This window comes from Mauremys mutica, chromosome 11 (assembly GCF_020497125.1).
Source record: "Mauremys mutica isolate MM-2020 ecotype Southern chromosome 11, ASM2049712v1, whole genome shotgun sequence".
Classification (NCBI taxonomy): Eukaryota; Metazoa; Chordata; order Testudines; family Geoemydidae; genus Mauremys; species Mauremys mutica.
Window position 1 is genome coordinate 19,935,195 of NC_059082.1, and position 117,806 is coordinate 20,053,000.

General features: G+C 41.9%; 2 protein-coding genes and 1 long non-coding RNA gene across 11 annotated transcripts; 2 read left to right on the forward strand and 1 right to left on the reverse strand.

Annotated features, from left to right (window-relative positions):
• The first annotated feature begins 212 nt into the window (after window positions 1–212).
• On the forward strand, window positions 213–67,398 carry SHC4 (SHC adaptor protein 4). Of its 6 annotated transcripts, none has more exons than XM_044979900.1 (13): window positions 213–320; window positions 14,552–14,698; window positions 26,573–26,643; window positions 42,848–42,911; window positions 43,838–43,957; window positions 45,890–45,943; window positions 49,013–49,064; window positions 51,133–51,259; window positions 57,145–57,322; window positions 58,856–58,916; window positions 60,902–61,081; window positions 62,959–63,212; window positions 64,053–67,398. In XM_044979900.1, exons 2-13 carry the CDS (start codon window positions 14,681–14,683, stop codon window positions 64,206–64,208), a joined length of 1,335 nt encoding a protein of 444 aa, XP_044835835.1. In that variant the 5' UTR covers window positions 213–320; window positions 14,552–14,680; the 3' UTR covers window positions 64,209–67,398. The 6 variants fall into 6 exon arrangements, with proteins under 6 accessions (XP_044835835.1, XP_044835834.1, XP_044835838.1 ...); XM_044979901.1 differs by lacking the exons at window positions 213–320; window positions 14,552–14,698 and adding exons at window positions 25,684–26,060; window positions 26,164–26,286; XM_044979899.1 differs by lacking the exon at window positions 213–320 and having other exon boundaries at window positions 13,261–14,698.
• Window positions 57,039–73,478, reverse strand: LOC123344107. Its single transcript, XR_006572461.1, has 3 exons — window positions 73,337–73,478; window positions 72,222–72,306; window positions 57,039–57,178 (listed from the first exon to the last, which is right to left on the reverse strand). It is a non-coding gene; the product is annotated as an uncharacterized LOC123344107 (long non-coding RNA).
• Window positions 69,173–117,601, forward strand: CEP152 (centrosomal protein 152). Of its 4 annotated transcripts, XM_044979896.1 has the most exons (28): window positions 69,173–69,302; window positions 72,190–72,325; window positions 79,415–79,515; window positions 79,801–79,867; window positions 80,090–80,434; window positions 81,804–81,972; window positions 83,024–83,164; window positions 85,548–85,687; window positions 89,321–89,521; window positions 90,919–91,066; window positions 92,783–92,874; window positions 93,844–94,007; window positions 95,373–95,580; window positions 96,469–96,597; window positions 96,720–96,850; window positions 97,027–97,155; window positions 97,317–97,452; window positions 100,209–100,400; window positions 101,105–101,392; window positions 102,138–102,269; window positions 102,908–103,558; window positions 107,417–107,591; window positions 111,235–111,414; window positions 113,822–113,912; window positions 114,006–114,112; window positions 114,968–115,124; window positions 115,829–115,932; window positions 116,199–117,600. In XM_044979896.1, exons 2-28 carry the CDS (start codon window positions 72,236–72,238, stop codon window positions 117,248–117,250), a joined length of 5,520 nt encoding a protein of 1,839 aa, XP_044835831.1. In that variant the 5' UTR covers window positions 69,173–69,302; window positions 72,190–72,235; the 3' UTR covers window positions 117,251–117,600. The 4 variants fall into 4 exon arrangements, with proteins under 4 accessions (XP_044835831.1, XP_044835833.1, XP_044835830.1 ...); XM_044979898.1 differs by lacking the exon at window positions 100,209–100,400; XM_044979895.1 differs by lacking the exons at window positions 69,173–69,302; window positions 72,190–72,325 and adding an exon at window positions 77,558–77,680 and having other exon boundaries at window positions 116,199–117,601.
• The last annotated feature ends 205 nt before the right edge of the window (window positions 117,602–117,806 follow it).

Genomic DNA, 117,806 nt, shown 5'->3' on the forward strand with positions numbered 1-117,806 from the left:
CTGTCTCAGTTTCATCTAAAAGCTATGACCAGCTACCAGTTGCAGAAAATTTTTACCAAACTGTTCTGAGTTAGTATCTTAAGCATCACTATTGTATTGACAAAGCTGAGAATTTGGCATGATGATTTTGAAACTGGCATGTCAGATGTGTGGCTCACTGATTCAAATCACTCTAGTTATGCAACAGGCTAGCTATTGGATTTTCTTTCAGATTTTTTTCAACCACTGCGTAGGCAAATGAGAAAACTATTTGTATAATTCTGGTACCTCCTTTTTTGTGTGTATGTGCTCAACTTCCTCAGAAGAAAGACACAGAACAGGTAACTGGTTTTGCTCCTGGTTTCTTTTCTTAGATTGCTGAGAAGTTAACTATGAAATGCAGGAGGGAACTTTCCAAGTTGGAATGCCCGGCTGCACAATTTGGACAAAACAGAATTATGCAGTTAAGTGCTATATTTAACCTTTTCCTTTGACAGCTACTTGATACCTTCTGTCAGTACAGCAGTCATTGATACACGTTCTCTATGACAGGCGGATGTGTGTGAGTGTCCATCTGGACATTATTTAAAATATCCAGCTATCTGTAACGAGGTTAGTTCCCAAGGATAATACTTTAATGAGCAAAGAGGAGTCGAGTAATCATGGAACGCTGATACCAGACTTGCTCTTACGTGAGGACAAACAGAGGAAATGGAGCAAGCTGCACTTCCTGTAGTTTATATTTACAGAAGTGCTGTTTCTCTTTAGGTTCCCTGGGAGACCTCCTGGAGACTATGGTGGTAACCTCATGCATGCAGGCATGGCTCTCATGCCTTATAGTATAAAAAGCATATTAGCTGTGTGTGGTGCCATCGCTTTAATTTTTCTATAACGCTTCCTCCTCTCATCCTGTGTACTTGGCTATTTGTTTCTTGCTATCACAGTTACACAGCAACAGTGAGCTCGGCTGTGCTAGTCATTTGATCTTTTAACAGCATGGTACTTCAAAATCTGTGCTTTTTTTGTGTATTTTAAACTATTTTCAATACAAGAGCTCTCTCTTTGGATGGCACCTTTCAGACAAGCTACAAGGGAAGGCTTTAAAACACAATTTTTAAAAAATGAATGTAAAGGTATAAGCAAGGGAGTGGGGGAATTGTTCTCTCACGGGGTGATTTTTTTTCAAGGTTGCACAGGTTACTTATGCCCCCAACTCCCTTTGACTTTCAGTGGGAGTTGGGAGCCTAGCTACCCTTTGTGCCTTTGAAAATGTTGCTTGATGAGTTTTTTAAACAGATGGTGAGTTGCTGCTTGTGAGTCAAGGAAAAGCTGCTCCGGATGGCAGAAGCTGTAAAGAATTCTCTCATACCAAACAAGGCTGTGGAGGGATGAGGTGAGGGGATTGTTTCTACAGGAACAGAGGGAGCGAGAAGAGGAAAAGCATGGCAGTCTCTAAAACGTCCCTACCATTACAGCGATCTTTCTGATTCCCATAGTATCTACATTGCATTAAACCAACCCCAACCCCAACGCTAGGGCTAAGATAGCAAACGTGCTGACCCTCCGGAGCATGGGGAGGTGCTGTGACTAGTCATCTGCACTAGGAATACATTCTCTAACACTTGCTAGGTAGCCATCACCAGCCCAGCTGCCTGGACACTGGGAAAGGTTAGGTTTTCAGTATGTGTATTTGAGTGTTCTCAAACTTGTATTTTAATTAAGAAATTATGCATATTTTTAATGGTCACATCTAAGCAAGGGTGGCACTTTACCGTATAATATCAAATACCAGTGCAGGAGTAAGTGGTGGTTCTTTGGAAATCATTGTTTCTTATTTCCTCTGGAATTGGCCCCAGTCATGTAGTGCTCTTGCTGAACCTTGCTCCCTTGTGGAGCTGACACTGCCTAGCTGAAGCTACTTTGTCATCCTGCTGAATTTGTTCCTGTTTTCAGGATTGGTTGTTGAGTTTTTTTTAGCCCAGTAACAGAGCTTTGATAACTAATTCTAAAAAAGCAAAGAACACACCAACCTGTAGTGTCCTTATTTGTCCTTCAGTCCTTATGTGCCCTCCAGTTGCCTTGGGTTGTATGTCCTGGACCGCACTGTAAGTGTATCAAATCTGTAGTAGATTTAAGAAGTGAAGAGGGCCTGGATGGCCTCTCAGTACACCACAAGGGTAGGCTCAGACAGGCTCCAATTGTACCTACCAGGGGCGGCTCCAGGCCCCAGCACGCCAAGCGCATGCTTGGGGCAGCAAGCCACTGGGGGCGCTCTGCCGGTCACCGCGAGGGCGGCAGGCAGCCTGCTTTCGGCAGCTTGCCTGCGGAGGGTCCGCTGGTCCCGCAGCTTCGGGAGGAGTGGATCAACCTGCCTAGAGCCGCCCCTGGTACCTACTAGCTAGGCAGTAGATGCTGTATTTGCTCTGCAGGAAGCCTGTGCTGCTTTGAGCACTTGGCATGTGACAATCAACATAGATTGGTTTTAATTTGATCTCTTTGGTTGGGCTCCTTGTTGCTTAGATTTTGTGTGGCCATCCCCTGGCTGGCTTCCTACTCACAGGATGTGCTGAAGTTATATCACCAGCTGTCACTGCAAATCTGTGGGGTTCTTAGTGTGTTGATTTCCTATCTGCTACTTCTTCTTAAGGGTGTCTGCATGTCCTTCCAGTATATGGCTAGTTCTGTAGCTTCTTGTTGGCCTCAAATAGCAGGCCCAAGAAACCTGTTACCTCTATTACATATGGAACTCTCCCTTAGTAAAGCGGTTCTAGTGTTGTTTGTGAACAGGGTTAATTTGACAGCAGTACTGTCATATCCGCAGAAGGGGCATATACAGTGCAAACTTTACTCACAATGTGCCTTGTCCATAGGCCTCAACTTGGGCCCACTAGGATGCAAAAGGGTAGCTGACTCTCCACACCTCTTCAATACTTGGCTTCTCTCTCTCTCCAAGTGACTGTTAAAAGTGCTGCTTAATGTGAACACATTTTCCCTTTTTGAACTGAAGTGAACTTGACTCATTTCACACTGGCTGGCGAGCAACCTTCGGATTTATGGGCTGATCTACACTGAAAACTTACATCAGCATCGCTACAGCTCTGAGATGTGAGAAATCCACACCGCTGAGAGACGACGATATGCTAACCTAACCCCAGGTGTAGACAGCGCTAGGTCAATGGAAGAATTCTTCCACCAATCTAGCTACAGCCTCTCAGGGAGGTGGATGATCTGCAGCGAGAGGAGAAATCCTCCAATTGCCGTAGTGAGTGTCTACATGGAAGCGCCACAGATGAGCCACTATAGATTTTTAAGTATAGAGATAGGCATAGCCAAAGGCTATATCTACACTACCACTTATGTCGATATAACTTATGTTGCGCAAGCGTGTGAATAAACCACCCCCCTGAGCAAGGTAAGTTACACCAACCTCAGGGGAGTGGGTGGACAGCGCTATGTCGGTGGGAGTGCTTCTCCTGCTGCCGCCACTCATTACATTCAGTAAATCACAGAAGAGCTCTCTCTTCTCAGCCTAGAGCAGCTACACAAGAGCGTTTACTGTGGCGCAGCTGCAAGCTGTCTAGTGTAGCCATCAGCTTAGGCTTTTAGGTTACAGCTGCTGACTAGGGCTGGATTGAACTAGTGCTCGTAGGTGAATGTCTCCATCTCACTGCTGTTTCATTGCAGCTCTGTCCTACCGGACTATTTGTCAGTCTTTTTCCTAAAATGAAAAGGAGAACACCTGGTCTTAAGTGAAGTGTTGGGTTGGGTGGGCAGGAAATGTGGCTGTGAGGCCAGAAGGATTAGAAACTCTCCTTCAGTTCCAGCTTTGCCTAACTCAGCTCACCAAAGCCTCATGCGTGCACCCTCCACCAGCAGTGTCTGCTTTGCAAATCATTTCACCTTTAGCAACTGGCTTCAGTCACATTCTACATTTCCAATCTAAATAATCCTAGTTCTTGCAATCTCCTCCTATGACTACTCCATTACACTTCTAACAATCTCTGTTGCCCACTCTCAAACTTCTCAGTTTCAACTATATTTCTAGAGAATATATCATTTTCAGTTGGTTTATGGTGAGGGGAACCAAACTAGATGCAGATTAAAATGTCAAAAGTGCCCAAGTGTCATTTTCAAAAGAGACACAGGCTTTTGAAAATTTGACTTACAATCACTGCTGACTGACCGTGTGTCTTCAGCCCATGTGATCAGTCCCGTGGCTGTATGAAATCAGAAACTTAACCGATACTTATATAGTACAGCAAAAACAGCAAGGAGTCCTTGTGGCTCCTTAGAGACTAACACATTTATTTGGGGATAAGCTTTCGTGGGCTATAACCCACTTCATCAGATGCATGGAGTGAAAAAAAGTAGGTGGGTATAAATATACAGCACATGAACAAATGGGAGTTGCCTTGCCAAGTGGAGGGTGGGGTCAGTGTTAAGGAGGCCAGTTCAGTTAGGGTGGATGTGGTCCATTCTCAACAGTTGACAAGAAGGGGTGAATATCAACAGAGGGAAAGCACAATTGGCTTTTTACTGAATTGCAATGATGGAAAAATACATGGAACCAATATCAAACAGTTGAAAGAATATTTTATGTATATATGGGGCGGGGTGCGGGGGAGAACTTCCACTCTCCTGAAGCCATACCTGTAAGGTAAGCTGCAATAGAAATAAAACCGCAGTGGGTTAAACCTTTCAATAACTAGATTTGAAAAAGAGTTGCGGGCACACATTATAAGAAACAGACTCCATTGAATTGAAACTCCATCAGTGCTCGGGGGGGAAATGTTGTGAATTTTAATAAATTGCTAGTTACAAAGTAAATAAAGATTTCGGCTATCATTCTATAGCAGAATTCTGTGGTATTTTGTCCTAAGTCAGTGGTTAGACCCCTGGGGATCTACAGAGAGTCTAAGGTTTCCAAAGGGATCCACACCTGCATTCAACATTTCTTAGGAATCTGAAAATGAAAAAAAGGTTGAAGACTGCTGTTAACCATGCATATCAGTGAGGAAGCAAAAGTGTTTAGGTTTTCCCCTGCATTGAGACAGCTGTCTCACACGCCCCATGACTGTATTAACTCTGCTTTTGCTATATGCAGCCAAGATAAAAAGTCCTCAGGGTTTGCCTGTTTCACTCAAGCTGCTAATTCATGTCTCCTCATTAACTAATCCCTTCACGTTATTCCCTCACATTCACCAGGTTTTAATGCACATTTCCAAAAATTTAAAACTGTCTTGTTAGACGCTGCACTCTAGCAGAAATACAGGATATTTGTGCATTGATTACAAGACATGTGTAATGCTGCTTTTAACCTTCTCCTGGTGCATGTGAGAATATAACCACTGCTTACATGTGCTTTGCATTCACAAGTCGATGAATGTGATTGTAGTGAGTGTGTGGGTGAGACAGAGAATTAATATGAGAAAATGCTTGCGACAGGAAACATCCGCTGCAGTTTAAGCTGTCTTGGGGAAGAGGTCAATAAACCCTATTCAGTCTGAGTGCTTCTGTCCATGTTAGTACAAACATGTACCGCTGGTGCGGAGACTACATAGAGACATGATGTTTGGCCAGCTGAGGAAGATAGAAGTAATATTTTCACTATCTGCTCTACTAACATTGGGATGGCCAGACCTACATTCCATATGATCTTATCCCCCTGAAAGTAGCACCCTCCAAAGGGCACTTCTGGGACTGTCATAACATATGCCACTCCAGATGGGCACTTCAATTGAAAATCTCCCCTACATAACACGCCTTAGAGATGTAACTTGGCACTATATTGTTTCCCACTTTCCAGCCTCTTGATAGGACTATGAAGAGGGGTTTGTGGGCAGATAAGTAATGCAGGTCACATTAATGCCTGCCCATTTCCACCTGTGTATAAAATGCAATTTTTATATAGCTAGTGTTACATTAACTGAAATTCTTCTTTGGGTGTCCTTCACCCTCTGCTATAAGAACAGCTTGCTAGAATGCTAACCCTAAAGGGACCAATCTAACTATCCTTGCCTGCCCCCAAGGCTGCTGGAGATAAGGTGTAATGTTCCAAGCACAGTGTTGGTAGTCCCCAGAAGAGCTGATAGTACTGAAATGTTGTAGAAGTGTTATGTTTGCTCTTGTAAAGAAATGTGCTGTGCACGATAGATTTAAGCAATGGAACTCCCAGCTCCTTGATGAAATGGAAGTAAGTAGTTTAAAGTTGAAAACATTGGATGCACATTTCTGAATTGGAGCCGCTGCAGATGACCCTAGCCAGGATAGGATTACAACGGCTATCTATTGTTGTGCATCAGAGCATAGGTGGATCATCAGCAAAAGCCATTAGGATCTTCTTTCCTAGCATAACACAGAATATCTCTTGGCAATTTTACACCACCTTGGCACAGTATCAAAGGCAGGATAACAGTGTAGAAGAAAGATTGATCTAGCCAATAAGAACATAAGAATGGCCATACTGGGTCAGACCAAAGGTCCACCTAGCCCCAGAGGGAATGAATAGAACAGGTAATCATCAAGTGATCCATCCCGTCGCCCATTCCTAGCTTCTGGCAAACAGAGGCTAGGGACACCATTCCTGTCCATCCTGGCTAATAGCCATTGATGGACCAATGCTCCATGAACTTATCTAGTTCTTTTTTGAACTCTGTTATAGTCTTGGCTGTCACAATATCCTCTGGCAAGGAGTTCCACAGGTTGACTGTGTGTTGTGTGGAAAAATACTTCCTTTTGTTTGTTTTAAACCTGCTGCCTATTAATTTCATTTGGTGACCCCTAGTTCTTGTGTTATGAGAAGGAGTAAATAACACTTTATATTCTTAAGGCGGAGTTTCTGTTCTTCGTAGGCACATTTCCTCTAGTGAAACTGCAATATGCACATACATTTAGCTGGGTTCTGGTTCAATGAGTTTACAGTATTATAATACAGACAGCACAGGAATCTGTTACAAAACCGCCACAGGCAATCCAAGCGGAATACCTAGACTACAAGGATGTTCTTATTGCCTGAGAAAATGAGTCCTGATAGAGGCTTCAGGAAATATGCACCACTTCATTAAAGCAGACCCCAGCCAAGAAAATTGGAAAATTGTATTGTCCTCTGTTTCCGAGCAAGGGTTTGGCTTCCTCCCAGCAGGCCTCAGGAACTGGAGTGCAATGAGCTGCAGCATCATGCCATAACCTCCCTGTGACACGAACAGAGGAGACCAATGTGAACCAGAGTGGTGTGCGAGAGACACAGCCTCCTTTTATACTTTAAACAAGACTGCAGGCTCCATTTTGCCAATGCTAAAAGGCCCTTTGTGCTCCCTGGTGGTCAGAGGCCGACCGCCCGCTAGTTTGAAACTGCAGCCTTGCCTTGAGAAGAGAGCTCTCTAACTGAAACGCACAATGTTGTTTTTCCTCCCACAAGGGCTAATGTTTCTTTTCCTGCTGCAGTTTTGTTCTGGCTCTTGCTACCAAACTTCTATTTCTTCTTGTGCCTGCAAACAGGGCTTTTTAACAATTCTATTGTGCTCTGGAGCTCTGTGGCTCTGAGAAGTGGTCAGCTATTATACCTCCTACATACACCTTAATCCCACTCAATGGTGCCACCAGCTAGGTAAGTGCTGGTTAATGCTGCTTCCTTTCTCTAGCACCATGGGGGGGAGGGGAAATCAGACTTTCAAAGTCTTGTCATGTATGACTCAGGCATTATTAGGAGGCTCGGCCTTCAGGGAAATGGGACAATTCTCACCGCCCCTATGTCAACAAACATGATTTGCTGAGATGCTGATGTTTGTGTTCCATGTATCAGGGTTAGGAGTGGGGGGAGGGGGTTGGACAATTTCATCATAACCCCCTCCTTCTGGAGCGTGTCACCTTATGTAATATTCTACCAGCAGAAAAGTCTTAGGGGGCCAGTGCATATCCCTGGCCCTCTGAAAGAAAGTCTGTGTGTCATTGCTCCCCAGGAGTTGGGGGGGTGTGTGCATGTGTGTGTAAGATACAGGCGATGCTAAAGCTCAGCAGGTCTCCCTCTTGGATTTTTCAGTTTCTGCAGGACTAGAACCATCGGCGTTGGCGGGAAGGTGCATGAAACTGGCCCTAGTATTTCAGTTAGCTGTTTATTGCCACCAGCCCCTCCCTCTTGTTTTGCTACCTTGCTCCCATGTAATCTCTGAAACTGCCCTTCACAGGAATCCTACCTCATTTGTGTCAGGAGGGGACGTGCACACTTGTGAGCTGTCTACACTAATTTCCCATTGCTGCTGACGTTGGTTCAGCTCCATCGGTGTTAACAAGGTTGGGAGCTGTCGTAGGATGAGTCACCAGTGTTTTTAATGCCAGCCACGTAATGGTGCTCAGGCTAGATCTGACTGAAGTGACCTGCCTACATTAGGGTTCATGTTACTAAACCCAGTGCAAGTGAATTGGTTTTAGCAGCGGTGAGGAAGGTTTAGAGTCTGTTTCTAGTGTATGCAAGGCCTGAACGCAGTCTGCCCAGCTCTCATTCCCTCTCCTGCTTACTCTGAGCCCTGCCTTGGTTGGTGAGCCCTCTGGCCTGAATCCCTCTCCAACCTCATCCATTCCAACACCCTCATTCACTATCCCATCCTTTCTCTTGCTGATTTGCCTCAGCGCCCCACCCCTACTAGAAATATCTGAGCACTTTCAAAACAGAAGTAACAATTGTGTCTCTTCCTCTTGTATTCGGCAGGAGGCCAGTACAGAGAACTTGGCACTGGGGTTATGTGGTGATGGTGACATGTTGCTAAGCAGACAGGCTGCTGTGTTTTGTACCAGTGTGAGCTATTTCTGTGGCTGTGGCTTCATTCTAGATGGAGCAAGCTGCAATAATTACGCCTGCCCTGGGCTGTATATGATCGCATGGGGTGCAATCTCCAGGCCAGCTGCAGGTGGAACTGGGCATCTCTTGCTACTATGGCTCATTAGCCATCTGGTAGCACTGAGGAAGCCAAAAGGACCATGGGACTGGGTCTGTCCTGTAAATATTTATATGATGCTAGTGCCCAAAGAGCCCAACTGGGATTAGAGCCCTGCTGCGTGAAAGAGTGCTCAGACACAGAAAAGAGACCATCCCTGTCCCAAAGGGCTGGCTATTTAGATTGTAAACAGGGGCCCTGATCTCCACTGAGGCCTCTATGTGCATAAAAATAACAGAGGTGGTCAGGGAGCCCTGCGGCTCCTCCCCCAACCCTTTCCAGACCAGTGGCCATGAGTAGGGGGAGCCCCAGATGCCAATGTAGGGTAACTGCCTTGTCTGTGCATAGGGGGCTTAGCCATAACACATATGCAGCTTAGGATGGAACATTACCATCTAGACTGGATTTGAACTGATGACCTTGCAGGGAAAGCCTCCATGGCTCTTTCCCAAGCTCCTGTAGCACCCTTTGCACAGTGGCTGATAAATGCAGAAAGTCCCTGGGTTTTTTTCCGTACCCGATTGGCTCTGTGATGTCTGATCCTGTCCAGTACAATCAGATCCAACCGGATCAAATGCATCTTGGATAAGTGCATTGCACTCGAGATTTGGGGCTCTCGCAAAGCTTTCCTGCCCTAGAACTGTACCATTAAGATCAATCTGACTTTGGTGTCTGCCCTCTGGTGGCTGCTGGCAGGGTCTCTGAGCTGTACTGTAAGTTCGTGTTCTGTTACCCTGCCATTGATTACGATGGGCTTTTTTTCTTAATAGGCCTGTTTCCATGCTTGCTCTGCAGCTTGGCAGGGAGAGGCTAAGCAAGGTCAGGCTGATGACTGAGCTAAACCAACCAGCAGACTCTTGCATACCTCATCTTGCCTGCTCTTCCTACCCAACTGACATCGCAGAGAGGGCTGGACTCAGGCAAGGCAGGCATGTAGACACGCTATGACACAGGGGCCCACCTTGGTTCTGCTCCCACATTGTGGCATGGCCTTCTAGCAGCAGCAGCAGCAGCAGCAGCATGACACTCCTCCCAGGAGCAGTAGGTTGGATCTGTTGGATGGGCGGGCAGAGCCCATTGCACTCAGTGCCTAAAGAGGTCTTCAAAAAATGTGTGTGTGTGGGGGGAGCTCTTCACCCACCCACCCCCATCCCAGGCCTCCTGCTGCAGAAAGGCCGGGAGGAGCAGAGAACCAATCCCCTTGCTTGCAGGAGGGGAGAGGAGATGAGGAGGTGGAGCTGCCCTGCACTGCTGGGCTCCTGTGAGAACAGCTTCAGCTCCCAAGGGGAGGGGGAAGGAGCTCTGCCTGCCTCCTCCAGCAATTCTGGTTGTCTGCTCTACCTCAGGAGGTGGGGAAGTGGAGAATACCCCACCAGGCAGGGCTGAAACGTGCAGCCCTCAGCCATCTGGCTGGGCTGGAAGTGCAGAAATGTTGTTTGTTCTATCTGTGACCATTTGCAACTAGGCACTCTTTACACACTGGATGGGCATTTCTCTTCCTGCCAAAATCAGAGTCCTCTACTGAGGTGATATGGCAGACTCCCTCCCGCCCCCACCCGAGCAGAGCGTCTTGGCGTTAACACCTCATAGAAGTGCATGGGGCCATTCCCAGCTCTGAGCTATTGTTTCAGGCTCTCTGCAGACTCAGGCAGGCATCATGGCAGCAGCTGTGCCTGGGTATTGTTTACCAGGTTTTCTTTGCAATCATGAGGGCTAGACTCTTTTGACTCCAGGAGCTGGAACTCAGGCGTGGCGTGTCTGTGCATTAATCCAGCCCAGTCTGCTACTGTCTGTGGATGGAAAGTATGTGACAGCCAATGGAAAAGGCAGTTTTCAGAAGCTGTTAGAAAGTGATATGCCTTAGTGTATGATAAGCCAATGAGAGTTTGTTCTGCTGGTGTAATGGGCCTATCTTGGCATTTTATTGGTTGGGCAACTGTGCAGTCCTTTGATAGTGTGGACCAACACAGCAGCCCCTCCCAGCTCATGCAGTTCATGAAAACTCAACAGATCAGAACCATAGTGTTAATCTATGTAGCTCCATTTACATCAATGGAGTTGCACCGACTTACACCTGCTGAGGATCTGTCCTATAAGATCTTCATTTTCATTTTGCAAATGCTTCTAAAAACTGGAGTGACCAGTGATGCAAACACAGTCACTGCATCACTTGGGCGGAGTCCTAAAATAGTGTCTAAAGCAAAGAACTGAGAGGACAGATACTAATGCTATAAGAGTTTCTTTGCACAAAGTGTACAATACATATCAGCACTCCTCATTTGTCAGCACCAAAAGGTAGAAAGGGCTTAGAAGCCTTTATTCAATATAATTCTTCATGAGGAGTTAGACATTGTTTTAACTGGCAGTTTGGCTTGGTTTTGTCAGAGTTTGGTTTCAAAACGATTGACGACTCCTCCTGAAACGGGTTGATTTAAATGAAGCAGTTGTCCCCTGGAGCCAGTATTGCTCCAGTACTAGAATACAGCTCTTTAATTTTACCTCTCAACAGGGCCCGGGCCCCGCAAGAGTTTTCCGGGGCCCCCGGAGCAAGTGAAGGACTCTGCTCCAGGGCCCCCGAAAAACTCTCGTGGGGGCCCCTGTGGTGCCTGGGGCAAATTGCCCCACTTGCCCCTCTTCTCCCTCCCCCCCCCTCCCCCGGGAGGCCCTGCCTCTCAATCTACTATCCGGATTAATACTAGATGCCGTGAGACATGTGTAACCTGATGGCAGCATTGACTTATCTCTTTTCAGTAACCCCTACGTTGTTAGTTCACTCCTGCTGTTGTATTCAAGAGGATCAGCTAGGAATCCAGTTCTCCCTAAGAGGGTACTCGTGGTTTATACAAATACACAGGAGAGAAGAATCAGGCTCAATATCATCATCTTAAAATTAATTTAATATTGAAAACTTGAAAAGTTAGTGATAAAGTGTCTCAAGCAGCTGATAGAACAGACTTGCTGAGTGGCAGGAATTGAGTTCTAACTGCATTTTCTCAAACCCTTTGAGTGTGAGGGTATGTCCACACAGCACACTGGGCCTGGGCTCTGACTCAGGTTTGAGCCTAAACCCTACTTCCGTCTGCACACAAATCAATCTGACCAGGGTCCTAACACCCTGCTAGCGAGGTGGGTCAGAACCGAGTCCTGCAGTGACTTGGGGCCATTTTGCAATTTTTCAGTATGGACAAGGTTTACAATGAAGAAGCTTGGACACTCAGCACTAGGCTTCAAACCACAGAGTCCACAAGCCCAGGTCTCTCAGACTCAGGTTTACAATGCAGTGTAGACACAGCCTGGGAGGGCTCAGCTGGGCAAATCTCTGCTCTTGGGCTTTTAATCATGGATATCAAGAGTGGTGTTGAGGCCCATATAAATGTTTTCAAGAGAGGTAGGAATTTGAAACAGGTTTGACAATAGCTATTTAAAAAGCTATGTGGTTTCTGTGAAGTAGCATTAGATGGTCCTGTTCTTATCCTATACAGTGATACTGGAGCTAGCATTTTAATGCATAAGATGTTTATCCATCATGATTTTATTACCATTGGTGAGTTTCAGTGCAAGCAGGTTTGAAGTGGAATAAAAATTCCACCCCTCTAATAGCAGAAATCTGTGTGTTTGGGGTAGTGACAGCAGGGGAGTCACCACAATACTTAATGAAATGTGAATGCCATCCTTTCTGAAGTTGAAATAATATCTGGATGCAGGTATTGCTTGAATACAACTGCACCATACATAAGTAAACACAAATGTTTCTATGAATTATGTGCTCATTATTTCAGCAATTTGAGGAAAGATTACATTTTGCTTTATGTCATTACCTGTTCAGATTCTGGCTTCCTGTGTGCTTAGGCTTTTGCAGTTTTCATCATGTCTTTAGAGTAAATTTGATAGGCACAGGATGTTGCAATAAATCGGATATTGAACCAACAGTCAATTAAAAAAAAAAAGAACTCAGTTTCTAGGAAAGATGCATCACATCTTCCCACAGGAATCGTACCATATGTCCTAATATCAGTGGAACAATAGATTCAATTATTGGCTTCTGATGGTGCCTTGCAGACATAATAGCAAAATAGAATTTTTGCTATGTTCTGAGCAAAAATTGTATTAGACCTATGGATATTGTAACTACTGATGTGTTTGTCCATTCATTACAGGCACATTAAAAGTGTTCCCCCCCACCTTCCCAAAGTCATTTTTTTTCATGGCTACTCCTTTAGTGTATTTATGGTGTATGAGTCACCAGGCTTTCTTCTGATTGGATGAAAATTAAACACCCCTGGGACTGTCAGTCAGTTATAGCCATTCTCAGCTTCATTCACAGATTTATTAGCTTGCACACAGAGAAATTCATTCAGAAAACTTCATTCACAAAAACGGCAACACACTCTTCAGAATTTTGAACAGAAAAATTCTGCTTAACGTGGCTTTTAAGGAAAAGCTAGAAATGACTTAAGGGCTGACAAAGAAGCTGCACGAAGATGATGATGATGAGTCTGGAGATTTGAAGTAAAATTGTGCTGGACCATACGAATATTGAGCGTATTTCTAGATTGCGATGCTGAATGATTTTAAAGACAAGAATTAGCAGGATTTGTATTAAGAACTGCTGACTACATTCAGAGAATTATTTTGCATGTTTTTTAAAATCATATTGTGTGAATAAAGAATGTGCAAATTGCAGAACCATGATTTTTCTTTCCAGTGGGGCAGCTGAATACAAAATGTTAAGAACAGGGCTTGTAAGGTATCTCTTTGGGTTCTTGCTAATCTAAAGATGCTTTTGAGATTCTAGCTATCTTGTATTGCTTTCTGTGGAATATTTTTTCTAGTCTTTACTGCAGCTAGAAATTCACCGTTAATGATGCAGGCTATAACAGTGAGTGTTCAAAGCTGAGAATGATTTAGAGGCTTGCTTGCTTGTGGCAGAAGTGATTTTAGATATGGATAGCATCTCTTCAGATTAAACTGCTGTAGTATTGTTATACCTGTGTGTATGTTTCCTTTAGCATTACTTACAGATGACCATGCAGACTTAAGCTATGTTCATTATGAAAAATAAGCCACGTGTGAAGCAGTCAACAAAGAATATCCAATTGGCATCTGTTTTTAAAATGGTTTGACTTGCTTAATTTCCATGTCATTTCGCTACAAGAAGAAAGCCAATTTATGCAACAGTATCCAGTTACAGAACTTCCAAGGCTATGAGAGAACGCAGTCAGCACAGTCTCAGTGGACACGTACTGTATGTAGGACTATTTAGACACCCAGGAATGCTCAACAGGGCTAAATACAGTCGCTTTAGGGATGATTTTATAACATCATTAGAGGAAGGTACACAAAGTAGTTCTTTAAATATCAAAGGTGCCTCTTCATCTTCTCATTCCTCCACACCTCATTTACCAATTGAGGATGTCACCTTGGGGACGCAGGACAATTCCACCACTTTGTGCACTTTGATACCCCGAATGGCTAATATTAAACTATCCAATCCATCTAATCTGCCTGGTTTTAAAAACTTCTGTCTGGGGACAAAAGAGGTGCCAAGAATTAAACTCACAGAGTGTGTTACAGTTCCAAGCAGCCCAACCTCACCAGAAATCAGTTTAATCAGCTGCCTGCCTACTTCTTATCCACGGCAGGACCCGGACAAACTCGATGTCAATACAAAATCTCAAGATGACTGCATCTTGCTGGGCTTTGAGTCTGCCCCTCTAAGCAAACAGGACAAACCTCCGGTGCAGAGCGGAGAGGACATTGTGAAGACTGGCATGACCTACTGTGTACGAGTAAGTAGCGTCTCACAGATTTTCCACTAAAAAAACAAATAATCAAATTGTGTGGGCTTATGCAACATAACCTTCCTTTTCCCCACTTCTTCAATAGGTACCGAAAATCACTGTGTACTGCATGTTCCCTGTTTTCTGAGGCCTTGTATAAGTGACGTGTTGATTATACCAAGGGGAATTAAAGTACATAAATAATCCAAAGCAATAACATAACATTAGTCTCCAAAAGCATTTGTCTGAAGGTTTATTATAATAAACACTTCCTAAGCAGATTAACTGATTTGAAATAAGAATAAGGAAGTGCATGTTTGAGGGAGCTGAACGCTAAATAATGTCTTTATCCCCTTTACAGCAATCCTGCTGCACAAAATCTCAAATGGGTCGTAACGCTGTCATGTTGCTGTAGGTGTCTAATAGTTGCTGAGAATCCTGCTGCAAACTGTAGTTCTTTTGCATCATCTCTCCTGGAAATACTGCGGGTGTTTGCTTTCACGCAGCATGTTTTACAGTCCTAAATTGGCATTTGCAACGCGGCTGATTTTCTGGTAGTACCAGTGCATGAGGTAACCCCTTTTATCTGTTTAGAAGCTGTCTATTTATGGAGGATATCTCCCTTGCCCCAATATCTTTCTTTTTCAGTGCTGCGCTGGCACTGTTACATTTTGTGTCTCCATTTTTCACTCTCTGGTGGGAAGGAAACCTTGCTGCATGAATGCTCCCTGCGAACTGTATTTTCTGCTTTCCTCCCCCACGGCACATGCATCAGTTCTTTTTCTTCTCTCCCAGTGTAGACTTTACAATTGTTACCTTAATTCTTGCACTGTGAAAAGAACTGACAATTGCTTCCCGTTCTTCTCCCTGGATCTTTGACCCTGACCTTTTAATTTCTTAAGGTTCGTCTCCTGTCTAATAGCTTTCCAGAATGGAAGACTGTCTACATTAGGCATAGAGAAAGCTTATGCTATGGGAAAATTACAGCAAAAATGTTTAAGTTCCTTCAGGAGTAGTGTCTAAGAGGCTGGGCAAAGCCATGGCTCTGTACTTTGGTTTGACATGATTTGTGCTTTACAAATTGGCGATTCCTTATAGCCCTATTATCCTGTAGGTGCTTACAAATTGTTTAATAATTTGTTCCAATATCTTTCTAGGTATCAAAGTTAGGCTGACCAGTCTGTAATTCCCCTGGTCCTGGTTGTTGCCCTTTTAAAAAATAGATACTATATTTACCCTTCTCCAGTCCTCTAGACCTCACCCATCCTCAATGAGTTCTCAAAGATAATGGCTAACGGTTCCGAGATTGCTTCAAATAGTTCCTTAAGCACTCTAGGACGAAGATATCTAACTTCTCTAAATATTCTTGAACTTGTTCTTTCCCTATTTCGGCTTGAGTTCCTTCTCTCTTGTTGTTCATGTTGAACGTGAACAAGAAGCAAGAAGAAAAGGTAGAAAAGAGAACAAAGGATGGTCAGAGGAAAGAGGAATGCAAGGTTAAAAAGGCACTATCCCTTCTGTTGCCTACCAGGTTAAATATATTTTTAAACAATCTCTCTCAAACCGAGTATATTTCATGAGCGAATCTTTAAGTGGAGCTCTCTCAAGGGAAGGCGTCCTCTGGCCCATGTGCAGCTACTGTCATTGCCACAATCAGAAATGGCTGTCCATTGTCCTGTACCAAACCATGATCCGTCTCTTTATAATTAACTGTAAGCCCCAGAGCTGAAAGGTCACATGTCCCCTCTGATGTCCTGAAGAGCCCACTTGGAGCAATAGATAACAAGTTTTCCTGGTTATATCAGTGACCAAGTTTGAATGAATTCCTTAGCTTGTTATGATCTCAGCATGATGAGCTTGAATGCACAGCTCTAACTCATGTGAGTAGCCAGACTCCAGTGGGCCTGTTCATGTGACGAATGGCTGGAGGATCAAACCCTATAGTTCAGCGTGGCAAAATACAGGACAGCATGGGCAAGAGATGAAACCGAATCTGGCCAGAAACCAGGAGACAATACCAGGTTTTTTTGTTTTGAATTTCAAAAATTTCATTTTGGGGGAATTCTGAAATTTTGTTGCAATTCAGCCTAAAAACAAATTTCCAAGTGTCAGAATTTCCTGTGAACTAGAAATTCCAAGTTTTGACTAGCTCTAGCATCTGGTACAGGCCACTCACAAACCCTGGATACCACAAGTATAGCAATTTCCTTGTTTCTGTGTTCCAAAATACGTTTGGTACTTGATCTTTTACAGAGTATAGAAGGAAATGTATTTACATATCCTTTTTTCTCATGTACTGCCTAATCGGTGTCTTCCTATAGAAAGACTGAGTAACTAGACAGCATGAACTGTCTATATGTTGTTTGCCAATAGAATATGAGGGACTGTCGGTATTCATTATAATCAGACTGAGGACTGCACAATGAGCTGCTGTACCATACTTGCTATTCTCAATTTGATAATTACTGTGGACAAGGCTTGCCAAGCAGTGATTATAACTATGCACAACAGTCTCAAAGCCAGGCTGGCTATACGTTCTATTCACAACAGAGATACATTCGGATGAAAATAGTATCTTTCCTTAACACCATCCAACACCTAATGGCCCAATCCACAGAGGTTGCTAGGGATCATTTTGCTGACTTCCATGGTCATTGGATCAGGCCATAAAACAGTACTTTAACAGTACTAAAACAGCTCAGTCTCTAAATCAATAGTATGAACAGTCTGCAAAATCTTGCATGATTTTGTTAAGCACATTTCTGTAACAAATCTTATTTACTGGAGTCCCCTATTAAAAATATGGAAGGGGAAATGATTGTCAGATAATTTAGAATTTAATATTCTATAATGTACTAATATCCTGTAGCTTACATTTTTTCACAGCACTCTTGAAGGATCGGAGAACTTTACCAACATAAGTGCTATTCATCTGACAGCTGTTGGGTAACCTCTATGGAATGAGTTGGGGGTCTCTTGAGGAAGGCGGTTTGCAAGGCAGGAAGTGAGGAATACCGTGTCCACTTTGAGGTTTTTCCTGAGAGATCATGCACAGGAGCTTTTCTACCCTACTCCATTTCATGGCGGATAGGTCCATCTATTAGTCAAGATGGTCAGGGATATAACCCCTTGCTCTGGGTGTCCTTAAACTTCTGACTGCCAGAAGCTGGGACTGGACAACAGGGGATGAATCACTTGGGAATTGCCCTGTTCTGTTAATTCCCTCTGAAGCATCTGGCACCTGCCCCTATCAGAAGACAGGATACAGGGCTAGATGGACCATCGGTCTGACCCAGTATGGCTGTTCTCATGTTGCCCTGTGCAATCCTGCCTTTACTCACAGGTAATTTGTCTTACTGAAATCTGCATGAGAAAACTAATGAGAGGATCCAGGTTGTATTATCCAGGTTATATTAGGGGAGCCTGGGGGCAGGGTTTGGTGTATTTTGAATTAAATCCTAGCCAACTTTATAGATGTTCCATACAACATTTTCTTGTATTATTTTAAAAATAATCAAATTGGCTCCCTACAAAACTGTCCCAACCTGGGGATGAGTTCCCATGGAGTATGGGGGAGCACTACCAACTGCTGCCCCCCCCCCCAAAAAAAAACTAAACAAAAATTCAACACTGCCAAACATTGTAAATTGAGGATATTTTGGTTCTAGATCTTCTTAAAACTCATTCTCTCATTTTGTTTCTGTTACAGTAGTAGCTGAGACTGGGGGCCCCAGGGGGCAAGGCACAGGATAGACCGTTTCCCTGCCCCAAAGAGCTCACATGCTAGAGCCCCAGTCCTGCAAAGATTTAAACACCTGCACACCTTTCCATATCTGAGTAGTTCCATTGGCTTCAGCGGGGGACTACTCAGGTGTGTAATATTATGCAGAGGCTTCAGTCTTGGCAGGTTTGAGGCCAAGGTAGGCAAAGGGTGTGAGAAAGGAAAGAGTGGCCATCCTCACTTGGCAGAGGGGGATTTGAGATTAAATGATTTGCCAAAGATCACACAGTGAATCTGTGGCAGAGCCAGGAACTGTGCTCAGATCACGTGGCTTGGTGAAAACTGATAAACCCATAACGCTCTAGTAATGTAAATGCCAGGATCTGGCTAGAAGCCAGAAAATAACGGGTCACATGCAGTTTTAGTAGCAGCAATGTTTTTATTATGCCTGCAGAGTCTCATGCAGCTAACGCTCTGGTTTTTGAGGCTTTTTGGAGATGGAGATGGAGTCCCAAAAACCTAGCTTGAGTCACTCAGAAATAGGATGGACACAAATATGTTTGGCATTTTGCCAACCCTACCCCAAAAATAAATAAATAAAATGAAAAATCCAAGACTCTCCTGGGAAGTAGATTAACTTCAGTGACTCACTGCTTCTCAGCCTCATCTATGATTCATGAACCAGGATGTATTTTTAGCTCTCTTGCTGTGACAGGCATAGCACTAGGTGCAAGTATTTTATTATAATATCCATGGCATAATGAATAAGAACACAGGTGTTTTGTTGAACCACTCCTGTGGGTCAAAAGCTTGCAGGAGCATTGGGTGAAAGGAGCAGGCAGCAGTTGTTGTAACCGCTGACTTAGTAATTCCCATGAATCGTGTTCCTGTATATCCTGTCAATAACGGCCTGGCCCAGTGGCTTATCAATTGTGGTTAGTCCTTTGTTTCAGTATTCTTCTCCCTACATGAGTAGAAGGGTGATGGGAACATGGCAGACACAGGTTCATCAGCCCCTCTGAGGAAGGGAGCGACCCGTGGCAACTAACAGCAATTTCTCTGCGATGGCTTGTAAAAGATGGTGTGTGCATTACTGAATGCGGGGCAGTCCTGCTGTTTGATAGCCCTGGGGATTAAATTCCTCTTTCCACAGTACAGATTCAGCCTGGGCAGCGGTAGTGCAAACTTCCTTGATGCTCTGGTCATGTGTTTCACCCTGATTTGGAGGTACCACTGCTAGTGATGAGTGGCAGGCGGGTAACATAAACTCTGTACATGGCCTCTGCTGCAACAGCCAAGAAGAGATGGATAGTATCCTCTCCAATGGACAGAAGTCCAGCAAATAGCCATCAGTCGTTACCAACTTTAACTCCTCAGTGACCACATTTAAATTGGTACCCAGGGTCTTTATTGTAGCCAGTGGTTTCTAACAGAAAATGGTGCCACTTAAGCCTTTTCCTCATCTGAAGCTGGTAGCTCAAAGTAGGGCTGAGCTTTGAAAGAATCTGGTTAGGGCTAGAGCTTGCAAGGGTGCCCAGTGCAGCCAGTTGGAAAATGCATTTGAAATTCCTCACAGGTGTGGGGTATTTGGGTTTTTGGTCAAAAAATGAAAAGAAAAAAAACCAAGGGAGTTTTGAATGAAAAGATGAAAAATTGCAACAAAAATGAAATATTTTCTTGGGTAAATTTCCATTTAGTGAAAGCCATTTTTCATCCCAAAATGTTTTTGGATTAAAGGATTTTGACTAGCTCTAGTGCTGAGAACCACCTGCTTCCATTTGGGTTCCATACTAGTTTATATGGCTTCTTATTCTGCCCTCAGCACCAGAATATCGGTGCACCTGCCAGTAGTGTATGAAGCAACCTGACTAACATCTGTCACATGTGGTTCATTCTTTCTCTCTCTCATCCTCTCCCTAGGGGGAGAATTGTGTATGTAGTGCAGTGTTTTGTTTGCTCTGTTGGGTTTTGTTTGGGGCTGGAAGGTGTTCAGAGCTTTGCAGGAGGAACTTGGCACCGTGCAGGTTGGTGAACAGGCAGTTAATGAACTTCTGGAGGAACTGAGAACCTGGGGCAGAACTGAAAGGTTCAGCTGGTCATTAGCAGCCTGATGTGGTGGTTGCTAATGACATTATAAACCAGAAAACTGAAAGAAGAAGAAAGAAAGAACAAAACCAAACCTCAAACCACCACCTTTCTGCACTGACGAAAATAGAATTTTGATCTGTGTTGCTCTGGTTACAGAGTGGTGTTGACAGTACCTGCCCCTTTCTAACAGTTAGACCAGAAGTTCTCAGACTTTTGTGCTGGTGATCCCTTTCCCAAAGCAAGCCTCTGGGGGTGACCCCCCTTATATATTAAAAACACCTTTTTATATATTTAACACCATTATAAAGGCTGGAGGTGAAGCAGGGTTTGGGATGGAGGCTGACAGCTCATGACCCCCCATGTAATAACCTTGTGACCCCCAAGGGGTCCCGACCCCAGTTTGAGAACCCCTGAGTTAGACCAATACATAAACCAACAGGAAGGCAGTGCGCTCACTGGCTTAATCAGACTTGGTACAGTGGCTACTGAAGCTTGTTATTTATGGCCATGGCTTTGTGACAGTTTCCTTAGTCTTTGGCTCCACTAAGAGTTCAGAGGCGCATTATTAAAAAAAACCCAACAATTGTATGAAGAAGCTTACCCCAGCTACACATGAGCTGTAGAGATCAGAGTTTGTTCAAGCGCACTGGGGATGGGGACCCTGCGATTGGAGCACCTCCGTGTGGTACAGTCTTGTGAGTCCCAAACACAGGGCACCATTACCCAGAAAGGGGAGGAAGAGGCAGGGATGGGAAACTCAGGAACTTTTTTCTACTTCAAAAGCTTCTTGTTAGAGCACTGCTGGGTACAGAAGTATTGGAGTCAGAGTAGGATTGTTGGCATGCTCTTTTGCAGTCAGTACAAATGTTTATGATGCTTGCTTTCCCCACACAGCCACATGACGTTTATAGTGAATTGAACTTAAGGTCAGTACTGAAACTCATATACATTGGATACAAAGCTATTTTGTGGCAGCACAATACAGTCCTGTTTTTATTAAAAGCACAGAGTGCCAATTCCTGGCACTGACCTAAGAGTGAGTAACCTCTGTTAACTAATACGTAAAATTGTAAAGCTTCAGCTGAATGGTTTAATTTGAAGCGCGGCATTTTGCTCCCTGTCTCACTTGTTTAGGTTAATCACTGCAGTCATTCAAACTAGTACTGGAAGTATTAGTCGTGTTAAGGAAAGGAAAGGCTGGAGACTTGGAGCTGTAGTTGAAGGGGTCGTCAAAGTCCTATTCACATAACCTATGTTGCTGCATCCTGGCACCTCCTCCCACACGACCTTTCCTCCTGCTTTTCATTGACTCTGCATCATACCATTGTAACTAAAAGGGAAAAGGTTTAATCTTTAACTCCCCCAGGTCAGTTACACAGGAATTGTTCCCAAATCAGCTTCTGCATAAGGATGTCTAGTCCCCGCTATCCAGGAATACCCTCCCCCACCCAATATAGGGAGCCACGGGATTATTCTCACACCCATACCTGCTGGAAGAGTTGTTGGCCTCTCCTTTAGCGAGGAACAATCCTCCCTAGCACATACTATCCAATCCTGTCCCTCAGACCTGAAAGCGGGACTACCGGGTATGTGCCTGACCCTGCCACATTGAACTCAATGGGAGCTTTACTATTGACCTCAGCGGGCTCAGGATCGAGCCCTAATTGCTGAACTCATGTTCTTAGCCTAGGGCTCAAGTTTAATTATGGTGCTTTTCCTTGTGCAGAGTATTTCTGTAGTCAGGATAGTACGTTATCTGCATTCCCTGCTGTCCATGCTCTGTGCAGTACCCTTGATCCAGCCTTGATTCTCTCCACTGCTTTCCTTTGAGTGTCCGTGACAAGTACCTCCTTATACAGCTTTGGAAATCAAGAATCAAGCTATTATTGGCATATTCAGATGCTACATCAGCTGTTTAGCTCATACAAGTAACTGGCCCTCATACTTGTATCCCTTATTACAACAACCTGGAGTAAGCTAATTACTCTGGCCTATTCCATTTACATTTGTATACTTAGCCAATTATTGTGGCATTAAAACACCTTCCAGATTTAGACTTAAACCATCTTGCAGTTGGAATTTCCTTTCCATTTGTCCTGCAGGGGAAAAATAGCATGGGTAGCTTGCTAGAAATATCTATATTACGAATAATTTAAAGTGCTTTGTGTTGTTTGGGAAGAGGGGGTTGAAAAAGTGTTTCTTGCTTTTCAGCTGGACCGTGGTAAGGTGTATAGTAGCTCTGAGTTCTTGAGGTAGAGACCACAGTCCCCATGGGCCCCTGAGAAAGGCCTGTCTCCTCAGCAAATGCCCTCACCCTGGCAGTAGATGGTTTGATTGTTTTTTGAGGAGTGGAGCTGTCAACAGTATTGAGGTCCTGGACAGTGAAGTGGCCTTTTAAGTATCCTAGGTCATGACCATTTATAGCATGGAAATAAGGACCAAGACATCAAATTATACTGAACCTGTATAGAAAACAGTGTTAAGAGACCAGAGCTCCGGGGCAACGTGCTCTCAGTAACCTATGAAGCTGTGTGGGTCTGCTGCAGCATTCTTCAGTAGCTACAGTTTTCTCAGGGCTGATGCTTTCAAACCTAAATAAATTGCATTGCCAGCATTATCATTAATAAGTGATCATCAGCAAGGAGGGGATGTGGTCTCTTAGCCAATTGGAGATGGTGGGACGTGACTCTGGGAATGCTGCTTTATTCAAGACCTGGGTCAACAAGACCTTGCACATTGTCCTGACAATTTGTGGAACTATGACTTTGACAATTTGTGGCCTCACCATGGTGGCAAACTCTTCTTCAAGCATAGCCACTCTACCTTGCTAGGGTTTAACCTCTGCCAGCCCTTCTTCACCTGGCTGCTGATCTCAGCCAGTCACCGAGGAACTGGGGGAAAGCACATTTCCAAGATTTAACTTTGAATTGGTGTAGAAGTGGCACATTTCATTGTAATTTCTAAAGGTGCTCCTGCCCCAGGCTGTTGTTCAAGTAGGCATCCTTCCTTCTAGCTAACCCTGCTGGGATTTTAACTACTTTCTTAACCCAGGAGCATTGGTGTTGAAAGTTTCATATGCAAAAGTGTATTATAACATGGGAAAGAATATATAGAATATTATAACTTGTACTACAAGGTATTTTATTACATCACTAGGGTTAGGATGTTATACTCATAAGGGCTTGATCCCACTCCTTCTGACTCCTGAAACACTTACACCAGATGCGAGGCTGGCTAATCCCATGCCTATGCCACATTTTAAAATAAAAAGGGGGAAGCCAGTAGAATGCTGGCCTGTGCAAACCTTCAGCAGTCTCAGACTCCACCCAAACTCCTTCCATACCCAAGGTGGCTATTTCATGGAGCCAGTGCTTCCACCTCCACTTCCAAACTGAGTCAGTCAGTCATTCTTCACTTCAGAGTTAACTCAGGTGATTTGCACCTGGGTTTAGCCTAGTCTGGGTCTGAGCTGCCACAATGCAAAGCCCTACCAGGGTTACTCCGTCCTTCCGACTGCTGCGCTCCCGTGAGAGTATCACTAGGCCTTCTGAGGACATATTCCATGGTTCCCTGTGGTACAGTAAGCTGAGTGGCTCAATTGTTCTTTCCCAGTGAATTGTGGGAGAATTTGCCCGTCCCTCTGGGCACATGAAGGGAATTGTGGGAAGGCAGTGGATGACTACTGACACTCAAGTGAGTGAGCCTGCATCCTTACTGCAAAGTGGTTACCAGCCTGAGCGAAAGCAGAACCTGGGCTCTAGCCCACTCCCCCATCCATGCCAGCTAGCCCAGTTTGCAAGCACCAGTAAACTCAGGTGAGAGGGTTTTGTTGGGGGTGGGGGGTGGCACATGGGTAAGACCCCAGCCCTACCTATGTACTTGGGTGGCTAGCCCATCCTACTGCTCATGCCATGGCAACTACACTTCTATTGGTAGTGCATTACTCAATCAGCGCTCGTGTGGGTATGTCTACCTGAACTAGAAGTGACACCTCCAGCTCCAGTGTAGACAGACCCTAAATCAAAGGCATCACACTTTTTATTTTCTAGGGCAGCCTCTTTTGCGTTATTTAGCAGGGTTTCCAGTCTCCTTTAAGTCCCTTTTTGATTGCTCCACAGGTCTCTTCTTCAGCACAAGTTCCTGAATACTGGGGCACAGCCTTCCATTTCCCTCCCATTCACTTTGATCAGCTTCTCCCATTCTCTTTGGCCAGCTTCTCCTGGACCCTGCTGCTATCTTCTTTCTACACTTTTCCCTGCTCTTTTCCCCCTGAGATTTGGAGATTCAGCCTTTATTGATTGTGTATCTTCAGGTCACTCATGGACAGTAAACAAATCAGGGAACTGAGGAAGTTGCCATATTAATGCATTTCCTCCACCCAGGTTTTAAGTAAGGAGTCATCTTTTGTGAATAAGATCAGCTCCAGTCAGGGTAATTTATTGCAAAAACCTAGTATTGATTTTTTTTCATCTTTGCTTAGAGTAGCTTCCCACGCATCTGTTCAGGATGCAAGGGTGAACTTACTCAACATCATATGATCTCAGCATATGACTCACTCCCTCCTCTGAATCTTTCATTTCATCCAGGGTAGCAGAGTGTCGCCAGCCAGCTCACTGAATTTCTGTTCCTAAGAGAAAATGGAGTTTAAAATCTGTGCATGTAAACACTTTTACAATGCTTTTCTGAGCAGCACACTTAGCTACTCCCTTCGTGAGAGCTAACTAATGAGAAGGGAACACAAGATTCTCCATAAATGATGCAATGTATAACTCAGATTTTTATCTCTTTAATTTTTAAATCACAGCCCTATAGGACAAAAGAACACAGTTTCCAACAGCAGAAATACCACTTTGTACAGTTAAACAGAACAAAACACGGGTACCCTAAAAATATTTCTGTAACAGTAATTTCAGAAATCCTTAGGCTAGTTTCAGCTGTAGCTTCTGTGAGAATATTCCATAATCTCCTTACCATGGTTCTTTTTATTCACCAAACAGAGGCTTTAATTCAGGAAAAGACAGTCATGGCTAACTCACCGGAAGAACTTGCATCTGTACTGTATTTGCGGTTTTTTGGGGTTTTTTTTATTCCCTGCTGCTGCCTGATTGCATACTTATGGTTCCAAATGAGGGGTGTGGTTGACCGGTCAGTTTGTAACTCTGGTGTTTAGAACTTTGAGGTTCTACTGTACATGTTTTGGAGTGAAGTAATATCAGTCGGTGGCTTTGACTTACATATTGTACTGAGATAGAAATGTCCACAGGTTCATATGTAACCACCAAAGGGATCCCTAGGCTAACACATCCTGAGATTCCACTATGGTTCTGACTGACACAGTTCTTTGTTTCACGCCCACCCCTGTACAAAGCCGAGGTGAATGAGCGTTGTTGCAGGAAATCAAGTGTGTACTGTAGATTGGAGGGACAGAATTCATCCACTGATTCCGGGGCAGGCTGGTGCTCTATGATACAGTCCCTCCACACATGCTGCTGTGGACTGGAATAGCAGCCACTGCTCTGCCAACCCCCTATACAAGGGTTGCCAGACACTGAATCTGCACAGGTACGGATCCAAAGGCCCTTCCTCTTGCACCCACCAATACTTCCCTCCATGCTGGCCTATTTGGAGTGACATGCAGTTCCCTCCCTCTCTGGACACTCTGCAGGATGCTCCTAAGGCATATGGCCCTTCTGCTAATGCATAAATGTCACCACTGCCTCTCACACGTCCCTCATGGTCCAATGGTAAACCTAGTGGACTGGCACAAACTGAAACAAGATAACCAATGGTAAGTAGGGTCGGGGAGAGGGAGGTGGTTAGATTTTTGTGTGTGTTAATTGCCCTGCCTCCTTTTAACGTTACGTTGTTTGCAATCATTGTTTAGTCAATGACATTATTCAATCAAATAAAATATATATTGAGCAGATTTGACAATGGTTGTACAAATGTTTCTACATCTATTTAATGTCCTTAAAGGGCCAGAATTACGTCTGCACCCAGTTGTGAACCTTTCTGTTTTTTCAAGGTGCTCTTTTAAATAGCTGTGATTTTTTTGCTCTCCATTTCTATTCTAGTACATGGGCTGTATTGAAGTGTTGCAGTCAATGAGGTCTCTGGACTTTGGCACCAGGACACAAGTCACCAGGTAAGTGGCGGGTGACTGACATCCACCTTAATACAAAGCCTGAATGTTAATTTCGATACAAAGCCTTAGGTGTGGGTTTTCTCTGCAGACTTCTGTTTTTTCTCAGGTGGTGATCTAAAATATCTGATGATCACAATAGGCTGTGTCTGCACTAGAAAATAAACTGTGTTCACCACCACCACCACCACTACACAGGACCCCCATCTTGAGGTCTCTCCTCTTTCATGCTTTGTTTTGGATGCAGATGGGACCAAAATACTTTGTTCCCAGATACTAAACCTCTGGGTTTGGCCAATAATAAAAAACCACCATGTTATCACTCATCAGGGTTCAGTAGAGTTCCCTCAGGGCTGAAATACTTTGTGTTATATTATCTTTGTAAGTTTGTAACTTCCTCTGCAGATCAAGTGAATGGGTATTGATATTCAGTCTACTGGAGTGAGGCATTAGTGTTTTTTAAAAGATACTGTGACAGGACTGTGAAGGCCCAGAATTTCCTTTCCTTTATTTTTCTTTTACCTATCTGCAAAGTCCATGTTACTCTATATTTGTGTGTGAGTGTGTGGATTGGAGGTTGAGGTTCAAAATAAATGCTACTTTTCCCTTTCAAAAGAAATTCCTTATTGGGAAGCAGCATGGCTCGTGAAAAGCCCTTTAACAGCTGGGGCTAGATTCTGTGCTGCCCCATGCAGGAGGCACAGCCTAGGTGTGTGCGGACAGAGAGCTCTGTGTCCACCAACCTTTGCCTCTCTAAGATTCTGGGCTGCTGCAAAGGCCAGCTGCCCGTGAGCTGCTCTCCAGTCACAATCGCCAGAATATTCTGGCAGTGCCCCAGACATGCTCCCTCCCATCCCAAGCCATCCTCCAGCCCGGTTTATGTTGGGGAGTCAGGGAACGTGAGTTAAGCCTCCGGCACCCAGCTACACCACCTATATATTTGGGGAATTCCCAAGGGGCATTGAGTGTCTGCTCCTCAGTGTGTTTGTGTTTGTGCAGGGCTGAGGAGGGATGGGAACATGGAAGGAAAAATTTATTATAATCCCCTGGAAGATTAAAACAAGATTAAGGAAAGGGGACTTGAAAAATTACAAAAACTGTTTGAATTGGGCCAATCTACCTAATAAGTGAAGTTGCTAACGCTGATATTGGTTCTCTTGATAAGATGCTGCATCACTTTGAAATGAGGCTTTAGTATGAAGCGGAATGTTGGAGGTGAGCCTCTGCCTTTGAAAAATAAATTAAAATCCTCCTCATCATGTTCCCACAACATCTCTGGCATTTAGGGCAGCGACGAAGCTCCTCCATTCCTGTTTATTTCTGGCAAGTCTTTCAATGGTTCCCCAGGTGTGCCCCAGATTTTTCAGCTCAGCTTCCACAGCTCTTCGCCCTATTGTTTTTGGGCGGCCTCGTTTTTGCTTGTCTTCAGGTGTCCATCTTATTGCTACTCTGGGGATGGAATCAGTTTCCATCTGAAGCACATGACCGATCCATCTCCAACGCCTCCTGGCAATGATGGTGCTCAGATTCTCTTGGCTGCATTGTGTCAACAGATCTTGGTTTGAGATTGTTCTGGGCCAAAAGATTCGGAGGATTTTTCAGAGGCAGGTTGTATGGAATGAAGACAGTTTGGACATGTCATACTTTCTCATTCCCCAGCATTCTGCGCTATAAAGTAATGTTGAAAGTACGCAGCTCTGATAAATCTTGAGTTTGGTTTTGATGTTGTATTTTGATGATTTCCAGACTGTATTTAAGCTTCTGAAGGTATTCCTGGCTTTATTGATTTTGTTCTGGATGTCCTGGCTTGTTCCACCGTCCTGGCTGATGGTGCTGCCCAAGTATGTGAATGTTTCTACATGGGTGAGAACATAATCCTCTATCAGTACTGGTGATGGTGAGGCAATATTAAAGGCCATGATATCTGTCTTATTGCAATTGATTTTCAGTCCAATTTGCTGGCTGAATGTGTTGAGTCAAGTTGTTTTTTCTTGTATATGGTGTTGGGTATGTGATAGGAGAGCGACATCATCTGCGAAGTCCAGGTGTTCAAGGGATGAGAAGTGTGTCCATTTAATGCCTCTTCTGTTGTATGCGGCATTATCCAGTCGATGACCATGCTGAAGAGGATTGCAGACATGACATACCCCTGATATACTCCTGTTTTGACTTCAAAACTGAGCTCACTGCATGTAAAGTTGGAATAAGGAATTCCATATGCCCACAGAATGCACCATAGGCTGGTCCTGTGAATCCTATCAAAAGCCTTCTCAAAGTCTATGAAGTTTATGTAGATCTGCTGTTGCCATTCTAAGCATTGTTCTGTTGTTTCATAGAGTGAAGATCTGGTCTGTGCATCCATGCCCTTTCCGAAAACAGGCTTGCTCTTTTCTGAGAATGCTATCAACTGCCTCTGATGTGTGCTGGTCTATGATCTTACACAATACTTTGCTTGTCACAGATAAAAGTGATACCACGCGTGATACCACGCCAGTTATTACAATCACTGAGAGTTCCTTTCTTTGGTATCTTCACTATAACCCCATTGGTCCACTCATCTGGCACTTTTTCCCCTGTCTATGTAAATAGAGGGGCCAGGATAGATGCTGCTAACTGAGGATTTACCTTGAATAATTCTGCTTTCAAGTTATCCTTTTTTTTTTAAGGATTTGATGGCTTGAATGATCTCTTCCTTAGCTGGGGTGTCTGTGCTGATATCAAGATCTTCTTCTGCCTCCTGAATGTTTGCTTCCTCTTTAGGTGGCTCCCTGTTCAGCAATTCTTTGAAAGGCTCTGTCCAGCACATTTCTTGTTTTTATTCTTTTGTTAGAAGGTGGCCTTGTTTGTCCTTGATGAGTGTGTTTATTGGTGTCTGCTGTTTACCACTGATAAACCACATCATTTTGTAGATGGTTCCGTGTTCACCGCAAGCAGCTGCATCCTCTCCTTGTGTTGCCAGATTATCAATATAATGTCGTTTGTCCGCTCTCACAAGGCGTTTAACCTCCCGGTGTGCCCTGCTATGCTCCTCGTGGAATTTGTCCTTTAGCTTCTGGGATTTTGTGTCTAAAACTTTTCTTCAGGGCTTGTTTAGTTTCTATGGCGTTCCATGTGCTGGGTGTAATTCACTCCTTCCGTCTCTTCTGACTGTATCCTAGACAGGCCTCACTGCTCTGTTTATAAATTGCTGTTACTTTGTCCCACTTCTTGTTGATCTCCTCATCTGCATTCCCCTCCTCTTCTTCAAGGTCTGCAAGTGCCTGAAACCTGTTCTTTAACTGCAGAACGACAGCTTTCTGTATTTCAGGGGACTTTAGCTTGTCAATGTCATAAAGTCTACGTCCCACACTTCTCAGTTTTAGCTTGATGGAGGCTCTCACAAGGGGGTGGTCGCTGCCAATATCTGCACCGCTTCTCACTTTCACATCTGCCAGTGAGCATCGCCGTTTGCCATTGTTCATATGGTCAATCTGGTTCTTATCTCTGCCATTTGGAGAACACCATGTCGGCTTGTAGATTTCACGGTGTTGAAATAGGGTTCTGCTGATAACTAGGTCATTCATATTACAGAAATCAACAAGCCTCTCTCTGTTTTCATTCATGGTACCACATCCATGTCTTCCCATTGCTCTTCGTTGTTTGTGTTGTCCTTACCGACTTTGGCATTCAGGTCTCCCATGATGATAGTTAGGTCATGGTATGGTACTCTCTCTAATGCCGCCTATAGTGTAAGGTAGAATTTGTCCTTTACTACTTCATCACTGACATTTTTCAGAGCATAGCACCTAATCAAGGTGATATTATTATATTTCCCTTTCAGTCTGGCTCTCATAAGTCTGATGCTGATGGACCTCCATTCCCATCTTCAAAAGGATGGCAACACCTTTATGGTGTTGTCCATCATTCCATCCAGAACACAGCAAAGTTTCTCCTGAGGCCGTTAATCTTCCTGATCCCGTCCATCTGCTCTTGCTGACACCCAGGCTGTTTAAGCTGTAGCGTCTCCTCTCTACTGTGACCTAACCTAGCTTCCCAGTTCCATATATTGTCCATACATTCCAAAAACCAAGTTTGGTTTTTGACTTGGTGTTAAAAGTCTATCATTGAAGCTCCTGTGTACCATGTTTTAATGCAGCCTTGATTTGTGTATACTTGAAATTAGAAGCTGTTTTCACTTATAATCCACTTATGCACACAACCAGCCCAGTTCCTGGCTTTGTATATAAAAAAAGCTATTGTGTTATTAATACAATTCCCTAGCGCTAATTATTCACAGATCAAAAAAGTAGGTGCCATTCTATTGGCACATGGAAGTCAGTAGTTAGCATTCAGACCAATAAATTGTCTCCTTTAGTAGCTCTAGAAACCAAAAAGTGAGGTTATCTCACAACTGCATGCCATGGAGTATGTCATCACACTTACAAAATAGAGCTCTTGATGGATTGTTTGGAAAATAATGAGCAATTAATTGTTTAAAGGAAATTCACCAAGTCCAATTTGGCCCAAACTTTAGGTTTTGTAAACATGAGCAATGTTAAAACTTAGCAATACAAATGTTTCCATTACTTTGAAAAAGTCCAGTGAGAACATTTTGTAAAAATAAAACAGCCCCTTGCAGTGTGTGTGAAAGAGACGTGCAAACCTAAAACATGTCTGCAACCCTAATATTGGCTATTTTAAGTGTTTTCAGTTGTAATAATCTAAGGCAGTGTTTCCCAAACTTGGGACGCCGCTTGTGTAGGGAAAGCCCCTGGTGGGACAGGCCGGTTTGTTTACCTGCCGTGTCCTCTGGCTGATCGCGGCTTCCACTGGCCGTGGTTCACCGCTCCAGGCCAATGGGAGCTGCTGGAAGCGGCGCGGGCTGAGGGACTTACAGGCTGCTGCTTCCAGCAGCTCCCATTGGCCTGGAGCAGTGAACCGCGGCCAGTGGGAGCCGCGATCGGCCGGACCTGCCCGCCAGGGGCTTTCCCTACACAAGTAGTGTCCCAAGTTTGGGAAACACTGATCTAAGGCATTGATAGCATTCCTCTACACAAAGGGGCATTTTTCAAAATTGGGCCCATACTGCCCCAGAATGTGTGTCTAAAGCTTCACCCACACTACAAGCTGGGGGTGAGTCCCTGCTCATCGCCATGCACTCTCACTAATGCTCACCAAGCTAGTGCGAATATAACTAGCAGTGTATCTGTGGTAGCGCACACAGCAGCTATGGAGGCATAGCTGAGTACATACCCACTACCTATTACGCTCCCCTTCTTCCTGTACAGCACCTTAACTCTTTGCTGAAACATAGGCCAGAGCTCTGTCTTTTCAGAAAGTATTACACACAGTTAAACCTCAGGGCTATTGTATGTAAAGCCCTGCGGGTAGGCATTAATAGATCCCAGACAGTTTGAGAGAGGGAACCATACCGTTTCTTTACAATCAAATATTTAATACACAAAACACACTGTAAATAGTCTTTGGAATCATTTACAAAGAACGTCTTAAATAAAATCTACACTGTACCAAATCTACTGTTTATTATATAGACTTTCCCACTTTGCTTTTGTTACATATATTTGCATGGAAGGTTTCACCATAACATTTATACTTCTCTACTTAAACGCACACAGACACATTCCCATATGATCGTCTTTCAGAGATGAATTCTCAGTTTCTATAACGTGGCCTTGATATGTTGTGTGTGTCACTTGGACTCTTCAGAGCTTGAGAAGAAGAGTCTTTTCCAAACACTTCTTCAGGGGCTTTCAGCAAAGAAAAGTCTGGGGATCCTTACAGCTAGCATGGGGATAACAAGATGACTGGTCGTCTCAGTTGCTGTAAAATAGGAACTGTAGCCTATATCCAGACAGGTACAGTACTGGGACCTCGCCCCCACAGCAGACAACATCCCTTGGTCTTGCATGCTGCTAAGTCTACAGGACTCTCTTTAACTTCTGTATTGATAAACTTTCTCTGTGGTGAGCTCTGGCTGGCTCAGCTGTCAGTGAATTTGTGGAAGCTGCAAGACTCTTTGCCCTTAATGAAAACTCTCTGCCCAGCGTCAGAAACAGCTGCTGAACATGCGCAGTAACTGCCACACCCTGTGTCTGGATGTTTCTGGACCCTTCTAATCAAGTTGCCCTGCTCTGCAGACACAGAATATTCTGCTAAAATCCACATCTCTTCCCCCCTGCTTCTCTCCCTTTCTTTGGACTTAAACCCCCCCCCCCAGAATACACACACACACACACACACACACACACACACACACACACACACACACCAAATGCTGCAGTAAAATATGTGGGTTACAGTTACAGGCACAAAGGAGCAGGAATTGTCTTTATACTGTGCTGGTCATTCCATTTGTGCTGACCAATAATAATGAATGCACCAGATGGGCGGCACTAGGTGATGTAGAATTTCTACATAGGTGTGCTATGGAGTGTCATTCCCTGCAGATTTTGCCTGTGCAAAGCCTATTTACTCAGACTTTGTGCAGGAAGAGCGGATTTCATGCTAGACATTTTTGTATGTTTTTTTTTAATATTCCTCAGCCAGGTGAAGGAAAGATCCTGGGGTCAGAGGCAACGATTAGTCAGAGAGAGAGCGAGAGAGGCAAACCAGCTAAGTAGCTGTGCAGTATCGGTGTGCTCTCTGCTGAGACTGGCTGGACTGACTTGAATGGCAGAAGGTTCAAGGATTCTGGAGTGGGAGAAGGACAAAGATCTCTCCTGGGTGGTTGCCAGGATCAGTCTGTCTGTGTGCAGGTGGGAACTGACTGGGGAAGAAGAATGTGAAAGTAAAATCCTCTCCCCTGCTCAGGCCCCTTTGTGCCCCCTGAAAGAGCCCTGATCCTGCTAGACGTGGCTGAGGGAAGATTCCCCAAGCACAGGAACTGTGGAGACAGTTGTAAGGCTGCCTCCCAAGCAGGGGCGGCTCCAGACCCCAGCACGCCAAGCATGCTTTGGTGGAGCCGCGGGACCAGCGGACCGTCCGCAGGCACGCCTGTGGGAGGTCCACCGGAGCCGCAGGACCGGCGACCGGCAGAGTGCCCCCCGCGGCATGTCGCCCTGCTTGGGGCGGTGAAATGTCTAGAGCCGCCCCTGCTCCCAAGGACCCCGTCACAACCCTGGCATAGGGTGCGGGGCTGAGGGTAAGAGAGATGTGTCCAAGCTGTGGCCGTAGTACTTAGTATTACAGTCCCTATGGCAGCTCTGGAAGGCTGCAGTAACTCAGGCAGGTCCCCAAGGCTTGATTAAATTATAGCAGGAGCCTCTCCAGCTCTGAGAGCAGGCCAGGATCGGGACAGTGCAGAGGTGTCTTAAAGCCACCTTCTCCCTTCCTCTCCCGGGCTGAGAGTTCTGTGCAGGATTCTCTTAAGATGCGTCTGTGTTGCAGCTGGCAAGTGTGATTCCCAGCTGGGCAAGATGTACACAAGATAGCTCTGCTCAAGCTAGCATGCTAAACATAGCAATGTGGCCTCAGCAGCACAAGCAGTGCCTCGGGTTTAACCACCCATGTACAATCCCACCCAACACCCCCGGGTACATACATTGGCCATTGGCCACGTTGCCCGTGCCGCTGCGGCCACATTGCTACATTTAGGTGTTAGCACCAGTAGAGCTAGCACATGTACATCTACCAGAGCTGGGAATTGCACCTCCCAGCTGCTCTGTAGACATGCCCCTAGAGGCATATCTCACCCTAAGACTGTGTAGAAAGGAGACCTAGAATGGAAAAAAGAATCTGGAGATCCTCGGCTTTTTGGTGGATCCTGGTTAGCTTTATTCTTCCCTGAATTTGCTGCACTTAGGCCTTGGCTATCCACAGAAGTTGCGCTAGCTTAATTTATATAGGTTTTTAGTCCTGTTTAGTTAGACTGGGACAGAGATGCTTATTTCAGTCTGAGTGACTTATTTCAATGTAGCGTAAACCTGTTCCTGATTGACGTAAGCTAAATATTGACTTAAGCGTCCATGTTCCCTTTTTCGTCAGGTTAGCTAAATCAATGTTACATCGCACCTTTAGTTAAACTAGGGCAATTTGCATATAGACAAGCCCTTGCTGCTCCTTTACTAAGTGAACATGTGCATGCTGTGAGACTGGACTTTCATGCTTCACTTCTGTTTCTCTCAGTGCATATTCTACTCTGCATCAAGGTCAGCATATATCCTAGAGGCTTGAACTTGCTTTCAGAAGCTGACTGAGTTCACTGCACACAACAAGGCTAACATTCCATATGGCATGTTCTAGGGGACTGCAGGGTATCTTGGATGACTTCTTTAGTTCCACTGAAATTAACGGAGCAAGTCATGTGCCTTATGCCTGAAAGGACAGGATATGGGGTAGATGTTATCAGTTTCCTGGAAGGTTAGGAACAGGATGATTTATCGTGATATTGATGTATACTCCAAACCATAAATCTCTTGGCCTGTTTGAAAAATGAAAAAATGTCTGACACATTCAGATGACCTCTTATGCTCCTCAAAATGTTATGTATATTTGTGCTCTAAAATATGTTTAGATTGCACACTTAAACCAAAAAAGTAATAATAGAGGGGGGTTCTTCCCTTGCTTCTTTGTGGTGCTTACCCTATAAGGGTTTTAGTGCATGTTGTTCTCCAAGGCAAAATGCTTTCCCTAATGGAGATTAGAGTTGCGCTCAAATCAAGTGATTTGGATCCTGAATGCAAACACCCCCGAAGTTCAGCATTGTTTACAATGGGTTTTTAGTTCTTCCCATTATAAAAAATAAGGGCTGGGTGCAAAATGTGTCTGTCACTGAATCACCTCAAAGGTCCAAGGGTGTTCAGCTCCACGGTTTTAGTTTGTGGCCCCACTCTGTGGAAAGTCAATCATCTTTGTCGTTTGTTCACATGAACCAGTTGCCCCCTCTTTGTTGTACTATAAACATGCGTTTTCATGGTTTCACTGAGCCCTCTGGCTAGTTCCCTGTTACGCATCTCCTAGCTCACACTCATAAATCAAGCTCATTATTAGACATGGACAGTTATGGGAAGAAGGGAAGAGATTCTGGATCTTGGAGTGCTACATTAACTTGTAAACTTGAAAATGGTCGGGCAACATTGTTAGGGCTAAGGGCATCTGCAGTGGGGTGACAGGGATGGCTGGCTAAATAAGGCTGACTTTGTTTGGATAATTACTTTCTACTTTGAGCCACACAATCCCTTTCTGTTAGACGGCGTAGGCAGGCCTTTAGATGCTTAAAAGCAAATTTCAACAGCATTCTTATTCACTTACATCAGCCCACGTCTCTTCTTCTACTCTTGTTTGGAGAAACAATAAACAAAGTGATCTACTGTTGTTGTGAGTTCTTCTCTTTCAATTAAAAGCAAAAAAAGATTAAAACTGCAACAAGTTTTCTTCTAGAGAGTCAAACTCCAGATAACAAGTCCCACACAGCTGGGAAGTTGCCTTCCACCCAACAGGTTTGTAGCAGCCAGCTAGCACAAACTTTTTGTTATTAAGCTTCCTAGAAATTCAGACTCCTTCAATCCAGCAGAGAGCAGAGCTGCTGAAACCCCAGGATTTGTAGAACAACGTTTCTCATCCTTTTTCAGGTTGGCTACCCCTTATTCGAAGTTAAAAATATATATATATATATTTCCACAACCACCTTATATTTATTAGAAAAGGTGAGAGTTAAAAACATATAAAAGATAAGCCTATTGAGTTGATTTGTGTGTGTGTTTCGAGAGTTTGATAGAGAGTATTTAACCTGGAAGGGTAAGGGTGTGTGGGGAGTTGGGAACAAGATTGTCTTTGCTTTTGACTTTAATAAAATTTTCAATCCCTCTAAAACCCTCGGTTGCCTTTCGTGACCCACCAGCTGAAGAAAAACTGCAGTAGAGTATAGAGTGGAATTACATCATTTCATTCTGAATGTGATAAAGGACCACATTCTCAGGCACAGCCTCAGATTTTGAGTGTAAAAATGTACATACGAATTCTTGTGTCCACAGGATTGCACATTCATCCATTTTGCACATGTGGACTGGACTGCTGGGAGCCTATCACATCTACATCCATTAATTCAGGTGTATGTGATATGGCAGGTACAAAATTGGAGGCTGGTATAATGCCAGCTGAAAATGTGTTCCTGAAAGAGAAACCTAAAATCAACTTGTTTCTAGAAATCTATCAGTACAAGTGCTATTTCATCATAGCAAGGGTATATCCACAGTTTCGTCTTCTCTCTAATCTATGATGCAATTTATGTTGCAATTGTATCTGCCCTATTGAATTGTATTGTACCTTAGAAATACTTTAGGATACAAATGAGGTGTTATCCCATATTTATTTTTCATAACTATCAAAATAATGTGCAGCCACATAAGCTGTAAACTGTTACTAACTTAAAAGTATGTCATTATTATGTAATTTACACATTAGATGTGCTTGAAATAAGCAACTTAGCACAATATTAGTGTGCTGTAAAATAAGTCATTACTCAAATTAAAGCCAGGCATAATATGGCTAGCTTGAGGAAACTATTTTATGAATTGGAAAGGTTGTTAGATCATCTCAAATGCCATCTATGGATACCCAGCAGCCAATACATGAGACAAGGGAGTAGGTGTTCTACATTGAACGGTACAAGTAATGGAAACTGCTTAGTAATTATCCTCCTAGTGCTTTGTCCCCTTTGCTGAAAATTGCTTGGGTGGATGGGTACTCCCAAGGTTTCATTTTCTAGTACAAGATTGGGATCTATTGTTATCAGTTGCTTTGGACTCCTTCATTCTGTATAGACTGTCCTGGCTGAAGAGTCCAATCATTCATCTCCTTGTTTTTTATTTTTGGCCAGTGTCTCTGTGCCTTTTGCTATACTACCAGCCTCAGTGTGCTGGGCTAGTCCATACCTCCCCACATTTCAAGATGGGTCCTGCCCTGGGGGATGGGAGGCTCTGGCGGAGAGGGCAGTGGCAAAGAGAGCCCATTCCACACTCACCCTGCAGGGTTGGCTCCTGCCCAGCACGTCTGGCTTGGCTGGGCTTGGCTTCCTGCTCCAGGTGTTGCAGTGCATGTGGCCCCGGCCCCCTGACAGGGAGTGGACGGCGGGCCAGGACAAATCTGAACAAGTGGCACTGCAACCTCGTGCTTCAGGGCCCAGGTCACAATGCCGGGAGCTAAGCTGAATGAGCCCTGTAGGATCTGAGTCACTTCAGCTAGGACAGGGGGTTTGAGGATCAAAGATGGGCCGCAAAACCTGGGGCTGCTGGGAGGTAGGCTAATAACCCTGATTGGTTAATTTATACAATGTCAGGCCGGTTTGGTTTCTTTTAGTACTGACCTAGAATACAAGATGAAGATTTTTTTACCATTGTAAAGGTTGATTTTGTGGCTAGGAATCTCACCGTTTTTTCATATTAATCATTTATTGGCCATTCTAGCTGAATTTCTTGCCATGGCTTGCAGGGTTTAGTGCTTATTATTTCTAAACTAAGTGATTGTTTTGGCAATTCTCATTGCTAAAAGCTTGGCCCATGCTATGGTAATGCATTGTTTAGCCTGCTGTAATGCACGTGTGCTTGTCTTCCACTTTCATCAGTCCAAAGTCTTTCATTCCATGCAGAATATATCAGCTGAATTTACTCTTCTTCTTAACCTTGATACCCTTTAAGTTTGTTTAATTACTCAAGATTTCCTTTACAATGAAAGTTCAATTGAACATTAACGTCATTCATGTTCAAAACCCGTAAGGCTGGATCCTGAGCTGGTACATTGGCATACTTCCATTGAAACCAAAGGTAATATATATCAATTCCCATCCGTTTAGGATCTGGCCCATTCAGATATCATGCTCAACTTATTTCAAAGTTGTACCCTACGCGTGTATCTCATTCTGAAGTGTAGGTTCTGAAGTAGGTTGTTTTCGTGTATGTTTACTTGCTCTTCTTAAACTCTGAGATTTTGCTACTCACCATTTTAGGCTGCCATTGATAGTGTTCTGTGGTATGTCTAGTTTTCTCTAGCTTGAAAGCCATCATTGACATTATACTATTCTCCAGGAGGCAATTTATCTGATGGACTGTTCTCCATTGGTACTAATTCTATATTAGCATTATTGCTGTACCAAGAGCCTTCTCTCCTAATGCAAATGGACCACAAGCACTCATTGGACTAGACTCTGAAACTGAAACCCACTGGCTGTTATTGATGTTCACTCTCTTGATTTTTTTTTTGTATTTGTATTTTATGTTTTTATTTTTTAAACAAGCTTTCTCAGGGAATAAAATCCTACAGCACGTATCTGTGCATGTGAGTACACACACACACACACACACTCACTCTCTTGCAAAGGTAGCCAACTTTCCTACCCGCTTTGTCCCTTTCTGAATAATAAACTATGACTATGGGAAAATCAAAATTGAACTTGCAAGTTTTAATTTACTTCCTGATCTCTCCTAGATGAGAGACAGGCTGTAACAACAGTTTTTGTTTTTTGTTTTTTAAAAGAAAATTACCCCAGGCAGAGACACACACCAAGAGTCTAATACCTTTGTAACCAGAATTGGTAGAATGGAAAATGATCCTTCATAAGATAATGATTAGTAAATAATCTTCATGTGAAAAAAGAATACAGGCATAATGTATATGCAGCAGTGAAGTGTCAAATGATTAATTGGATCAGAATAGTGGTTCTCTAGCTGCATGCGCTGACTCCTGAGGCCTGGTGTGTGTAGTACATAGGTATATCATGAAAAAGTCCAGTTTCACCATTACAATGGGTCATTTGGATTTTTTCATATCAAATGAGGGGTAAATAGGTTTCCTGAATGTCTTTAAATAATGTGAACCTTCTCTCCATTCATCTGGGCTGTCATACAAATGTGCACATTCAGGCATGTGCAAATTTGCATGTTTGTGTCTCATTGGTGGGTGCAAAAGACTCTCCGTGGTTTGGAATATTTTGAGTTCCCAGATGTGAGCGGTGGTGATTATGCTACAGACCGTGCATTCCTGACAATGGTCAAAAGAGGCTAGATCCAAACAAGAACAGAGAAAGGATCCAGTAGGCTTTTTGATATATTTTCTTCTTGGGAGAGCGTAGGAGAAACACAACTGAATTTCTATTCTTTGTCATAAGTTATAATTCACCCGGGACAGCCTCTAAGGTCCTGGCTGTTATAATAAAGTTTTTTTGTTTGTTTGTTTTTGTTTGTTTTGGGGGGGGGGGCGTAGATACATATGACATAGACATGACAAGAATGCATTAAAGCAAGGCCTTAGGAGTAATGTTACTGAAGAAATTATTGAATGATGACACTTCTTGCCATTTGCTATAGAAGAAGATGTATTACAGCTAACTTGTAAGAGCTGTTTCATTTACCAGCATGCTGATGTACTAAAGTAGGAGTTTACAAAAATCTGACATGAGCAATATGGTCTCCTACAACTGAATTACTCTTGCCACTGATTAATTAGGTCTCTGGGAAAAGGAGCATGCAGCACATTTTAACTAGTTGCAGTCTAAAGAGTTGAGGAGAAGGGGAAGGATCTTGTGCCAGTGCTACAATGAGCACCATGGGGCATAAGTATACAGGCCTCAATCCCTCTCTTCTTCAGCCTTGACGTAGGAAGTTCTAATAAAAAAAATAGCCATAAAAATGCTTAGCTCTGATACGGGGCTTATAATCAATAGATCTTAAAATGCTTCTCAAAAGTGGCTAAGTATTATTATCCACATATTACAGGCCCAGAGAAGTTAAGTGCTTTGTCCAAGGTTATATAGAATGTATACAGCAAATAGGACAGAACTCCTGTCTTCTGAGCCCTAGTCCTGTACCCTAGCCACTGGACCCACAATGCTAAGTCCACATATCACCTACAAGACATCAGAAACAATTGTACTAAGACACGATTAAAAAGATGACCTCCGGTGAAATAACATATAAAAGCAATAAACTGCAATGAGCTTCTGTCGCCCTATTTGTCTTAGGTTACAAAAACTAGAAGGCTGGAGTTCAAATTACTCCTGGAGTATTTTAGAAGTTATAAACACTCTGGGCCAGAGCTATGTAGCTTTCTGCATTTCTGGCAGAGGGAAAGCAGACATGAGGGGGTGGGGGAATCCACTTTTATTGCTTCCATTAAGAAGCTGGTGCAAGATCAGTGCTTCTAATCAGGGTAGGTAATATACAGTAAAGAGGAGAGACTGATGGAAGGAAATTTGTTATTGATTTTCTTTTCTTCTGTCAAATGACATGTGGGTTGAATGGTTTTTAATGACACATTCATCAATAGGACTCCATTTGTGGCCACCTTGTGAATTTCCCTGTCATCACAGCCCATCTAAATTTCTTCTCACCTAAGCTCAAAGCTTTTGTGACTATGTCATGGAGTCCTTAAAAATGAAACCGTTGGAAAAGCCATGCCAAGCCAACAGTGTTATTAATATCAAGTACTAATACCCTTAGAGCCAGCAGAGAACAAGCTACAGTGTATGGTCCTAAAGTAGCTGGGGTCAGGAACGAGCCCCTGGCCTGACTTTTATCCTGCCCCCGTATAGGAAGTCTGGGCTTTAGAAATCTGGCCCTGAGCACTGCTGTGATTAATATGTTTTTAGGATTTTTTTTGGCTAAATGAATGTTCTAAAAACGCCTGAACAAACTGACCTCATCTTAGGAGCCAATTAAAATCATCACATACAGAAGATGACAAGCACACTGGGTTGAATTGGCAGTAATCAGAACAAGCAATTCAAGGGGGCTTTAGCTTCCTTCTTCTGCACAGTACAGCTCTGCACTTAGCTATCTGCTATGCAATACAAAAAAGGCACCAACACACACATCTTTAGTTTATAACGTTCTAGGGTGACAGATCATCTTTCCCCTGTGACCCCAATGCCAGAGGTCAGCTGGAGATGCAAGTAACTGAGTCCAATCCTGCAAGAAGCTGAGCACCTCCCACAAAGTACCTGGCACCCTTAAATCTCATGAAGTCAATGAAACCAGAGGGTGCTCAGCACTTTACAGGATCAGGCCCTTTAATAGCTAAGTTGCTGTACTCACGTGTACTATTGCTTGTTTACCAAGACAGGGGGATTATATTTGATTTTGGAATGTTTGCTGTTTTGAGACTGAGCTGACATTTTGTCATAGCCACGCTGTCTAAAAAGTCCCCAGATAAAAGGTCAGATGTGCTTGTGCTGAACACCTCTCATTGTAGTAGGTTTGTTTTTTTTTCCATTGGCTCCACAACATTAAGCATCAGTAAGTGAGAAGTTAATGACCTTCAGCAAGATACATTATTTTGCCCAGCAACGGTGCCCATCCTGGATCAGGATAATTAAATGCTACATTGCATGTTAAACGTGATAATCGGAGTGATTTTAAACCAGAAGTTTCTTTGTTGAAGTGTGGAAAATAAATACAGCAAGCCACTTTGCTATATGAAGTGTGTAATTTATCTGTCTTTGATGTAGGCCAGTAAGCACTGTAAGTGATTTATGAGTTATACCCTTCCGTTCTGCTTTCATAAATGGGAAGTGCCTAAAGAGAATACTTGAAAGTGAGAAAAGGGATTTTACCATGGGAAATTCCTATTAGAGAAAGAAATCTGAACTGATACCCCAGAGCTGAAAAACCTTGAGAGAGGACAAGTAGAAGCAGAAGCCAGCTCTGGATTTCCCCTCTGTCCCTTATTTCTACCATGTACCACATCAAAACTCAAGATCCAAACTACCCCACATTTGAAGGGGAGAGGCTTTGAAATCCAGAGTGCAATTTTGCAACTCATGCACACGGTTCTTAAACAGAGATGGGCTCATCTGAGATTTACAGAGAGCAGTTTCCTACTTAGACAAATCTAGCACGGCTGACAACAGCTCTTGCACGATTGATGCCACCACTCCTGGGAAAGGGCTTCAAAATTTCTAATGTAGAAGCTGCCCCTGAGAATCCCAGTTTGAGTTTGGTCATGGTAAGGTTCAGCATACTCCCAAACAAGCTTGCCTGGCCATCAGGTATGGGAGTGTAACTTGCTGGGACAGTTGTGGAATCTAGTCAGACACAACTACTACTCCTGTGAAATGTTCACCATGTACTGTGGACAGTAAAAACAAACCAAAATAACTGCTAGGAGCCTTAAGTGTTTAAGGGTGGACCTGTAACTATAAATCACCAGTCTCCTGACCTTTTTGGAGCGGATGCTTGTTAAATGGTCAATAGTTTGTGCTGTCTTTTCTATTCTGCAGGGAAGCAATAAGTCGACTGTGTGAAGCTGTATCAGGAACAAATGGAGCTATAAAAAAGCGGAAGGTAAATATTGCATTAGTGGGATATGTTTTCCTTTTTATAGCTGCTTTTTATGGGTTAGATGATACCCTAGCAGGATTCAGCCCACCATGGAATTCATGCAAGTTCAGTTCAGCTACATGTTATAAACAGAGTATTTACAATACACTATTTAAAACTACTCATTATTTGATGAGCAATAATAGTACTGTGTCCTGGAGCCCTAAAAGGTTAATACCCTGCCAGACACTTCTGTTCACACCCAGCTATCCCAATTCCCAGTGCTTTGCCACAACCAGGTTTTGGTTGAAAAACAAAACAGAGGTTTTTTTATTGGTAAGGAGACTGAGTTAATTGATTTTCCCTGATTAAAAGTGTAAAAACTACCAGAATAACAGTGGCTAGTGGTCACCATCACTCATTGATTCAGTGAGGAGTGATATTAGCACTCCATGTTGTGCTGTACTATGTTAATTGGAAGTTGTAGGTTTCTGTCAGGAACTCTGGAGTGTCCTAGGGAGAGTAACTCTCACTGACCACATCCTTGTTATAACCTGGGAAACAAATACATTGGAGAATTTCCTCGTTGACTCAGAAACATTTTGTCCCCAAGAAAAGAAGCAGAATTAAATGGATAAATTACTCGTTATGAATTATTCACTCAGCTTCATCACTTACGAACTCTTTGGTGTTTTGTATTTTAAAGTTTTAGTTTATTGTTGTTAACGTACAGGAATGTTGCATACAGATATTAAGAAACCTTAATCATAGCCTGTATTTCTTACCTTTAAAAGCCCCATCTGAGTGTGATCAACATCTTATCATCTGTGTCTTTATTTTGTACAGATTCTGGAAATGATAATCATAGGTTATAAAATCTACTTGACCCTGGTATAAGGCTGTCTGTGATACATGAAGTTTAAAGTACGTTTTTTTGTTTTTGTTTATAGCCTCCAGTTAAATTTCTGTCTTCTGTGCTTGGCAAAAGTAACCTTCAGTTTTCTGGCATGAATATAAAACTGATCATCTCCATGAGCAGCCTTACTTTGATGAATGTTGATACCCAGCAGGTAGGATCTTTATAGGTCAGTTATTTTCTGAGGTTTCCTTCCATCCGTGTTAATATGTTTTCTTCCTCTTTTAGATGCAGATAGCTGTGGTTTAAGAATGAACAGGTGCTGGAGAGGGAAAGCAAAACTATTCAGGTTTAGATTATAAGCCTTGTAAAGATTAGCCAGAGTTGGCCTCTGAATTTAAAGGGGAGAAAGCGGTGGAGAAATTTGACATTTGTCACATGCACTTTGTGTTTATAATAGTGTCTTTTATCTGGAAGCATCCCTAAGCACTTGGCAAACAGTGTCTCTGTGGGTGTATGCGTATACCTCTGCCTGTTCATTTGTATGGTGCCTAATAGGGCTGCAGTGCAGATTGGAGTCTCTTCTCACTCCCAAAAATAAATATTTAATAACAATAATGGGTCATATGACTGGCCAATGTTAGGGAGGTTTGGCAGTTCCCCTGGAACAAAGCTGCTCTAGAGTGACTTACCTGACTTCCAGGGGCAATCCCACAGCACCCCCTCCTGGAAACCCCAAGGTATGGCCTCAATGATACTGTGGCCATAGGCAGCTAGCAAAACTTAAAGCAGCCCTCAGGCTAGTGCAAAGTTGTCCAAAGCTGGTTTAAGGCTGTGCTACTGTGTGTTTATTATCAGTTATTTATCACATGCATTTGCTGATTCTGCAGGATATGTGAGGCTAGATGCCTATGGGGCTGAGGTCTGACCTGGAGCTGAGGTCTATTCTTGGATCACAGTAGCAACACAGCTCCGTAAGATGACCACCTTAGTTGTGCTTAACCTTTTGTCCTGGTTTCAGCTGTTTTAGTATTTTCTGATACAGAGCTTCACTGAACAGCTGGTGTCTGGGAGCTAGATTCTAACTCCCTGATTCTGGGGGCCAGCCCTGGCTGTCACACATTGGAGAGCTGCTTCCAGGCAGATCTAAGTTGTGCCATTGCCAAAGCGTCTTTAGTAGAGTTGATCCTGTGCAACTGAAAGATAGTCGTGGGCAAAGTGGAGCTCCATCACACAGTCCCCTCACTCTGGATATCTCCTACCCGGGGAGAGGCAATGGTGCAGGACACCAGGAGAGTTCTTTTTACCCCAGGGAAATTGCACCATTCAGGAGTGCAAAGGGACCAAATCCCAGCTAAAGAATCTGGCCCCAAATGTACTAATGCTTTCTCAGTTAATTTGAATTATGGGAATTCAGGGCACTGTCTCGCTGTTCTTTTTAGCCCCTATTTACTGGATGTTGGTAAATTGAAAATCCAATGTATTCAGTTCTTTCATTTCCCCCACATTTCACTGTTTGCCTGCTTGCTTAATCAATTGCAGTTGGTTCTAATAAAGAACGGTGTGTTCATTGCGATGAGGTAATGCATGAACCTAAGAAAAATTGATGCCTGATCCAGCTAGAGAGATTTATGACAAATAAAAGAACCGTACTAGTGTAGAGAGTGAATATCATCAGACCACAAACACCGGAGAGCCCTGTTCATGAAAATATTCTTCCATCAGCTGACTTCTTGTGTGCCTTTATGAATAACTGTCAGTGACATTTAACTGAACTCATTTGGCTTTTAACTTTAATCACGGATTTGTAAAGCCACCTCTCTCTCTCTCCTCACGTAGCCCCAAGTTCCCAATATTTAGTTTATTAATCATATAAAAAAAAATCAACAGCTGAATTCATTTTGAAAAATCCCTAATGGCTGCTGGGGATTAAGAAGTCAAAGATCGTGCTGTACTGTATGTGAATCTGATGTTTCTGGGTGTATTCCCATCTTTAAGTTCCCTCATAAGAAAATTGTATGATGCGCATATTATCGGATCAGGTTTTCATGAGCTAGGCCTTGTATTACTTTTTCTGCAGGGTTAGCTGGTATTTTCTATATGTACAGCACATGGACACTCTTAACTGACTGCTTGTATTTCTCAGATTATTGCCAACCACCACATGCAGTCCATCTCATTTGCCTCGGGAGGTGATCCAGTAAGTATAGATGTGTAAGATATATTTCTGTAAGCATAAGGATTAATTACAAGACTAAAAGTACCTGCAATTACTCTACTTCATCCCCTCCTATCTCCAGTTAAATTGCACTTACCACCGTACTTAACATTTCTGAGTCATTACACGTAGGACAAGGAAAGTGGTTAGAGCACAGGACTGAGATTTTGGACTCTTAGGTGCTATTCCTGGCTCTGCCGTAGACTTGCTGCATATATAGGACACTAAATATGTCTTTATCTTTTTTCTCTGTCTTCAAAATGAGCTCAACCTGCCCTTGGGTTCTATGAAGCCAGCAGCCATGGTTCCCCCTGCCCTGATTTGGGGGACCTAGAAATGGGAATGTATGAACATAGAAATTGTCAAATTGGATCAGATCTGTGGTCCATCCAGTCCAATCTCCTGTCATCAGCTGTGGCCAGCACCAAAGGCTTCAGAGGAAGTTGCAAAATACCCTGTAGTAGGCAGCAATGGGACAATCTGTGCAGCCCGGGAGAGGGAGGTTTTCTCCAAATCCCTAATAGTTACAGTTTGGCTTAGGTCCTTAAGCAAAAGAGGATTTATATCCTTTCCTAAACTTCTTTTAAAATATTTATTATAACTAGATATTCTTGTTATCTATATACATGTCTCTTTTAATCATTATATTCTTTGCTTCAGCAGCATCCTGTGGCAATGAGTTCCACAATGTAACTGAATTATGTGGACAAATATTTCCTTTGATCAGTTTTGAATTTGCGGCCTTTCAATTGCATTGACTGTCCCCTGTCTCTTGCATTATGAGACAGAGAAAGGAGAAGTTCCCGACCTGCCTTCTCAGAACTGTTGAATTGTAAACCAGAATCTCATCTTTCATTCAAAAATGTCCATTCTCTCCCTTTTGGCTTTGAAAATGTAAACTGATCAGGCAATATGAAGCAGATGGAAGGCTGCCCTAAGTGGGCAGCTGGGCATTCCCCTTGTGTAGAGAATCCCTGGGTGGTATAAAGCCAACAGAGCTCGCACTCTGTGACCTGCTCCTAGCCCCCTTGGTGTAAGGGCATTTCTGGGGTTGGAGCGGTGTGGCCAGGGAAGGCCGTGCTCTGGCAATCCTGGACGAGCAGAGTAGACCTAAGGGTGCTGCTACTACTACAGTGGTAACTGAACCTTGAGGCTACTCCATGTCTGGAAGCCAAACTGGCCTCTGGCTGCCACCAGGTGCCTTTGAAGCCATCCTTGCCCCTCGCCTTTGGTGTGGCAATGAGCACAGTTTTTCTAGAGCAGATCTGGCCCTTGAAATTCTGCTTGTACCACCTATCTGATAAGATAATAGTGGAGGTATGAGAATAGGAATATTACCTTGCCTGAGCCGGAACCCCAGATCCTTTAAATCGCCAGCAAGCCATGCTGCCGCAGCCCCGGGGTAGCGGTGGCAGGGCTCCAGCGATGATTTAAAGGACCCTGGGCTCTCCGCAGCAGCCGGAGCCCTGGACCCTTTAAAGCGCTGCCTGAGCCCTGCTGCCGCAGCCCCAGGATAGCAGTGGCAGGGCTCCGGCGGTGATTTAAAAAGCTCCAGGCTCCAGCCGCCATGGGGAGCCCGGGCCCCTTAAATTGACAGCCAAGCCCCACTGCCGCAGCCCCGGGGTAGCGGTGGCAGGGTTCCAGCGGTGATTTAAAGGGCCCGGGGCTCCCCGAAGCAGCCGGAGCCCCGGGCCCTTTAAAGCACCGCTGGAGCCCCACTGCTATCATGCTATACGCGAACCCGTGTTATATCAGGTCGTGTTATAGCGGGGTAAAGGGGTAGTTGCTAACTGTGGTTGCACATCTAATTCGTATTGAAAATGTACTCCAGACTATGTCTGAGTTTTTAAAAATCTGAGAAAGAAATTGAGGAAACTGAATTCACAAAATTTATTTAATAAGAAAATGTTGGCTTCATTTGCATCCACAACAGTTAATTTGGGTGCTTTTTAAAATAAACATCGACAAGTTATGCTGGCCCCAAGATCTACTTCTTTCATAATTGATTGAGCAATATTAAATGATTATTCTTGTGGCATTACAAACAAGGGCTTTTATTTCCTGCCAGTTGATTGCATCTTCTGTAGAGAGCCATGCCTTGAACTGCAAAGTGCACTCTCTCTACCCTTGCCTTAAGGATCCAAGATAACAAAATGCATCTTTAATTATTAAAATAATGCTATTCATTACATCACCATTTTACTGCAACACTGAATTATCAGCTGGCTCTTTTGCTTTTGTACATTCGCTATGTGTTTTATTTTTGCTATGTCAGTCACCGTTTGCTGGTTTTGTACTAAAAAATAACGTTTCAATATTAGTCGTGACCAGAGTCTGGAACAACCAGACTGAATACTTAGGCCTGTCTTCTCATCTCAGTGACACCGGTGTTAATCCAGACTAACTCCACTTGACTTCAGTGGAGTTACCTGGGATTTACGCAGTGGTGTAACAGAGATCAGACTTCAGCCCATTGAATTTCATATTTTAGTTCTTCTTGGAGATGTTCTTTTTAAAAAAAAATCTGCATAATGGGCAAAATTCTAATCTGCCATCTGCAGTGCTTGGCTCACTAGTTTGTGTTCTGCTCTTGAACTCCCATAGGTAGTGAGCTAACTGACTTCCATTGAAGCGGAGAGCACGCCGCTCTCCTGGATTAGGTCTAATACACTTTAGAACCCTGCATAACAAGTGAAGAGGACAACTTTGTCCATTGACTGATTATTTGAACGACTGCTTCTTCTATAACAGAATTGAGAATGCAGAGTATAATTTATTTAATATACAAAGAATGTCAAATAAAGAAATTCCTGCATTTTTGGCCGGAGGAGGGGAATTAGCACTTCAATATGCAAAACAAATTACTGTTCCTTTCTATGCACTAGGCTGACTACTGTTTGCTTTTCCTAAGCATCTAAGTAAGTATCATTTCTGAAGCTGAAGGGAGAGCCTGAATTTATCCTTCTGTGCTCATTTACACTATTTAGTTTGTTGACAATGGTGCTTTAATGACTCACTTGAAAGACATTTGTTTGTTTTTGTTGTTTTTAGGATACAACAGACTATGTTGCATATGTAGCTAAAGATCCTGTTAATCAGCGAGGTATGAAAATATTTTCAGATTAAAGTATTTTGTCCTATCTCTACTGCACAATTACATGAGCTTTCATGTGCCTGTGATACAGAACAGCTTGATATTCTGTCCATTTCAGGGTTGTAGTATAATTTCACTATTTGGTCAATGGGGTGATAGTGTTGTCTGGATTACTCATGCACCACAATGAGAATCTTCAGGCGTGGCTTAACTCCTGTTAACTATCAAACTCCACGCATGAGAAGACACTTGCATTCTGCCGCTGTCCCAGCTTCCCAAGCAGGACTGGCAGCCCTGCACACAACCTCTGTGCTGGCTGAGAGGAAGGGAATTTATGCCTGCACCGTTACAAACTAAGCTGCTCCAGCTGAAGTTTCAAGGAGAGGAAAAAGTTTTGGTGATTTTTGTCTCGTAATTTCTGATGTTCCCCAAATCCCTCAATGGAATTACAGCCCATGCAATTCAGGTGCATTCACTTTTATTCACCTAGTCTGTTTAAATACCAGTCTGCTGCCTCATCCGTGGAGATCATCATTGCATCCTTTGCATTACTTATTTAAGAACAGTTATACAGTGAACAGCAGGTCACATCAGTAAAATTTTGGAGCCAGCCAGCAACTGATGACCATTGCTAACAAAATAATACTGTGATTTAGAAAAAAAGCCCCATTCTGGTGGCATTGCAACAGGCAAAACACTGACTAGCACAACTGTGCAGGAGCATCTCACAGGCAGAGCAAAAGCAGACAGTTGGACGAGACGAGGGATTGGAGTGGTCAGAGTAATTTTATTTCCTTCTTCAATGTACTGACTAGCATCTAATGTGTACAGCAGCCGACCAGCAGATGGACTGGTGAGACTTGCTCAGGTTTATGTAAGAGCATTTGTCCCGTCAGTGGCTGGCCTATAGAAGATAAAACCTCTAACACTACTCTAGATAATTTCCCTTTAGTTCAGGTAGCAGGAAACTGTTTATTAGAGCTGGAGGTTCTGGGTATCATCACTGCTTATGACTACTAAGTCTATGTGATCACAGTATGTAAAACAACTGACTGAGATGTCTTCTATGGTTAAGGAATCGTTTCCAGGGAAGGTTGGGCTGATATTTATGACCCTCATTTCGTAGCTATGTCATCTTTATTCTGATACATGAGAAAATGACTAAGTCAGTGAATTACGGCACTCCAAAATCTATTCATTTGTGGTTTCAGTGACATTTAGTATTAAGCATTCAGGTATGAATGCAGTAACATATTAAAAACCACTGTAAAATCAGTGCATGTGTTTGTATTGCACTAGTGAATTATACTACCATTTGGAAAGTAGACTTTAGATTGAGGCTTGCATTTTAGGCCGCAGGCTGGTAGCAGCTGAGGCAGTCATGGTCTACAGTTCTCTGTGTAGGATGCAGTGTACTGTACTGGCCAGAGTGATCTCACAGTGCCATCTAGTGACTGAGCTGTAAAAGAGTTGCTGCTTTGAGACCTACTGCCAGATTTTCAGGAGATCATGGCCAGATTTTAAATACATAGCACACAAAATTGGAGGCAGATTTTCAAAGATTTCAGTTTCCCTTTAAGCATCTAAATAAGGGACAGATTTTCAGAAGACCTCTGTGCCCAGTAGATGCCTAACATGCTGAAGTCTTATTTTGGACTTTTGGTTTAAATGAATGATATTGGAAAATCTGACTCAATGCATAGCAGTCACTATGAGAGGAAGAGAGACAAGGGACAATACAAGAAAAACAAAGCAGAAAACATAGACACAGGTTTAGATTCTTTTGTCAAGTTGTATATTAAAATTAAAACACATGCAAGGTGGTTTTCTTAACACATCAAAAGCGAAATCAACATGGTCTCCTCAAATTACATAGCTATTTTCTCTATACGTCATCTCTGGATTTACTGATATAAGAACTTTCTCTGAATATTTTCTTATAAGCTAAGTGAACATGTTTTATGAAAGTGTCTTTTTGTTCTCTGTTTATACAACGCCAAGCACAATAGGGTCCTTGCCGCTATAATGCAAATAATACATAATAATGTTTTAAAAACATTTTTGCATCACTTTGTAGCATGCCATATATTGGAATGTCCCAATGGAATGGCTCAGGATGTAATAAATACCATCGGGCAGGCTTTTGAGCTCCGATTCAAGCAATACTTAAAGAATCCTTCTACTCTGATTACTTCCAATGAAAGGTCAGTATGGTGTTTTCTAGTAACCTGACTATTGCTCTTCTGCTGTAAGGATGAATATATGCTATAGGGACTGACCCCCTAAACAAGATTAATTGTGCATGGCATTCTTTTGGACACACACAGACTTTATTTAAAAAAAAACAAACAACCCTATACACACAATATATAGCAGACCAAGTTTTCCTGCTTCTAGTGCACTCCCATTTGTACAGGTGTAACTGAGAACTGAATTCAGCCTTATTCTCCCTTCTCCAAATAGCCTGATTTTAAATTATGCATGTAAACTGAGTGAGCATTACCAAGTAAGGAGACAGTAAGTGAAATGAGCAAGTTCTGCTCTCTAAATATTGTGCTGATGTTGAGCTCCAGCCTCAGCTGTTCCAAGTTTATGTTCAGTGCAGCTCTAGAGAGGTGGCTGGTGGGGGGGGAAAGGTAACTCTTAGCCACATTTCTGCTCTCCTGATTCTGGTCCTATTGGGAGCCGAAATTCTATCTGACCTAACTTAGAGCAGCCTCACAATCTGAAATAAACACAAGTGCAACTTGGAATTTGAATGTGTGAAGGGTGTACCTGGAGCTCTGCACTTAGCTACATTATTAAAAATAGAGGGGCTAGATTATTGCTTGGACTATATGCCTGCACATGGGAATAAGGGCACATAAGAATGCTTCTCCAAGGGTTGTGCAGACTCTGGTGTGGGTGCACAAGAGTAAGCACAAGCTCATTCTCCACAGCAGCTGGGCAGGGAGTGGGTGGGGAATTGTCAAAGACTTAGCTTCACCCCTCCATATGCCCTGACCAACACAGCAGAGAAATCATAGGGACACGTACAATCTCAGCCTATCTTTCTGACATCTCCTTGCAGATGTCCACTCATCAACTGAAACCTAACATGGCCAGAACCCGAGTGCCTGATGTCAGGGCCGGCTTTAGGAAGTGTGGGGCCCAATTCAAACAGTTTCAACAGGGCCCCGGCAGGGATGACTATTAAAAAAAAAATTATATATATATAAAAACACATGGGACTTGTACTCACCGGGCAGTGCTCCGAGTCTTCGGCGGCGGGTCCTTCACTCACTCCAGGTCTTTGGCGGCACTGAAGGACCCACCGCCAAAGTGCTGCCGAAGACCCAGAGCAAGCGAAGGACCCACCCCCGAAGTGCCGCAGAAGACCCGGAGCGCCGCCAGGTGAGTAAAAATTAAAAAGGCGCCTCTAGCCAGGGAAGAGAGTCTCACTGGGCGTGGGGCCTGATTCGGGGGAATTGGTGGAATTGGCCTAAAGCCGGCCCTGCCTGATGTTTCTCCAAAAGCCCTCTCCTTTCCTTATCACATAAAGCAATACCACCATCCTCCTTGTTGCTCAAGCCCGTCATCTTGGCTTTATCTTTGGCTTTGTCTTCGGCTTTGAACCACGGTTACAGGCCCAGGTCTAAATCTTGCTACTTCTTTCTGCACAACAGCTCCAAGATCCAACCTTTTCTTCCTGCCCATGCTGCCAAGACTCTGGTCCAAGCCCTGATCATTGCATGCTTTCACTGCTCTAATCTCCTGCTGTCTGCCTTTGGTGCCTGCAACCAGGGGCAGCTCTAGGCACCAGCAAAGCAAACAGCTGCTTGGGGCAGCCCATTTGCAGGGGCGGCAGCTAGCAGGGATGAGCCTGGGAGCTGAGAACCAACAGGGGGTCCTGGGAGCTGTTAGTTCCTTGATTAGCTCCCTGCCTATAGAACCAGCCCTGGAGCAGGGAAAGAACTACATTTCCCAGCATTCCCTTGGCCACTATCAACAGGAAAGGGAGGGGGAGGGAGTATGGTAGCTGAAACCTCATGCTGCGGCTTGCTGTGAATGGAGAGCTCACTGCTAGAGCGGGTTGGCACTGTGAATGGGGAACACGTGTGCCCAAGGAGTAGAAGGCTTTGGCCCAGATATCCCCATCAGAAAACATCCCCAGACTGGATTAGGGATACTGGTGTGACCTCACCTTGCAGCCCCCAGAGAAGGAATTGGGTGGACTAAATGGACAGTGCCCCTCTCTATCTGAAGCCTAGCAAAGGAGGTATGTGGATCCCACTAGAATTTAAAATGAAAAGTAAGGGAGGGGAGGCTCTACTGGACCTGGGCAGCTTTAAATACAGTACCAGGCACGTAGGAGGATTTCTACTTCTGAGCCATGGAAGCAGAAATTGACTTTTCCTTTCCAGATTTAGCTAATATTCAGAAAGGGAATCTAGCACCTGCCTTCCAGATTTGAACACCTCAAAATTCAGGAGTGCTTAAGCTCAGTTTGGGCAGCTGTTACTTTATTTCTCCCAAATCAAATATACTGATCCACTGTAACTTGCTGTAGAAAAAGTAGATAAAATTCAGCAAGAAATGCTTCCCAGTGGTTTTTAGGACTAGAATTGCTATTTTCAACAGCCATTGCCTTTTTTTTTTAAGTTGTTTAAAAGGAAGACAGTAATATTGCACTGGCAAATTCCCCATAGAAACAAAGAGTAGAACAAAAGAAAAATAAAGGCACCTTGACTTTTCCTCATTTATGGAGGACAGTCTTATAATATGCATCCAGATATCCTCCAATCACACAAGCTGAAAATTGTTCCACTTTACTGCAGTTCTGTAACCATATGGGAACCAATCTTGTCTGTGGCTATGTCTACACTACCCGCCGTATCGGCGGGTAGCGATCGATTTTTCAGGGATCGATATATCGCATCTCATCTAGACGCGATATATCGATCCCTGAACGCGTTTATATCGATTCCGGAACTCCACCACCGCGAACGGCGGTGGCGGCGTCGATATGGAGAGCCCCGGAGATCGATCCCGCGCCGTGAGGACGGGTAAGTTATCGATATAAGATACTTCGACTTCAGCTACGTTATTCACGTAGCTGAAGTTGCGTATCTTATATCGATTTTTCCCCTTAGTGTAGACCAGCCCAAAGTTCTGTGCACATCCAAAATTCCTGCTGAATGACCTGCCCTGGGAACAAGTCACCAGTGACCCAGGACTGGGGCAGAAGGAGGGTGCAGTGGGGGAGGGAGGGGAAGAGCCCAGGGCTGGGGTGGCAGGGGGGTGTGGGTGGAGGGGGCAGAGCCCAGGGCTGGGGTGGCAGGGGTTGGGGGGACACTGGTGGGGGAGAAGGGGGGTGCCCAGAGCTGGTGCAGCATGGGGTGTGTGTGAGCCCAGGCCTGGGGTGCCAGGGGGTGCAGGTGGCGGGGGGAGAGCCCAGGGCTGGGGCGGCAGGGGGATGCGGGAAGGGGGAGGCCCAGAGCTGGGGCAGCAGGGGGTGCAGGTGACGGGGGGAGAGCCCAGGGCTGGGGTGGGGGCAGCCAAATTTTATTTTGCTTGGGGCGGCAAAAAACCTAGAGCCGGCCCTGCCTGCAACCTCGTCTTCCTAAAGTCGATTAAAACATGGCTGTGAAGATCATCTTGGCTTATTGCTCTGAGTTTGTTGCCTCTCTCCCATCTTTAAGTTTCTCCATTGGTTCTCCCATCTCCATTGCATCAGGCACAAACTTCTTGTCCTTACTTTCAAAGCCCTCTGCAGTTTATCCCCCTGCCCACCTCTCCAACCTATCATAGCAAGGTTGATCCACACTTTCACGCTGCCCATGATGTCAGCCTCAATCTCCTGCTTCTCTGACAAGCACTTACATGCCTTCTCCCATGCTGCCCCCATTATGAGTGGGAAAAGCTCCCAGTCTGAATCTGCAAAGCCGCCACTATCTTCCTTCAGCTCCCTATTCAAAACTAACCTCTGCTTCAACACACAAAGGACACTGCAAGCTGGTAGTCACTAGGCAGGTGGCAAATTGTGGTCACTGCTACTGAATGGCTGAGAACTGCACATATCGTATTGTCTTTGTTACATTGCCCTCTTAGAGCAAGGACTACCTTTTATAATGTTTTGTACAGGGTCTTGCAGAAGAGACCCAACCAGGTTGTGACTTTTATGTGCTACCACAATAGAAACGTTAAAAAATGTTACCCTTTTTTGATCTGGGTTGTTGGACAAAATTTGGGGTCTTGTGAGTTGTTTCAGTTAGAAAGACAAGCTGGTGATGGAGCCAGGTGTTTCTTTGATGCAGTCCTGTTTATTTTCAAAGAATGTACAAAGTCCTGTTTCCTTGAACACAGAAAGACTCAAACAACAGGGGATAGTTTCTTTGCTCACAGTTCCAAGCCTCTGTCAGACAAGCACTCTCCCCAAAACCTCTCGCCCTAGTCTTTTTCTCAGGTCCACACTCCCAGTGCTTTTTCTGCTGCCTCCATGGCTTTCTATTTCTGTTGTATTTTCCATTGCTTATGTCCCATGCACTCAGACATACCACTCTGGTACAATCAGTCTCCCACAGACTCACAGCAGAACTCCCTTTGGGCACAAGGCTAACTCCTACTCCAGCCTTGCATGCGGCTTTGGTCTGGGTAAAGATCCCTATAGTTTCAACTATCTAGTCCATAGTCTGCTTCATTGCTTTTTATAATTATCCTGAAGAAAGGCAGCTTGTATACCCACAGCTTCAGTGAGGTTTAACCCAACCCATAACAATACCACCTTAATTATATTTGTCTTTTATTAGATAGAGTATTTCTCTCCCTCCCCATTCTACTACTAACTTGTTACCTCAGGGGGCAATAAGTATAAAGATGATCTTTCCTGTGAAATCATGCTAGGTTACATCATACGTAAATCACAGAAATTAGAAATGGAAATGGTTGATTAGATTATTTAGTCCAGCCCTCAGCCAGTCCAGGAGAACAGTCCCCAGACAGAAGACTTCCCTCTGATAGTGCTGTGTGACTGAGTCACCCACTTCCAAACGACTGTGAATCATATAATCAAATACTTGACCTGTGTATCACATAATCAAGTACTTGAACTTTATCTCTTTCCTGCTTGTGGCCTTTTATCCAATTATCTTCTTGTTACACAGAGAAGTAAGATTCCAAATGCGTTGTTATTTTTGGAGGAGAGGCATAGTGCAGGAAACACCTCCTGCTTTTGCAGTGTATCAGCTGAATGTTGAAGCCATCATCATTTGGTTCACGGCATGCGGGAAAATGTGCACCATCGATGATGCCATTTAGGGCTTGTCTACACAATGAGGTGATGCACATCATTGGGGTGTGAATTCTAAATGAGCCCACGTAGATCCTACTGGCACGCACTCACATTTCCCTAGTGCACGTTAATGGAGTCCCATTTCAAACACTACTATGTTAACACACTCTAGGGAACTTTGAGCTCACGCCAGTTAGTATGTGACACGCTTAAATGCACTATTGCACCATGTAGACAAGCCTTTAGTGTTTGCTTCCAGCTGAAAGTCTTGTTCTGTTGATTGGTTTTTTTTTTAAATTAGACTAGATTCCACTCTGGAAAACTGTATTTGTTGTAGCCATATTTGATTTCCTGAAGCAATTCCAGGCCTATCTAACTGCTGCCCAAATGCCACATGAGGTTTTAATTTCCCTTTATAAGTCCCACACACTTGCTTTATGCAGACGAGATAAGAGGTAAAAGGAACTGGGCCCAGAGTCTATAATGTGAATGCATTAATGAACAGCGTCCACTCTGAGGGTAAAACATTGCCAAAAGTGGCTCTTGTATCGTTTTCATGGCTAAGAGAATGCAGACCATCTCAATGTTAAGGAAGTATCTATGCCACCCTGCCAACTGAGTTATGGGTGATTAAAATAAATCACAATAGCTGGAAAAATAAAGAAGTAGCTGAGTGAAAGGATTTAATCAAACAGCTTTTAACATCGGGAACAATGGCATTTGTATGGCTAGTTTTGTTGTGGACAGACTCATGGAACGTGTTTACCCTGAGAATCATTTGATTACATGGTTCATTTCATGTGCTGGTTCATTTTTCAGTGAAGTGATGAATCTTGATGGATCAGCTTGGAATCTACAGGAGAAGGAGGATCATGAATATTACAATGAAATTCCAGGGAAAGAACCTCCTACAGGTGGACTATTAGACATGCGAATGAAAGTGCAAACAGACCAAAGGGAAAACTGTCCCATACAATGTGAAAAGCAATACTGTCTGGTAAGCATGTCTATTTCAGGTATTACTATTCACTACTGTTCTTGGGAAGGGATAACAACTTACTGTGGTGGAGAGCATATGAACACAACCACAACCAAATCCTACTTGGCTTGGGAAGGGATTTTTAGGCCAGTTTTAATAACACTTAGCACATATTTGAATCTCAAAGTACTTTATCGACATTAACTGATTCATCCTTACATGCCTCTGGGAGAGCAGGTATCATCTCTTGAGATGGGGAGAAAGTGGGCCATAGATTTAAATGGCTTGTTCAAGACCACACACCTGCAAACCTTTAGGACTTGCCAGCTCCCAGTCCCATGGTCAGACCACGCCATCACTCCACGCTGCATTCTGCACGTATGAGATGCAGTTTTCAGTAATTCTAGTGTGTTTCAAGATGCAGCGTGCTTTCAAATGATCCAAAGGTCTCTGGGACTTTAGGGGTAAACAAACCCTGAACCTAGCCAGGACTCAGAAAATCAGGGAGTGAAACCAGCAGACTTAAGAGCTCACTGGGATAGTTCCCTTGATTGTAGAGTGTACTGGTCAGCACTCTCAAGTACAGGGAAGTAGGTACCACCTGCTGGCTCTGCTTGCGGAACTCTGAGTCTACATTCAAAGACCTCCAGGAGTGGGGCTGGGAGAGGATGTCTCAGTTATGCTTGTGGCTTTGCAGCAGAGGCTTATTGAGGAGGGACAACACAACCCCAGGAGATGTAACCGAACTCTGGTTTACTGCTGTGAGACTCTATTCCTCATACCCCCAACCCAGGTGTTGTTTTCTCAGTATTTCCTTTCAATCTTGAAAATTCTTTAATGCCATTCAGACAATAGCGTGACCATTCTGCTTCCATGCCATGTTGTCTGTATTCTCTCTCCCTGTTTTCATTGCAAAAAATGTTTGCATGAAAACAGGATCTTCATTGCCTAGGAGTTGATCTAATCCTGCTGCATATTGCTCAAATGAAATCTGATTCCCGTTTGTGACATCATAGTCATCTCCCTAGTAACTAATTGTGATGTTACGAACAGCGGGTTATGATTTCAGGTGAGGAATTGGTCCCAGAAGCAGAGCTGCTGCTTGGCAACCAAGATTCTGTCTTCATGAAAATATCCTTAGGAATAAAATCAAAATAAGGGGTTACTCATTAGAGGAGGAAGGGTTACTGTTCCCAGTGTGTTGAGTATTAGTGCTTTGCTAGTCAATATGTTAAGACCGTTTATGTAACATGCTACAAACATGGCATAAATTGCAAATGTAGAACCAAGCTTCTCTCTCCCATCCATCAGAGACTGGCTGTGTACCCATATTTTCTAAGCCTTCCATTGACTGCCGTGGAGCTTGGGCTCTTCATGGGGATTGGGACATGCGCCACTGGAATAACCAATGGGAAGTAAAGCATCAGCACTGACTACTGTTTGAGGGGGTGGGGAAATTTGTTGTCCAGGGATCACTGGAGTGTATGGTATATATTGAAATGCTATCTGAAGTTTAATAACAATTGAGAGTAAATTGTGTGATTCTTCCAGGCTGGCAGCCCAAAATGCATCAACATATATGAAAACTGTCCAGAAGAAAACAAATCAGTGGGTATGTGCTATGTCTTCCTTCCCCTGCATATCTAGATTTCAATTGAGCCAGACTGTCTGGAAGTGCTGAGATTTTTGATATAATAAAGAAAAGTGTTCTACTTATTAGGTCATGAATAGTTCCCCGGCTGAGGGGCAGACAAAAAAGCCTTACAACTTTTCAAAGGGGTGTTAATCCATTTTTATGCCTGCTGGCAGATTTACCAGTTTTACTTGTCCTGACACCATACAGTAGCCCTTTGTTACTTTATTTTCTTTCATCTCCTGCAAGGAAGAAAGATGCTCCCCTACTTAACTAGCTCTCACCCGACTCTGACAGAATACACACATGCATTACAGGGTCAGAACTGTCAGCGTCCCTGTGACATTCCAGAGGGAGCATGTTTGTGGCCTTGATTCCAGTGTTAAAGGGGGTCCTAGTCTCAAATCTAATCTTAACTCTGTTTCTTCACTTGAGCTTTCCCGTTTCCCTTCGTGTGGCTGATTATAAGCTCCAAGTCACCTTCATGGTAGGGAAACTTGCTCTCTGATATCCCAATATATCAGTAGGCTCCCGTTCTTTTTTGGGGCTTCACGTGGCACTGCTGATGCCACTGGACACGGTTCTTTGGCTCCATCCTTTTCCTCATACAATGAGGCCCTTTTAAAAATTCCATTGGCCCTGCTGGTGGGGACTGTATTACACTGCCCACGTGGTGGTGTTAAATTTCTTTGTTTGCAATATTTCTGCATTTGCCATGTTTACAAGAGAAGCAACTAATTTCTACATATGAAGGATGAATAAATCAAATAATAAATGTGATAAATAACACAAACATGGTCACTGTTTGGCTAGCTGAATAGCATTCCCTTAATGCCCTGCTGCTCTGTTAACCCTCTCCTGAATTAAGACCCTAGGCTGAGCGATACTCCTCTGGCTCACCAGGCAGAGCTACAAAGCACCAATCAGCTCCGACCTCCCAACTCTTCAGGGGCAGGGAAAGGAAGAAATCCCTCCTCTTCCCAAAATGCTCCTAGGGAGAGGGAAAGGATTTTGCAACAGAACTGAGGATATGCTGTGTCTCTCCATAAAGACATACATTAGGATCGGAAGGGACCTCCTGAGTCCTTAAGTCCAGTCATCCTATTGATAAACTTACAAACTCATCTTAAAACTGGGAGGCTGTTCCAGAATGTCACTCTTCTGATGGTTAGAAACCTTCTTCTAGTTTATAGCCTAAATTTATACCCATTTGTTCTTGTGCTGACATTGTTCATTAGTTTTAATAGCTCTTCTGTCTCCCTGGTGTACCCTGATGTATTTACAGAGAGCAATCAGATCTCTTCTGAGCCTTTGTTGTGCTAGGCTAAACAAGCCGAGCTCTTTTTAGTCTGCTCTCATACAAATTGCTCCCAAAATGAGGAGAGATCAGAGAGCCCATTAGACTCAATGGATGTTTTTACACCTGAATCAGGTGCAAAAAGTTAATTTATTCAGAATTATCCAGGGCCAGTAAAAAATAATCAGCCACATACTCAACAGTAGGGCATTAGGAACCCTGAGATGAGAAACAAAGAAAAGTTAAGAAAAACTGCATGTATTTTGACCATAAATACGTAAAATACTCCTATAATAATAAATACCCACTCCTATAATTTTTCAGTGAACCCTAAAGAGAGCTTCAGGGTGGGGTTTTCAAGATTACTCAGTTTTGGCCTAAATTGCTCTCACTGAAGTCAGTGGGAGATTTACCATTGACTTCAGTAGGAGCAGAGTTAAGCCAAGGGCTTGAGCAGTGTTGATGACCCCATTTTAACTCTAAAATGGTTAGGATGTTGAACATTATGCTTTTTAGAAATAAAGACAAATGAGATAATTTGGCACATTTTTCTTTTGTCCGTGAAGGGTTTAAGTGGAAATGTCAAAGCTGCAACATTCAGATGCAGCTGTTTGTTTTTTTAGCTTGGTAAAAAAGAAGATCCAATGTATATTGCCATTCATTACAGGTAACTATGGTGAAAGATCACTGAAGGCAAAAAAAGATGTATCCTTACTGAAACCTGCTTGCAAAGTGGATCTTTTTGATGACCCTTGTTACATCAACACTCAGACCCTGCAAACTACAGCCTACACAGCTAGAGGCCTTGCATCAGCCCCGGTCTATGGGAGCCCGCTGTGTCATGAGAGTAGGTTCATATTTCAATGACATCTTTTTCTAAGCCTTGAAATGAGGATTTTGTCATCTGAATGCATGGGGAAGGAATCTGTTTTCTCCATAATAATGTGGGAGGGGAAAAAATCTTGTAACTGCAAGGCACCCCTTTTGGCTGTTAAATTCAGGATCAGCAGCACCAAAGATTAGAAATACTGACAAGCAATGAGTAGATCTAACTTCAGTCTTCTGAAGTTGATCAATAGCAATAAAATGCATAGGGTTATAACTTTCACAGAGAATGACAGGCAGTCCCTGAAGCTGCTTTGAAAACGTAGGGCCATATCATGTCCCCAAGATATGGGATGGTCTTCCGCATGTAAATCTTACCCATTCTGACCCAAGGGAGGTCACTGCCTCTGCTGCAATTTCATAGATTTTAAGATCGTAAGGGACCGTTATGCTCATCTAGTCTCATGTCCTACATAAATCAGCTCAGAGAACTTTACCCAGGAATTGCTACATCAAGCCCATAACTTTGATTTGAACTGTAGCAGATCTTTCAGAAAGACATCCAGATTTGATTTAAAAGACTTCAAGTGATGGAGAATCCATCAAGTCCATAGGTGAGTTGTTCTAATGGTCAATTACCCTGACTGTTAAAAATTTGCTCCTTATTTCCTATTTTCTCTCTTTCTGAACCACTTATGCAATTGGCTTGGGATCCACACAGAGAGAAGGGGATGGAGACTAGGGAGGCCTGCATTAGAGACCCCCTCTGGCCATGAAGACTTTCCCAGCTTGGATCTGTGGGTCCCCTTGGTGCTGGAGAATCCCTCTTTAAAGAGGCCAGAGGATGCCCTGCTAGCAAAACTGCATTGAAACAGTGATACCAATCAGTTTTCTAAGAGAAATGTTGCCTATGAGTCATTTGAGGCCTGACTGGCTGTATCCCAACCCACCTATACTGTTGTTGTGTTTAGTAACATTTTGGTTTTGCCTAGCAGATGCATCATGCTGTAAATGCTTCCTTTCTGGCTGTATCAGTCATATTATCTTATACTCCTGTACATAGCTGGAGTCATTCAACATGACCCTCACAATTTGATGTGGCATTCTCTTCAGTGCCAGCTAAAGAAGAATGAAAAAATAGATGTTTAAATAATGTAGCCAAAAGACAAACTTGTTTTGCAGGAAAGATCTGATTTTCTTTTTTAACCAAAATACCTATCAGATCTCAAATAATCAGACGGTGTTCTTTGTCATTTTTCATGTGCTAATAATACAATAGGTAAAAGTAACCATGCAAACAAACAAACCAAGAATTTTGTCTGTAGATTTTGGTATAAGACAGAATGTTTTACAACTCACGCATCTCTACAGAAGTATTTTTGTGTATGTATGTAGTTCATTGAACTACATAAACAACATCTTTCTAATACATGCCACATTCAGATATACAATTGCAAGATGGAATCTCCTCTAAGCTTCCAAACTTTGTGATTCTTTCCCAGAGAAACCCACCCCACTCAACCATTGCAACACAAAACCCAAACACTACCATATCAGAACAAACTTTTTAATGGCTAATTCCTGTTCCTGTTACCTAGCAACATGAGAACTAACTAACTATTTAATTGATCTCACACTTTCCAAAGTTTCTACATATGTAAAATGGGGGTAATAAGTTTTACCTAACTTGGTGGGGGGTGCTGTGAATATTACTGTGCACATAAGGCTTTGAAAATGTTAACTATTACTACTATCTGGAAGACTGGTTTGCTTACAGCTTCAAATCTGAATCATTTGACTCTCCCAGGGTTTCAGTGGTATAAAATTTTTTATATCTCTTGTGTTTATGCTGAAGTTTTGAGTGAAGGGTCCAACATCTTTCCTTTCATTTAATTTTAGAATTGCCAGAAGCTGTTCAGCAGCGTGCCACAACCAACATGGATAGTGTATGTGTTCTGCCACAAATAAAGCAACAGTTAAGGAATGAAGTTTGTTACCATGGTAAATTAAACAGGAAAGCAGCAGAGACCCTCTTAGTCAACGACGGGGATTTTTTGGTGCGAGAGAGTGCAACGTCACCTGGTCAATATGTATTGAGTGGATTGCAAGGAGGGCAAGCAAAGCATTTACTGTTGGTGGATCCTGAAGGAAAGGTATGGATAATCCATGTATGGAAAGTATCTCGTAAAAAGGTACTGGTTTGCTCCAACATTTCAAAGGCAAAGTGCATATTAAACTGCCAAGGATGAAATGTGGGGTCTGTTGATATTAACAAGAGTTTTGCCAATGAGTTCAGTGGGGCTAGGACTTCACCCCAAGACTTTTAAGAGTGTGGTCATTATTGTAATTAGCTGTCTCACATTGATGTATAATTAACACATCCTTTGAGTATTAAATGTTGCTATAATTAAATGCTGATCGCATCCGACAATAAAATTGACCAGTAAAGGGTTTCCAGATGCAGAAAAGATAATGGAAAGAGTCAGTTGTATCACCTGAAATTTAACCTTCTAGGACTTCTGTATAGCTGCTTGAGGAGCTTCCCTGAGTGATATTTGTAACTGGCAGGAGTGAACCAGAGAGCATTTGCTAGAGGGAGAGAGGGGAGATGCCTCTTGGGAGAAATTTTTTTGGCTTTGCTCCCTTTTCACAGCTGTGTGCCCCTGTGCCCAGTTCTGCACACATTCCATCAACTTCCCCTTTCTCCCTCATTGTTCTCCCTTGCCTGTGCAATGGGTATGATGTCACCATAAGAGAATACGTAACTAGCACAAGACAGGGTATCACAGGTGTTACTTCTGGCTAGCACATAGGAAAACCAGCAGCAAAACAGATAACAGAACAATATTTAAACTATTTGTTCTGTTAAAGTGTGTGCCTGCAACCCTGTCTCTTGATCCTGCTGAATTCAGTGACTTTAATTCCTGTTGACTTCAAAGTGATAATTTTTAATTGAAAATAAACTTAAATCAATTCTTTTGCTTTCTTTAAAGGTCAGAACCAAAGACCATGTGTTTGATAGTGTGGGTCATCTTATTCGCTACCACATGGAAAATAATCTGCCAATCATCTCTTCTGGAAGTGAAGTGAGCTTGAAACAGCCAGTGAGAAAACAGAGTAACACAGGACACATGCAATACAACAAATAACACTGTTGGATCTCAAAATTCCCAAGGCAATTAATTTGTGAAAACTGCATTGACTATTCTTAAACTTCATTACTACAAAGCCAACTCAAAAAGAATAAACTGCACTTTTCAGCTGCTGTTACGGAAGACTTCTTTTCATGTCTATGTATGAATATATGTATATCTATGTAGATCTATAGAGCTCAATATGCATAGCTATATAGATATAGATATAGTGTTAATCTTAGCAAAATGAAACCCCTGGAGAGTGAGAGATCCATTTGGGAAAAAAAGACATGCACAGATATTACTTTCAAGGTCATACTGAATCAGTAACTATTTAAAAGCACAATTAAACTTATACATGGAAAAGCTCACTTGAACAAACTGCTGGGACATTAGTATGTGCCTTTTAGTCATGGAATTATTGGAAACAAATATTATTTATATTGGATTAGTTTTTCAAGTGGATACATGAACATGTGTAGGTTTAGAACTACTTGCCAAAACAAATGATTTGAATATTACTAACATGTCACTTGCTTACAGTAGACACTAACTTTATTTCATTTTGCTTATAACAGCACTTTAATAGCAAATACTGTTTAAAATGAATGGCATACACAATACAGAAAGGTTGCCTGTTTTCTTAGTAACAATCAGTTTTTTAATCACTGTCTGACTGCTCAAAGATTTGAGATTATGCAACATTTACTAAATGGAAATAAAGATATGTAAATGAAGTGTAATTTTGAAATAGAATGTATCAAAGAGCAAGCATGCTAGATTCTAATATTTTTGTGTCTTGCATATAATTTTACTATTATTGCCAACAATTACTGGAAATGTCTCTTTTAAAAACTAGGTTAAATATATTTTTCATTGATTCCATTGATATTGACAAATTAGAGAAACTGAATGAGACAAATGATGCATTTTGAGGGGGAAATATTTAAAAAAAATTTAATTTTGCATGTTCTAGAGATTATTGTACAAACTTTTTTTCCAAATGATGTGATATCTGCCCCTTGCTTAGATTCCATTTGATCATAAATATTGGAAATGTCTTTTTAAGAAAATATATACTGTTTTGTCACAATAAATGCTGTAAATCTGAACGAACCTGTAATCAGCGTATCTGAGAGAGTCAGTAGTTTATTGGTAGTTAAGGAGCAGTGTTTCAATGAGTAATAGGAGAGAGGAGGTGGAAGTGGAACTGAAGGCCCTCGTGGGGAGTTATCTAAAAGTTAGAGCTGGCTGAATAATGGATTTTTCAGTTTGCTGGAGATTCTGAAAAATCAAAACAAAGATTTGTTTTTGGGTAGAAAAAACTACACAAATTCACAAATAGCTCTGGGTCAACCAAAACTGCATTTTTAGGGGAATAAATTATTTGTGGAAAATAATTAACCCAGCTCTAGTAAGGGCATCCTTTCTTGGTTTTAAAAATAAGTGATGCCTTTTGGCACAATCAGCTGCACCTACCCCTTGCCAAATTCAATTCCATTATCCTGTGGTAAGTGAGCTTTACTAAAAATAAGGAAATTCTGTGTCCTCCATTCAATATGAACATGTTATAGGATGTTACAGAGATTATCTTTGCTTCTTGAAAGAAGAAAGGCTCATATATAGGATAAAAGATCTGGTAACTGAGGGCCTTCCATTGAAGGGAAAATCTGATTATTTGACGAGCCATTTTTTAAGCAGTGAGAAATGACTTCTCCTGTTTTTTCATCAGTTTCTAGGCCTGAAAAAGCTATAATCTTTTGTCTCGTGTAATAAAGTCATTAGAATCTTAAGCTCCCATACATACCTTGAAGGAAGGAGAAGCTTTGAAATGTCACTGTAGTTGATTGCCTTGATAACTGTCTGGCATGGTTCCTATTTTGTGCCTTCAGTACTGAAGACCTATGTTATTTCTATTTGCTCACAGCAAAGGTTCTAATCTGTGGATCAGAGCCTCAAAGAGAGTCATTGAAGAGTTCTGTACAGTTGCTGGCAAAGTGGTGTTAGGTTCTGGATTGGTGCTCGAAACACTGTCCCTCTTAGCTAGAGCACCACCATGTAACTTACTCAATACAAGCACATTAAGCGGAAGGGGGAGCAAACAGATCCCTTTGGCTGTTTGTCTGTGAAAGAGAACTGCATGCAGTTGCTCTGCTTCCTCTTCAAAGTTGGAGGTGGAAGGAAGGAGGTAGAAAGTGAGTGTGTGTAGAACTCACTTCTGCCAGAATTAATTGAAAGTCTCCCAAGACGTGAAAAACAAAGCATTTGGGGTTCTGGGGCCCACGGGAGAAGAGTTGTCTGAATTTGATATTGAGAACAACTGTCCTAGGACTTTCATTTTTCCTTCATGGACAGATGTATGCAGAAAATATCTAGCATGTGGTATGGTATTTATAGCTTGATGAAAAACAGACTTAAACCTCCACACTGAAATTGAACGTCCACACCCTTTAGGAAAATTTGGCTCAGAGCCCAAACTTTATGGCTTGGGCTTCTCTTGGGTGTCACTGAAGCAAAATTGTGAGAGAAAAGAGGGAAAAGAAGCTGGCTAAAATGTACATTGATGGAATAATCAAGTCATATCTCAGAATCTGTTGCTGTGGAAGGGAGAAAACGGAAAAATCCTGAAGACTAGATACAACTCAGGTGCTGCTGTAACACATCCATATGCTACTGACAACAGACATACCAGTACTTTCTAGATTAAATCACTAGAACTCCAGTTCATCTTATCCAAAAAACAGAGAGGCCTCTATCATTTGTGTATTAATAGGTCCCTGACCCTCTCTATGTGCCAGCTACTGAGTACAAAGTACATTATCCTGTGCACAGTGGCAGAATTCTAGAAAGTTTCCCTGAAAACCATGTCAGAGCCTCTGAGGAAAGTCTGTGGCATGAATTGGCAAGCATGCCTATGCAAGTCACTTCACCTTTCTGTGCCCATGGGGATATTACTTTGCAACTGAAGTTGTAAGAATTGATTAATACATGTAAAGCTCTATCTGTGCTAAATATTATTAAGATGTTAGTAAGACCCATGAGGAAGGACACAGATGTACTTTGGAAAACCACACTGGAAATGCAGAGCATTTCAGTCCCTTTATCAAAGTGCATGCAGATTCCACTGAAATAACAGAAATTTGCTTGAACAAATTAAAATTTGTACTTGGATAATTTCAATAAATAAAATGTTATAATACACACACGAATATCTGTGTGCTCTTACCTGCCTCAATATGTCTCTATCAGGACTTCTGAAGCTTATATGATTTAATGCTGATTTAAGCAGTAGAATTATACTGTTTATGGAAGGTGTTAACGGATGATGGAGTTACACATATTCTTTTTCTTAGCAGACGAGCAAATGATCCATTCTTGGGAAGACCCTCTGTGTTGCTAATTTTGTTATGCAAATTTATGGTACAGGCAGTACCTGTGGAGTTCTTTAAGCAGCAGGAGAGTTTGGCTTTTGCCATGGATTTCTGATTATAATCGATTCTTGAGGCAGAGTTGTTCTCTGAGACTCAAGCAACTGTGTTGGGCTGAAAGTGCTGAAAAAGGGGATTGCCCTGAATGTTGTTTTACCACTTCAGACTAGTGTATGTGTATTAATAAAACCAGCTACACTTAAAATATGCCCAGCAATTTGCACCATTTGGGGAGGCAAATGTCCCCCCTCCCAAGATTTTTGTACTTATTCAAAATTTTATATGGCACCAGGGATCCATGGCTTAAACATTCTTAAGCAGTGGACCTGTGCTAATCAATACGACCACTGCTGGAGCAGCCCAGAGTGTCCTTTTAGCTGCAACATGATAGAAATTTGGCCTGGCCACCCCCACAAAACAGAGGAAATTTCCATGAGTGGGATTGTGACCTGGCCCATGGGATCAAAATACCACTCAGATTTGGCTAGGTGCCCCTCTGTCCAGATGGAGGGGTAGCCAGGCCAAATGGTGGTGTGACTTGGCACATGGGGAGTGTGTTCTAATACAGCAGAATGCAGAGGAGTCCCCTCAGAACTCAGCTCCTGGAACCACTGGCACATGCACTGTATGGATAAGGGAAAATGGAGACTCTATGCCTAAGGCAGACCATGGGTCCCCATTGAAGGAAGAATGGGATGAGAAGGGACTAGGATGTGGTCTCTGCAGGGGAAGGACTGGAATTTGACCCCTGCCTCTAAAGTATCTGAATTGGTGCCACTTATTTCCAGACTTGATATGTGTTGACTGATGTGCCCTCCATGGGGAAGCCAACCTGTAAGGCTCCAGACAATGCTACCATTCAGAAAAGGGACACCATGGATGTCCCAATCAGCTAGTGATATCAGTGAAGGGGGAAATGTTACAATACAAGCATGTGATATACACCATTATTCATACACCTGTCTCCCAGAGATTTATTAAGAAATCAAGCAATAATCAATGTAATAGTCAACCACAAGCTGCACAGCTAATCTTAAAATCAGTTTCAGAACTCTCATCACATCGCATCTATATGATACAAGAACATTTCAGCATTAGATGGTCATAGGCACTTGCTGTGATGCCATTGCATGTTGCAGTGATGTCATGTCTTGTTGCCATGTCAGGGTGCCATTGTGTTGCTATGGCACTGCCATGTTTTGTGGTGAGGCATCACATGTTGCTTTCATAACTGTACATGAAAGACCCCCTGGCGTGTGCATGTCCTACGTCCCCTCACTGCTGTTAGGGTCCCTCCCTCCCAGCTGTAGGCCTGGGATGCACAGTGGGGGCAAAAAGGGGGCTAAAGGACTGGCCAGTAGGTGAGGTCCACTAGAACCCTACCGCCCCTAACAGCTATTGGCTAAGATCCCCAGCCAATCAGCGATCGGCAACGCTTCCCGCGGCCTCCCGCGCCTGCTTTCAAACTGCAAACACTGGCGTTTGCGGCGCAACTGAACATGAATGAGGAGGGACAAGTAAGTCCCGCCCCCAGAGCAGGGCACGCTAGCGCGGAGAACAGCGGCCTGGTCGCTGACTGGAGGATTCGGCTATCACTCAAAGGGGGTTAGGCTGTGTCACGCGGAAGGCTACGGGTGGGATCTGATGGAAGGCGAGTAACTGCATCGTCCTGCGGCCCCTGGTGAGTATCGGTGCGGGCTCCGCTCTGCTCCTTTCCCGGGGGTCTCCCGGGAGTGGGGGCCCCGCCTCTTCCCTGCCCCCATCGCGGGGCTCAGAAGCCCCGGTCCCAGCCCACCCGTCCGCGGGCTCGGTACGGTCCCTCGTTGGTGGCCGCAGCGAGCGGGGCCTCGCCCCTTCCGGGGGTCGCCTCCTACCGCCTTCCTCAGCGCTGGCGCTGCCATGGGGACACGGAGAGGGACGCGCGACCGGGCAGCAAACTCCGGCCACGGGCTTGTCTGCTGTAGCCTTCGGGTCTCACCGTGGGGGCGGGGACTCCTGGCAGCGCCCCCCCCCCGGTGCATCCGGCTGCGCTGGGGGTGGCACTGGTCCTGCGAGTGACTCCCCCTCGCCCGGAGCCTGCCGGGGCCCCGCTGAAGTCACTAGAGGGTGGGGGTGGCGAGCGCCCACCGCCACTCGCAGGATCCCCGGCCGCTGGAATCTAAAGACTCTTAAACCCTACTCATGTTTAGGGCCAATGGCTAAGGAAATACAGCACTGACCTTGCAGCCAGTGTAGCGCCAAAACGCTAACATCCCCCTACAACCTGTATGTTACCCCCAATGCCACTGGTGGCTGCAGTGGCTGTTTTCTCATTTATTGTGTAGTGAGAGCTGCTCTGGCAGAAGCAAAAGGAATTCGCTCTACTTTAGTTGATTAAAAAACTCAATTGTTCTTGAAATCAACTTCTGGGTATGATATCTTGAGTCTTTTTTAAAAAAAGAAGAAACTTGAAATCTGGCTCTGTTGTCACACTGGTTTATGAGCATCTTTCTAGCAAGTTAGAACACCATCAGATTCCTCTGAACTTTGCACCAGGAAGCAATCCCAGCTGATCATCGTCAAAAGAGTGAACCTGATTATACACAAAGTACTGTGAAATTCACAAAATAAAGAAATGGAATAACAAAGCATTTTCCTGCTACCTTTCAGTTGTAGTCATCTTAGCTGTTATTTGTAACTATATAGTAGGTAAAGAAATTTTCAGTTAGAAGTGTAGGCTAGGAATTTCAGAGGTCATCTATATGTCTCTGAAACTATGTTGTGGGTGCCACCCCTAGGTCTCTCGGAAAATCCCAGCTGTGATTTTCAAGCTGCTGGTTTTTCTCTTAATTAGTACTGCCAACCCTGAAGTAGCTTTAGAAAAGTGAGGCTTGCCAATGGATCTAGTACTATGTGTATGATGAGAAGCTGTTATATTTGTGTTTATGATTCAAAGATGAGTGTGTATGCACTCTGATTATGTGCACAGGACTTCAAAAATTACATGTATTTATGGTGAGTAGATGCTAGCAACTTACGCAGGATTTGAGCTTGGAATGACCGTCACAAACGTCACTACCTTTAGTTCTATGTGCAAGAATTTGAATTTTCTCTTCAAATATTAAAAAAAAGAAAACATTTCTACCAAAACACCATTCTGCACACAATTCTCCATCTGCAGAGAAGGGAGAGAAGAATTGAACCACACATGACAGATGTTAGTCCTGTCATTTATGTATTGTTAGAAGTTGCCCAGATGCTGTGGTGTGGAAGGTATTAGAACCTAAATGTAATACAATAGGCTTTTAGAGAAAAATATTGTTACAAAGATCACTTTCCTGAAATCAAGCTAAACTAATGTGCTGCTGTCTTCCTAATTCTGCAGACTGCTTCAGTGCCTTATTTACTGCTTATTGCTTACTGCTTTATTGTTTTTGTCAAGCTTCAGACTGACCAAATCTGAAGAACTGTGTGTAGCTCAAAAGCTTGTCTCTTTCACCAACAGAAGTTGGTTCAATAAAAGATACTATATTACCTCACCCACTTTTTTTGGTCAATGTTACTGCTACCAGCAGGGTTCTGAATAGCTGCACTGAAAACTGACAAGAATTGGGTCAATTTCACTGCTGCTGCTGCTTGGGAAAATTATCAGTAGCTGCAGATGCAGGTGCAAGAGCTATTTAGTAGAGATGATTTAAAAACAGAGGATAAAGGGAGGAGTAGATGAGGACCGCTGCAGCCAGTAAGCTCAAGTAACCTTATGCATATTTTGAAGGAGATTTTGGTATGGATGCTATTTGTGCTGTAGGAAATACTCAGATCAAGTATAAACACCCTTAAAGTAATTATGTATAAAACGTTATATTGTTGATTCCAATGGGATGTCATCTGCTTTCCTTAATTTGGGAATGACACGTTTACTAAACCTATTATTTGGGAGTGGGGTGGGAATACAACATGTACTACAACTATATTTCAAAAAAAGCAGAGGGAGGCTTGGTATAAAAGTGCTGTAAAAGCTGCTGTAGTAGTTCTGCTACTGCCACTTACAGTTGATCAGAAAAGATGTAAATCCTAAACAGCTAATTAAGGATGGTCAGAAGTCTTTGACAGGACTTTTTTTGCTTCTATTATGGTTTGTATCAGTGCTCTGGTAGTGGCATACTTCCAGTATTTTTTATGTCAGTTACATGAACTATAAAACAAACAAAACCTTGCCCCCAGGACTAATAGAAGGTAGTATTTATCCACTTACACTGAGTGAATACATACTAATGCCCTAGAGACCAAATATTTTGAAATACTTCTTACGAACATAAATTATCTTAAGTAACCTGTTCATTTGAATGTTCATGTAGTGATTAAAGGTCAAACACTTCAACAGCTAAACATTATTTATTTAAATGTTTTAATTCCTAAAACACAGAATTCTTAGAAATTAAAAAGTCTTGCTAACACATTGAGATGCTACAGTGGAAGATCAAGGTAATCCACTGATAGTTGCAGTGTGTGTTTTGAAGTAAACATATTGCATGTCCACTTGATTTTTGTTGTTGCTCATATGTAACTTTTTCTTCCTCCTGTGATAGGTTTTAAACAAGTTGGACAACAAAAACTTTACCTTATTAGAAAACAATGTCACTTGACTTTGACAGTGGAGCTCTGCAAACTCAACATGAAGAAGACGATGAATATGACCAGGAGGACTATGCAAGAGAGCAAGAGGTGAAAGCAAAGAAATGACATAAATCTGAAGGCTTGTTTAACTTTTTCCTTTTCATTTCTTTTATCCATAGTTGTAATTATTTTGAAGGATTATAAATTTGAATTTTTTAATTCCCAAGGCTCTCATGAGAGCACAGCATGCAATACTACAATACATTGTGTTAAAAAGAATTATACCAAATGTCAAGAAAAGATGAGATCCTACTTTTTGCAAGAACTGCACACCTTCAATACATGATGAGACAAAACTAAAGGCCTCCATCACCTGGGAACTGTGGTTATTTCTCAGCAACCTCTCCCCTGGTTAGGATTACTTACTTAGGAGGCTAAAGTTTTGGTAGGAGTGGGGGAATATTTTTCTACTCTGGTCACCAGCTTGATGATGTGACAAAAATATGTTTTAATATTTTCATTTTGGAGTTCAGGCGCTCCCTTGTCTGGCCAGGCTGGATGCTTTCAGGGTGGCTAAAAACTGATATATATTTTTAAATCAAAATCATCAGATTATTTAAATTTAAGTACAGGGTTATATTTAAAATTTTTTTTACAAATTAAATTTGAAATTGACAATCTAAGGTGTAAACTTATCTATTAATGATTTACGTTAAATATAAAAAATATTAAGAAGCAAATCTTCGCTGTCAGGTTGTTTTTTTGTTTGTTTTTTAAAAGTCAGATCTTGAACTGGTGGAAGGTTAGGACAGAGAGGAGTACAGTATAAATGTCTAGATATCTCATTGCCCAAGTACACACAGCACAAACAAATAGCAACACAGCTTGCATACAGTGTCTAGAGAATCAGGAAATATTCTCTGATCTCTGTGCAGGTTTCTTGGTGTGTCACCCACTCCCTTTTGGGGTCCACTATCTAAAGACATGGTGGGCTCTTGTGATACCTTCTGAGGTATTACAAGCACTCTTGTGTGTGGACACTAATATCGTATTATAGTAAAGTTCTCTAGCACAGACTGACCTTTACAGTTGCTAAATTTCTGTAATAGTACTACTTACTTGATGTTTGGTCCTTTGATCAATGCAACACTTTTCAGAAGAATTGGGGGTGTTAATTTCAGTATCCTAGCCAAAGGTAAATTTAGGGAACTTACATTTTACTGTCTTAGTTATAAATTACTTTTTATTTCTTTCTGGAAGTTTCACCAGCTACTTTTAAAAATAAGGTTTAATGTTGTCAGGGGAGATAAGGTTATGGTGACATCACAATCTGCTTGAGTTTACTTGTGTCTCTTATGATCCCACTAGAAACAGCTGATGGGTTTTTAGTTGCTTTTATTTTGTTTTATTTTTATTTTATTTTATTTGGGGATCTTGTTCTAGCTGAAGGCATGTTTCTTGACTTCCCAAGGTCAGTTGTTTTAAGAGAATTGTGAACTGTGCCATTTAAAGAATGGGGGGTGGGTGTGTATTTGGGTTATGAGAAGATTTATGGCAGCAGTTGTTATAGTTGTGTAGCAGTTGAACTATTCTCAAAGTTCATCTTTATCCTTTTAATTAAAAGGGGCAGCATCTGAGAGTGTTGGTCACACTAGTTTTGTGGTGTGGGGGAGCTTCTTGCACCTGCAGATGTTGAGGCAGTATTTGTCCCATAGTGAAGTGTGTTGTATGCTTTATCTAAACTTTGATAATAAAGAATAGACTTGGAAACAATTAATGACCTCTTGATACCCAAAAATTATTTTGCTTCTCTTTGTAGCAGTAGCTTCTGTACCACTCTCCTTGGATAAGGATAGTGATAGTTCTTCTAGTGAGAGATGCTGTGTTCCTGAACTGAGAGAAGACATTCTGAGATCAACAAAGCAATTAATGTTCCATATACTTCAGTGAGGGCTGATCTTTTTTTAAGAGGTCTCTATTGTGCTGTAAGCTCTCTTGATGTATACTATTGCTAAGGTGTATTATCTGAAAGAACTCCTTGTGTGTCATTCTTTTTGTGTCAGCTTATGTTTGCTTCCACTGACTCTTAAGTTGTATTACTACTTGCTGCTTTTGCCTCAGAACTGTAGGGATCTATGTGGCAAGAGGGTGCTTTGGTGCCAGAGGGTTGAAGGCAGAGGTCAGAGTATTTGTAGTGTCTCACTACAAGTTTTTTTTACTTGGCCACTTTGTTGAGTGGAGCTCTCTTTAATGAGCTTGAATTTCACTGTACCCATGAGCTTTTGGAAGTTGACTATGATTATTACTGCTTCTTTCCTGGAACTGGGGACAGTTATGATCTTTACCTGTGTGGTATGGTGATCTGTCTAGGACTGGAAGCACCTATTGGATTGGAACTGTTTATAAGGTCAGATTTGTGGTGTGAACGGCTGTGTGTAAGCTGGAAATTGCTTGTGAGAGAGAGCTGGTTTGGGGCCATCATATTAGAGGTGTTAGCAGTGAGATGTTGCAGATCTCATTGACTGAGTCTTGGGAACTTTAGTACCATGTTAGACAGCATCTCAGTCAGCTCTCTGAAGAAACCTCTTCTGGTTAAAGACTTAGATGTTCACAAGATACCCATGTTAGTCTTATCTCCAGAACTGCAGATGTAACTAGGCACATTTGAAAGACTTTGATTAGACTCTTGTACCTGAGGCCAGTTTGGAATAGAATGGCTGCTTATTCGTTTTAGTACGCTAGAATCTGTGATTTACTCATTTAGCCTGAGGAAATGAGGGGAGCTACCACTGGGCCCCCATCATGTTAGGCAACCAGATTCTGGTAAATCCTATCCGATTATGGTGCTCACAGGTGATGAGATCATAAATGTGATGTGGTCTTGCATTGGTTAAGAGGAACTTAAGTTCTGGAGTTGACTTTATCTATGTGCATGTACATGTGCAGTTGCTCTGGATTGGCTGTAGTATCTAATGAGACTGTGTGCTTGCACTTCTTGTGAATGTTTCTTCTAGATCAAACTTGCATTGGGAAGGAGCAGGATTGGGTTGAAGGTGATATGGGGGCAGGGTGTTTGTTTTTTGGTTGTGGTAATCTATCAATACTGTTGTTACTTAGGGTGTGGCAGGTGTGTGGTATTCTCCAGGATACTGCATTGGTGGTGTGATGTGGGAAGGGGCAGAGTTGGCAAAGCCTTCTTCATGAATAGTGTACAGAAGAGTTGCTGGTAGATGACCTTTTCCTTGTATTGAAGCTATTTAGGGCTGTTTTCTCCTTGTGTTTGGTGTTTACCTGAGAGCTTTCTGCTGCTGTAGATATTGGCAGGGAAGGGTGATTGTGGTGGTGTAGCCTCTGATCTAGACTGTTGAAATGTCTTTGTTGGTGTGAGGTCACACTGACCCAAGAGTTTCTTCCAGCACTTGCTGGTGAGCAGCTCCTTTACTGGAGTTGGGAGAAGAGGCTGTTGGAGCAATGGGACCCAGTCTTTTATAGGCCTGAAAAGATAAGCACAGTTTATTGGTTCCTTTCTGTTTTAACTCCAGATGCTCCAGAATTCTTTCCTTCATCTCCCACTAGGTGTTAGGGATTTCTTACGATGCTTTGACATCTGTTTAATCTAGCTATTTGATGCTATAGCATTTGTTTTATGGGCCCAGTTCTATTTCCTTGTGCATTAAAGAACATGTCAACAAGAAACTTTGGTCTGGTATTTACAAGTTAATTGCCCATGTCATTATTTCTCAGACATAGTTATAAGTGAGGGTCTTCCCATCCCCCTGGATGGCTTTGCTTATTCTAGGTTTGGGCAAACAGGACTTTTTAAAGGTAATTAGCATTATTTTCTGTGACTTTATGGCATGTGGAATGTGATTTTTGTCCTGCTTTAGGTGTTAACTGAATATGGTGGGTCCTTTCCCTCTTTATCAAAAAAAAGTGGGGTGTGAGGGGCAAGGGGACACAAAGACATGGTGCTTCTCATAACTAGGCATAAATCATGTCCTGACGCCTCTTTTTAACAGGTTTTGTGGAGTAAGCTTAAAAAACCAATAATTCTAGCAAAAAATGTACCTCCCTGCTCAGCTAAGATTATTTACTGCCCTGAGTATCTTGTTTAGTCACATGCTCTGTCTAGCACATGTGGTAGGTAAAATGGAAAAAGGCAGCTGCTTTCTTTTTCTTGGGGATATGCCCGTCAGTGCAGCAAGCAAGGAGTAGACTCTCAAAACTTTGGGCAGTCATTTTTGTCACAGAGTCCCAGTCTGTATTAGAACCCAGCTCACAGGGAGACAAACAACCTTTCTATTTTTACCTGCTTTTTTTTTTTAATATCTATAAAGTCCTCTTTATCTTTGAGTGATTTTTGTCTTGAGACAGGTCAGTCATTAACATCAAATTACTGCTCTTGCTGCTCCCGCTGCCATGCTACACTACCTCAGCCTACTTCGAGTCCCATGACTTTCTAATTTATAAGAGTTACCAGAGATCCTCATTGTACTAACTCTTGATGGGTGCTCAGCTTTCTGCTGCAGGCTATCAGTATACTAGATCATACGCTCACTGCACTTAAATTCCTTCTGCCGGACTTAAGTCCCTGCCCCAGGTGAGGCCAGTAAAATTGCTGAGGTAGTAGTACTTCCCGGTTGTAGTTAAGAAAAAGGCAAGTCTTGCTACTTTAAATTCTGCTGCTTTCCATTTCTGATCTCCTGCTGGAAACAATAAAGCTAGAGAAATATCTGAAGTCCAGCAAGGTTTTGAAGAGAAGTAAAAGTTTGTCCTTTCAATCTGAATACAGCAGAAGGCATCTCTTCTCTTTTTCTTTTCTTTGGTATTTGGCTAGAGGCTTCAGAGTTATTACTTATAATTTTACATTGTATTGTCTTAGGTTTAAAGACTAAAAGGTGCTTGATTCATATCACTGGTTCATAGCATTGTTGAATGTCTGGAAACAAACAAAGGTTTAAGTGATGAGGTGGTGGTATTTAGAAAGATATTTTCCCTAACTTCCAGCCTTCCTTTTTACGTGTCAAGTCTTAGGAAGCAGCTGAGTACATTAATGGTTTCTTAAAACCGAGATTTAGCAATTTGGGAGAGTTTGATCTGAAAGGTTGTTGGGGAGTTTTTTTTTGGGGGGGGTTACACTAATTTTATCTTTTGTCATGGTAATAACTGCTACTTTGAGATATAGTTTCTTCTTTTTTTTTTGTACTTCATGTATAGCAGCTGATGTTTCTGCTCTAATTAACAAGTATGTATAGACTGCTAGTTTAGAGAAGAACAAAGTTCGGGTGCAGGCACTAGATGCAATACCTGATTATATGTTATGTAGCTTTCTAGTATCCTTTTGAGAAAAAGAAAATGTACTGCCCAGATCTACCAACTGAGGGTCAATATATGGCTATGTACAGAAACCTTTCTGAAGGTTTGGAAGAACAGGTACATTCTATACAGGATTCCTTACTCCAAGTAAGTACAGAAGATGATTTTATTTTTTAGAATTAATTTATGTGGGCAAAGGGAATGACTAAATGTGGGAAAGTCAGGGTAGACTGCTTTGGGAAAGATAACATGACAGTGAATATTTAATATGCATTTTGGTACCTTTCTCCTAAAAACTTTGAGGTGATTTTTAGCTTGCTGAAGCTTAGATAAATAACATGCCAAGGGAGATCTCATGATTTTTAAGATCTATTTAGAGGAGTGCCATCTTTTTATACTGCAGCAGTATAAACAACTCCTTCCTCAGGGGAGAGTTGAGAGGCTTAGTTAATGTTTGTACAGTACTTTGGAAGTGGAAAACACAATCTAAGTACTATTCTAAATTTTCAGCTGACAGTCATTCTTGGTTTGACTGGTGTGTATTTACATATAGAATAAATTATAACGTCCCCATGCCCTAATCTAAACAGTCAACTTCCTAAATAAAATAGCCTTCACTTGTGAATAAACAGCATGCATGGCATACTCTGACTGCTGCACCTACCAGCTGTAGTCTGGGGAGCAATAACTGCCTTTGACAAGCAACTGCAACTCTAGGGCCCACGTCGGCGAAGCTCTTCTAAACTAAATGCACAGGAATGACCCTTTTTGACTCTCATAAGAGATGCCTTGCCCAGAAATAAGGACAAATCTCTTTCCTAAAGTTCACCTTATGCACCAGTATGTGCAATTTATACACAAGGTATTTTTCCAGATATGTTCTATCAGCAGTCTCCATCTGCTGGAGTGGATAGTATACTTCACCTTCAAGATTAGTTATGGCCAGTAAAATCACTGGCCAGTATTTTGAAGGACGTTTTTGTTGCTGTACTAGTTTCCTCCCTGGGAGACTTGTTGATGTAATCAGCCATCCAGCTGATGGTTTCTCACCATCAGTCAGCTCACCTTGAAATCTGTCTTGTGAAATAGAGGCTTTGAGGCTGAATGTACTCTGGTAAACTGCGTATTAGGTGGGGAAAGTGACACATTTACATGTTACAATTTTGATTTCATTGTATATTCTCGATATACGGTAACTGAGAACATTAATCATCGCCACTTCTATTCTCCTTCTGGGCTGCCACTAGGACAAGGGCAACACAACTCTCTCTTTTCTGGATTTGAGTTTGTTGGATTTTCTCAGTTAGTGCCTGATGGCCCTGCCCCTGGTTCTGCTTGAACATCTTTGATTACTGCAGCACTCTGATCTGCTGTATATACTAGCATTGGGTGGGACACTCTGTAATCAGCACTCCACTCTTTGTATGCTTCATAGCTGCAAGTGAAGGACTGCTAAATCCTCCCCCTATCAGGTAACTAATCCTGCTGATGTAAGGAGTGCACCTTAGCATGGGGGAAGAGGTTCCAGCAAGCTAGCCCTCCAAAAAGAGGCTCTGTTCTGTGACGCTCGATCCAGTGACTCTTCAGCACAAGTCACTTCCTGCAAGTACCTACCAGAAAAATCACTAGGGTAGTAACTCCACCAACAAATAAGCATCCTTAACCTAACCATGTCCCTGAGTTGCCGTGGTGCCACTCAGTTACAACAGGGCTATCTTCTCAATGGAGGGAAAATTGGGTTTCACGTGAATTTGGTATTTCCTCGGTCTCTAACATGTGTATGACTTTTTTTAGTTTAAGCATATGTTTTCAAAAGAGCATGAGTAAATTGTACAGTATTAATGTGTGCATATGTAACGTGTATTATTTGTCTGATTTCAGTTGCAACAACTATTAACAGACCTTCCCCATGACATGCTGGATGATAGTGGAGACCAGCTCTCTAATTACTCTGACAGTAGCATACATGAGGATGCAGAGCAGTAAGAAAGTTAATTTTTCTTGGTAGTCATTTTGCATGCTTTAAAAAAGGGTGTGATGAAGCTGAAGCTCCCTCCATGGGCAGATGGTGTGCAAACAACTTTAACTTAACTTTTTTTTTTACGAACAATGGGAATATACCACAACTTTAATCAGGCCTTAGGTTCCACAATAAATGGAGTAGATGCTAAATAGTTTAATCTAGTTCTCTTTCTGAGAACCTGGACATAACTACCCCCAGTATGGTTACTAATGTTTCATGATATATTTTCTTTCTCTCTCTCTAGAGCACATGAACCCTGGGAGCATGAGGCCAGGTGGAATGATCATCTGCTGATAACTAATCCCCAAAGTGTAAGTCCCTGACAAAATTGTGACCCAATAATAGGGTCTTCTCATTCAGAATGATTGTTTTTGATCTAGTAATTTATAGTGTACAGTATTGATTTATATGATCCTTTATAAACTAAATAGTAATGCACGTTGCCTATCCTGACAAGCTTGTAATCGAAGAGGAAAAAACATGAAACAACAGTTCAGGTAAGGAAGAATATCAAATCTCTAATCTGTTCATAGGGCTATGAACAGGGACAGAATTTGTATCCTGAACAGTTCCTGTATGACCAAGGAAATAGTCATGGTGAAACACATGCCAGTAATTGGACTGACCAGCTCAATGTGGACAAGGAAAGATGCATTTACGAAATTAAAGAGGACTACTCTGATAGACAGAGTGAAGAGGATCCTGATGATGTGTATCTCGGCAGAGATGGGTATAAAGCACCAAGTCATTGCCAACAAAACAATGTATATCATCTCCCAGAAAATTTTAGACCATACACAAATGGCCATACGCAGGAATTAAATAACCAACAAAACAAAACAGTAAAGTTTCCAGATGCTCCAAAGGAACATCTGAAGGTATTTAAAATATTGATACATTTCTTTCTTGTTTGTAAGTATTTTAATGATTTAAGTGTTGATGCTAGAGTATTATTTTAGCTGCTTTCAGATTAGAAGATCTAGATTTAGTGCGAAGTATTACGTTTAGAGAGAAAAATCAACTGCACAGATACAAAATGGGGAACACTGCTGAAAAGAATCGGGGAGTTATAGTGGATCACAAATTGAAGATGAGCCAATAATGTGATGCGGTTGTGAAAAAGGCTAATATTCTGGGGGGGGGGTATTAACAGAAGAGTTGTATCTAAAACATGGGAGGTAATTGTTCTGCTCTACTCTGCACTGGTGATGCCTCTGCTGGAGTACTGTGTCCAATTCTGGCTAGCATACTTTGGAAAAGGTGTGGATAAATTGGAGAGAGTCCAGAGGAGAGCAACAAAAATGATAAAAGGATTAGAAAACCTGACCTATGAAGAAAAGTTTTAAAAAAACTGGGCATGTGTAGTCTTGAGAAAAGAAGACTGAGTGGAGGGGCGGGCGTGATATATACAGTGTAGTTATAGCCGTGTCAGTCCCAGGATATTAGAGATAAGGTAGGTGAGGTAATATCTTTTATTGGACCAGCTTCTGTTGCTGAGAGAGAGGTCTTGAAATATGTTAAGGGCTGTTATAAAGAGGACAGTGATTAATTGTCCTCCATGCCCACTGAAGATAAGACAAGATATAATGGACTTAATCTGTAGCAAGGGAGATTTAGGCTAGATATGGGGGAAAACTTTCTAACTAATAAGGATAGTTAACCTCCCTCGGTAACCTATTCCATTACTTGTTGACTCTCCACCATTGGAGGTTTTTAAAAACAGATTAAACAAATGTGTGTCAGGTTGGTCTAGATATACTAGATATAGTTCTGCCTGAGTGCAATGGAATGGACTCGATGGTTTCTCGAGGTCCCTTCCAGTCCTACATTTCTTTGATTCTGTCTCCAGTTGTTACAACACGATCTGCTTCTGCAATCAATTTATCATATTAAATTAACTCAGAGTTAATTAGTTGAACTTAGAAGCATAAAAATCTAGCGTCTGGTTTTATTTATAGAATAATTAGCACAAAGCGGTTCTAGATGTCCTGATTTCATATTGACTGTAAACTTTGCCAATAAGACCCCATTCAACAAAGCACTAAAACGTGTGTAGTCCTGATTTCAGTGGCACAACACACACACAGTTAAGTGCTTTGTTGGATTGGAGTCTAAATAATGAGCCTTTTTTTTTTCTTTTTTTTAAATATCAAACTTTGTAAATCCAAAAGGGGAAATACTTTTGCTGTGCAAGATGAGGGTAGCTTTAATTCAGTTGTCCTCACTTTTAATCTGTTGTCACAACAGCAATTTGGTGCATCTGAAGTTGCTAATGGCCAAACTGTGGAATCTTACAAAGTGACATATAAACCATATCAAAATGCCATTCAGCAAAAAGTCCCAATAACCCAAGATGCAACAAGAAGAAATGAAGTGCTTGAAGAGCTGCAACGGGAGTTTTTGGGTGCTGAGGACAGTAAGTGTTATCTAGTTCAAGCTTTGATAAGTATCCTGGGTGAAATCCTGGTCCCACTGAAGACTTCAGTGAAGCCAGGATTTTATCCTAGGCTTTGTTAAACAAGATCACAAAGAAAAATACAGCAATACCTTAGATATATGCCAACCTTTGCTGTAAGTTTTTATTGAGGGTACTAGTTTCTTGCTATTACAATGAAAATAAGAATAGACCGTTTCTTTTGATCAGTATATTCAGTTTTAAATACTTCATAATATTCACTGTAGGCCAGTAGGATTTTGCGTGAGTAAAGGCTGAATTCTTTTATTCTGCTGATGGCTCTTGTACCATTGATTGCATTGGGAGGAGCTAAGGCCTGATCTATACTTGAAACTTAGGTTGACATCATGCTCAAGGATGTGGAGTACCTCTGAGTACTGTGGCTATGCTGACCTACCCCACAGTGCAGACACAGGTAGGTCAACGGAAGAAAGCTTCAGTCTACCTAGCTACGGTTGCTGGGGAAGGTGGTGTTCCCACAGTGAGGGAAAAACCACTTCCATCATTGTAATCTTTGTCTACACTGTTGGTCTCGTAGATGTGGTCTAACGGTGCTCAGCGCCTGTTCGGAGTCACTCTGCTGCTTACGAGACTGGGCCTTGAACGGTTCACCTTCTTGTCCAATAAATGTTTTTATAACGTCAAATCTGTAGGCTTAGTGGAGAAATGTCAAAAGTCTCTAGATGACTAGGAATGGAACTCTGAATTTACAGTAAATACGCTAATGTTAATGCTCTGATAGTTGTGTGGAGTTTTAGCTAACCTTGTAATTCAGACCTAAGGGTGAGACTGTTAGCTGGTGCACTTTATTTAGTAAGCAAGTTGTATAATTATTCTCTGTTTTGGAGTTATATATTGTGCACCAACAATGATCTTGGCACTGTTCAGAAGATAGATGGTTCCTGCCCCAAAGACCTGATAATATATTTTAGACTAATTGTACTGTAAGAATGTTATGCACTCATCGAAAGCTAGCTTGTTTGAAAGTTAGTTATATTTTAAACTTCAACAGATTCTGCGGACAATATGCAGATTCTTCAACTTCAGGTTCTTAATAAAGCAAGAGAGAGACAACTGGAAGAATTTACTGAAAAGATGGAAAAGAGTGCACAGCAGATTAGGTATCTGAATCATCAGCTTGCAATGGTCAAAGGTAAAACAAAAGTTTATATGGATCTTTAATTTCTAGAATTTACTGAGATCTAACCACTTTTAATGTTTCAGAGGGGTAGCTGTGTTAGGCTGTATCAGCAAAAACGACGGGTCATCCTTAAGGCAGTTTAGAGACTAACACATTTATTTGGGCATAAGCTTTCATGGGCTCTAACCCACTTCATCGGATGCATGGAGTGAAAAATACAGTAGGCAGATATAAATGAAAAGATGGGAGTTGCCTTACCAAGTAGGGGGGTCAGTGCTAATGAGGCCAATTCAATCAGGGTGGATGTGGCCCATTCCCAACAGTTGACAAGAAGGGGGTGAATATCAACAGAGGGAAAATTATTTTTTGCAGTGACCCAGCCACTCCCAGTCTTTATTAACTTTAACTTTTAACGTGCTCATCAATTTCTGTTTAACACACCCCAACATACATTGATTGTACTTGCAAACTTGATTTGGGTTCAGAGTCTGAGCATGGTTATCCCCCTCTCTCCCTGGCCTTTGCACCTTTTATAGTCATTTACACAATGGGGGGTGTAAAAATACTATCAGCAGGTCAAACAACTGAAGAATTCTATTTTGCTGGTATTTTAAACACCCTGTGCACTCACTGAAAACAGGTGCAACGCTCCGGAGACTTAGCCCCCTGGAAACCTTTTTCACTCTTTATAGTACTTTTAAAAATAATATGGGAACGGCCTCATTAGATTGGAGCAGTGATCTCCAACAGTGGCCAATACCAACTATTTCAGAGGAAAGTGCAAGAAACCTAATAAATGGATAACTAAAGAAAAAGAGAAAAATTCAGTAAACAAGAGCCAAATTCAATCTTTGTAAAATACTGCTGTACTTTCTCATCTGTTTGACACACATTACCCACCATGCCTAATCTCTATGATTATTAAATAAATTACACTACACTAATCTGGATCCCAATTCTAAAATATTGCTTTATTATTGATCTACTTAAATAGCCCCTGTCATTTTAATAACGGTAGAGCGGGGAGAAAAGGAGGAGTATGTGTAGAAAGGAAGAGAGTCATCTCTCTTTCCGGCGCAATTGCTGCTTTTGTAGTACCTTTACTTTCAGCTGGATAGTAACCAAGTGCTTCCTCTAGATCTGTTAGTACACCCGCTGGTTCCAGAGAGGTCTGTTGAATTGGGTGCAGTGAGCAATGGTCGCTGAACTACTTGTGTCCATTATTATCATATTAAAGTATTGAGTCAGGAAAGTGTTTTGTTCAGAACCATTTTTAACTTTAAGTGCTTTCCCAAATTGAGGCCTAACTCAATACCTCTTTGGGGTTTTTTTTTGTTTGTTTTAAACATTTAAAAACAATTTTATATTTAAAGAATTTCACTCTAGGGCTATAAACTTCATGGTGATACCTAATATCAGAGGGGTAGCCGTGTTAGTCTGGTTCTGTAGAAGCAGCAAAGAATCTTGTGGCACCTTATAGATTAACAGATGTTTTTGCAGCATGAGCTTTCGTGGGTGAATACCCGACTTGCATCCGAAGAAGTGGGTATTCACCCACGAAAGCTCATGCTGCAAAAACATCTGTTAGTCTATAAGGTGCCACAAGATTCTGTGATACCTAATGTGAGCATCCTGGAGAGAATGGATGCAGTATTACCCAAAGGCTTCCATCAGGATCTGGAGCTGCACTGATAGACCCTGTAGAAGCATACTGGACAATGTGGTCCCTGCCCCAGAGAGTCCAACAGTCTAAAAATAAATAATTGGACAAAGGGTAGGAGATAGACACAACCAAGACAGTGTTCAGTGATGATGGGTACACACTTTGTTGTCTTAATCTCTTTGTGTGGGGGCAGGAGTGAGGAAAGGGGGAGTTGTAGCAAGCGGGGGGAAGGAAAGAAGAGAGGAGTTTGGAGTGGGTAGGGAGGGGGAAAGGGTGGGAAGAAAGTTGGGCAAAAAAAGCAAGCAGCAGACAGAAAATAATGGCCAAAGTTCAAACAGTAACCAGTCTGCTGACATCCTTGGTTGTTTCTAGGCAAGTCCCTGTTATTCATCTTCTAGGAGATCCTATTTTGTTTCCTCCATCCCGTCCCCTGCCACATGTGATGGTGCTGGCTGCTTGCACAAGTAGAGTGGTGTTTCTTTATACTAGGATGTTGAGGCTGCAGGGGGTCATGACTGGGCCTCTCCCTGCTCCTCTGCTGGTCTGGTTGTTGCTGGCTGCACTCCTGGAGAGTCTGCTCTGCTTCCTCCAACCCATTAGCTTGAGGGAGGAGGCCGACTAAGATGTTATACTCCCAGACCCAGATGCCAAATGAAAATTCCTCCAGAAAGGCTTGTTGTAGAACTCCTCTCATAGCTCCCAGGATGCTTAAATATTTATTTCTCTTGTAAGATGAAAAGGATGGCTTGGCCCTCAGCCTCCAGGAATCCCAAAAACTGTATCAAAATGGAAAAGAACGGGAGGTACATCTTGAAGGTCAAATTAAAGCACTTGAAACCCAAATTCAAACTCTTACTGCCAACGAGGAGCAGGTACTGTAACTATTATCTGTAACTGTGGGAAATTCCTGTAGTTATACTTATGATGCAAAAGTGAATCTTAAGTTTAACAAAGATTAATATACTCTTATGGACATGCTAATGACCAATAATAGTATATGACTGAGTTGGAACTTCTAGTGTAAAAATTATGGATTATAATGTGTAATCTATTAGCCAGACTGGAATTAGCAACATTTCCCCAGTCTTATCGACCCTAGTAAGAAAGGTAAATATGGCCTCGCTAATTTACATAGTTAGTTATTCCGTAGTTTTGAAATTGCAGTCTGGAAGTATAAAAGCCGTAGTTTTTCAGATGTCTTGGTTCTTCTGGTGATATGTCATTTACTTTGAATATCAAAAGTCCTACTATCTGCTAACCCTGCCTTTTTGTGTGTGTGTTACTCTTTCACTGCTGCATGTTCAAGATGAAGCTTCTATAATGAAAAGAATATTGTTTAACATCTTGTTTTCAGATCACCAATATTCTTAGTCTTAAATGAGTCACATTAGCTGATGGGAGTCAGACCTCAATGAAAAAACTATTTTGATTTTATCAGAACCTTTTTAAAAAAAGATTTCAATAGCATCTCTTATAAGGATTCATTTGAGCACTTTGTTTGTTTTTTGTGGTTTTTTTTTTTTCCCCCTCTGGCATACCACTCTGGATGCATTACAAGGCCTTCTCTGTTACTGCTCTGTCTCCATGACTCAAAACAGGATGTTTTTACTTTCCCAAAGATAAATACATTGGAAATTCTGAATTTTGTACTGGTTGTGACGCACTTGGATATCATTAACCAGATTGTAATGGTCTTTAAGTGCCTCACAGCTATTGAAGTGGGAGGAACGTTGCTGTGATTGGGTCATAAAAAGGTTTACAGATAATCTAATGAGATTTATTTTATTTTTTGTGTGTAGCATATGTCTACTATCTGATAGAACATATGTAGAACATGAGGATTTCGCAACTCCTCAATGTTAAAAGTGACTAAAGAATGGTTTTAGAAAGTATAGCAACTTTCTTACATATCATGATGCTGGTCTCCTTTTCCTCCACTTATTTCATGTTATCCAATCCAAGAACAAGAGTGTAACAATCTACTCATAGCTCATAGTCATTTATTTTAGTTCAGTTTTGGTGGATTGTGGGTAGAAGCAACTTAAGTGGAATGTAGCCCAAGCTTTCTAAAAGGACAGGAGTTTTCCCTGTCACTTGAAAGCTTGAAGTTGGCTTCCAATTTACTCCTTTGTGATGGAGAGATTTGCTTAAACATAAGCGGTCAAATCCTACACAAAGCAAAACTTATTGGCTAAATGGATATGTCATCACTGTACCATGCAGAGCCTGGCTAAGGGATGGAGCTAAGGTGGCCTGCACCCCAACTCCCCCTAATACTAAGGCTGCTGGGGCCGTTTGATCCCACAATATGGTTAGGACTGCCTTCAGAGGTACCCTATCTTTCCCCAGCCTTGTGGCAACCAGGAAATAAACAGGGCACAGGACTTTCCTGGTCTTGTCCCTTTCTGCTGTCGGAAAGTCCCCTTCTTCCCAGAGCACAATCAAGAACGCCCCCTTCGTTGAGGGCTCTTGTGTAGGGATACAGAAGGCCTCCTGCATTGGAGGTATTTCTTTGGAGGGCTCTTATAGGGGCATTGCTGCCCTATTGTTCTGACATACTTGGTGCAAAGGGCAGGATAACTGTGAATCAGGCCCTGTGAGTCTGGAATGTGACTTCACAAAGTCAATGGGAGTTATGCTTGTGTAAGGATTGCAGAAGCAATGGTGGTAGTTTTTATAAAATGTTTGGTTTAGGGTTGTGTCTCACTTGTCTAGTGTACTTTGACTGATATACAGATAACAAAATATATGTATTTGGGACAACCTAGGAGAATTTTAAAGTTTCTTCATAAAATTCCTCACCTGCTTTAAACTCTTTTTATCAAAAAGATATATATATATATATATATATATAAGCATAATATGCAAACAATATTTAAGAAATAGAGATCTTTCTAACAGCCAGAGTACCCCAACAACTGATATTAGAACACACCCAAGACAACAAACTTGCATTCCAACCTGATGTTGGTTCCTGCTAACTCATCCTGTTTGGGATGGATCCTACAATATTGCATTTTTAGTAACAAACATACACTTCTGGTTGGAAATGGAGTTGGCAAGAGCTGTTTATAATGCACACTTGTGTGTATGCTCACATAGGATTTCCAGTGGGGATCATCTCCTCTTAGAAGAAGATGCAGTCCCAGCTGACTCAGGAGAATCGTATTTGACTTGTGTTGTAAGATTAAATCAGTGACTTTAACTTCTTGTGATTACATACTCAGATGTGTGTGTGCACACGCCTCTGTGGGGGCTCTTCCTACATCCCCCATAGGAGGCAGTGTTTGCAACTTACCTTCCCCTTGCAAAGTCTCTAGGGATCTTTAAAGTATCTGGGACTCCATACGAGTCCTGCTGACAAAGGCTGATGTGCTGGGACCTTGATTGTATCCTATTAACTAAATGGCATTATGTTAGCACTGGCTTCTTTCGAATTCTACAATGCGGAGTTCCGTTAGTGCACCCATTCTGTTAGAGTACTTGTTTGCCAACACTAAAGGTTGGTTTAATTTACCTCTCCCCCAATTCTAACCAATAATGAAGAGGACAGGTCACTGAAACAGAGCAATCTGGATTGCTTGTTACGATGGGCCAAGCAAACACTATGCATTTTAATACAGCTAAATGTAACTGTATAGATGTAGGAAGAATAAACATAGGCCATACTTACAGGATGGGGGATTCTATCCTGGGAAACAGTGACTCTGAAAAAAGATTTGGGAGTCATGGTGGATAATCTGCTGAACATGAACCACCAGTATGATGCTGTAGCCAAAAGAGTTAATGCAGTCCTTTGATGCATAACAGGGGACTCTCAGGTAGGAGTAGAGAGGTAATTTTACCTCTGTGTTTGGCACTGGTGCAACTGCTGCTCGAATATTGTGTCCAGTTCTGGTGTCCACAGTTCAAGAAGGATGTTGATCAATTGGAGAGGGTTCAGAGAAAAGCCACGAGAATGATTAAAGGATTAGAAAACATGCCTTATAGTGATCGACTCAAGGAGTTCACTCTATTTAGTTTAACAAAGAGAAGGTTAAGGGTTGACTTGATGACCATCTAATAAGTACCTTCATGGGGAACAATTATTTAATAGTAAGCTCTTCAGCCTAACAGAGGAAAAGTATAACACGATCCAATGACTGAAAGTTGAAGCTAGACAAGTTCAGACTGGAAATAAGGTATACGTTTTTAACAATAAGGGTAATTGAGAATTGGAACAGTTTACCAAGTGTCCTGGTGGAGTCTCCATCATTGGCAATTTTTAAATCAAAATTGGATATTTTTCTAAAAGGTATGCTCTAGGAACTATTTTGGGGAAGTTACACAGGAGGTTAGACTAGATTATCACAGTAGTCCGTTCTGGCCTTGAAATTCATGACGCTGTGAAAATGTATTTTTAACTTTGGACATTCTTAACTGTGCAGTCACTTCTCTTGAAGCCTTTATATGTACATAGCTTTTTGTAATTGAACTCAGGTATTCTATATTGTGGGTTTTTGCAGCTATTCAAACAATCCAAAGTGGCAGAGTTAGCCATGGAGAGCATGCAGCAGCAGCTGTTAGAGCTTCGGCGTTCTGACTCTCTTCAGCGAGCCAGAGAACAGCATGAGACCATAGTTGCAGCCCTGAAGCAGAAGTATGAAGAGCAAGTATTGTCATTAGAACAGAAACTTGATGCTACGAACTCTGCACTGCAGGAGCAGGTTAGGATGGAATTTAGAACACTGAATATTTGCCTAAGTCATAGAAAACTGCAGAGCTGTACTCTTTTTTTCCCATCCAGTCCCTTCTGAAACCAGACTGGAACCATTCTTCCAAATGGCCTGTAAATCTCAATCCTACCTTCCAGAAGATGGTAACAGAACAGAGAGAAGTAGACACAAAAGTCACAACATTTTAAAATAAACACAATATATGATATGTTTATAAACATTGCCTTGTGTGTCCACAAAGCCATTTGAGTGTGATTTAGTTACATACGTAACAAAAAAACCAAACACCCAATACTTCTACATGAAAAGATTGTAACTATTATTGCTACAAGTAACACCTAAGACTTCTCTAATTTCTTTCAGTTATAGCACATGGTAGGGTCACACCTTAATCAACTCTTTGCATTGTTACACTTTTAAGGAATTGACTCTTATAGTTGGTATATAATTTTTAAACTGAGGTGTGGTCTGAGCACGCCCCAGGAAATCAGGAACTGGCTGGTTTCCCTTGCTTAAACTCTTTTTCAGGTGGGAAACCAAATTAAATTGTAAAAATAATACTGAAAAACATACTTCATTTGGGGGGTTTGAGGATTAACTGGTAACTAATTGTGAACTGGAAGGCACTATATTAGTGTCACCATTCTTTCCTCCACTAAGCATTCTGCCGCTAAGGCTTTGTCTTCACTGAAAAATAAAAAACATCAAGATAGCTATTTCAATGTACAATTTTTAGCAGAAACATGGTGCTGTTGTTTTTACCTCAGTGTAGCTAGTTGAGGTCAACCCTATGACCCCTGCCTGGGGCTTACCTTGATGTAGCTAGGTGAGGTAAAAACTACTTGTCTTAACATTTACATCAAAGTAGGTTTCTTGATGTTAAGGCTCACACTTTTTTTGCAGTGAAGACAGTGTTTAGGTTATGTGATATGAGGCTGATGATAGAATCATAGAATATTAGGGTTGGAAGAGACCTCGGAGGTCATCTAGTCCAATCCCCTGCTCAAAGCAGGACCAACACGTGCTAAATCATCCCAGCCAGGGCTTTGTCAAGCCGGGCCTTAAAAACCTCTCAGGATGGAGATTCCATCACTTCCCTAGGTAACCCATTCCAGTGCTTCACCACCCTCCTAGTGAAATAGTGTTTCCTAATATCCAACCTAGACCTCCCCCACTGCAACTTGAGATTCTGGTAGACTTTGTAGCTTAAAAACATTTCGATCATACTTTCTCTACTGTGTTTATGAACTAAGGAAAACCACTATCAGTATTGTCTCAATATCTCTGATATATGCTTAATCTAGTTGTATTTTAAATTTTACTAGATGATTATTTAGACTACTGCCTGTGAGAGTGATGGATTTGTAACTTGAAAAATCTCTCATTAGAAGGATCTTTGCTGTAATCTAAGGGAACATGTGAAGCAACTCGAAAGAATGCTAGAAGAAAGCAAACTAGAAAAAACAGAGATAATCAATCGACTGACGAGGAGCCTAGAAGAAAGCCAAAAGCAGTGTGCAAACTTACTGCAAACAGGTTAGTCTTGTCTATGCACCTTATCTGCTCTGGCAGAAACAACTTCCAATAAGGATGCAATTGCATAACAAGTGCAGCGTGACTGATAAACATGTATTAGACTTTTTGGGAGGAAATAAGTTAACCATATATTTGAAATTTATTAAATGATTCTAGATTTGAAGTGAAATGTTAGGGCAAACTCCTAGTGCAAGATACATAGCATGAATGTGTAAAACTTGTCCCCTGTACTACTTCATAGTTGACTGTTGATAAATCTCTAATTTCAGCAATATGGCTGTGTCCAATTTCTTAAAAACTGTGCCTCAGGGCACGGATGGTTTAGGAGATGAAATAGTGTTGTCACTTGGCCCAGATAAACAATGACTCAAAGCCATGAGTATTTTATTGGTGGCTAGTGGTTTCAGACCTTGTCTACACACAAACTTTCAGTGGTTTAGCTAGATGTGTTTTCAAACAGACTTCATGTAACCTCTGCAAATTTGTGTGCAGGTTTTGGTTTGAGTGACTTATTTTGGGTTTGTTAATACTGTTTATTTAAAAATAAAAATGTGTGACTGAAGCAAGTCAAAATAAGCCTCTCTTAAACCAAAATAAGAGTGCTTGCCCACAGACTTGCACTGGTATAACTAAACTAATTACGCAAACACAACATAAACAAATCCCAAAACAATGCCAGTTTATGTGTAAACAACCATAGTTCATTTCTTACTGGACTAGTGTCAACGTATCCCTGTTGTAGTTTGCCAAAAAGAGTACCATTGAATGCTATCTCCATAGAATAGTTAAGGATTTGAAACTAAAGGAAAAACAAACCAACTTTTCAGTTCCAGGCAGTTTCTTAAGAGCCACATTGAGGAGCATTAGCCAGACATTGTAAGGAACCTTGTACTATTGCTTCCATACTTGTAAGTGATTTGTAGATAGCCTTGAAGTTCTCTATCTTTGGACCAGCATGTCTCATGAAGAATTTATTTAATTGTTTGGTTTTTTAAGTAAAATAATACACTATTAGAGACATGCCTCTCCTTTTCCTGTGGATCCCATTTTAAGAACCTGCTGAAAATGAGAATTCTGATGTACATATGTACAAGAGGCCTTCTTGATGAGGAGATGGTAGAAAAAGTCCAAATGGAGGGGAATTTTTTTTTTGTTAATTCTCTATAATACATTCATAATTACTTATTGCTTTAACAGGTAGTATTATGTGGGATGCAGTCGGCCAGCCAAAGAGTGATGAACTACTGTGGAATACCCTTAAAAGAAATTGGCAACTTCATAAAATTAGTCTTTATTTTTGAATTTTTTCAACCTCTTTTCCAAGGTAGCCTTGTTCCTGCTGTTTTTTGGCACAGTCACACAATTTCCTTTTTGCTCCTGGTTAGTTACAAGAAAAGCAAACATTTGACATGTCTTATTCCTCCTAATTTTTATTTTAAAACTACCAGTTAAAAAAACAAACAAAAAAAAACCTGAAGAAATAAGGGTTCTGAGCCTTGAACAAGCTGCTGTTTAAATTGGAGAACTGCAATAACCTTCTTTTCCAAGTAGCCAAAAAAAAACTTTTTTCCATCTTTATAACTTGTATTTTAATATAGCAGAGTTCACGAGCGTAGTAAATGGAGTAAAGGCTACAGCCATAGTCAATATATTTACTTTTAATGGTGAATTTTCAGTAATAATCTTCCTTACGGTAAGGGTTCTCTTTCTCTATAGGCTCAGTGCAGGAGACAAATCAGTTACGATTACAACTGCAGCAAGCCCAGTCTGCACAGCTGATAAGCAACGACATGAACAAGACTTTGCAGGTTAATTTATTTTATGAAAAGGGAGGGGGTATAAAGGGTAAGCATCTGCTAGGCTGAAGCACTTTATGGGCATGTCCTGGAAGTTGAATGTTTCAGTTGCTACTCCCATTACTGAAAGGAGAATGGCTCTCCGGAGTCACAGTGAATGTTCCATGCCAGACTTGCTCATTAAAACACAGGGATACATGTGTCTCAGCAGGGCAAACTTTACGTAATGTTTAATTAGTGTGCTGGTGGGAGAAGAATGGAAAGTATTTAAAATTCAAGTCCTGTTTCCAGAGGGAGGAGAAATATCTAATTTAATTGGATAAGTAGGGACCATTGGAAGTATAATCTGGTTCTGAAGGTTATTTTCATGAGCAAGTATTACCATCATGAGCGAAGGGGGAGAATGCCTCTACCAATTATATCTGGAAGTCCATGTTCTCATTTTAGTTCAGATATTTAACTTGTAAAATCCTGCCATCTTTGAAACTATGAATCTTCTCACTGCTCTAGCTGCTACTGCAGCTAAACTGCACTCCCCCTATACAGAGAGATCCCCATCATGATGATAACTGGGAGAAGAAAAAGAAGAGGTAAGGACATAAGAATCTGAAACCATTCCTTACCGGAATGCTAGCTGTGATACTAAGAACTCTGTAATATACTGGACATATAGTGAGAGTAAGAAATATTCCCCACTTGGTTTTTAATGTAACTTATAGTAGAGAGGTTATCACATAAGTGATTGAGTAATAACTGGTACTAGCAAAACAAACCATGTGTTTCTAGAATTTAAGCAATGCTTGGTGGTTCAAATGTGTATGGCCTGTAAATACAGAAATTAGTTTAGTAACTTGAGAAATTTGTTTTATTTTTAGTGACTTATCTGGGGAAATTCTTGTTGAGCCTAAAAGGCTTGATTTCCTGGTTTGCTTTGACTTAGTTGACCTGCTATCTATAAAACTACAATTTTGCCTTTTTTAGGAAGAGCTAACAGAACTAAAGGAAGAAATTGCTTTGTACGAATCTGCTGCCAAGCTTGGGGTGTTTCTGAATGACTCAAGTGGAGAACGTCATGCGGACATGACTGATTCTTATGTGGATTTAGGTATTAAAAAAGTCAACTGGAAAAAATCAAGATTTCACAGGTATTGGGTGAATATCATTCTAGCCAAAAAAAAAAAAAAAGTACTAAAACAGGTTATACAAATGATGCATCAGATCAGTCTACAGTAGAAGATGCAGTCTGTACAAAATTATTATATGTAATAATTTTTTAAAAATCTCACTAAATTAGCAGCAGAGTATTTATAACAAACACGTAATGGTCTCAAGTTGCACTGGGGGAGGTTTAGGTTGGATATTAGGAAAAACTTTTCACTTAGAGAGTGGTGAAGCACTGGAATGGGTTACCTAGGGAGGTGGTGGAATCTCCTTCTTTAGAGGTTTCTAAGGTCAGGCTTGACAAAGCCCTGGCTGGGATGATTAGCTGGGGGTTGGTCCTGCTTCTGAGCAGGGGATTGGACTAGATGACCTCCTGAGGTCCCTTCCAACCCTGATATTCTATGTGGAATTCTTCTTCACTTTGGTCCCCTCAGCATATTTCATAAATTACCACAGATTATTCTAACGTGGGAAACAGCGCCCACCTTCTGCTCAGTTTGAACCATACAGGTCTGTCACATCATACGCTAGGGTTACGTTCCGCAGTGAGCACGTAAAGCAAAAATCGCATATAGTCAAAATTACATTGAGTGTAATGGCGGGCAGAATCGCTCGCGCTACAGGTATAGTATTAAAATTGTTGGTTTTCTCTTTTTTTTTTGTTTTTTGCCAACCGCGTAAAGCTGAAATTGCGCATGTTAAATGCGCGTAAGATGCGACAGACTTTGTGCAGATCTTTCTTTCTGATATTTGTCTACAGAAGTAGTGTGCAGACTCTGTAGTATGAATATTAGGAGTACAGGAAAATATTTGGATGATAAATCTGTACACTGAGCAAAGTGTATTATTGCGGATAAAACCTGTTGAAACTCTTGGGCTTCAAGAACAGCCTACAGAAATACGTACAAATGCATTTGGACACTCAAAATGGGACTGCTTATTTACTTGTTTAAAACAATATTTTAACCAACTAATTACTAGTTATAGCTCCCAATAGCTCAATTTGTGCAAGGGTGAAGCAGTTTTAGGAAATGACTTCTTAATCCTGGAAACTCAGCTACTTGTTTTCTAATCAGTTGCTTAGACTAGTTGCTGAAAGATATTTATAATGATAATGCATTAAATGTATATTTGAAGTCCTTTCCAGGTAACATAATAACAAAGCAAACGTAGTTTCTAGCATTGCTTGAGGTACTTGCTCATGGTGAGTTGTCTTCTTACACTTCTTTTAACTGTTCTATTGTTGGTAGATTTAGTTAAGTAAAGTAGAGTTGCTGCTTGTTCTATTCTAAGCTTTTGGATGTCTACAAGTTTTAACAAAATTGGACTGGCTATATTTTCTCTAACAGTACTGTGCAGAACAGAGATTTGGATAAAGAACTTTCTAAAGATGAGCTCATCCTAGAGTTGAAAACTGAAATGGAACGTTTATTGGGCAGTAACAAAATGAAAAGAAATCAGATTTCTCAGTTACAAAATGATCTTAAAGACTGTCAGAGGACAACAGAAGAACTCAAGCAGCTGTTGAAAACAGATAAAACCGCAAATGAGAATGAGGTTTGTTCATTTAAATATACCACTGAGCATTTCGACTTAATAGAACAAGGCAAAAACTCACTGGATTTAAAGTAAACCAAGCAAAATCTATAAGTGATCTCTCGTTTTGCTCTTGAGAACAGCAGTTACAAGTAATTTCTTTGAACTATATTTACAACAACTAAATGAAGCTGTTTTTAACCTTAAGGAAGGGATTACTATTATGCAGAAATAGAATAAGTAGCATCAGAGAAATTCGAAATAACTGGCAGATGTCTTTAAACTACCACCAGAACTTGGATAGTTTGTGCTGCCTTTCAGTTGAGTTTCTGGTATGAGGACTTGCTTACAAATGGTTGCAAGCTTTATTGACTGATTACTTTAAACTTCTCTTGAGAGTTCTGTTTCCTTGGAGGAAAGCAAATCACAGCCTTTAGCTGAAAACTGCAAACTGTACAAGGAAAGAGCAATCATTTGGGTCAATGTAGCATTTCTCCCATATTACCTTTTTCCCCATATTGAATGTTAATCTGTAAAATGGCTTTTATAAATCAGACAAACTTGCTGTAATATGAAGAAAGCCATTTACTACCCAACATATTACATGTGCAAACTGTGGCCTGAATGGTGGGGAATGAACGTATACCCTGCAAAGGCCTGATGTCTCAATTAGATGGTAGTTGGTACAGGGCATTGACCGTATACTTCTTGAATGAACACAGAAGATCTTACAAAAAATCATAAAGATTGTCATATGGGCTGAATACTTAAAATCAAAGCCATTGCCTTTTACTGCCCATTTTTTTTCCTTGATATAAAAAAAAAATTAACACATTAACTTCTAAAGCAAGTATGTCTACATGTATGTCTGAAGAGTTGTTCCAACTTAGTTTTATGTTTTCTTGATAGCCCAAAATAAGTAGTGTAGAAAATCTGACTGAAACCTTGTGGTCCACTCCATCTGCTTCTGATAATTATCTTCAAAAAGAGCTTCTGAGACTTACAAAAGTGAATCAGGATTTACAACAAGAAGCTGAGGTGAGTTTATCATATTTGCCCTAAGGGAAAAAGGTTAAAGACCCAGCCAAATTGTCCAAAATGTAGATGAGAATGCATTCTTTAAAATTTTCTTTTCATGATTTTGACTTTCATTTGTATAGAACTATAGTTCGTGTATTCGAGAGCTTAAAGCAAGTCAGGAAAAACTGAAAATTGCAAACCAAGATCTGTGTAGTCAAATGAGACACATGATTCAGGACTTCGATCGGGATAAACAAGAAGCCGTTGACAGGTAACTTTTGTTAAACGCATCTCCAACTTTAACCGTATGGCCTGTGTAGGTCCTCTTGTACCACCTTTGTACAGAGATGGTGGCATTAGACCTCATGTTTATTACCAAAAAAATAAATTCAGCTGCACTTGTACATAAACAGTTGAATGAAGCTTTAACTTTTTTCTCCATCCTAGGTGTGAAAGAACCTATCAGCAACACCACGAAGATACAAAAGCCCAGCTTCGGGAACACCTCATGGAGAGGCATGCTGCAGAAAAAGAACAACTCATTCAGGCTTACGAAGAGACCATCTCACAGTTAAAGTAAGACTTCTATCAATTTTGACATCCTTAATTAGACTGAGGGTCTACCATGAAGTGGCCCTTTTCAGTCACACTTGAAACAATTTCCTTTATAAATTTTGAACAGTTTGTGATCGTGTTTGTGAATTTAAAGAATAACAATTTAAAATGACTTATGTAAGGGCTGACATGGATGAGTTGAACAAGGAGATGATTGCAGTGAAGGAATGTTACATAGCAGTCTGTGGAGAGAAAGACACACTGGAAACCACTTTGAGGAACAAACTTGAACAAGAGCAGCAGTCAAAGGAAGAGAAGGTACAAGAGAAAATATCAATTAACATTGGAGAATGCTTTGTATCTAAACTAAAAGTATGGGAAAGCTATTGAATTTCATTACTTTTCCTTTTGGCTGATGCATTCCATCGGGGGTGAAGGGGCTGAGTTCCACTTCTGGTTTTTGTTCATGGGACAGGGTATAAATCTATGTACACATTTGAGCTATAGCAGAATATCTGCTGTCAATGGGAAGTTGTGTCCGAGAGAAATGATAGAATATAGCCTTTATATGGTACCTAAACTTTGGTTATCCTTATTTGTTTACTCATACCTTATTATCACATTTAAAATTGTTCCATGGAAAAGTTGTTCCTGTTTAGGACCTCTGCTATTTCTGGCCTTTATTTCCTTTTCCTTCATATCCTCCTTTCTGTTTATCTCCCTCATCTTTCTTTGCATCTATGTTCTGTTCTGCATTTTTCTCCCTGCAACAGTTTCCAAGTCCAACCGTGCTGTGGGATTCGCTTATACCCCTTTCCCATTCCATCTGCTAAAAGGATCAGCAGTTAAATAGTTAATGCTGACACTGAATTGCCATTGTTAGACTTTAAAGTTGACGTTTCAGCAAGATTAAAAGGCTACAGGGGAGTTCACGCTTTTGGGTCATTGTTCTGAAGCTGGCTGCACACTTAGGGCAGACATCCTCATGTAGGCTTATACTCAAGGCTTGTCTGCACTACAGAGCCTTTACAGCAGGGGTCTCAAACTCAAATGACCATGAGGGCTAGTTCATTGGCCCGAGGGCCACATCACTGACACACACCCCCTTGCTGCCCCTGGCTCTGCCCCCACTCCACCCCTTCCATGAGGCCCTGCCTCTTCCCACCCCAACTCTGCCCCCTCCCTGCCCCCAGAGGGTGCATGAGGGGTGTGACAGGGGCTCAGGGCAGGGAATTGGGGTGCAGGCAAGGGGCTCACGGTGCAGCAGGGGACTCAGGGCGTGGGGTGCAGCAGGGGGCTCAGGGCACGGAGTTGGGGGGCGGGGTGCAGGAAGGCTTTGGGCTCCAGGGTGGCAGCAGCGTACACTGGGGCCAGGGCAGGCTGCCAGCCCTGGCCCTGTCCGCTCCGGGAAGTAGCTGGAACCATGTGCCTGTGGCCCCTGGGAGAGGTGGGGGACACAGGGCTCCTCACGCTGCTTGCTGCGCCTCCAGGTACCTCCCTAAAGCTCTCATTGGCCACGGTTCCCTGTTCCCGGCCAATGGGAGCTGCGGGGTGGGGGGAGGAGAGGGGGCGGTGCCTAGAAGCCAGGACAACACACAGACGGAGCCCTCTGCTTCTCCCCCCCGCCCGCCCCGCCGCCGCAGGGACATGATGCCAGCCGCTTCAGGGAGCGGCGTGGGGCTCGAAGGGGGCAATCCTGTGGCTGTAGTTTGCCCACCCCTGGAAATAGCCCCGCGGGCTGCGTGTTTGAGACCCCTGCTTTATGGTATAGCTATGCCAGCATAGCTTCATAGTGGAGAAGCACTGTAAACCAACAGAAGGAGTTCTGCTGGCATATCTACACCACCTCCTTGAATAACATTAGCTGTGCTGACAGAAGCACTCGTATGTCAGCATGGGGTGAACTGATTTAAATCAAGGTGATTTAAATCAGCAAGTGGAAAGCTTCAATTTAAATCATTGACTTTCATCAACTTTTCCATTTGTACTTCAGTTATTAGCTAAAGAAAGCTGCATTTTCATTGGTTGCTATAACCCTTAAAACATGTTGATTTACAGCTAAATAGAGTCCTTACCAAATCGAGTGTACATATTTTTGCTACATAGGAGGGTACACTATAACTATATACATTTATTTAAGCAATTATATAGCTTAATATAGCTAATGGAAATTCACTTCTCTTGACCTGAGGTTTTTCAGCAATATGAATTTAGTTCCTTTGTGTTTGAGGTGCACATGAAGAGGAAAGTAATTTGTGTTGGGCTTCTTTTTGTTTTGTTTAAACTGTTTTACTGTGCATTATGGTAGTGGTTTGTCTTGTAGATGTGCAGCTATATCTGAAATTTAACGAATGTAGCTATCAGAAAATGCTGTGTTCACTAGCTGATAGCACACATGAAAAGGTGCATGATCAGTGTAGCTTTCTCTCTTCCTCCTCCTAGCTGTCCTATGAAAAACGTAGTGGATGGTTAGAATTGTGACATCAAATGTAGCTCCTCCCACTACCTGCTCATTTGCATACATTAATCCTATTTAGCATTGTTATGACCTGAAAGAATCAATTTGTACAGAGTCCCCTATGTCAAACTTGTTCAGCATACAGGCTAGATTTATTTTTCTAACTGCGTACACGGCAAGCTCCATCTGGAATCTGAAAAGTGTTTTCTCTTTCTCATCTATAATGACAGTGAATTAAAGCTACTCAGTTTTTTTTATTCATGAGGTAGAATACAATCTGATTTGTTTTTCTATAGGTGTATTAACTCTGAAGGGGCTATTGGTGTGTAAACTGTCTTCTTTAGCAAAGCAGCATAAATGGATGGATGCAACTCAAAACACACTGGGAGCAGATATGTTGACTCAAAAGTCACTTTTACAATAGTCACTTATGATGATAATCACACTTTATCTTAAAATATTAATCAAGAAGAAAATCCATCATCAAGAGGTCAATGATAAAGTGCACAGACTTTATAGTTTTAATTAGGTCTCTTTCCACATTCCAATCTCTTATTTCTGGTGCATGTTATTGTTGGCTAAAGTTTGTTCAGTTGTATGCTTGAATTTTGCCTAGTTCAAGAAACAGTTCTTGGAAGAAAAAGAAGACTCTCTTAACCATCTGAAGACTGAACTACAAGAAAAGCACAGGAATTCTATTATAACAGCAAAAAGCCAATGGCTGAAAGAAAAAGAAGTCAGTATTAAGCAGAAAGTGGAAAATGAAGTGGCATTAGCCAAAGTCCAGTGGGAGAAGGAACAGAAAGAGGTGTGGGGCTTGTACTAATAGACACAAAGAAGTCCATAAATTTCTATTAATGGACACTTAGGGGCAGATCCTCAGCTGTCATAGCTCAATTTAAAGTCAGTGGAACCACAGCAACTTAAACCAGTTGAGGATCTGTCCCTTTTAGCCTAATCCTGAGAAGTACTGAATTGGTGAAATCAATGGGAGTTGTGGATGCTCAGTATATCTTGATCAGGCTTTAATTTAAAATTAACATATAAAATTCACAATAACTGCACCCATAAGCACATCTAAATATTTCACTTGAATTCTGGAATGGGTGAGTCAGCATTTCTACTTGCCATTTGCTTTAGTAGCTATGCAAACTTATTTGCACATCTTCTATCGCCTTCTCTAAAACTATGGCACGGGAACACAAAAGTACTCTGCCTTTGTTACTAACCACATGCTCCTAGGTATTGATTTGTTACATTTAACTTGAGCACTCTAATGGGACCTGGTAAAAAGTATCTAAAGAAGCTTACATTCCACTAACCCTTCAGAAATGGAGGTCGTCTTGTCTCTACAGAAACAACTTTCTTATGTCCTCTGAGCATGGGTGTCACTCTCTTTTCGCAGGGAAGGGTGTATACGTCAACTGAGACTACATATTTGACCAGTAATAATTCTAGTTTTTAGGTATTTCAGCAATATTTTTTCTTCTAAAACAATACTCTCTTATATAGATCAAAGAACAAGCTATCCAGGAAATAGAAAGAGTGTGGCAAAGCAGACTGGATCGAACTCTAGAGGAAACTAAGAAAGCTTTAGTTGAACTCCAAGACTGCGGCAGCCAAACTGACCAAGTAGCCATAACAGATGAAACATCAAGTAAGGAGATTGCAAGGATGGTTGAGGAGCAAAAATCGCAACTGGAGGAGGCACTGAAAGAAAAGGAGAAGGCTGTTAGAGAGGCCTTGAAAGAACTTGAAACAGAACTGGAGAGGAAACATCATGAAAATATTGCCAGTCAGGTAGTAGATACGTTTCACCCTGTTAATTGTTTCACAGCGTTCAAATGTATGCAAAGTGGGTGCTACCAAATCAGAATGGTGATGTTTTATGCTTGCTTGTTACTTGCTCTCAGTAAAATGACAACATAAGGTGCAAAGCAGTAGAGAAGCTGACCCTAAATATATGTTTTAAGCAGAGGAAATTATTACAAAGCAGGTTTAATCGTACCGTACCTGAGTACTTTGACTTCCTCTATTTGATAGCCTCAAAAATTCTAAAAATATTAGTCTTCTGTTTTTTTTTCTGCCTGATGTTGTTATAGAAATTAACAGATTTGTATTGGGACTTTGAAAATGTTATGAAAGATCTAATAGCATAGCTAGAGAACCACTGGCCTAACTTTAACATGTTTTATAAACTCTAACATAACTCAATACAATGAGTCAGTACATATGTTCCTGAACTTTTGAGCAAAACCACTTGATGTAGGGTTTTTTTGGTTAATTAGTTTAAAATACAATGAATGCTTCTTAATTCCTCTTTTTTTGGTAAAGGTACCTCAAGCTCTAATGCAGTGGAATTTACTGTTTAAAAACAAAAAGATCCAGTAACCCTGGTACTCTACTCTCTGTAAACATTGTCAATTCAAACGGAAATTCAGTTGGTCTTGTGTTTAATGTACAACTTCACAGTGTTAAAAAATGAAACCATGTTTTAATTCTAATAGTTAAAATGACCTCTTCTTTCTCTATTCCTCTTTTGAAGGTAGAAACAGCTTTGACCAAAGCTCATGCCAGGTGGCTGAAAGAATTAACAGAACTTGAAGAGTACAAAGCAAATCTAAAGGCAGAGCGAGAGAAATGGGAGAGAGAATATGAAATCAGTGCAGCAAAACAGGTAGCAGAGAATATTTGTTAGGATGCTTTGGTAGTTCACTAGCTTATTTTATTTATTATAAAATTTTGAAAAAAAGCTTAATTCAATTTTCCAGCAAAAAAAATTGAGCCCTGATTCAACAAAGCCTATGCTTAAGTGCTGTGCTAAACTGAGGTCTTAGGGAAGTAAATTACTCTGTTTAAAATTGTGGGTAGATTTCTCTGTTAGTGGAAATAAGCAGAATTAGAATGATGAAACCAATTTATGGAAGCCGGAGCCAAATCATTTGTTACTGAAATCCATAATAGGATATCTAGACTGACTTACAAAACTCTTCTGACTGCAGTGGAGAAACACCTGTAATTGTTCTTTCTGAAACAACTCCATTAATGTTTCATCTTAATTGGAGAGTTTTCTTGTTTTCCTTAGACTTCTGCAAGATGTTTAATATATAGTAAAGCTGGATATCACATTGATTAAGTAGGAGGGATACTGTATATATACTTACTGAGCAATACAGTACAATGTGTGCATCAACGCTTTCAAACAGTGTTCATCTGTTTGTTAAAGTTTATATGGTTATAGCCAAACATACCTAACATGAAAATCCTTAAGGGTTTGCTGACAGACTTTTTTAAAATATATTTTGCATTCTTTAGCTATCGCTAGTTCTTTCAGCAGCTGAAGAGAAATGGAAGAAACAACTTGAGAACACAGAGAAATCTGGAGCCAGAACCAGAGAGCTTGAAGAGAAGATCATTTCCCTTAGAAAGGAACTAGAGCTAAAGAAAGAAGAAATCCCTGCAACTGTTAAAGCAGAGCTAGCTCAGGCTCGTGCTCAGTGGAACAAAGAAAAGCAGGAAGAAATCCTCCGGCTACAGGAACAAAATGAGCGAGACTACCGTTCATTCTTAGATGACCATAGAAATAAAATAAATGAGGTGCTTGTAACAGCTAAGGAAGATCTTGTGAAGCAGAAAAATGAATTGCTGATTCAGAAAGAGGCAGAACTTAAGATGTGTCTGGACCAAAAGCAACGAGAATGGGCAGCTCAGGAAACAAAAAGACTCCAAGAGGAAATTCACCAATATGAGGAGAAGATTCTAATTGAACTTGAGTTCCTCTTAGGAGAAATCCATGAAGAACTAGTCAAGAACAGAAATAATGAGCATACTTGGCAGGATACATGTTCCAATAGTGCCCTTCAGTTGAACCACCAATACAAGGAAAAGCTAAAGGCTTCCCTACAGAAGGCGTTTAACGGCACAGTGCACACAATTCTAGAAAATGCCAGGCAAGAATGGAGAGAGGTAACAGTTCTATAAATTAAAAATATAACGTTGCCAACCATGAGAACGGACTTCTCTGACAACTGTCATAGAACTTTGCCCATCCCCCAAGAAATTATATATGATATTTTGTTTCAAAAAAGTAAAACAATTGAGTTTCTTACTAATCTATTACTAAATCTTTAGAAAAGAGATGGAAGATTCCCTCTTAAATAAACAAGTGAAAAAAGAGGACTACAGGTATAGCTTTGGTGACATTTTAAATATTTAAGCCAGACACATTCAATTAGAAATAAGCACACATTTTTAACAGAGAGTGTGATAAGCTATTGGAACACACTCCCTTGCTATCAAGACTGGACGCCCGTCTAGAAGATATACTTTAGTCAAACAGAAGTTATTTAGCTCAATATAAGGGTAATTGGGTGAAATTCAATAGCCTGTGTTATCCAGGAGGTCAGACTGGTCTTCTGACCTTAACTCAAGAAATGCATTAATAGATTTTAAGTTGGTTTAGAATGTTTATCTGGAGGAGTTTCAAAAATTGTCTTCCAAAGTCAAAGAAATTGATCCTGTGTTCTACAGGATCAAATATCCCCTTTAACAACAGTTTGCATATTTTACAAGCTGTTAAACTCTTATGCATTATATCTTATAAACTGCTGATATAGACATGGTGTAATCTTTTGAATAGAAGTTTAAAAGAATGAACCCAGAATGCTGCCACCTACCTTAGCTGTATACAAAAGGTATATTGGAAGCACATGCTATTGATTTCACCCAAAACACTTCAAACCGCAAAGCAAAATACTTATTCTTGCTCTCCAGTTCTAACATATAGTACAGAGGTGGGCAAACTACAGCTCGCGGGCCACATCCTGTGACCATTCCTGGCCCAGGAGGTTAGCCCTGGCCCCTCCCCTGCAGCCTCAGCTCACTCGCTCCGTTGCTGGTGCAATGCTGTGGGCGGCAGGGCTGTGTGCTCCTGGGGCAGCGCAGCTGCAGAGCCCGGCCTGACCTGGTCTCCGTGCTGCGTGGTGGCGGCGGCACGGTCCAGCTCGAGCTGGGCGGCGCAGCTGTAGCGCTGGCAGCCACCAGTGCTCCAGGCAGTGCGGTAAGGTGGTACGGAGCGGGGGGGGGGGGGTTGGATAGAGGGCAGGAAAGTTCGGGGTGGTGGTCAGGGCATTCGGGGGAGGAACAGGGGGTTAAATGGGGGCAGGGGTCCCGGGGGGCAGTCAGGAAGGAGGGGGGGTTGGATGGGATGGCAGGGGGCATTCAGGGGCAGGGGTTCCAGGGCCAGTAAAGAGACAGGGAGAAGGGGCAGTTGGATGGGGCCGTCAGGAATAAGAGGAGGTGTTGGATGGGGCAGTGGGGGTCCGAGGGTGGTCAGGGGACAGGGAGTGGGAGTGTGTGGATGGAGCAGGGGTCCTGGGGGTGTGTGTGTGATAGGAGCTGGGGACCGGAACTCGACCCCCTCCTCTAACTGGCCCTCCATACAATTTACTAAACCCAATGTGGCCCTCAAGCCAAAAAGTTTGCCCACTTCTGATATAGTATGAGTAAGGCTACGTTTTAGTCACAGGTGTTTTTAGTAAAAGTCATGGATTGGTCACAGGCAGTAAACAAAAATTCACGGCCCATGACCTGTCCATGACTTGTACTATATACCCCTGACTAAATCTTGGGTGCTCTGGGGCAGGGAGCGGCCGGGGACTGTTAGGGGTGCTGGGCGGGCCCTCAGAAGTCACGGAGATCCTGGAAAGTCACGGAATCTGACTTCTGAGATCTCCATGACAGACTCGCAGCCTGAAGTATGAGGATTGCAACATAATACAAATAAAATAAACAGTAAATAACTGCAGCTGGATTGGGCTCTCAACTAGAAGATTGAATGGCCAGATAACACTGCATTCACACAGACAACAGCTTCTGGTCCTGATTCTGGTCTCTCATCATTGTAAACCTGGAGTAATTCCACTGAAGTCAGTGGAATTATACTGGTGTAAAACTACTATGAGCAGTGTTGGATACAATGCCTAATTCTTCCACAAAACCAGGTTGCCATTTTGAGGTTACCGAATTCCATCCATTTGACAATGGATGTATTCTGCACTGTTAATTTGAACATCTCACCGTTGTTAAGGGTCCTGGTGTCATGTTTGTGCTGATTGCACTGTTTCATCAATAAATTTATCCTGGAATGCAGTCTTACATACCCAATATGACTATTGCCAAATGGACAAACCAGGCTGATTAGTCAGAAGCCAGTAATTCTTCTACTTTTCTGATCTGTATTGGGTGTGCCGTGGGGACGAGTCCTCTAAGCTTGTTTGTAGTAATGACACCTGTGTAACACTTCTACTTCTGTTAGCTTTGTTGAGACCTTCAGACAGTATATAGATCTCCCATTTCTGCTTCTCTGATATTTAAAAATTAGAGAAGGCAATTTTAAATCAGTCATACAAGGAACCTATTACAGGCTTGACAATTTTTTGAAAATGTATTGTCACAGATTTAAAATAGCTTTGTTCGACTTTACCAGGATAGTAAAAATTCTTGTCTTGCCTGTCTCCACCCTGAATATCCTCTTACCCTGTCCTCTAAAAAGACAGGGGCAGAATTTACAAGGCTCAAACAAGGCCAGAAGTAGAACTCTCAATACTCTATCAGTCTTTCTTTTTATTTGTTTTTCTGTTCTTTATTTGGAAAATGCCTCTCCTGCGTTGCCCATCATAGCTGTCACTTTTGATTATGGGGAGCAGACTAATGGAACTTCCATAACCACCCAATATTATGTAGAATCTGTCATTCATCAGTTGGGGAATCATCTAAGAACATGGCAAAAACACATAGCATCTTGCCATTTATGTTATCCCTTCAAGAAAGGGAATGTGAGTAAGGAACTACTTGTCATAAGGCTGCTACCAGTATGTGGTGGGGCAACTGATTTCTGCTTAAAGCTCACCCCAATCTCAATCAAATGAATAATTGTAAATTTAATTTTTTTCTGTTGTAGCCATAAAATATTCTCACTAATAATGTATAGAACCAGGAGCTTTTACTTATGCCTGGTACATCTGGTCTAAACAATGAGTCCCATTTCAAACAGGACTATGTTAACATGCACTAGGTATCTTTTAGTTCAGGCTAGCTGGGTCTGCAGGGGGCAGTTACAGTGCAACAGTTTAGTGGATGCTGCAGTTGACATCCCTGTAGTCCGCACTGCAGGGCCATGTAGACAAGCCTTGAGAGGCAAAAGCCTTGGTGAAAGCCCTTGGCAAATGATCAACATTATTAATATTCACTTAAACTTCTAAACTACTGATTATTTGAACCACTTAACTATCCAATGAGTTCCTTGGGATTCCTTAAAAGCAATTTCTTCTATTACATTTGCCACAACTACAAATAAAAAAGTGAAATTCTTTTTCTGCCCTTCCACTATCCCTAGTCAAGCAGGAACTTTATAAATAGGATCTAATTCCTTTCCACTGGACACATCCTTGAATAGTTTCAGCTTGTTTTAGGCTATGCTCATTTCTGCCTTATTCAGAAACTAATTGAAGCTTACCAAAAATACCATCAGGACGACAAAGTACTAATAAAGCTGCAGCTATGAATAAGAGAACACTGGTAAACTGGCGGTAGGGTAACCTTTCTCCTTCCACCTTGAATGCGCAGTTTTAGAACTACAATAAAGGTTTTCCCATCTTGATAGGTCTCTAGAATAAAATTGTTCAAAAGCTAATGGAGGCATTGTGGGATGATCAATTTGTGTTTGCTTCCCAGACTGTTTCTGGGTGTGGCTATTTCTAAGTATCCATGAACATTGTTTTGTACTACTTACTGAGTATTCCTGATATCTGGTTTCAATTACAGAAACATGAAGAACTAGTCTTCAGTTTAAAAGAAACAGAGCACTCTTGCATGCAAAACGGTGAAGGAGAAACTGGGGACAAGGCAAGACCACCTATGTATGATGTTGGACTCCAAGTAGAAATACAAAGAATACTAAGAAGGCAGCCACCTTTGCAAGACACTGAAATGGATAATGGTACTCTTGATTTTGCTTTTCAGTTAAATCTTGTACATTTCATTGTGCAGCATATAATATGTGTTTTTTAGCTAATATCAGTCTTCTGTAATAACACTTGTCACTGTAGCTAGACTCACAAAGGAACATAGGCATCACAATGCTGAGTGTCACCATGCCTAACTTTTAGGCTGCTAGAAAATTACTGGGATCTACAAAACCTGAGTGAGGTGGCTAGGCTCATTATACAATGAATGGGGAGAGGTAGGCACCTCAGCATGGGATTCACAAAAGCCAGCATGGCAGATAGCTCCTTGCCTAAACTAGCCAAAGGGAGATGCCAAGCTGACGGGATGTGTGCTATGCCCAGCACCTCTCTTGGGATAGCTGGCTAAGTCCAGGCTGCAGGGAGGTGCCTCCCTCTGCTTGGGAGTCTCTGCTGCAAACAAACCCTTGGTGTTAGGCTCCTATGACATTTTAGCAAGAAACTGGGGGCAGGGGATGGGAAGAGTAGGAGTAGCTCACTGATAAGGTTTAGCCCAGTGCTTAGGATACTCACCTGGGATTTGGGAGGCCCTGGTTCAAGTCTTCCCTCCACCTGAGGGGAAGACGGGATTTGAACCTCTCGGGTGGGTGCCCTAACTGCTGAGTTATGGGATGTTCTGATTGGGGCTTGTTACCTATTGTAGCCTTTATGTTGAAATGTTTCCAATTAATATAATATAATATAAGGATACAATAAAACCCAACTTAGTTTTCAGGTTTGAGTCTCTAGGTCGGTTATAGAAAATTAATTTAGTAGAGGACCTCTAGGTGATACTTTGGTCAAATCAAATTTTATTTAAAAGAAAAATGGTTAGTTTGGTGCTGATGGTACTCTTTTAATGTTAATTGGAGCTCTCCTCAATTTTAACAAAACTACTCCTTTTATAATCTGTTATACTACTAGTTAACATTTAGCCTAACCATTACTATAGTCTTGTTTCCACACCTCCTGATTGAGTCTTTACATTACACATTATTTAAATTAACATCTATGGCAATTCCTTCCCATACTATCAATATAGATAGCATTTTAATAAAACATTCACAATTTTTTTAAAACATTTTATTAAAAACCTTGCTAAAACCAGTTAACCAAAACATAACCACATCATAATCTTGGGTCACGTCTTTGCTAATAGTAATTTTCCCATCTTATTGTCTACAACTTATCTCTAACTTTCCCACACTAGCAACCTCAATTTCCCAGTCTCCTCTATGCTTAGGCTAAAACCTAATTTCTATTTAACATAGACTACAGACTCCCTCAGTCTCTTCTGTTGAAGTGGTCCCAGTTTGGATAAATAATGAGTTATTGGGCCAGAGAGAGACAGCAAGCACGAGAGAGTGACTCTGTGGCCTGGTGGTGCAGCTTTCACCCAGGATCCAGTCCCTCTGTTCCACTGACTTTTTAAAAATTATTTATCTACAATGGAACAGCTTTAATAGGAGAGACTGAGAGAGCCCCACATCAGAATATCTCATAACCTAATGGTTAGGGCACTCACCGGAGAGGTGGCAGATCCCTGTTCAAAAACCTTTTCCTTCTCCCAAGTGGAGGTGGGACTTGAACCAGGGCACCATCCAATCCCAGGTGAGACCTTTCAGCCCAGTGGCTAGGGTAACAAGGGACGTTCTCCTCCTCCCCAGCTGTTTTGTTTAAACTCACCAATGGGGGCCTAATCCAGTAGGCAAAGTCTGAACATTCCTACTGTCTCAGGCCCCACAGGCGAGTTAGGCGAATGAAAGCCTACCTTCCCCTAGTTCGTGGCTCACACTGGGGCTTAGGCATCTGGATGCCTGGTGTGGAGCTGCAGTGCGTATGCTCAGACACAGAAATATAGGCACTTAGAGAAGTTTTACTGCAAAAATTTAAAGGCTGAATGAGTTTAGGTGCCTACGGGGTTTGGTGGAAGCCATGTGTGAGGTTTGTGAATCCCAGGGGAGCCTGATTCTGGTATTTACGTGACTACTGCCACATTAGTCACCGAAGTCCTTTTGTGAATCTAGCCCTTGATGACTTATGAAATCAAAGGACAAACACTCTACAATAATTAGTGAATATATGGATGATGTAGCACACTTAATATGTTTGTTTCCACTTTATGCAGTATTGAGACATTTTTAATTTAAACTTTTAATTTAAACTTCTATTTCATTAGAACAGAAACGGGAGGGATAGCTCAGTGGTTTGAGCATTGGCCTGCTAAACCCCGGGTTGTGAGTTCAATCCTTGAGGGGGCCATTTAGGGAACTGGGGTAAAAATCTGTCTGGGGATTGGTCCTGCTTTGAGCAGGGGGTTGGACTAGATGATCTCCTGAGGTCCCTTCCAACCCTAATCTTCTATGATTCTATGAAATTCTGCAGTGAGTGTATGGCAATTGGTCGCTAGATTACTGATCCAGTGACATAATTTATTTTTGTTTGTTTTTAATAAAATGTTGTATGCTTTCTGGTTTTAAAAAGTCAGTCTTCAGGATATGAGCAAATAGGTGCCATCTTTGGCTCTGAATCCAAATAATAAGTCAAAGGGGGCAGAGGTGGACAAAAGAACTGCCATGTTTTGCATCCAAGTCCCTGTAGGGTAGGTTGTATAGGGCTGTGTTTGTACATGGTACTTCCTAGACCAAAACCTCTGATCTCAGGTATGGATCATGCAAAAACAAATGGTTTGGAGGTCAAACTATAGCATTCCCCCATGGCGCATATGAGTCAAGGAATTCCACGTTCGTGTTAAATATATTTTGTCATGCTGGGTGAATCCTGATTTGTGACAAAGTTCGGATTTTTTTTTTTTTTTAAATCATGGAATTAGTGCTCTAGAATAATCTGACTTTATAGTATTTTAAGTTAACCAGAAATGTTGTAGCTTGCTCCCATAGGTCTTGTATACAGTGTCGCAAGGTCAGGGCCTGTGCAGCTGGAGAGAAACATCACAGGAGGCCCCCAGGTTATGCACAAAGCCCTCTCTGGGGTTTCATGTTTGCTTTTAGAGTTCTTATGCTACCAAAAGAACATAAAGCAACAAAACTCATGAGAGTCTCTGGCCCTATGCCCGTAGTGCGGCTTAAATTCCTTCACCACCAAAATAACAAACCATCTATTAAACACAACATAGTATATATAACCAGTGCAGCTCTTCTGCTTCTGGAGCTCCCTCTCCTGGCTGAGAGAGCAGCCCTTTTCCCTCTCCGGGAAGTAGCCCAGTGTGTCTTTAAGTTTCTAAACCTAACTGGACTCAGCTGCATCTGATCCTTTCCAGCTGGGAGTGCCTCCATGAGATGCTCCAAGAGTCCTGCTAGAATTTATTTAAAAAAAAAAAATAGTCCCCAAATCCACCCCACTGTCTGCATCAGTGGTACCTCCCTCTACACTCATGGCACTGCTGGGATTGGTACGTTGTGGCTGCAGTGCACAAAAAGACGTAAAACGTATAGACCCTGTAACAAATACTACATTTGGATTGTGTCTATAGCCTCTTATGAGAGTTTGTTAGATAAATAGTGTACACTTTCCTAGGGTGTAAAGGAATATCTAATTAAAACCCTAGAAATAATGTGCTTGATTTTGGTTCTCTTGATTCTATGGCTGATGTATAACTTGTAGTAATTATTATTGCAGATCAGAAATGTAAGAAAAGGAACCTTTGGTCTCACGAAGATTTTTGCTGTGAGCACTGTTGCCAACAGCTTGAAACAAAGGAGAGAGAATGCCAGGATCTAAAAAGAAAACTGGAGAAAACCTGCAGGCACCTCCAGCTTGCAGTAAGAGAACACAAAGCTAAAGTAGAGCAAATCCGAGGTTAGTATCTCTACTCACCTACATAGAATTCTGAATAGTTTCATTTCCTGCTGGTTGTATGAATCTGTCCTTCACCTTTGAGCTGTCGAGTGCAGCCACTGTAATGGTACATGTCTAAATAACTCTCGGCCCTAATAAATTCACTTTCTAATAGTAATCATTCATCACAGAACTTTCTTCTGAACCTTTATATCCTGGGGACTAGCACAGAGATCCGTGTTTCGATTCATTCTGTGATCTCTGAATGGGACTGTTCTAGGAAAATTTACTGACAATGGATGTTCCTCGGGCACTTGTCCACCTGGATCCCACTATAAGCGTGTATGCTGTGTGTTCACGAGCCTGTAACCTTTTAGCCAGCAGCGTCCACTGTGGCTGCATGTGTGCTCTGCAGGGTATAAAGAGTTGAGCGGTCCCAACCGCCACACAGTTCCTTCTCACAACCTGTGGTAGCGAGTCAGACCCCACTATTCTCCTTTGCTGTAGTCCTTAGATTGTTTTAGAGTTAATAGCTTAGTTTTAGTCTTAGTGTAGTTTTAATAAGGTTTAAAGGGACAGTGACTTAATAATTAAAAAGGAGGGAAAATCCACACAACTCTTTTTCCCTTTCTTTTTAGAAGCTACTGAGGAGTAGGTCCCAATGGCAGAGGACCAGCTTTAGAATCTTCACTGCTTTAGGAACAGTTATGCCTGCCCAAATGCACATAGAAAATGTCTGCTTTGTTTAGGGGAGTCTCTTTCCCCTAGCAAGTATGCCATTCGGAACTCTTTTTCTAAGTGCACACAAACAGCTCATGATACTCAAGGTAGGAAGGAGCAAAAATCTCTGGATGGAGCTTGGATCAGTTGCCTTCTCTAAAAGTCATCGCCCCTCTGGCTTACCTAAACCAGCTCCTTTGAAAATTGCATTGGCACATGAAACTTCAAAGACTGTAGAATCATGTTCTTCTGCTGTGCACTTTATCCTCTATCTTTGGTGATAGATATTGCTTCCTTAGCACCATTGGCATCAGTGCCATATACTACAGGTTCATTTGGTACCTCATTCTGATAAGACTTCTGCTGAGACTCCTCCATTGGTACCATCAGTCATAATACCATTGATATTGCTACTGCTTGCTATGTCCTCCAAGGCTGCTTTCACATCTCCTGCAGATCCTACCATCACGCTGGAACTGGAGTCCCCTTTGCTTGATCTGTCTCTTTATCTCTGGTATCTAAGTCTCTGCTGGTACCAGAGCCCAGGGTGCCAAAGATGGACCAATGAGAGATGCTCTAATGGAAGAAAACAGTGAAATGAAGATGAAACTCAAAGATACTACTCCATTGTGGCAGCTTCTAGATCAGATGCTCAGCTTGGCATCATTGTCGTACAGTCGTGATTTAGGCAGAACTGCTTTATCCTCCTTTATACCCTTGTTGTGAGGAGTTTGAGGTTGAACAAGGTACATGCACATCCCCCCTGGACACTGCTAGCTAAAAGATCCGGACTCGTGGCCACGCTTACAGTGGAATCCCTATGGACAAGAGCATCTCTAAACTTGTTGATGTAAGATAAGTAAACAGTTTTTCAACATGCTTCACTTGACCCCTCCTCTCCACCTAGTGTCACAGTTGTTGCATTAAGCTTTTTTTTTAATAGAAAAGCATGCTAGATGTTTTGTCACAATGAATGTTTATACTCAGTCCTGTCTACCCCAGCAAGACAACCACTTCCATCACTACTGTAAGAGGCATGCCCACTCACTGCATATCTTGCTCACAGAGCCCGTGATTCCTGTGCATTTAGCTTGTGCCATTGCAGGTTTTATGGGCCTGGCCCACTAAAACATTTAACTACACTAGCCAATGTGCACTGATTGAGTCAGAGGTGAAGATTAGGATCTGTGGACCCCCAATATATTCAGTGTGCAAACTCTGACAGTGTTTAAATGACTTAGTATACAGTCAGATTAGACATACACAGCGAATCCCATCTTTCTTTGGAATGTCAGCTGGTGGTTGTTAAAAATACCATGGTGCATGTATGCAGTGTAAAATATGTGAAATGTTCTTTTCCTTCTCCCATCCCAGAGAAGTCTCAACTTTTGCACTATAAATAACCTTTCTTCCTCCGCAACTTTTTCCTTCTAACATCCCTGCGCTTGTGCCTGTGGCTAAGAGTAAAAATTACGTACAAAAACCTGTCTACACCACCACTGAGTTCATCATACTGCTTTTATATTCAGACTTCAAATGACATATGGTCTAGTTAGTTCCTAACTATGTCATTTTGATGGCATGGCGTGTTGTAGCTGCCTTTGAAACACTGGCCACTTATCACAGAGGCAGTAATTTTACATAACCTATGAAGATGTTTAAATGGATTAAAAACATAAAGATCAATTAACTGTCTTGTTTTTTGTAGAAAATGAGAGAGTCCTAGAGGCTCTAATGGAAGAAAACTGTGAGATGAAGATGAAATTCAAAGATCTGAAAACATACAACACACCACCCAGGTATTTTTAAAAAGCCTGAACAAACTGGCTTCCACAGAAGTCATCCTACCTGTCTTGTAGTTACAAAGTACTGCATGTTTTGTGTGCTTTCAGGTCATTGTCGGAAGGGGCTATTTCAAAACCTTGTACCTCCTGTGATGGTATAAAAGGCTTGGAAGAAATGCGCTCACAGTACATTAAAGCTGTGGGCAAAATTAAGGGTAAGTGCTAACGAGAGTAAGTTCACACACACAACTGCAAATCACACTCTCGTCAGCCGGTTCATGCAAGAATCCAAACCAGTGTCAGATTTCTGACAGTCTGCTGAGGAGTGAAATTTGCTGCCTAGTGAAATATTTCATTGGAGTTATTTGTTTCTTTTCACCTTTCCCTTCCCAAATAACACAAAAATATGTATAACGTATGAAAGACATCTATGTTCTCTCCTTGCACCGAAGTCTCTCTTAAGATCACACTCTCATACCTCACATTGTGTGCTCTCCTGGCACATATTAGTTTTTTTAGTAGAGAGAATGCAAGAAGTTGAATTATCATTTAATCCTATAAAAACTCGTTGCAACAAGTATGGGCCTGATGTTGCCAGCCTTACTTACTTTGTAATACATGATTACATGGCAATGAGGCTACTCTTCTAGTACAATACTACTCAACATGAGGGAGGCTGGCAGAATCTAGCCCCGTACAAATTGTTTTAAGCTGTTATCATAAACGGCAAGGGCTGCTTTGTGTCGTTGAATAACTGGGCTCTATTGTTTCTTCTGCACTATAATTTTCAGCAAATGACAGCCTTCCCCACCAAAGAATTTGTCCTCGGGGACATTTAATTGTCCCTTGTTTTCTATCACCACATTCCAGGCCCTGTGTTTTAACCACGTTCTATTTGGCTGAAGAGGACTAGATCAAATGCCATTCCTTATTTGACTGCAGTGGTTACTGTTGAGTGCCACGCTGCCATTGCAACACTTCTACCCTCAATCTTCCTACCCCGTGGCCAAGTTGTCTCAAATCCTTTTTTCCTTTTGACACTCCATACTAATGAAATTACATTTATGTAGGTGATATGCTTCGTTATATCCATGAAAGCAAAGAGAGAGCAGCTGAAATGATTAAAGCAGAGGTTTTAAGGGAACGTCAAGAGACTGCCCGGAAAATGCGCAAATACTACTTGATTTGTCTTCAGCAGCTTCTAAATGATGATGGGAAACACGAAGGGTGAGTCCCAAACAGATACATTTGAAATTATTGTATAGCACATATACTTGAAGAAAATAGAAATATATAAGAATATAGAAAGTAATATATTAAGCTCCCAATTAGTTGCCGATTGTTTGTTTACTCTGAGGTTGTGCTGGTCTGCAAGCCCAGCTGGGTCTGCTTTAAACTCCATCAAATACATACTTTGGTGTGGGTCCTTCAATCCAACTGGCATCCTCTTCAGTGACTGAGACTAGCTGAGCAGCCTTTCTTAATACCTTCTCAACAAGTACCCTTGATTCTCCAGAAAGTTTCCGTCAAGTAAACAGGTGAACAGGAAAACCTCATGTTGTGACTTCACAGCAATTGTGCAGCTTTACAAAATTAAATCAGGCTTTAAATGTGATCTGTAAAAGGAGGGAGAATGAGCTTGTACCTTTTCTTGCTTTCTTGAAGTATTAAAAAGGTTGTGGAATGTTTAAACAAAAACCAAAAATGGAAAAAAATTAAACAAAATTTCTCCCTTTGGCTTTTCTGGAGCACTTGTCTGAGAGGGTCTCAGATACTGTTACTTTTCTCAGGTTTAATTGAAGGAACAGGGTAATTTGAATTTCTAACACTTTTTTTTTTCTCTGGAATGTTTGTGTGGCAACTTAGGTAAATAGGAAACGCTAGTTAGCATCATAACTTACTGATTTTAAATATTCTGGGGTTCTCAACAGGGCTGAAAAGAAAATAATGAATGCTGCTAGCAAGCTTGCTACAATGGCAAAAGTGCTTGAAACGCCTGTTCGGAGCACACCCCAGAACAAAAATGCCCACTCAAGTAAGTTTGGAGTGGCGGGTTGTTTCCCTTCCTTCCCCTTCTTATTGCTTTAATCCATTTAGTAGTGAAAATGCAGGTAGACAGTGGGAGGAAATTTTTTGTTTGCTTTGCCATCATTTACATAGGCAGTAACTTAAAGACATGAACCGCTTGATTTAACAGCACTAGTATTGACAACTTTTTATATAAACTGACTTTTTCCCAACATTTAATGCTTCCTTAAATTAATCTTTTTTTTTTCTTTCTTTCTCCCCTGCTTCTCTTAGTCCTGCTACTAAATTCTGAACTGCCAACTGGAGTTGAGCAATCAAAAAGAAATCACATTCATCAAACTAGGCCAGCCCATATGGAAAGCAAATCATGTGGCGAAAGTATTGCCAAAAAAGCCAGTGAGCAAGTTGTTCAGAAACGTGTACCTTTTAACTTAAGACAGCAGCTTGATGCAGTAGAGGCTGAAACACAGGCTGGGCTTCATGAAACAGGGTCTTCAAATATCCAAAGTAGCAGGAGCACTTCTAAACAGCCAGCTGATAATTCAAGAGACACTATGTTAGAATTTTGTCCTGCTGAAGATGGAGGAAGGCTTAGAAATGGCTATGTCTCAAATACAGACACAGGTCTGACAAATCCTGCTAGCACTACAGCACTTCAAAAGACATCCTCGTGTGTTCCTCAGGTGAAGTTTGGAAACACACATACACCCAGCCCTATAAATAGCCTTTCTGACTCTGGGCCAGCTCATGTAATGTTTGAGAACCAGACTCAAAGACCAGTCTTAAACGAATTTAAATGTAACCAGCCAAATAGATATGGGGAGGCAACATCTGAGAGAACTCAGGGGTTTGATATTCAAGAAACTCCAGTAAGGGATGACGGAAGCTCTGCTGACTGGAGTTCAGTTAGTGGGAGTCTTCATTTCGATAGTGGTGACATGCCCTTCTTGTATCCTGTGCAAAAAGCGAGTTCTAATACAGAAGAACAACATATGGCCAGTGAACAGTTTCCTATGACCAACTTGTTTCCTAATGCAGATGAAAATGTTGGTACATTTTGTAGGCAATTTACCAGCAAAGCCAAGATTCTTGGTGCAAAAAGTGAAGCCATACTTTACAGTAAAGAGCAACTGAACGTAAACCCAGGACACAATTCGTACAAGAACTCTGTGAAATCACATTCTGATGTCTCACAACAACGCAATGCAACCCCATATTCGAGTATAGGAAAAGGCTACAACCAACATTCAAGGAAACTGATACTGGATGCCAAATCTTTTCAGCAAGATAGTGGATTTGATAGCCCACTTCCTAACTTGGATTAACATCAATAATTCTTCAAACATTAGTTTAGAAGAAACTAACTATTTCAATGCAAACTTGGGACGTGTGGAAAATCTATTCTAGAAACTTGTGGGTTTTATCCATTTTGTGATCTCTCAATGTTGTGACTTGAGACTGTTACATGAAAAAACAATCACATAAAATTACTTGAAATATCGATGTAGGTTTTTGTTTACCTTGGTCATCTGGCTTTCACAGTTGTGTACAGTATTTTATATAAGTGTTTGTGTGTATTGTTTTATTTAAACAATCTATTTTTGTACTTCAAGATTAGTTTGCAGTGCAATGTTACATTTTTATTTATATATAAATAAAACTACTTTCAATTGTGGTCCCTTTTAAAATCAGTATAAAAGTTTAGTGTGCATTAGAGATGTTTTTTAGAATCTGTTTGAATTGCTCAGGCATTTCATTCCTATAAATGATTAAATGCCAGTGTATATTTAAGTTATAAGCATAAACATTTACATATGTTTTTATAAAATGATTCTCAGTCTTTTATACACTGAATCAAACTCGAGGCATGTGCCTTCTCTT

Bases quoted from the DNA above. Each gene is read 5' to 3' on its own strand.
- SHC4 (XM_044979899.1), top strand. From the start codon at position 14,114: ATGAGAGAACGCAGTCAGCACAGTCTCAGTGGACACGTACTGTATGTA. The intron at 57,323-58,855 runs GTAAGCATGTCT...TGATTCTTCCAG, and splicing joins GTGAAAAGCAATACTGTCTG to GCTGGCAGCCCAAAATGCAT. The intron at 63,213-64,052 runs GTATGGATAATC...CTTTCTTTAAAG, and splicing joins TGGTGGATCCTGAAGGAAAG to GTCAGAACCAAAGACCATGT.
- CEP152 (XM_044979895.1), top strand. From the start codon at position 77,573: ATGTACTGCCCAGATCTACCAACTGAGGGTCAATATATGGCTATGTAC. The intron at 79,868-80,089 runs GTAAGTCCCTGA...ATCTGTTCATAG, and splicing joins TGATAACTAATCCCCAAAGT to GGCTATGAACAGGGACAGAA. The intron at 115,933-116,198 runs GTAAGTTTGGAG...TGCTTCTCTTAG, and splicing joins GAACAAAAATGCCCACTCAA to TCCTGCTACTAAATTCTGAA.